Source organism: Carassius auratus, chromosome 3, assembly GCF_003368295.1.
Source record: "Carassius auratus strain Wakin chromosome 3, ASM336829v1, whole genome shotgun sequence".
NCBI classification, from domain to species: Eukaryota; Metazoa; Chordata; class Actinopteri; order Cypriniformes; family Cyprinidae; genus Carassius; species Carassius auratus.
The window spans coordinates 18,118,024-18,220,662 of NC_039245.1; the positions used below are offsets into that span (position 1 = coordinate 18,118,024).

The 102,639-nt window shown below is 39.5% G+C and overlaps 2 protein-coding genes and 1 long non-coding RNA gene across 6 annotated transcripts; 1 reads left to right on the top strand and 2 right to left on the bottom strand.

Annotated features, from left to right (window-relative positions):
- Window positions 1-19,833: 19,833 nt before the first annotated feature.
- On the bottom strand, window positions 19,834-22,456 carry LOC113049240 (uncharacterized). The gene is made up of 3 exons (XR_003276591.1): window positions 22,211-22,456; window positions 20,718-20,844; window positions 19,834-19,887 (listed from the first exon to the last, which is right to left on the bottom strand). It is a non-coding gene; the product is annotated as an uncharacterized LOC113049240 (long non-coding RNA).
- Window positions 22,457-22,567: 111 nt separating this feature from the next.
- LOC113049232 (actin, cytoplasmic 1) lies at window positions 22,568-26,251 on the top strand. Its single transcript, XM_026211398.1, has 6 exons — window positions 22,568-22,704; window positions 23,960-24,089; window positions 24,196-24,435; window positions 24,740-25,178; window positions 25,268-25,449; window positions 25,554-26,251. The coding sequence occupies exons 2-6, from the start codon at window positions 23,967-23,969 to the stop codon at window positions 25,695-25,697; spliced, it is 1,128 nt and encodes a 375-aa protein (XP_026067183.1). The 5' UTR covers window positions 22,568-22,704; window positions 23,960-23,966; the 3' UTR covers window positions 25,698-26,251.
- Window positions 26,252-38,676: 12,425 nt separating this feature from the next.
- On the bottom strand, window positions 38,677-101,804 carry LOC113049243 (trinucleotide repeat-containing gene 18 protein-like). 4 transcript variants are annotated; one of them, XM_026211446.1, is made up of 30 exons: window positions 101,598-101,804; window positions 99,993-100,324; window positions 84,970-85,116; window positions 78,874-78,978; window positions 76,436-78,187; window positions 74,837-74,939; window positions 69,939-70,144; window positions 68,867-69,013; window positions 68,510-68,694; window positions 67,732-68,158; window positions 66,098-67,060; window positions 65,513-65,664; window positions 63,753-63,886; window positions 63,463-63,633; window positions 63,207-63,378; window positions 62,706-63,078; window positions 61,925-62,185; window positions 57,077-57,313; window positions 56,025-56,428; window positions 55,510-55,635; window positions 53,901-54,042; window positions 53,048-53,165; window positions 48,209-48,284; window positions 47,646-47,754; window positions 46,994-47,110; window positions 46,389-46,547; window positions 44,783-46,053; window positions 42,932-43,168; window positions 42,719-42,793; window positions 38,677-42,633 (listed from the first exon to the last, which is right to left on the bottom strand). In XM_026211446.1, the coding sequence occupies exons 2-30, from the start codon at window positions 100,201-100,203 to the stop codon at window positions 42,427-42,429; spliced, it is 8,787 nt and encodes a 2,928-aa protein (XP_026067231.1). In that variant the 5' UTR covers window positions 100,204-100,324; window positions 101,598-101,804; the 3' UTR covers window positions 38,677-42,426. The 4 variants fall into 4 exon arrangements, with proteins under 4 accessions (XP_026067231.1, XP_026067222.1, XP_026067213.1 ...); XM_026211437.1 differs by having other exon boundaries at window positions 53,901-54,045; window positions 101,598-101,803; XM_026211428.1 differs by having other exon boundaries at window positions 55,510-55,638; window positions 101,598-101,802.
- Window positions 101,805-102,639: the final 835 nt, after the last annotated feature.

Here is a 102,639-nt window from a genome sequence, read left to right on the forward strand (position 1 = left end):
GTTGATCAATCCGAATTGGATTTTGAGCATGTCGCTGGTTCCGTTTGCAGTCATGATTCTTCTAGGCCTTGTGGAATGGGTTCTGCTGGTGCCCTGTGGATGATGTTGACGGGTCTCTTTTGTTTTGAAGGAGCGAGCGTGCGCGCGCCTCTCTCTCTCTGCAGCCTCACAGCGCGAGCGCACGGACACAGCTGGGGCTTTTATACAGATGAGATGAGTGATGTCACGCGCCTGTCCCGCCTTCCGTCAGCACACTCACACATCCCAAAATGAGTTGGAAACACAGAATTTGTAATATTCCCCTTAGTGAAGAGTTTTAACGAACTAGCCTACCGCTTTTCCAAATACACTGAGCTATTGCGTAAAATAGACGTGAGCATCCTCACGCGTTTGAGAGATGTCGAACTCTCGCGTGCACTTGAAAGAATTCCGAAAACTGACTCACACTGGCCTGTTTCCAAACCTGTCAAACCACAATCGATTGCATTTAAACTGTATGGACAAAAAGTGGTACAGGAAAGAAAGACATGAGGGTGAGTTAATGACACAGAACTAAGTAAAATCGCTAAATGTTGGCAATCACATAACAGATCTTGGTAAACGTTTTACATAAACCATGCATAGGCTATAATGTTAATTCTCCATGAGTCTCTCAGCAGTTTTTTTTACTCCAGGAAAAAAAATGCCACTTCACTGGCCAGAGAGAGGATGAGGAAACACAATGCAGTGTTTTATTCTGCACACAGATATATTTACAGGCTGCACATGTTGTTCAATGGGTTCAGGAAGGTCTAGTCAAATAAACAGCAGCTTCATCCAATACAACTGTTTCAACAGCAGCACACAGGCATGAGAAAATGATGCAGGACAAACTTTCCACAGTGTGTCTGTCTTTGTAGTTCTTTGGATTCTTCATATAACTTAGAATCATCACACATTCCTTAAAAATGCTTGAAATGGTCTTGATTGGCATATATTTATTACAGGAACAATAAAACATGCATTAGTGTAAACATGAAAGCACTTTAGAGCTTGTTTGAAAAAATCATATAGATATTTCAATACAAAACAATTTCATAAAAGAGCAAATGCTAATATAAGATTAATGAAACAAATGCATTTTGTGTAGAGTATCTGGAACAGACCATGAGCCACCAGTTTCATTTACATATCAGATAAGATATTTATCAGACACTCTGTTAATAGGTGAATATAAGGCTGTTTGAAAGGGAATTTCAATATGTAGAGTAATTAATGATTATTCATATTTGGAGCAGTTCAAAAGTCTAAACAGGTATACAAATAAGACAGTTCATCTCTAGAAAGTAGTGGATTTTTGTGTATAATTATAAGAGTTTTTCAGAAAAAAAGTGAATGTGTAGAAAATTTTAAAACCCTTTAGAAACCAATGAAGGCTTTGACCACCACATTTACTGTTGTAAACATATAACCATAAAATAAAATATTATTAAAAATCATTAATGTGATGTTGAATATTTATGTTTTATTGCATAATGCTTTTTTCCAAAAAAAAGTTATTTGGTATGTTGTGTTGACACTGAAAATTCGAAAAAAGAATAAGTGCACTTCAAATATGTGTATAATGCACTTAATTAACTTAAACCTTTAAAAAATGTTGATCTCGTGCACTCAACTGGTGCAGCTTTATTACTGTAAGGCTATCAGGTTCTGATGCTGTATGACAAAATAATCAAATAATGCTAATACGCAGACAGTTGAGTACATAGTGCATAGCATAAGTGCACAGTATATAGTACATCTGGGGCACAACTACAGAGAGTAAGAAAGATAAATGAAATATTCTGAATGACAACAAGAGCTTAGCAAAGCCATCTCCCTTTTTGACCCTCATGCATAATGCCAGACAGTTGTGGCATTTGTCTAGACTGATGTTTGCCTAAAGAGATTAAGTGTAAATCATTTCATGTCTACCACACAGAATCCTTCAAAAGATGCTGCGGTTAAAGCTACACCCATAGTGCTGGATTCTGAATGGGTAGGAATCTATCTGCATTTCTAAGTGAAAGCTATCTTTCTTAAGAGTGTGAAGCCAAAACAGTTGCCATGGAGACGATATTCCAATTTGCTGTGCTAAAATAAACCAAGGTCTGCAGTGTTAGCACAATGAAAGCTGCTCACAGCAAAGCAGACACAACAGGACGTTCAGACACACGATCTGTAGAAAGCAATCGCATATTGGTCAAAACATCTTATCAGAGATGATTCTTGGACCAACATATGGTGTTTTAAAGGGCAGTTCACACTATCATGTTCTGACATTTTCGGGCAAGGAGGACATTTAAACCTTAATAAAATCCTCAAAACCACACTAGAAAGTTTTGCTGAAAATGTACTCACCCTCTGGCTATCCAAGATGTAGATGAGTTAGTTTCTTCAACAGATTCAGAGAAATTTAGCATCAGATCACTTGCTCACCAATGGATCCCCTGTAGTGAATGGCTGCCAAATCAAGAGAGAAATAGACACAGATCAAGCACTGTTTACAAGTGAAAACAGTCCAAAACAGTTTCTAAACAAGCATGTCGGTGGGTTTTTTTAGAGGACAACAGGGAATATTTTTTTTTTTTTTTTTTTTTTTATGGATAATGGAGTCATATTTTGGCCAGAAATGGCGGTTTCTTGCAAAAACTCAGCTTTTTACTTCACAAGAAGTTAACTGGAGTTGTTTGGATTATTGTGATGTTTTTATCAACTGTCTGACTCTCATTATGGCGGCACCCATTCGCTGCAGCAGATTTACTGGTGAGCAATTGATTTCTCCAAATCTGTTGCATGAAGAAATAAATTCATCTACATCTTGGGTGACTTGATGGGGAGTACATTTTCAGCAAATGTTATTTTTTGATTGAACTATTCCTGTAAGAAAAGCATCAATAAGCACACTGGAAAAAACAAATATATCAAGTAAGCACATAAACTCAAAGCAATGACTGTGGCCCTGTTGTGCATAATGTTCTGTCCAATCCAAAAAGAGTCTTTTGTGTGCTAAGATTGTGTTGCTGAGAGAGACATAGCAGGGTGGGCATGAGGTGGTGGCGGCTGGTGATGGGAGGCTGACTTTGCAGATGTCTGAAGCCACGTGGCATGGCAACAGCACACAAACCCTTGTGTGGCTGAACGCTCGATCACTCTCTCTCCAAACAGCAGATGTGTGCATAGAAAACTTTTGAAACATTTAGCATCACCCCTCCTTCATCTGCAGAATATGAGGAAGAGGTGCAGTACCCGGCATTTTGATGCCATGCTGCAGTACTGTGTCAGTATGCGACCTGGCAGATTCAGTCTCCTTCGGTGCCCACATCTTTGACACACACACCCCTCTGGAGCCCAGCCAATCAGACAGAGCTGCTGACAGACACAGCCTTGTGTAGCCCCTCCCTTGAAGCGAAACCATCAGAGTCTGCATTACAGAGCTTCTTTGTGTTCACCATGATGAGCAATTTATAATTTCAACAGCACATTTAACTCCCGGCACTAGAGATTTCACAAGTTCGACAAAATAAGCAAAACAGTTGTTACTGTGCAAATGCTGCCAGTTTTGTACTTTGCATGTGGTCCTAGACATCCTCAACAATAGTGATTATGTTACAATCAACACACCATACAAGGGGCTTTGAATAACCTCTACAAATGCTCCTTTATAACACAACATGAACATTGCAGTCAAAACTGCTGTTCAGAAGATTTACAGTTTGGATGCATTTGAGCATTAAGGTGTAGTTCAAAACATTAACCACAAAGTTTGCCCTAATTTTGAACATCTAAAATATATGCATCATTTGTAAACTAACAGACTCCTTTTTGTGAATTATTTTGCTTGAAAAGTCTGTTTGTGCTCTCTTCCCTTATGAAAAAGAAGCATGCTTAAATGCACTGAATGTGCACTTGTAGTGTACTTCAGTATTTTGCAGATAATAGAATATTAATGAAACAAAAGGCAACTTAATTTTACTTAAAATGTCTTAACACACTTAAGTGCAAATATTATTATTTTTTAAAATATGACTTGTTTCAATAGAAATTACATTAAAGTGTATTTTAGTTTAATATAAATGCTTGTATGTTCAGCAGTACACTTTAACCATATTTTAAAGACAATAGAAGTAATTATGAAATTACTTATAAGAAATACTGCATTAAGTTCTAATACATTTTCATTTAATTGCACTTAACACACAAATAAGTATCAGAAAACATTACATTGAATTTGTATATTCCTTTGAAGTGTTTTATTTCTGCAACTGTGTTCTTCTTTTTAACAAAAATATTACTTAAATTATTTTAATATTTGGAATCCTTTCATTAATTTTTATTTATGCCTAAAAAATGTCCAAATATGTCCTGAAACATGATGTGCACTGTAGATCTTTGTTGTACGTCAGCCTCTGATTCAACAGCTCTTATTTCTGGACACAAAACCACTGTGGAAGAATCCAAAAAGATGTTAAAGGATATTTCCTGCATGGGCGTATGTTTCTGCCACACTTCCTCTTAACTCTTTTTAGGGTGACATAGCAAGGCAAATCAGACAGAAACACATCAGATGGTCACTGACACAAAAATGGTTCTTGTAAGAGCACGTCTTGGTCTCCCCTATCATCTGACTGAGCTATGACTGTCCTGTTTCCCACAGATCTGAATTGATAGCAGCCATTTCTCTGTGGAAAGTTTGCACTGACTCACTGACCTACATACAGTGAGATGCTCTTTGTGGGTTAGGCACTGAATGCAGTTGGCTCACATTTATAAAACATGACGATCTGGCACAGACAAATTGGATCCATAAAGCTAGTGCTAGTTGTGGTTTTACAATTTGTACTAAACTTATATGTTTACATTTCTATTCTCCAGTAATAGCAAATAGTTTTATTAGAGGAGCATAAGCTTTCCACTTATTTATGGTTTGTTAGGAAGTTAGTTTAAAAGTTGTCCAAATGAAGTTCTTAGCAATATATATTACTAATCAAAAAATTAAGTTTTGATATATTAACGGTAGAAATTTACAAAATAGCATCATGGAACATAATCTTTAGTCAATATCCTAATGATTTTTGGCATAAAGGAAAAATGGATAATTTTGACCCATACAATGTTTTTTTGGCTATTGCTAAAAATATACCCAAGTGACTTAAGACTGGATTAGTGGTCCAAGGTCACATATTAAGTTAGTTCATGTATAATGGGGCAGTTTTGAATTCTGCAGTAACTCTAAGCAGCACCAACTGATGACTATTCCACATGCTGGCGACTGTGGAATGACTTTGTTTCGGGCACAGGAAAAAGCAGAGGGACTCTAGGGATGGGGTGAGGGGAATAGATAGAGAGAACAAGGGTATCCTTCACTGCCCCCTCACAAATCTACCTTTTTTTCATTATATGCATAATTTTTTTTAAATCCTGGAGCACAAAACAAGATATCACAATGTCAGAGTTGCTCTTTGCCATACAATAAAAACACACTGTGATCACTGGCAGGCAAGTTCAGATGCAGTTTGGTTTTGGTGTATCTTTTAAATAACCATAAAATTCAAAAGCTCGGAGGCAGTAAATAAATAAAAAAAATAATAATACTTTTATTTAGCAAGGATGCATTTAATTGCTCAAAAGTCATAGTAAAGACGTGTCATGTTATAAAGAATTTAGCTCTTTTGAATTTCTATTCATCAAAGAATCCCAAAGAATTATTCAAAGTTTCCACAAAATATTAAGCAGCAAAACCATTTTTAACCATAACCGATAAGAGATGTTTCTTGAGCAGAAAATCATCATATTGCATTTGAAATGACATAAATTACATTTTAGAATAAATAAAAAATAGACACAGCATGGTAAGTATAAGAGACCTATTTTGTGAGAAGCCTCTTAACAGTAGTGAAGAAATCTGGTTTGGGATTTGAGTCACTGTATGAGTCTCTTGCACACTGAATGACAGCAGTATGACTAGATTAACACTCATGATTGCTTTGATTATGTCTTATTTTGCCTAGGTGATCGTGTCTTATCTTGCCTCTCCTGTGTTGCCCAAGTGAGCTACAAATGCAACTGGATTCTCCACAAAAACAGTTGCATGACACCCCTGATTATATTTATTCGACTTATTTAATTAAATGCACCAGATAGCAAATGATCCACAATGTGATACCAGTCAAAAACAACGTCACCTATTCTGAATAGAATTCAAAAGTGAAGTATGCTTTGTTTATTTCTGAGGGACCAGCACCACTGGATGTACACAACCTCCTCCACTCAATAAAAGACCAGGCCTGAAACCACTGGGGAGCTCTCCACCTCTCCAGCAGCTGGGTGAATGGTCACAGGCTTGTTTTTGTGGAGCCCCAAGTATGCTAGAGTGCTTGCATCCTCCTTCCCTCCAGCCATTGTCATGCTGACAGGAAAACAGTTGCTCAGCCTGAGCCAAAAGTAGCAAAGCCGTCAGAAAAGGCAAGCTTCTCCAGAGAGAGCATCAGGGGGTGAGTGTCCTGTTTAATTAATCACTCCGGCAGCAGCGGGTTAGCCCCTCCACCCAGACTGCAGTGCTCTGAAGAACTGAATAACTGACGGGGCTGCCCTATATCTGCAGCAGGGGCTTCTGCATGGGCTCAGAGTGGGGCGTGAGTGAGTCTGAGCCCGTCAGGGATGAGACAGCAGGCAGCAGAGAGTGCCATGAGAGTGCTAGAGATTACACGCCGAGCAGGCAGATATAGGTCAGTCAGACCCTGAGACAGGGCGGCGCGGCGGTGAGGCGGGAGGGGGGCAGCTGTGCTGCAGAGACATGTGGGGTGGGGTGACTGCAGTGTATGCGCCGCTGACCGCATGAACCAGTAAATGCACGAGTCAGTCGAAAGGCGGCTTCTGTACCTGCAGATGCATGTATTCCTCGATGTCAAGACTCAGCATGCAGGCATTTCTTTATGATGTCGAGCAACATAATCACATTTACTAACCCTGCTCCAGTTCAGTAAATTTCATGACACACAAAAAGGGGTGCTGGATTACAGAGCTGACATCACTTGATCAGTTAAAACTATACAAGGATTCTGATAGTGTGGTGTGTGATGCAGGAGATTGTAAATGCACTGAAGTGCATTTATTATTTTCCTGCTGTCTTACATGAAAATGTCCAAAGTGCTTTTTTAAAAAATTGTGCTTGTTTAAACAATTTTTTTAGTACAGTTTCAGTTCTCACATATTAAACCATAACTATTCCTAAAGAAACAGTGTACCCAAAAATGGGTAAAAAAAATGTATTGCCATTACATTCCTGGTCCAGGGTGTTGTGACTACTTGAAAAAAATAAAGAAATATGTCCACTTATGATTTAATGAATTTAATGAATGACTGTCCTCTCAGCTGCTGATTGCATGCTCTTAATAGAAAGATAAAATAGATCTCATGATGTAAAAGACAAGGTGATCATCCTGTGTCGAAATAAACAACTGATGGCAGTGAAAACAATAAAAGAAGAGGAAAACAATGCCATGTATACTACAGTATTTAGTTTCACCACACATTTCTAAGATATACTGTGATCCAAACATCTGCGCCATCTGGCATAAAGATGCTTCTATTTAGCATTTCTCTAATTTGCCCCTTTTTTTTGTTTTCATGACAGCACCCGAGCAAGTTTGTCTCGAACCTGACGACCACGTGCTGCTTGATTTGAGATGATCCAAAGAGCATCTTGAGCTTCAATGGAAGAACATCTGACCTTCTTTACAGTCACATGACCAATGTCTTTATTAGAATCTGAAATATTTCTAATTCATTTACATCATGTTTCTTTGTTTGCATTCTAACCCTTACCTAACCCTAACCCTAAAGGCGGTCGCACACCAGACGAGAAGCACTGCATCGGATCGCGCAACATGTAGGACAACTCGAGGTATCGCACACCGGACACGCACATTCTATATGCGCGAGCTCAATTTCGCAGCAAGATGGGTGCTAGACGTCTGTAAGCATTTTCTGCATCACCATATGTGCATCAAGACTTACAGGCCTTGTGTTTATGGTGTGGGTTTGGTGATTATGGCTTCAGAGTGGAACCAGGTTGTTTAATGTGATACTGAGTTTATTAGCACTGAGCCCACATTGTTTATGAGTAATTAGGAGCACACAGGAAAGCTTGGGGGTTAATTACAAAAGACTGGACTACAGTCATATCTCTGTCATGTCTAAATGAGCAATGCACACTGCGATGCTTTTGGAGACCCCAAATTAATTTTCTTTTTGTTTGTTTTAAGGAGTTGTCTATTTCCATAGAAACTTAAAAAGTGTGAGATTTCTGTGCTATTTATGGAAAACTAACATCACAAAGTGCAAAAGTTTGTCCGCCACTGGTCTACAAAACAGTCACACTTTTGTTTGAGTCAGTGTTGCTGTGTTGACGGCTAAATAAAAGTGCAGTGTTCACACTTTAAGGAGAAAATTACTTTTTTTTTTAAATTACACCTTTATAAAGATAGCAATATTTACAGAGTTGGAACGATGACCGTGACGTGCTGACGTTTCTCAAAAAATGTTCCACAGAAGAAAGACAGTGTGAGTAAATGATGACAGAATTTACATTTTTGGTTGAACTGTGCCTTTAACATGACTGGGAGTGCCTCATTACATCGGAGTATTTAGTGAGACCCATTCCACCAGTTTACACTCATACATTTTTTGGATGAATGAAATGGGAGAGGGTCACATCATAAACGACGCTGCACCACAGAACAAATAAAACACAGATGTGCTCTCTTTCTTGGCCCTGGATCCGCTTACACACTGCCCTTGGCTCCACTGGTCTTCATGTGCAGAGTGTGTTGGATAGATAGGGAACAGGATCTGCAAGTCCTTGAAGTTGCTGATATTGAGATATCAGAGCTCAAGGTCAGGGTGGCAGTGAAGCACAAACAATAACTTTTAACAGTCAGTTGATACATGATGTGTCATCTTTAAGAAGTTATTATTTAAAAAACAGTAGGCTAAGCTCCATTATTTACAGTAAATTCCAGTGCAAACACAATGTCTGACTGAACCAGTTGTCACACTGACATGGTTTCTTTTTGGGTGCAGCATTACGTGGATTTTGTTGCAGTTTGGGGCTCCGCTGCGCCATCTACTGATCCTTTAGCTCAACTGCATCACTTATCATAACCACTGCCAGGCAACACACGTCTGAATACAAGGGACCCAAGAAGTATTTTTGGAAATTTAAGTCACACTTAGACATGCAAAAATGTAATATATCAAAATATTAAACCAAGTGAATTTATTAAAGCACAAGCACACTTATCAAGCAAAACATTCCACAATTCATAATGTTTAGTTATCAATAAGAAACATTTGATATGTTCGATATATTAGACAAAATAATTCGAAAACATCTTGGTTTTGAAATGTCCATGATTACTGTGAAAATCTGTGCATCTGTGTGAACTTGAGTGGTCAAGTTGATGCAAAGTCTCACACACACACACACACACACAGACACACACACACACACACACACATATATATGTAAGTAGTTAGTTCTGAGGAAAAGGTCTAGAATTATTTATTTCATATGCCGATTGTTGTGATATGTTATCTAATGTCATATCCATGTTTAAAGTGTGGCACTTCCTGGAAAAGCTGTAAATGCATATATAAAACCTTTTGAAACTATTTTGGGTAATCATACTAAAATACTGCTTTGCATGCTATGTTTTGCATAATAGGTATGTTCATTACCGCATGTTAAATATCAAGCCCTATAGCATCGTCTGTCACTCATGCTGTGAATTTGGTCTGTGAATGACGTATCTACTATTTGAGGTCTAACTGAAAGCTTTCATATCATGTGCTCGTCTGATGATTTCCGCTGGATTCCTTTCTCTCTGTCTTCACTCAGCTCTCAGTCTCCACAGGGTAAATAAGGTATTTTATATGCTAATGACATGCTCTGGTCCAACAAAGAGCTTCTGCTCTCACGTGGGTCAGTTTCTTTACACCATTCAGAACCAGTTGTTTGTTCGCTTTCTCCACACATATTGGGCCAGAGAAATTAAATAAAATTAAATATTTAAGAAGCAGATTATAGCACTTCTAGAGGAGATTCCATGGAGATGGTATTTTAAAAAAATCATGATGTTTTAACTCACTGTCATGATTTGAATTATATTATCATTGAAACTGATACCAGCCGGATTCTCTCATGATTCTCAATATTCTCTCATCCTTCCTCTCTCTACCCAGTACTTTCCTGTCATCTCTCCTCTGTCCTGTCTGAATGATAATAAATATAACTTAACTTATAAAAGTGTCATATCCTTTATATGTGGGGACAAACACATACCATCTGTTCAGAGTAATGTTTCATTAACATCTGGCACAGATGGCCCAACACACACATACACTACTGATGTCAGAATACAGTCTGTAAGGGTCATGTCCATTGTCTCATTTTAGAGAATTACTGTGAAACTGTTCCAAAATTCCTTTCTCTATAACACACTCTTCAAAATAAAGGTTATTTATCGGTATTGATGGCTCCAAATAGAACCTTTAAAATTCCATGGAAACTTTTCATTGCCCAAAATAGATCTTCTATGGAATTGCTCCAAAAGCCCACTTCTGGAACCTTTATTTTTTTTAAAGTGTATTATTAACCAGCCCACAATGTCTTTGTGCAGCCCTTCCATGTTTTCCACATGTATCAGAAATCAGTGGGGTTGACCACAGGCCAGCTGTAGTCATTTAGGTTGAAGCTGGTGGAGGAAAGGGGCCTGCAGGCACCACCCTCTCAACTCATGCTGAGCCAAGTCTTTGTGATCTGGGATCCTGCCTCACCACTGCCCATCTGTCCAGCTCCCAACAACATACATTCTCTCATTTATTAGTCAAACAGTTTTCTGTTTGCCATGGCACACATCTACCTGGCTGCAATCCACTTGTGTTCTCATAACATCCCATCAGAGAAACAATATTTGGTTGAAGGGAAGACCTGAGTACTAAAAACGAAATATAGGTCAAATGTGAGTGTGTGATTGGAGCAACAGGCATTTTGGGATGAATCATGGAATAAATGATCTGAAGTAAAACAATCTGCAACCTATCTGTGGAGAAGTGCTAGTGTCAGAGTTGACTGCAGCTTTCTTATAAAGTGAGAAAAAGTATTTTACAGTTATGCTTCACTGACAATTATTACTAGGATTTCACATTGTGCAATGTTGCCTTGTCAGGAAAAAAATACTTCAAAGGAAGTATGAGTACACTGTGTCAAAGTACTAAAAACATACTTGAAAGTAAAAAAGGGTTTCTATTTCATACATTTAACTGTGCAATTGTGCAAGCATTTAAATTAAAAAGTAAACCTTTTCTTTAGTATTAGAGTGATATATTCAAGAGGCTGAGGAGATTTGTGTCCTATAAGAATCCAAAACATTTTTAAAAGTGACTGTTGACCATCATCACAATGGTGGCAAGTAAAATTATTATTTGCTTAGGTGAAAGACTAAAAGTTGAGACTAGTTACTTAGTTTAGGTACTACACGAAAATGAACTCATTGGCTATAACAATGTACAAAAAAAAAAAAAGTGCATTATGTACTTTGAAAGTCAACAAACCCTTCAGACGTTCATCACATTATGAACGAAAATAACTATTGTTGCTAAAATGTAAACTTTAACACACAGAGTTGAGAGATTAGTTTTTAAATGTTTTCTGAGATTATATCAGACTCTATTTGTGGGAGAGGAAAAATAAAAAAAGAAATAACACAGACTGTTGCAAATCAGCTTGTTAGATTCACAAGACATTCTCCCCCTTCAAAGATTATGCTCCAGATAGCATCCATGTTCCTCACAGATATTAATCACTGGAAAAACAAACAAATATTTGAATATGGTAAATGGTCATAGGATAGCTAATAAGATTAGAGGATTGTAGCTTCCCCCAGCTTCATTCACAGAGTCATAAAGTAAAATAAAGTGGCAGCTAATTGGCTGGGACCACCGGCACCAGGAGGGAGACCTGTCTGTCATTACCTTGCCTAAGCTTCCGCCTCTCTCTTCAGTTGGTGCCCCTCCCATCATACCCACAGACTTGATTTCCTTTTTAGGACCTGAAGCAAGCTCTGCATTCCCCTTTTTATTCAGTTCATCTCTCTCTTTCTGTCAGAATGTATTGAATTTTCTGTTTATCAACAAGCCTGCTACCAAACACATTCTATGACAGTACAATTCATGACATTTGATGCAGTTTTTAGAATTGTATTTAGACTGAAAGCCCTCTCAGATTCACATTCAATTCAAGTTGTTATACTGGCATGTTAAACTGCTGTACTCACAATCAGGAGATCATTTGTTCTTCCAAAACACTAAACAGCAACAAAACCCCCCAGCTATGAAAAAAGAAACACCTATGAACTGCAAAATAGAAGTGTGTTGAGGTCACGTTGAACACACATGAACACCACCAAAATGTCACAATTATAAGTGGGGTTTTCAGAGATGAGGCTGTGTCATTGAGAAAAGAAGGTGGACACAGAAGATACAGCATCTGTAGTTGAGGGTAAATTTGTTGAAATGTATGAAATTACATTTTCTATTTTTATTTACAGTAACAACGTACTATTACAATACCACATACAAAAATTAAAGCATAACAGTTCACAGCATTTTAGACAATGTACATAAACATAAACATAAAACATAAAAAAGCAAAAACATACCTGATGCACACATTTTGTAATGTTTAATCTAACATGCAATAATTTTTTACAAATATTGGAGTCCCTGAAAGTTTTTTTTAATGGTTAAATCAAAAAAAATTCTGTAAATGTCAGATAAGTGATAGTTTGGGTAAATGGCCATCCTTTTGAAGGGGCTAAAACGAGTAAAAACTACTATGGTAAAAAATGCCACCAAACCCCAGTCAGATTGGTACAGACGGGGGAACTGTTTTCTGTTACTGAGAGGGAATAGACTGCAGCAATCATAATGGAGATACAAGTGTGAAATAAACCCTATAAAATCAATAAGTACATCAAAATTTAAGTGAAATGAACAGAACAGCACACCATTTGTGTAAGTGCTTACTTAAAATTTGCATGACTATTATTCTAAAAATGCTGAAAGTATACGTTTATTGTAACAATTTTTCCCCATCAGAAAGTGTATATATGTACATTATATCACTATAAATTCCTGCTCCACTTCTGTTTCAAGACCGTTAGACCCAGACTGCCACAGCATTTACATGATTTGTTATCTAACCAAAGTTATTGAACCATTATTTGTAAACAAATTATGATGTTTCATCAATATTCAACAAGAAACCTTTGAATATACTTTGAATATTCCATTTAATCATTCATCATCTCCATCCAGACTTTACATGACAAAGGTTTTCCAGAATACTCTTTTTCCTTTCTAACAGGCAGAAATAAATAGACTCAAAAGCAAGTGAAATGTCATCAGCCCTCATCCAGTAAACAGAGTATCAGCCAGTCAGTCAGACAGACATAAAGAGAAGTGGTGGGATGATCACACTGTATGAACACAGACCCTCTCAGACTTGGCCTATAGGAAAAAACATTGTTTTTCCACAGTTAGCTAGATTATTGCTGCAGTCATGGTACCCTTAAAGGCCCCTGACTGACCCTCTGTTGCCTGCGGCAGTTGGCTTGGCTGTGTTTTTCAGGAGGGAGTGAGAGAATTAAATGCTGCTGAAAGAGAGGCGATCAGGGTGGAGAGGATTCCCAGTGCAGAGGCGGAGCTAAAAGAGAGAGGCCAGGCAAAGTGCCAGCCGGAATACTAAGCATCTCAATTTCAATACCCCATAAAACAGCAGAGCCCCTTAAAACAGGCGTGCCTCCCCCTTTTCTAATTGTTCATGCAGTGGAAAGAAGAAAGATCCCATGCTTAACAAAGAAGGTGTGTAAAAAAACTGGTTGCATTACAGTCAAAAAGTAGGTCACAATATGCAAGGTTCAGCTTTAACAAATTCTGAATGTGAATAATTAATAGCATTAAATCCTGAATGACGTGAATCAAATTAGTAGGCTTAAAACGTCTAAGTCCTCACTTGAATGCATGATTCCTGAATTGCAAGTGAATTATAAAGCTTTCTAAATATCAGCAGCCTTTATATGCACTTCGCTGCCTAATTAAATGGTTAACAGGCCTGGGTCTTCCAGCTGTGCAAAACCTGCATTATGTAACATGAGGAAAGGGGGATGTTATTCCTGACCTGTTGATGTTGGGAAGGCCTGCACTGAGGGATGTCATGAACTTCAGTGCTCACTTTCAGTCTGTTTTTAAACACAGTTCGGTCACCTTAGGAGGGTTTCAAAAAAGAGATCTCTTTGAATCCATGAAGGTATACTTCTTAAGTTCTTTTGGTCAGCTACGTGTGATTTAAAAATATATATATTTCCCCAAGATGTTTCTAAATTCTGTACACTTTGCTTACACACATTAAATGGTTAATGTACATTTCAGTGGCTGTTGAATGATACAAGAGCTTAACTCTTAATTAGAGGGTCATCAGGGTCAGCTTTCCATGAGCCAATAAGATTTAGTTACATAAGAGCTGCAAGTAATTCTAGTAGTGCTCAGGGAATGTCTTGTTGTGCCTCCATGAAAGCAGACTTTGACATGGGCAAGCAATTCACCTAAAAAATACTTTCATCTCACAATGTCAAGTTGATGATTACCATGCATATGGGCTCAACAATACCCCCCCTAACAAAACTTTTAAGTCAAGAGTCATGGGCACAGTGTGTAATTTTGCTCTCTAAAGAACAGTTGTGGCACTGGGCAATGAACATACTGAGATCTAAGCATAATTCAGACTGGATTTTTATTGACAAATGTGCTCACTCGCTTTTGTTTTCTTAGTCAAAGGAAGAGGGTAAATCTTTTGTGTCCCCCCATTCAACATGACACAGGATCAGTCAATAATCAACATATAACAATCTGCTGAGAGGAATTTACCACCTCATAAACCAAAAGAAAATCTGCTCTGGCCACATCCACAAGTCAATTCAGAAGATTTATGGTTCTGCTACAGCACAATGCCATTTCCTCTTGCAAATCCAGCTGAAGGAAGTGACCCCAAACTCCTTTAGAGACCTCAGCCGCTGAATGAATAACAATTAGCATATTATGTCATGGAATTTTGTGGAGAAAAATGGAGCTCAGAAAGTCAGTGCTTACAAGGCAAGAGTCGCATGTCTTCAGAGCCCAAGCGAAACACAAGCGGAGTGTGCAATGAATGAGATGCTTGCTTTGATGACTAAGTTTGGCAATCACTACCTGCTAGTCGTCTCCATATATGGAGGCTGAGAAGTTGGAGATAAAGCTAAGCTCCGCCCATCAGCTCTTGTACTAGTAATTGTTTGCTGTCTAAACACTTCAAGGAGGGGCCAAGCATGAGAATGACAGTGCGAGTATGAGAAGGAGTGCGTGTTTGGGAGCACTAGATTAAGAGAAAAGTGAGAGAGATGTTGAAAAAGAACAAGAAACTGTTGATAGTATATCTGGGCTTTCTGGATTATGTCAAGCATTAGTGTGTGAAAGTGCAATGTGAGTGAATGATGTTGATAGAACATAGCAAAGCACTGAGAGATGAAATCAGCTATCTAAAGCTGAGACATCACCAGTCATCATTGCCTTGCCAAGGCTGACTATATATGGATATGACCTTGCTGTCATTATTTAAAACCACTTCCTTCTTACTCATAGTGAGGCAGATTGGAGGCAAGCTTGAATTTTTTTCACTGAAGAAATGAATGAGGAAGACTGTTGCTTTAAACTCAAATAAACATAACAGAAATCCAACTGTAACCTAAAGTACACACTATAAACAAATGTCAGAAACGTTTCTGTATATTGTGATGGTTGAATTTACATGAAAAACTTGACTATGCAAGCATGTGTGAAGGAAAGAGACTCACATTGTGCAATCTGAAACTGCAGCAAAAAAAGTACAAATCTTCTGTTTAATTAAAACTCCCCAGCATCTCTGACCAAGCACTGCTTCATTCATTAGGCCAAGAAGTTTCAATCTGATTTCCATGAGAAAGTCCCATGTGACAAGGGCCTTGAATTCTTGACATTGCTACCATGTGACACACTTAAAGATTTCCTTTTATGGCGGTTGCTGTTACATCGACCAGAGGGCGAGGCCTTACACAGCCAGAGTGCACAAACCGTCTACAGTAAAAGCCCTTGAGGAAATAAATATGAAGAATCCTTTTGCAGACAAAGTTAGAGGAAAAATGCAGCACAAGCTAAGCAGAAATTCATGTTATATTTTATCTTATCTCTCTGCATGTAAATTCTTTACATATTTGGTGATGTCAGTGGTTTCTATCATGCTCAAATAACAAACATAGTTTGACAGGCCTATGTATGAAAATATTTAACTTTTACAAAAAAGTAAAGGATATTATCTTATGCTATGTTAAATGTACATAACATGTATATTTTCGCACATTTACAAAAGCAACCCTTTCTGCTTGGTATTATTCTGAGCTTTGGGCCACACCTGAGCCAAAAGGGTGTTAAATTGCTCTACAAGAAAGGACTTGTTTCTTTCTCAATGCACAATCAGGGCATCTCAAGTCACTGAAAAAAGGACAAAAGACTTGCAAGGACTGTGGCAAAAGGTTACAAACAAAAGTCATATGCATTTCCTTTCAATTTCTAATTTTTTTTATACACAATGTTATGTTAAGTCACAAAATGTTTTTTTTTTCTATTTTCAGCTTTACATTAATGACTACTGAAATGAAATGAACATATAAAAAAAATGATCAAATAAATAAAATGCCTTCTGGTAAAGGGAATTATATTAATAAAAAATCAGACAATACAATTTGACAATAAACATGGTCATTATGAGGTCCTTAACAATTCTACTAAAAGTAATAAAGCACCCAGATGAGGTGTGCAGCTGTTTACAAACTAATTTAAAAAACCTGTTTGTGTGCTGTAATGCTGTCTTTACGAAACACATCCTTGAGAGTGAGGCGTGCCTTGCATGGCATGATGGAAAACACTAAGTATGTGCTACTCAGCTGTACATTCCTGAGTTGGCTAGGCTCTCTCCCACACCAGAATATTTGAATGTGATTTCCTGTGCAAACTTGCAGATGAAATGACATCCCTTAAAAATTCACTTCCTGTAAGACATGCTTAGATCATTCCCTTATTTGGCAACTAACAATGGTCTCTGGTTTCCACACTGTGGAATTTGAATCTTTTAAGGAAGGAGCTATATTTCAATGAACAAATTTACTTGCCTGGGTCAGATTTGAATCTGTTGAATCTCAAAGAAAAGAAAAATCTGTGTAAATGACATATTTGTTTAATAGTTAATTAGGTCAGTGTTCAGCTCTTGGTTAGATTGGCAGTGGTATTAAAGGTGGGAAGGGAAGTGTATGTTTTGTGCACAAATGACCCAAACATAGATCTCTGCCAATATTATTGCTGGAGCTGGGCCGTATTACAACTCTGTCAGTCTAGCCAAAGATGTTGAGAGTGCCACACCTCATCAGTTTCACACAGACATCAATCAGGAATGGCAGATATTTCATGCACAAGAGACATTAATTCGAAACTCTTATAATAAAAGGTATGATGAATAGGGTAATGACGAAATGACAGCAAGCTTTCATTACAATGTTTAGATAAAGGTTCCAGTGTTGTCAACCTGACTGTTATGTTTTGTAGATACTAAACTGGCAATTACTGAATCAGACAATATTAGAATTGTCTGATTCAACAGAACAAAACACCACCAATTTGAAATATCATTTAATTTCCAGAAAACTAATTGTGAGGAGTTACTGGCTGAAGGGTTTTGAAAATGAGCACTCTGAGCAATAGTAGTACGTATACGCCATTAATCATGACATTTTGTATGTGCTATTCAGGCTCAGATACTGATATGAGCAAACATTTTGCAAGGATCATGTTAATCTTTTATTAAGTGTATGTTTAAAGAGGTCATGAATGATGAAACTGCTCTCTGATATGTTAAATTCGAATGCGGTGCAGGACCTCTTTCCTGCTAGTATTACTCAACTTCCTGTAGCAGGCTTAGACGATGCTGCTTGGCACGGTAATCTTTCCCATGCTGGTTTAAAGGCTGAATGAGTCTGGAGTGTGGACATACACGTCTGACTCATTCTAGGCCCAATCCCTGCTCATCCCTCCTCTCATGATCAGACAGATGGTGAAGGACAGATTAGCAGGGCCAGGGTCCTGGTAGAAAAGCAGATATTGCTAAAAACTGACCAATATGGTAGTACCATTTCAGCTCTGGGTAAATCCCAATGCATTTGAAGAGGAAAATTGCACGTCACACAGTAGTGGAACCAAATGCATTAATTCTACATTCCAGTCTGTCAACTGATCATATGCAAGGAGCGATAATACCTTGCCTTAAAATGGTAAAGATGTATTATATGCAATCTTTGGAGAAATTCAGCCAATATAAGTAATGTATAAAACAGAGAATCAGTCAAATGTTACAACTCATTAATAGCCCGTTAGCAATAGTCAAAGTGGGGTGATGTCTCAATCTCATGATCGATTTTTTATATGACTCGAGAGTGATTTGTTCCTTTTTTGTATGAGACTGAACACCCATGTGTAACATCCTTTCAACAAAATGCCTCAGGTGAACTAATCAATTCTGTTTATTGTACACATCATGTGTGGTTGTCATGCGATGAAAGAACGAAGACCCAATTGAGTGGTCAAGTAGTCATCAATCATTTCTCATTCATTTACCTTTGGCTGCATTATCATGCTTTTCTAATCCGAAATATGATGAAAGTTTGCAAAAACAGACATATTCAGGTTATCTGGATATTGGGGGGGAAATAACTACAAATAAACAACATGACTTGAATTAAGTTTTGTTTATTTTCCTGAATGAGATTCAAAGATCAAAGAAGGTAAAATAATGCATCACATACACATTACAAGAAAGTGCCAAAACAAATGCAGCATTAAAAGAATAGTTAATCCAATAATTTACCTATATGACGTTCTGTCTTCTGTGAAAAAAAATGGATGTTTTGAACCCTAATGACTTTCATTTTACAGACAAACAGTTAAAAAAAATATATATGTATAACACCAGAATAATATCTAGGTAATACCAGAATTTTTTTTCATGACCTAACCCTGCACTATATGATGAACTGTGACAAACCTAAACTCAACACATATGCTAAGCTATGTTTGACAACAGTATACATCTAAACAACCATAAATGGCACATGTGGTCCTCTACCAGTTTTTACAGCAAAGAGGAAGTGAAGCTTTTGGTATGGTAAGAAAGGACTCTTATGCTGAGGAACACAATTGAGGAACAGTGTTTTTCTTCATGCTCAGTATCAAATCCTGTTGCACGTGGTTTGACAGCATGAACGAAGACACAAAAGATTTCTCTGTCTACAGTAGTTCAGCTTAGAATAATTTCTGAACACTATTTGGTCATAGATGCATCTCAAATCAAACATTACTGCATAATACTTGAGTCAGAAAAGTATCTTATTTGTTTACATGCATAAAAAGAGATGCACAAGCACATATGAATCCATTTGGGTCATAAAGTGGGGTGATAGCCCAATCTCTAGACTAAGAGGTCAGCTGGTAGTATAAATGTGACTTCCTTTCTATCTTAAAGGGTTAATTCACCCAAACATTAAAATTATGTCATTAATGACTTACCCTTATGTTGTTCCAAACCCATAAGACCTCCGTTCATCTTCGGAACACAGTTTAAGATATTTTAGATTTAATCCGAGAGCTCTCAGTTCGTCCATTGAAGCTGTGTGTATGGTCTACTGTCCATGTCTAGAAAGGTAAGAAAAACATCATCAAAGTAGTCCATGTGACATCAGAGGGTCCATTAGAATTTTTTGAAGCATCAAAAATACATTTTGGTCCAAAAACAACAAAAATTACGACTTTTTTCAACATTTTATTTTCTTCTGGGTCTGTTGTGAGCGCATTCACAACACTGCAGTGGAGCTGCTAAGCTGACTATATCTAAAATATCTTAAACTATGTTCCGAAGATGAACGGAGGTCTTATAGGTTTGGCACGACATGAGGGTGAGTTATTAATGAATTAATTAATGAATTTTCATTTTTGGGTGAACTAACCCTTTAAGCATCTGGCTTTACACACCATCAAGCAACCTGGTATAAGTGATTCTAAAATCGATGGGTGGTCTGTCTGCTATTTGTGGGGGGCCAATGCTGGCCTTCTGCTCTGATTCAATGCTTGTTTCATGATGAAGAGTGTTTCTGTTTAAAACTTAAAAGCACAGAAGAACAAAAGAAAAGGCTAGTTTGGTGATTAGGATAGTGTTTTGTTGAACTGAGGAACAAACTTAATGCAAAAAAATAAAAAATAAATACTAAATGCAACACAAAAACACCACACTCCCAGAGAGTGCTCCTATGAGAAGATCTTCATAATTATGTTTCTTATATTGTTGCAAGTAATTTTAATAGTTGTTTATAGATTTTAATGGAACTGGAATCGGAACCGGAACCGGAAAATTTCTAATGATTCCAAACCCTAACAATGGCGTTATCATGGCGATGGTTCACAACATAATTTGATTGCTCTAGATGTCTTATATCATAGGGCAAAGCTGAGGATCATTAGGATGGCACCTTATTTAGAGATGAATGGGAACGCTGAAGTTGGAGAAGGCAGGCTGCTATCAGGGAAGGGTGGTGGTCCTCAGGGGAGCTATGGATTCCCAAAAGCACATCTGCTGTAACAAGACCCCAGTCCGATCTACAAAAGTTACAAACAGAAGCATGGTAGTTCGAAGTAAAAAAAAATCTGAGTGAATTGCAAGATTACGCGTTTATGAGGAGGAATTTACATTTGGCATTCTTTGAATTAATCCTGACGGAATGAGAGGAAGAGACATTATTGATGAGTGTTCTGATTGTAGATAAAAAGCTTTAGGACCTTCTTACTTTTGGGATTATAGAAGTATTTTAAATATCTCATATTTACTGGGGTTTAACTTCTGAATCTAAAATTCTATAATTGTTGTGCATTGTTAAACTATAACTTAACTTCAGTTTCAGAGAAAAAAAAAGAAAGTATCCTGTTAAATATGTTGTACATGTATTGAAGACAAAATAATAAATATATATATATATATATAAGCCACTAAATAACACTGTCCTTGGTATCAGCAAGAGATTATGATATAATCAGCTGTTTTTGTTTATAACTGCCATTGAAGGCCATGTGCATTACTCCCAAGTTACACATTAAAAAGTCACATGTAGCTTCCCAACATCACTGCTGTTCAAGCACAGCCTCATCTATTATTCAAACTGTGCCACCATCTAAAAGATGCCAGAAATATTTTTATATAATGAAGTTGACCCTGGATGCCTTCACTTCACCAAGACATTTTTTTCTCAAGATTTATCATAATTATATATCTCCCCAACAGATTAAGTCAAAGCTATTTTGTCTGTATGGCTGATATTTCAATAATGTGTGATATATTTTTAATGAGAAACCAGACTTGCCTTGAAACATATACAAGAAAGCATTTCAATGACCAAGTCCTAGGATTGAATGCTAACAATTAACATCATGTCTAATGCAGCTGCAGGAAAAAGTATGTGAACCTTTGTGTCTTCTGCATAAATTTCTCAGAAAACAAAAACAACCATAGATAAACAAAAATAGACTGATTAACAATGAGCAAGATGAAATTTTGAATCTGCTATTCACAAGAAGCAGAAATCCATGGCAAATCCAAGGGTTCACATACTTTGCAACTGTATAAACCTGGGTTAGGCCTACTTACAGCCATAAACAGCTACTATCACTTCTTTTATCATCATCACGTAACATGCACACACCTAAGCATGTAGTAATATTACTCCTGTGAATCTTGCGTATATACCTTACAATCACAGGAATGCAAGCCCGATTCATTCCAAGTTTCACTACACTTTCTTTGAAAACATTACCTAATGAACTCAGGCCAGCTAGTTGCTCCTTACGTATGCAGTCATGTCACTTATCCTCAATGAAAATAACCCAATTTTGCGTTGAGAGGTACTTGGTAGATAAACACAGATAAGTATTATGGCATTATTGCGAATATAATAAGAAGTAAATGACCTACAGAGCTCCTGCTGTGTTAGATTGTAAACACAACACAGGATCAAGGAGGTGTCCACCACTTTGACCAATACTAGCACTTGTAACCTTTGTACAGACTCTTTGAATGGCTGAAAATAATCTAATTGGCGTTATTAAAACAAAATACGCAAATACGGAAAACAACGTATTAAACTTAGCAAATAAAAACAGCAATTTTGACCAAAATCGCTTAGGCCTTGTTCTTCAAACAAACTAGCTTCCCCTTCTTTCACTCTCAAGTTGCAAGAAGCAAGTGTAGCAATGTGCACGCGACAGCCGGGTGTGTGACGCTGAACCAATCAGAGCGCAGAGCTCCGAAAGTTTACCTTTTATGGCTAGAGCCGGGCATCTGCTGTCATATAAAAGAGCGCGCCCAGCTTCTGAGCCTCACTTTGAGCTCCTCCACACACAGCTAGTGCGGAATATCATCTGCCTGTAACCCTTTCTCTAAAGTCGACAAAACCCCCCAAACCTAAGGTGAGTTGGTTTTGAAGCTTTTGAATCGTTTTCAGCTCGCTAATATCAATTCAAACGTTTAATGAGAATGTTTAAACAAAGCTAGATTAAGTTATTGGGCTCAGTTACCGGTCTCTTTTCAGTTAACGTTAAGTGAGAAAACTGTTTGAAAATTCTAGTTCTTTATTAACGTGGTTATTTTTATACATGTCTGCTGTTTTATAATAACTGTGTTGGATATATCGGGTGGAAATGACAATAGCATTAACGTTAACTACTGTAGGCACGACATTGAATGGACCGGTGTTTAAATAAGTCTTCAACCCTTGTAACCTCTAAATGTTCTCTGGTTAACGATGTTTTAACGGCTATGAGTGTTCTAAATCTTTAAATCTGTTGAGGCACGTTGCAAACTTGATGGATAGCCGGTTTGGGAAGCTCTCTATGCAGACAGTGCTGCAGCAGGGTGTGACCTACTTCAGCTAACGTTAGCCGGCTAACCAGCATTCATCTGCCCCTAACCTGATGGGTCTAATATACTCCCATTTGATGAAGTGATCAGAGACTTGTAGTTTTTACGCACTTGTAGTAAAAATAGCATTTTATGGTGTAGTGTGTGTGTGTAGCCCTTCAGTCTTTCATTTAGGCTGTTTTAAGATTATTCAAGGTTTTATTCAATTTTTAAAGCGTTATTAAATGTAAGGTAGTCCGCTTTAATAGTACTGGTGGTTATAATTGTGTCGGAGGAAAATCTGATCGATAAAGGCTATAATCTAAAATGAATGGGCTGAGGAAGATGATTCACAGGTGCTGCTTTAGTGTGAAGTCTGCTGGGGAGCAGTCATTGAAGTGACTGCAGATCTGTGACGCAGTAATCTCGGGCAGACACCCCGTTGAAATTCGGTTGAGTGATTGAAACCAGACGAGGATGTATGTTAGGACTTAATTTGTGTAGAATTTAGGGAGTGGTCCTGGCGTGATGAATGTCGAAATCTGTTCCTTTTTACTGAACCCTATGTTTCTGGCTGAGTGCCACACCGCCGGCAGCCGCAAAGCGTCTCAAACCATTGCCTTTTATGGTAATAATGAGAATGCAGAGGGACTTCCTTTGTCTGGCATATCGGAGGCGCGCATTGTCACTGTAGCTCCCACTAGCGGTCAGACTGTAGAATGCAGCACGAAACAGGAAGTTGACTCCACATGGTCACATGCTCCCTGAAGTGTTCTTCCCTGACAGCTGTGCACTTCTAAACTGGTTTTTCTTATTCATTTACAGTTCAGCCATGGATGATGAAATTGCCGCACTGGTTGTTGACAACGGATCCGGTATGTGCAAAGCCGGATTCGCTGGAGATGATGCTCCCCGTGCTGTCTTCCCATCCATCGTGGGTCGCCCCAGACATCAGGTGAGAAACCGAGGACTAACTTCAGGCTGCCCAATGATGAGAATTAATTTTTTACTTCTAGTTCCTTAATGCCTATTTAACTTAACATGCTTCTGTCTTTCTACAGGGTGTCATGGTTGGAATGGGACAGAAGGACAGCTACGTTGGTGATGAGGCTCAGAGCAAGAGAGGTATCCTGACCCTGAAGTACCCCATCGAGCACGGTATTGTCACCAACTGGGATGATATGGAGAAGATCTGGCATCACACCTTCTACAATGAGCTGCGTGTTGCCCCAGAGGAGCACCCCGTCCTGCTCACAGAGGCCCCCCTGAACCCCAAGGCCAACAGGGAAAAGATGACGCAGGTTGGTTTTTGGCTGGCAAATGGTGCTTTTGAAGTCTCTCTTGGTTCCCTCATTAAGTTCTCCTTTTTCATTCATCCACTTCTTCCAGGCTTTGTGTTCTCTGAGCTCCTGAGTTTCTCATCTTTTACTGGAAGCAGCAGGTTATCTATACATTGCCTGCTTGTTTTGCAGTTTTTCTGACTTGTCTTTCTGTACTCATTTCTTTACTCCAGATATCCAACTAACCCCTGCATGGATGTGTGGGTGGTGTGCTGTAGCCATCTTTAAGCATAAAGTTAACTTCTCAAACTCCCTCTGTTTCCAGATCATGTTCGAGACCTTCAACACCCCCGCCATGTACGTCGCCATCCAGGCTGTGCTGTCCCTGTATGCCTCTGGTCGTACCACTGGTATCGTGATGGACTCTGGTGATGGTGTCACCCACACTGTGCCCATCTACGAGGGTTACGCCCTGCCCCATGCCATCCTCCGTCTGGACTTGGCTGGCCGTGACCTGACTGACTACCTCATGAAGATCCTGACCGAGAGAGGCTACAGCTTCACCACCACAGCCGAGAGGGAAATTGTCCGTGATATCAAGGAGAAGCTCTGCTATGTGGCTCTTGACTTCGAGCAGGAGATGGGCACTGCTGCTTCCTCCTCCTCCCTGGAGAAGAGCTATGAGCTGCCTGACGGACAGGTCATCACCATTGGCAATGAGAGGTTCAGGTGCCCAGAGGCCCTGTTCCAGCCATCCTTCTTGGGTAGGTATCCTGACCCACATCTTCCTGGCCTGTATGTTCCTCTAGATTTGAGTTGAACATCTGAAGAACTATTCCTCTTCCTCTTGCAGGTATGGAGTCTTGCGGTATCCATGAGACCACCTTCAACTCCATCATGAAGTGTGACGTCGACATCCGTAAGGACCTGTATGCCAACACCGTATTGTCTGGTGGTACCACCATGTACCCTGGCATTGCTGACAGGATGCAGAAAGAGATCACATCCCTGGCCCCCAGCACAATGAAAATCAAGGTGAGCTAGGCTCTGAAACCTTTGCCAAGTTACCTCATAATAGTCTAACTTAGCATTTTGTGTCCGCTCTGCATCTTGCTAATCATTCATCTCTCTCTGTATAGATCATTGCCCCACCTGAGCGTAAATACTCTGTCTGGATCGGAGGGTCCATCCTGGCCTCCCTGTCCACCTTCCAGCAGATGTGGATTAGCAAGCAGGAGTATGATGAGTCTGGACCATCCATCGTCCACCGTAAATGCTTCTAAACGGACTGTTACCACTTCACGCCGACTCAACTGCGCAGAGAAAAACTTCAAACGACAACATTGGCATGGCTTTTGTTATTTTTGGCGCTTGACTCAGGATCTAAAAACTGGAACGGTGAAGGTGACGGCAATGTTTTTGGCAAATAAGCATCCCCGAAGTTCTACAATGCATCTGAGGACTCAATGGTTTTTTTTTTTTCTTTAGTCATTCCAAATGTTTGTTAAATGCATTGTTCCGAAACTTATTTGCCTCTATGAAGGCTGCCCAGTAATTGGGAGCATACTTAACATTGTAGTATTGTATGTAAATTATGTAACAAAACAATGTCTGGGTTTTTGTACTCTCAGCCTTAATCTTGGGTTTTTTTTTTTTTTTTCGTTTTGTTTGCTCCAAAAAAAACAATGCTTTACCATTCAAGATGTAAAGGTTTCAATTCCCCCTGGGCATATTGTAAAAGCTGTGTGGAACGTGGCGGTGCCAGACATTTGGTGGGGCCAACCTGTACACTGACTAATTCAATTCCAATAAAAGTGCACATGTGTAAGACATCCTACTCTGTGATTTTCCTGTGTTTGTTTGTGCTGAATTTAATTACGGTCTTTTAGCAGACTCTTCAATAAAATACACTCATCTTAAAGTGTATGAGTCTTGACTAGATATTCAATTAGAAAGCAAAGTGACAAGGATACCATTATCGTGACCTGTTAAGCTGGCTTTAGCCAATCAATAGTTTTTAAACCTCATCCTCAGAATGGCTTATGCAGAATAACTTGACCTAAAATGATCTTTAATATCAGACAATAGCAACAAATGCATTTTACCCAACCGCATATTTGTTTCAATCATGACCAGTGGTTTTTCAAGATGAAATGTTCTTAGAAATTTGGTTTCAACCTGTGCCTTCAATTAGCCCTCACTAATTTTCATGAAAGTTCTAGCCAGGCTTCGTGTGAGGACACAATTAAAAACCTTTTGAAGTTCAAAATATCTGACACCATAACTGCTCCTGCATATAAACCCTATCAAAAAATTATTCAAACATGACTTTGGGACAAAGTAAATTTGGGAAAACAATCTTTAAAGGTTTTTAGGTAGCTGACTCAAGGGACTAACAAATTGTAACGTCATTCTTTTCTGAACCATTTAATATTAAACTCCTTCGTATTAGGGAATGGTTTTGAATGCATAATTCTTTTATATTGAAGTCTGAGAGCGCATGCCACTATCTGATGGCGCTGAATTTTAATTTGTGCTTCATATAATTGTACAGCAGATGGCGCTACACTCACAACAAACTAATTTCTTGTCTTCAAGAAGACGGCCACTAAACTAAGAGACCAATAGTAACTCAAGGTGCAAGAGAATCAGTGAATGCATATATTTTTAGTAAAAGTAATATGAAATAGAAAAAAAAACTGGCACGTATCTATTTTGTGCAGACAACAAACTCTAATTGGCTGCTGTTTTGAGTGATTCTGGTGTGCTTGAACTTTGGTTATTGATGTGTAGTAGATACTTGTAAATATGAGTGGCCTAGTTGCATATGATTTACTGCAAGCTGCTCCACGTCTGGCAACACTTGATGAAAAATAATCGAGATTTTCCTGATGTGTACATCTGTGCGCGCGTACAGCATGATACAGATTGTGCTTTATTAATAGCTGAGCACTGAATTAGGCTACACCAAGCAAAATCAATATTCATTATTTATCTAACCTACATACCATATTGTCTTTTTAGATGTTATTTAACTTCTTTTTTTTTTGTAAAGCTTGCCTTAAACATTTCATTCATTAAGCAGCAAACATAAATGATTTACAAATTAAACGCATGAACCTTGTGAACTTCATAAACAGCCGAGTTCATCTGAATTCGTCCTCTACACCCACCACAAGCAAACAGTCATTCTTCTCTTCGACATAGCCTCCCACGTGCATTCATGCATCCCTCAGCAAACTCCCGCGTGCTTCGAGTGATTCTACTGCGGTTTGTTCACGCAGGGACTCAGGCCACGCGCGAATGTTCCCATCCATTCATGATGAAATAATTACACAGAGCACCAAGCCACTAATGAGTGAGAAGTGGGCGACAGAGACATCAGCATTCACAGCGCTTTTTCTCATTGATTGCGCGATGACTAATTTAGTCCTGTCCCACAGACATGTGCATTTATGATTGATTGCTTACTGCAAAACAGACTCGAGGATGTTTGAATTTTGTTGTGATTTTGGAATGAGCAGAAGCAAGGGGTGCTGCAGGAGGTGTTGTGCCCGGGCCCGGTGTCATGATGTTCAGGGCCCCTCTGTCTCAGAGCAATGTTGTGGTGCCTCAAAGCATAGCAGTCTCACCTCCAGGACAGACCCCCTAACAGTGTTATTTTACTCTCATTTACATGCAACAGTTTTTTATTAATTTATAATAATTTTAGTTTGTTATCAAAATTGAATGAAATTGAATTAAATATATATATATATATTTTTTTTTAATGAATGAGAAATGGTGCCTTGGCAACTAATTGAAATAATGTATAAATATTAGGGATGCACGATAATATCGGCACAATATCGGTATCGGCCGATAAAAGCTTAAAATGACCATTATCGGTATCGGCCGATATGAATATTTCTGCCGATGAGCCAAACCGATATTCTCCAAGTGAAATAATTGACCTGTTTTTCAGATGTGAATGTCTGTCTACATTTGTAAAATAATACATTTATGGTAGAATCAGTACAGAAGAGATACATGGATTTCTCTTCAGTAAAATTAAAGTTTAAATATATCAGTATATATTTGTATATATATCGATATCGGTATCGACATCGGCCAAAATTATTTTGAAAATATCGGCATATCGAATATCGGCCAAAATCCAATATCGTGCATCCCTAATAAATATATATATATTATTTGTATAGGTTGGTTTTTAATTATCATTTAGTTATTTTAGTATATCAACAAACTTAATAAAAAGAACAAATGTTGCCTTAACATCTTGCTAAAATAAGAGTGATTTTTATGGTTTTAGTTTTAGTTACCTAACTTTGATTCTGCAGCTGAAACCTAGGGAGAGGAGAAATGATCAGATTTTCGACTACATAAATATCTGGGCTGGCAGATGTTCAGTATCTGTGACGATTTAGGCCTTTTCTACTTTCATAAGGCTCTAACTTCAACTTTTCATCATATGGTGAAGTATAATTGACTGGTTACAGTGTTGAAAAAGAACATCTTCCACTTTTAGTCCAGATTCCCATTTCCTGCTGAGCCCAGGGGACAGTTCTAATGGCAGGTAACTCATCATTAGAAGACAGTTCTGCAATATGTTACAGTACTTATGAGAAGCCACTTAGATGCTTCTCCTTCTGCTCTTCATATTTTTATTTCAGTTCATATGAAATACAAATGACTGACTGACACTAAAAGAATCTGTATTATGAATGTATTCTCTTTCTAGAATTATATGTAAAAATATTTGTACAAATCAAATCTGCTATGTCACCTAACCCCCAAATAAATTAAACCATTTAATTAAAAGCACGGAGAATGTGCCGCAGTCAAGGAAATTGAGAAAGATGTTGTCTGGAGTAATGGATAATCCACGAGGGGAACCAAAGCAGTCTGTCCTTTGAGCAGTTTAACTCTGGCCTCAAATTAAAAATATTCAGAAAGTGAGACAAGCCATCTGGATGTCAAATCTTCAGCTATTCTAATAAATAATATCTCATCTTTCATCTTCTAGTCTTGGAATAATAAATCAAATCAAGCAAATAAATAGATGTTTAATTCCAAGTTCAATTTGCTTGCGGATTAAGTATTCTCAATATTTATCCTTGCATGAAAGAATAAACAATATTCACGGTAAAAATACGGTACCAGTGTTCCAAGCATTACAAGAGGCATTTTGGTGTAACTTCTGCATCTCATAACCGTAGGTCTATTTTTTAATCATCCAATAACATTTGCACAATTTTTTTTTACCATTGCTAAATGTATACCATCATGTATATCATAAATGTATAACATTATAACCTGTATCCCCATAATGCATGGCTATAAAGGGATAGTTAATCTAACACGAACATTTTTGGCATTACTCACCCTCCTGTCATTCTAAACATCACACGAAGCTATAATACACAGGCATTTAAAGAAAATGTCCTTAGAAAAAAATGCGTATTTTCCCACTAACAATCTTATAACATTTGTGCTATTATGACACCTGAATATTCTTGTGGGAAGATTCTCTGCAGGCCCTAATGCTCTGACTCATCCCTTCACAGCCCACTGACCCCGCTGTCTTCATTTTAACGCAGTGTTGTGTAACAGCAGCTCTCCTGTGCTGTTTGGAGTTATCAGGAGGAGCTTTACATCACGCTCCGGCTATGAACGGATAGTGATGCCTTTACCAAAATGTGTTTTGGAGAGTTAAATACACATTCATGGTGTATGAATACGTCAGTCGTATACAACAGCCGTGGTAGCATCACTGAAATAAGGGTTTGTGAGATGGTACCCAGATGGTACAGCAGGTGCAGCGTCCCACTCTGGGCACATGGTTAGAATGTACCTGTCAAAAACACCTCATCCCTGAATCTATACATCTCCCCCTTGTGTTTTAGCTCACACAGCTGGATGGGATAACCCTGCAGCATCCAAGATATTTACAGTGCAGTCCCAATGGCAGCCAGACCCCTCAAAAAGCTCAATTATTTCCGTCACACCTTTGCAGCTTGACATTTACAGACAAAGCGACATAACATAAAAGAAATCATCAGACAAATAATGTTGTCTTTTTTTCTGCGCTTCTCCATTCAGATATAATGAATGAGGACTAAAACTTTCAAGCTTCTTAAAAGGCACAAAAGCATCCGAATAAATGCACTCGAAAAGTGACATATGAGTCGTGCACCATATTTTATATTATTCTGAAGCCATATATGATACAATAGAGAAACATAAAAATAGTGGAATGATCTTACCAACCTCAGCCAGAACACAGAGTCCCTGACAACATTCAAGGGACGACTGAAAACATTCCTCTGCTCTCACTTTTTCTGAATCCTTTCCTGTTCTAGCTTGTTCTAGACTATGTCTGAAACTTAGTCTTACAAAAACTTCTCATGTTTATTGATGAATGTTTTTATGATGAATTGCTTGTTGTATTCCTCATTTGTGAGTCACTTTGGATGACTGTATGAATAAATGAATAACTGTAAATGTTAAAACATTATATTTTTTTAATTGAAATAAAGCAAAAATTGAAAATATTAAGAAGAAAACTTAAATCATTAAATCATCATAAAAAAACACTTTAGTTCACATTAAAGCACTAAAATCATGCACTAACTGGAAATAAATAGCAAAAAGATCAAATTCTAAAAAAAACTAAATGAAAAATGAAAATAAAATGCAAATTTAAAATATTTAAATATAAATAATAATATATAGATAATAATAAAAGAACACTGGTGAGAACCAGGCTGAAATTAAAGTCCTTAAATAATCATATTTAGTTTTAGCATCAAATAGCAGCATAATTATTAAAACATGGTCAATTATTTTACTGAAAAAAACCTTGATGGATTTCTTTGGACATGACTAAAAATAATTATTTGCATTTCAGTTAGTGAGTCAGATGATTCTGTTACCGCTTTGATCGATTTAGTTTATTGTGATTCATCGGACTCATTCAAAAGAACCGGCTCATTGAGTCTTTAGCTCGGGAATTATTCCCTATGTGTTTTTGGTTTTCTAAAAAGAACCGACTCATTTGTTCATGAATCGAGGTACACTGGTAGCGTTGTATGTTGTTTTTGGCTACAGTCCGCAACAAAGTCCTCAATATAAAGACGTTTTTTTATAAATTTTTGGCATTTATTAAACTACTTTCGATTTAGGTCCCGTAGTCATAGTAAAACTGAGGTAAATCTTGGTGCTAAAGATTAAGCAGCATTGGATCGGCGCATTCTGTAAAATGTCTGCATAGAAAGAAGAAAGAGAGTCGTGCATTTTTAGAGAGCATGAGGGCGAGTAAATGATGACAAAACTTTAATTTTTGGATGAGCTTTCCCTTTAAAGGTGTTTATGGGCTAATGGATGCGACATAGACTGCCACTTTGTTTATGTGCCTCACCCCGTCCAACTGTTGAAAGCTGTCAGACCCAGAAATGTTCCAGTGGCCCATGGTCTCATTCTCTAAACCCCGGGACAGAGAGCAGCTGGACTCCACAGTCTCAGCTATCCTGCTGCTCTCCAGATGCTGGGATCCACAGATGAAGGTCATCAATCAATCTGGAAGGACATCGGGTGTAGAATGAAACTAATGAGCTCAGAGGGAACACCGAACCTCGTGTTCTCTCTGTCAGTCTCTGTTCATTCACTCAGGGTTGAATCAGGGACAAAGTTATTGTGTATTGTGGAGTTCTCCGCATGTATGGAAAAAGCACTTTGCTAGTACCACAGGTAGATGTGTTATACATTCAGTGCAGTGCCTGTGAATGCTGTGCGAAACTAAAAACGCTATGATGACTATGATGGATTCGATTCTTTTCAAGTTAGAAAGTGGGGAGCTGTGCAAGGCTTGATTGAACATCACAGTGGCCGTCTACCTGCCTGCAGGGAGCAGACAGACAGTTTCCGCCCCAACTCTCTCAGCAGGGCCTGGCACCGCGGGGCAGCTGAAAGGAAAAGAGGAGCCAGGTTTACTTTTTCACATCCTGGCATCAGTCATCGGTGAGTGAACTCTGCTTTCAACACACAGTTTACAGGATAAAGCTCAGCGCTTCAGGTGTGTTTACAGTGGACCGGACCGTCTAATGCAAGAAGCTGAAGACCCTCCAGGCAGTCTGGGTGTTGACAGCTCCTTCTTCACTGTTTGTTCCTTTTAGAGGGGCGCAGCGGCAGTGGGATGGGAGAGCTCAGTGGTGGGGCCTCCATCTGGGACTCCTGTCAGAATATTTGAGGCAGACCTATAGATCCCGCAGGAAAGAAGACCTTTACTCCTTCAGGCAACATGGATCAATGGCCCCCTCTGCCTTTCTTTGAGCAGATGAATGCATCGTATGTTAGCATGCAGCGAGAGCGCTCACAACCTCAGTGTGTCGTTTCAGAGCATTCACTTCACATGCACTCTTTAACGCAAAGAAGCATTAGTCGAGATTTGATTAAAATTCAAAACTGTCTTGGCACTTTTCTGAGTGAAAACTGCTTATGCACTCGCACTCTCGGTCTGCATATTAAAAAAGCACACTTTGTTATTACTGGAAAAGGAGCTGCACTGCGAGTACTTTCAGTTGATCTTGGTGGAGATGCTTTTGTCAGATTAATAACCAGATAGAGAGCCATTTGAGAACACAGCAGTCGTCTATCCGCTTCTTTATTATGAAGCAGTAAAAAGAAAATGTCTCACAATCAAAACATTTGAAAAGGCACATAATGGAAATGGGGAGAAGAAAAAAAAGAGACTTTGGATGGAAAAGGGTGGAAACTATTTTCATCATTTCCCATTCAGACTGTGAAGCTGCGAAGTGAAAAGAATTCAATTTTGTCATCAACTAAACATACATTCATATGGTAAAGCTGAACACAGAAAAATCAATCAAGAAGAAACAAAAATATGTAATTATAATAATACAAAAATCTATTTTGAAATGTCTAATTGATTGGTTTAAGAGCCATTTGAACAGCAGAGCCTGATAATTAGCCGGATACTTGGTTTGTTGGTGCACACATTGTATGTGATGCTCAGAGTAGGCCGTTTGTGGTGAAAAAGTTAAGCAAAATCATTTGTATCAAATTTTAATTATTTTGTGTTTTGTTTTTGATTAAACAAACTCTCAGCTTTCAAATTATATAAATTTCATAATGAAATTCAATAAATACATTTACAAGAGCATGTAGCTAAAACTGTAAATACAATGATGAATGTATGCACTGTAAATGCATTGGTTATTATTTTTATGTCTCCATTTATTCATTTATTTAATGCATAAACCCCAAATGAGTTCCTGGATCAAGACAATTTCCAATGATGGAGTGGGTCACATATTAATCCTATTCCTGTTTCCAGTAAATCTAAATATGGATTACATTTTGTTCATATGATTTTCGCAGAATAAGATTTATCATGTAATCATCACCAGATTGAACCAACAATTTAATAGATGCTAAATGAAACCCAGCACTGCTTTAATACAGAAAGAAATAACCTCCTAGCCTAGCTTTTGTGAGTTATTCTTCAGGACAGCAGCCAATTTATACTGGTAATTGAGCTGTGCTTCATTATGTCCCACCGTTTAAAACAGTGACAGTCAAAACTCATGTTCATTGGGCTGATTGAAGATTACTTCATTTGAAGTGATTCCCTGTGTAAAAACACTTCATTCCGGGCCAAGCTTTGACGGATGAAACCAGCCATTGACTGCACGTTTTCTCCTCCAGCTGATTTCCTTCTCCTCAATGACAAACCTTAGGGGCGTCACAGGATCCACACCCACCAATGTCAAATCATTCTCTGCAACACAGAGCCAGAATTACTGTTAAATGGCCCTCCTCAAAAGACAGGCGTCCCAGGTGTGTGCGACACGCTTGTGAATCCTGTGGCTGCCGGATTTCAGTCGTCACAGCTGGAGGATGTGAGCAGCCTATATTAACCCCTCCGTCTATCAGCGCTTCACTTCTAGACCCAACTGCTAATTCACGAATAGATTGACTGTAATTTGTTAACAAATAGTGACTTGATAGGAAGTTAGCAGGAAAAGCAATCCTCTCAGTGATAGATCTGGGTTTTTCCCACCCAGCCTCCCCTCAGACTGTGCATTTTGGCAATCTTTAGGAAAAGTGCTCGGCAGGGTTTGAAGGTCCCATTTTGTTGAACATAATGGCTCTTGATCCAACCACTGCAATCATCCCCCTCTCCTCTAAACCACCTTTTGCCTTTTGCTCAGTTTGATTTCCGGTTGTCTGGTTCTCACTCGCCTGAAAGAAAACGCTGAGCAGGAGCTTGGCTTTTCACCTTCATAAGTCATCTTTGGCACATAGTTACCAGCATGGCTGATGTTGTTGTTGATGATGATGTTGTTGCAATCAATAGCAAAGCATGTGCAACTAGGTTGAATTCTGGGAAATCATTCATGTGGGTCGCAAGCAACTTCCATCATACAATATGTGACTCGGCAAGAGATTGGCCAATGGAAAACCAAAGGGAATGCTTGTGAACTACGTTTAACATTCAGCCTTAAATTGCCAAGGTGCATATGCCACCACCAGATAGCCAACGTGTGTTCAAAGGTGCCATCAGAGTTAATACATCACCGCATGTCAGCGCAGCTAAACAAACGCCCCTCTCGATGAAATACTGCGAAACAAATTGGAAGCGCTTGACTGCGGATTTCATTATGAAGTCTGGTAATAAGTTCTGTACTCTAAGGACTGAAACCCAAAGATACTGTGATTCACTTCGATCATGCAATTTCCTTGTGTAATTTTACTATAAAAAAAAGTACAGTCTCAGCAGGACCCTTCCAAGGCATTTTATAATTTACAAAAACCGAACACAACTGGTAACTTATTGCTTTCCATTACAAAGAATCTCTTTTTTTTTCCTGTAAAAGATTACAATTTCAAGCAAAATGACAGTGTGATATTACCAAGACTCTGGGTGTCTTCTCTTCCCACAATGGGAGCCCAGAGATACGGTGACAGTCAGAATGAGTGAGGGAGTCAGCCACTAATGTATCCACACAGCAGGATATTGGCACCACAAGGCAAATGGCTCTCATGTGAGGAGCCGAGGTCCATTGCACACATTTTCTTGGTTTATTCCTAACAAGTGCATACACGCATCGGTGCTGTGTTGTTTGTCTTAATGCTGAGGCAGTGATTGCTATGCTCTGGAGATTATTTTATGAACAGGGTCCTCCGTGAAGCAGTTTGAACAGCTGAGAGCACCGTCAGACAAGCATCTCTGTGCTTCATATTGCCATAAATCCTGTTCCTGTTGAGGGGGGAAGCAATTTGGTAGGTAGAGTGATATGAGCCATGACAGGAACGGGTCTTGGGCCTCAGAGCCATGACAAAGGCCTCATGGCCCCAAGCAATGCCAGTCAGCTTGTTTTCTGTCAGCACCCAAAGTAATGAAGGAGAGGCAGAGGCTCTGGACTGAGACTCCTTCCAATCCACGGACCCCAGAGGGTCATGGCACCGCTTCACTGAAATGAAACCATTTTCTACCCAGCAATCACTTCTGAATTATTCCACTTTCCCTTTTATACTAATGGACTGAGAGTGCAGATAAATGTTTGTTTTTATTCGGCAATCATTTTAATGGGTCATAAATGGTCGAATGCTCTCGCAATGTGGACGACCCTTGCTCTGAGGACCTGAATGTTTAATGCAGTCCTAAAGCAAATACTCAATCATATCTCCATTCACACACAGCTTGTGTTCAGCAGTGATTGGTAAAGGTGAAAACGAGCCACACTTCCATTCGGAAGCCATTTTATGGTGGCCTTGGTGATGGAAGACTCAAAATGGACTCTGGATATCGAGGGGAGGTGTGGAGGAAAAGTCAACCATTAGTGTGTAGAACTTGCAATGGCATCCCTGGTGAGAGATTGAGCTGCCGACGTCCTCTCCATCACAGTGCGCTTCCATCATTCGGCAGGCGTTAATTGTTCCACGCCTCGGTTCGTTAAATGAGCATTCCGGCTAAATGACTCCTGAATAGTTTATCATGATGGAGGGTATGAATATTGCATGGCTGCTTTCTGCTTTTTTTGGTCTTATTATCATAATGATTCTTTGCGTTTCTCTGTGGCCCCTTCTGACAGAGGATCATAGCTAGTTGACAGAGAGGAAGGTGAGTTTATTGGAGGGTTTAATTGCTTTTATTAGCTTTGACAGTGGCGGATGACTCCCACAACTCTGCTCTTAAAAATGCTCACAAGGTTTTTTGGGCATCATAATACATGTAGCCATAGAGTATACATATACGCTCCCTTTGAGCAAGCGTATCACTTTTGACTTGTCATGTTCACACACAGCGTGAGTCGCCGATAACTCGGGGCACATTATTGAGCCGTAGCTACCTTTGCCCTAGAGATCCTGTTCTCTCATTTATTTAAAAGAAATTCCATGATAATTTGGAGGTGATACACCTCTTAATATTTTTAGTCACATGTGTATTATCTCGTGCTGAAAGCACAAGCAGAAGGGCATAGGGAGAGTCATTAGTCTGTCATTTCTAAAACGACCGGATTCAGACACAAAGAACGCTACGTCTTTCACATCACAGGGTGCAAGTGCTACTCTGATTGTGCATTGTTGCAAGCTATCCATGGGCTCAGAGAGACGCAGAGGTCTCTAAACCTTTTTCTCATGTAATGCCTCTGCTTAAGTGATTGACATGAAAAATGCCTGGATTCTGATTTGTTGACTTGACATCAAAGCAGCAGCTTCAAACATATCTTTAGCTTCAATGGATCGCAGCACCTCAAACGCCGTGGTTGTGGATGTCTTTACACTGGAGAGATGGAAGGATTTGATCGCCTTTGTCTTTATGAAAGTGATTCATGAAAGGATTGTGAAACCCTGCTGAAATACAGCAAACCCAAATGTGGGAATTATAGGGATAGTTAATCTTTTACTCGTTTTGTCTTTCCAAATGTATATGACTTAACTGTCACTTTGCATTTTTGTTAGTAGTAAAATTTAAGACACATTTCCGTTAAGATTGCATTAAGCTAATTACATGCCACTACCAGCAAAATCAAAGACATGCATTTAAAAATCTCCTCTGTAGCGTTAATGTAAATTGAGTAGAAGTGCTTTTGATGGAGATTTTTTTTTATATATAAAAATAAGCCAAGGGCATTAAATTCAACATGATTTGTGACAGCACAATTCAAGCATTCTTTACGATTTCACAAGCACTTAAAACACAATCTCTTTCTTAGACTACTCAAACAGCAAATGGTTTCAAACGGTGAGGTCACAGTCATACCAGTCCACTAATAATAATAGTTCCTTCTAAAGAGAGCACTTGAGCTCCATTTCACCATGGTAGACTAAAGATCAGCAAACATGTTGGAAGGGAGGTGGCTCATTTCCACTTAAAGAAATAATGTATAAATGGTCAAAGCAGCAAGCATGACTCCCTTGGTAACTTTAATTGCTCAGGAAACAATTATTATATTTTTTTTTTTCCTCAAAGCAAGCTTCATTCTGTTGCTGAGTGGCGAATTCACCAAAGACGTTGCACTAGCATTAGCAAAATGAGCTCAGCTTCAGTTCAATGCAGCTGCTATAAATTGTAAATTGTTCCAGGAAGCTCTAAAATGGCATCCTGATGAATGTGATTGCTCGCGAGGGAGACTCAGAAACCACCTCTTGCCTAACAAAACACCCTGGTGACCTTTTGAATCTATAGCACCACTGTGAACAGCACATAGTGTGCAATGAATCATCATGCATGCTGAAAAACACTCTTTCAGAAATAGGACTTTTAAAGGAAGGGGTGGGAAAAACATTCCATTGCCAGTTAAATGGCTCAAGGACTACCATAACACAAATAACACTCATTCAATAGTGCACTACAATATTTTCACAGAGGACAACATTAATTTTCCTCAATGTGGACATCTATTTGCAATTCAGACATTTTATAAGATGAATCCCTTTTACAGCTTCCTGTGGTCACATGACCAAAATTTCAGTATGATTGGTGGTCATATGGAAGACTGTGTTACACTACAAGTCTCATTGCTCAGCTCTCACAGACAACTTTAAAGACGCACTTACATAGCAAATGACAGGAGCAGTAAAAAGCTCATCAGGTTGTAATAACAGTTCTCCCAAAAGGGTTTGGACCCACTCATTGGTTCATCTACAGCTTCAAATACAATGTGGATTGAGGCAATTCAGAGCCAGAGTGTTTTTACAAATAATATTATTGAAAAAATAAAGAGGCAAACTCAATTCCATTTTATGATGTTTATTGATGAACTAGAAAATACTGAGATACCAAAAGAATTGAAAAACACTGATAATGCTGGCTGAGTCTGTTTAAAAAAAAAACAAAAACACAAAACAAAGGCCAATAGTTCTCACGCACAAGTCAACAGCAATCTTTTAAATGGTTTCAAAAATTTTTTAATTGTCTTTTTTTTTTTTTTTTACAAGATTAAATGCGTGTACAAAGTATATCAATACTCATCTCCCCCTCTCATAAAGGATCATTTACAAAACCTTGATGCTTTAAAAATTCAAATAATTTCAAAACTATAGCATTTAAATGTTGTATTATTTTTCTTTGTAACAGGACCATGTCAATGCTGAAGGAACAGCAGATGAAGACCAGTGAAGGACCAGCCTCCAGTCCACACTAACTCTCTGTCTCTCTCATCGTCTCCCACATTCATGAACACGTTCCTTCCCTCACTAGCAGCTACCACACACAATCCAAATACAGCAGTATTGCACATTAACCATGGAGGACAATTGTTCAGAGAGGGGGAATGTCATAAAGAAAGAAAAAAAAACGAATCATGCAAACAGTGAACTCTATAACGCTTCTACTTGGCTATACACTGTTTTCTAATAAGCCATTTAAACCTTATACATCATAAGATACGCTCAAACAGACCCTGGACGAGTAGCAGAGGACATCAGCGATTCATCCCTTATGACTGCTACCAGCAGAGGCCACTGTCTCATTCAGTGACCCACGGTAAAGGGATGAACTCTGACCTCCATTCAGTTACACTAAGTCACAATAAGCAAAATATACTTTAGTTGATTGCTCTGTTATTATTCCTAGAAGCATATACGCGATTTCTAAAACATGCAGACAAAAAAATACTCTTAAAAAGTGCTTTACAGCTTGTCTCAAGCTCAGAGTAAACGTTTGTTTTGAGGGGCACTTAAATTGTACAACTCGCTAAACAGGCAAAAACATTCAACACAGATCTGCATTTAAAAGATTGTGTCAAATCAAAAAGAGCTTGCTTAATGTTGCTTCAGATTCACTGTGCATTTGAAGATCATTTGGCATTTGAATAAGCTTTGGGTATGCGTAAAATCCTCAACCAAATTAGGTGATTTAAAAAAACAGTCCAAACCAGATTAGGCTGAGTATCGTTTTAAGCCTCAAGACCACACATACAATGATAAAACATGTTCAGAAATACAACCTATTGAATATCAACAAGATAATATCTCTTTAAGAGAGACTGGGCAATCTAATATGAAATGTACATGAAAAAAAATATACATTTCAGACTGTTCTCCTATATGTAATAGTGTCAACATTTCTATAATATAAAGAAATTTACGAAATACTGAGTAGGCCAAATATTTTCCAATCACAAAAGACTGGAAGTCTCTAGTGTCCATACCCTTCTTGATCTCATTCTCCCACAAAAAACGAGGGAAAAAATAAAATAAAACAACAGAAAGAACCAATAAGTATCCGATGAACATCATTCACAAAGACATCAAGGTATTCATAATGGCGAAAGAATTCAAAACACACAATGGTTTAAAAGCCCAGGTGCAGTGACATTTCTTGCACAAGTGTAAAAATAAGAGAAAATATTAAAAATCAAAAACATGAAACGTTGAACCAAGGTGGGGAGGTAGAAAAAAATGACAGTTTAAAAAATTAGGCTGGTCAACTGTAGACAACACCAACAAAAAGTAGCCTCTAACCTCATCTTTTCTATATATCTTGGTAACCATAATAAAAAAAAAAAAAAAAAAAAAAAAAAAAGATCAGTACAGATCACTACATTTTTTGTTTCATTATTTTAAAAAGATACATACATAGTGTCCAAACACGTGTCCGACCTTCAAAACAAAGACATTCATACCTCCTTTGAACCGTAAAAATGAGGCACAAATAAGAACCATAATTACAATTAAGCAAATAAGGTGTTTGCTAGTCTCTTCATCCATGCAAGGAAGCCATAAATCAAATACATTTGACTGGTCTTGATTAGAGAAGCAGCGAAAACATAGCCTGGTCCTAACTGCCTCTGATGATTGATGGCACTTTCTCCGGAGCATGATATCAATCAGAAGGACCTATTTTCAAAGACGACATTCAGACTTTGCTTTTAGGGACCAAGGTTAAGGCTATTAAGAACGAACCAGAAAATGCTTGGAATAAAAGCCGACCTAGAGAAAAAAAAAAAAAACGTAGACGCAAAAAAGGCAAAAAACAACTCCGCGTTCAACTTTCAGAGCTAACAGATAACGTCACCTGTGCTGCTGCTATTTGTTTGAAGAAAGTGCTTTCATGCATGAGATGTACTTGCTTTCTGTGGGGGATAATTCTAGCAAAAAAGAGAAAGCAGAGTAAAATAGACATTATAAGCAAGCGTGGCCTGATTATAAGTTGCTTTTAAACTCTCATTCTCTTGTCTCTCACTGACCCTGGGAAGCAATGAGAGAACTAAAATGGTTTTCCCGTCCACCTGAACAGGGGATTGTCAAGGGAAGTCTGTCCTGTGTAAGACCAAGGGCAGAATTTAAGTGCTTTCTGTTGTAAAACTGCATTATGGGACAACTGGCTTCGAACACGGTCAAATCCCACAAACCATTTGTCCTGTAATAGTAGTTTTGATATCAAGATTACATTACATTACGTCGAAAATGTAGTGGGCATCTGTAGATTCCAGTAACAACTTACAAGATCCGTACTCTAAAATTAGTTCCTGATATTTGTTCAAATTTAAACATTATTCACAGTTTATTAAAGCTTTTTTCATTTAAATTTTTTTTATTTGCTGCTTTGAAAATAATTACGGTCACATAAATCTATGGTGCACGAAAATAAAATATATTTGTTCATATCGTATATACCTTGTATGCATGTATTTACAAACAGGCGTCATCTACATCTGTTTCCGTCCCAGTAGAGCCCTTGACTCTTAAAAAGAAACCTTTCTGCCTAAAGAAACATTTTATTTCACGGCTGAGATGCAGGGATCGTATATAAATATTCAGATAGATCTTCTAAACTGCTTGGTGGAAAAATGACACACTTTCTTATTAAAAAAAAGTCCTTGCAGGCTCTCAGACCACAGTTCTGTCCTTTCTTAAGTGCATCTCACATGAGCCGCAGCTTTACGTCTGCTATCGTTTTACCCGTCTGAGTTCATTAGCCAGCTCTTGAAGTTCTGCCAGGGATCTAGCAGCAGTAGCTGGACAGCGGAGCATGTGGTGGGGATGACTCTTAGGGCAAAAGTGTGACGAGGCCTGTCAGCTTTAATTACTCTTTCCGTTGTTGGTCCCACGGCCAAGGAAGCTGGTTGCAAGCAGGCCTTCTCACCCGGAGAATGAGTCCTGCAGAAGTGGTGTCACCTCCATTTCAGCCGCACCGGTGATGGCTGAGGAAAACAGGGCTCAGCGGTGCAGATGCAGTTGACCTTCGAGACATTTTTGACGTGCTTTCACTTTCTTTGACACATTTTACTCTTCAACTTGAGATTCCTGAACAATGTGCCCCATTAACAGACCAAACACTTTCAATACCGCCAACCATCGCGTTTGAAATGATGTGCACACGTGATGACATCTGTTGAAGTAGTTTCTCAACGAACGCTTTTGTCTTTGTCAGGACGTTTTCTGAACTCATCTGATTAGGCGGGCTTTGGGTAAAGCCAACACATCTGTCTAGCCCTTGTATCTCATTTGTTTAGCTCCACAGGTCTTATTTGTTGATCCTCAGCAGATAACAGGAACCCCATCCGTGTTGAATATCATTCCAGTGGTGGGTTCATAAGTGCCGGCCAGGTAGTAGAGGTCTTCGCTGTCTTGGTACTTCTTCGTTTTAATCATCTGCTCATATTGCTCAAGGCTGACCACCAGACATTTATGAGAAATGGTCTGGACGTCATTCTCATCAATGTGAGAGGACTGGTAGAGGGCCCGCTAAAAAGAGAAAGCATAGAGATCTATCAGTCTGCTTTCACCCAGACGAAGATGATCAAACCATTTACTGGATGGGTTTTCTTACCTCCATGAAGTCTTTTCTCTGGCTGGAAGCCTGCAGAACAGCAGGAAGACTTTGGCCAGACATTTGATCCCAGTTCTGCCAAACAAAATGTGATTAGTTACAAACCCAGATAAAGGCAAGACTGGGACAGATCAAGTACCATTCCAGTAATAACATGATGCAGTGCCCACAAACCATTATTCTTGTTTAGCAAAGGGAGAAAAAAAAAGTAACCTTTTTGTCATGAAGTTTCTTTCCAGGGTTGGTTTCCTCAGGATGATAGAACCACTTGACACGGACCACCATGTTGTTTCCCCAGGACTCCCACATGCTCTGGATGTGTCCAATGAAGGGGAGGTTGGGTCGTCCGGCAGACAGGAACACAGCACAGTCTCCAATACGGATCATTTCCTTCCCACGCATTATGGCTTTGTAGAAAAGCTTCTTTGCCTTCCCTTTCATTCCCCGCCTCTGTAAGAATTTGAAGGAAAAGCAAAGGATGTTTCTTCGGGCACTTTTATGTCCCAGGGGGTTGATTGTTATTAAAACTAACAGATTTTAACCTTTTTCCTTTTGTTATATGAAGGTTACATTACAATGGTGTTGGAAACTTTTTACCAGGACTTAATACATATTTGCAAAACAAAAACAAAATTTAACTATCACTTAAACAAAAAAGAGAGAGAGAGAGAGAGTGAAAGAAACATTAACCATTATAATATTTTGGATAAAATTGTTTAGTGTTTTTATTTTCTCACAGTTGTTGCATTTTTTTTTTATAACACCAAACATCAATGCCACAAAAAAAGTCAAAAAGTAAGGCGTCAATGAAGAGCATTATACAGTACTGTGCAAAAGTCTTCGGCCACTAGTATTATCACCTAAAAAATGGTTTTAAGTCAGTTATTTGTATGTTTTGCTGTGTATCAGTAGTAAATATCAGTTTACATTTCCAAACATTATTTTTGCCATTAATTGTAATAATCCAGTGAGATTTTTGCTTGTGCAAGGAGTCTGACAGCAGCCAGTGCTCCACACAGAGATCTGATCTCATCATCATCATCAGTCTGTCTGGAATAACATGAAGAAACAGAACAAACTGAGACAGACTCAATCCAGAAGAACTCTGGCAATGTCTCCAAGACACTGATGTGTGGAGCACTGGCAGCTGTCAGACTCCTTGCGAAAGCAAAAATCTCATTACAATTAATGGCAAAAATAATGTTTGCAAATGTAAACTGATATTTACTACTAACACACTACAGCAAAACAAAGAAATAACGGACTTGAAACCATTTTTTGTTGGTGAAAATACAAGTGGCCTAAGACTTTTGCACAATAATGTATACTGTATGTTACTAACTATATGTGACGTGAAAAACAAAAGACACTATTTTCATAGTGTAAAATTTCTAATCAAACTGTAATTTTGTCCAATTCTGCAAAAAGCTCAGTAATATTATTCAATTACGTGTATTTAGAATACATAAAATGCTAGATTTGAAATTAGCATAAGCAAGACAAAGGAGTTGGACATTTTTTTTTTCCAGAAAACGAAATATAATATTTATCGTCATTTCAGTTGAGCCCAAAGTATACTTTGTTTTGTAATACACTGGAGTATGTGTTCAGTGCTCAGTGTAAATTTCATCATCAACAATGCTTGCATACTAGCAGCTCGCACTTCTTGAATTACTGGCATTAATTAATTTGGTCCAGGACTTTTTCACAGTTGAAAAAGAGAACATGGAGAAAGAACGATTGCAACAAACTACAGACACCTACATTAATGAGTGCTTGTGTGAGGTTTAAAGGATACATGTAGCTCTAGTTTAAATAAGTGAAAAGACGTTTTTTTATCAGTCATAAAGAAATAGCAGACACTAGACACTTTGTAGTGCACGTGTCGAATGCCTGCATCCCTGTACGCTAACAAATTGAGACAGACTGAGAGGGTTTACCCTCACATTAACATCAAAACTGAAGTATACTTTGGACTTTACACAATGCATTACATAATTTGAGATTAGGAATGGCCCTGGTGGGACTTCAAGAAAGACGCAATCCTAAAATCCACGGGCTTACCTGAGTAGGCTTTCCAAACCACTTCCACAGTTGTCTGGCAGGAAGGAAAGCAGAGATCTTGGGTCTGTTCTCGACGGAGGGAAGCCTCTGTCTTTTTGCCAGCTCCTTAGTTGTTGGGAGGTGGACTCCCTCTCGTCTTTTGGGGCGACCGACACCCTGCTTCACCTTCTGCGGTCTCTGGGGCTTCTGCTGCTGTGTGTCAGACGCCTGCTTGGCGCCAGGCCCCGTTTTTGACTCTGCCTTCTCGTCTTCCTCCTCTTGAGGTGGTACATGCTCTGCGGATGGGGATGGTTGAGAAACAGCAACCAGTTCTTCATCTGAGCTACAGGACGATTCTTCATCGCTGGTGGTGGAGGATGATGATGAGGAGGAGGAGTGAGAACCAGCTGAGGATGAGGAACTGCTTGTGGATGAGCTGGAAGAGGTGGGACTTGAAGCCCGTGAGCTGCTGGAGCTGGTCGAGTCTTGTTTGGACTTCTTTTCCTGCGAGGCCCCTCGCTCCTCTTCTCCGTCGGACTCCGAGCTGCTGCTGCTGCTACTACAGTTGGGACACTCCAGTTCTTTCTTCACTTTCTCTCCGGAGTTGCTCACCTTCATCAGACCCTCACTGCCACTGCCAAGCTTACGAACACAGTAGGTGGACACGCTCTCGTTAGAAGTAGGCGGGTCTGCCTCACCTACCTTGTTTTTAGCTTTCAGTGTTTTGTCAGCAGTGGATAACGTAGTGTAGCTGACACCCATGACAGACTTGTTCTCTCTTTTGGAGAGGTTTTGGCCCTTCATCATCATGAGGGCTTTGGTCTTCTTGGTTTTGGGTGACATGACTCCTTCATGGTCTAGTTTGACAAGGATCTCGGTCTGGAGTTGTTTGCGTAGCGTTTTCACACCAAACCCAGATGCCTCCTCCTCAGGCTTTCGCAAGCGTTTGACCGGCTTTCCTTTCCCCGCAGGACTCGCAGTCTCATTGCTGGAAATAAAGGAGGCCAGAGAAGTGGAGGGCTCATTATAGAGATCCACAGACAGAACTTTTCCATAAAGCGGCGGCGAGTAGGCAGACTGCGGCTGGGAACGGACTTTGGCTAGGGGCTTGATTCCTGTGGTTTTCTTCTGGCTTTCATTAGATACAGGGATGGAGGGGCTGGCTTTGCAGACTTGCTTAATTTTTCTAGCTGGCGGTGGGATGCTTTTCTGGCCGGACAGGGGCCTCTCGAGGACCTGTGTTGGGGTTGGTGTGTCAGGCTTTTCATGCTCCTTTGGAGTGACTTCAAGCTCTGGAAAGCAGCACAGGAGGGAGGGTTTTAATATGCCAGACCAAAAACACACTTACCTCTATAAAAATGCTGAAAGGTTTAAAGCAGATCCTGTTCTGACAGTAAGCTCTTTCCAAGCAAAAGTAAGTGATTTACTATCTATGAAACCACCAATCTAGTCCACTTTTTGTAAAATCACTGCATTTCTAAATTAAGTGACACCAGCTTTGACATCTTAATATTTAATTTGAACCAAAGCAATAATAATTCATATATATATATATTAAAAAAGTCACTTCTATACCAGCTAAAATGTCATTGACAGCAAATGTTTGGTTCAAATGAGTGGAAATTACCGGGCTTGGGTTTGGGTTTTCTTCCTCGGCCCCTGCTTTTCGGAACAGACTCCTCTGTGTTTTTGGGTGGTGTCTCTTTGCCATCAGGTACATCCTTACTGCACTTCCTTCCTCGCTTTTTGGTGCTGGCCACGAGGAGAGCAGGGGACGGTTCTGCACCTGTTCAGATAAATTCAGTTTAGAAAACATTAATAGACACAATAATGATATTTGTGATTGACAAAACTGACACATACAAAAATACTGGCACATTTCTATGTGATTCTCTACTACAAATATTATTATGAAAATTTTCATACACAGACATTTTCACAATCAAACACATATACACACACACATTCATATTTAACCAGGGCTCTTAAATATTACACACAAGACTTCAAATCTCTCTGTCTCACTCTCAATCATATGTAACCCTCTAGCAACTAGCGGAAAAACGTCCATCATCAAGCTTCAAGTGCAAAACCAAACACAAATCAGTGGCTGCATGGACTCAAAATCAAACAGTACACATATGGGCTGTTTACCTAACTTCAACATTCAGGTAATGTTTCATCAGCTCCTTCGTGCCTTGGCTTTTACTACCGGCTTCGATGAATACTCACATTGAATCTTGTAGTCCGCCGGCAGCAGCCTAATATGAGAGAGCGGGATTCGGCCAGTGTCTCCATCGTCAAACTCAACTGTAATCAAATCGTCCACTTCTTCCATGTCTGAGCTCCCTGTGGACACATAACAGGGTTGACGACTGACACAAAAGAACATGCATCACCTCAATTTACATTTCCACTGAGTGAAACAGCAAACAGTGCTGCGCGAAAAGAGCCACCGCATATTTCTCAGTGGTGCAGCAGCGGCTGGAGGGATTCATACAGGGCCTTTTCATTTTCATTGGCTGATGCCGGCAGTAGCAGCGACCTCCCTTTAAGAGTTTCTCGACAAGTCTCCAGCTCCCTCCTTCCTCAGCGGGAGGGAAAATAAATAATAATAGAGCAGAGCTCTGCACGTAGCTAACCACACCATCCTTCATTCCCCGGCTCGGTTTGGCAGTGCTTATGGGCTTGGCTAAAAGATTTAGATTAAAGGAAATGAAACAGCCCTGAAAGGTTCTCTTACTACGCTTCTGTGCGAAGGACAGTTGACATCTGTGCATATTTTTTTTCCATTTGAGAAACGCAGATGCAATAAAACGCGTTGGTTAATAGTCTGTAATAACCAGTGAAAGGTGCTCAATTAAGCGGAACAGGAAAAGCGTACCTCTGACGACCGTGCCAGGGTAGAGGCAACGGTACTGCTGGCTCCAGTAGGCTGCAATCCGGGTCCCCTGGGGAAGGTATCTAACGGAGGGGGGTTTCACATCAATAATCTGTAGGACAAAAGCGGTGTGGATCAGAGAGGATTATTAAATCAACACCTGAGTGCTTTCAGACACTTTTGCGGTCGTCTATCTTCTAAGCTGAATAACTAATGAATCATTTTCTGGAGAGGAAATGTACATTTTGTGTATATAATCCATCTTAGAGAGGCGGTAATGGTAAAGGTTGCTCTTGGCAGTGGTCCGCTTCCAACGGTACATTAGCAAGGAAAGGCGGTAGCCACTAAAGCGTGTGTGCCTAAACCAACAGAGGTACTGGAGCAAAACATGCCCTTAGTGTAATAGCAGGGGAAGGTGCTAAACAGCTTCTATATTACACCGTGCCCCGGGCCAGTTAGCAGAGAGAGGAAACGAAGAGTGTGCCTGGAGTAAAACACACAGGCCTGTTGTAGTGAGCCGTAATGTGTATGTGAACGAACGATGTAGGGCAGTGTGGCGTACTGACCGCCTCCTGTAGCAGCTGTTCCAGGCAGTAGATATGTGGCCTGTTCCCCCTCTCGCCCTCCACTACCACGCTGTATCTGTAAGACAGGACACAGTCATGAGCCCAAAACATAAATCTGGGGAATGCACATCCTGTTTTCATGGAAATATTAACAGTGATATAAAATTTGCAACCCATTTTAATTCCATATTGTGACACATTTTAGTATGCAACTGGATATTCAAATGTAACAACTAAAAATGTAGGCCAGGACTTTATTTTATACATTAGGAATTTATTTGATGGTGAAAAGTAATTGTTATAACTGCTATAATTATTATATGAAATATTATCTGGCATGAAATTACTGCAAATTCAGGCAAGTAGACACATCAGAGTGCAACGAAATCATCAAAATAAATAATAAATAAAAATAATGTAGGGTTAGGACTTCTTTTCTATTGGATTCTATGCATTGTTTGTTGATTTGATGGAGGCAGATCTGAATGCGAGCTTGCAGTAAATTGTTAGAAATGGGGCGGGTTTCAACAGACTAAATGTAAAAAATCCTGTATGCGTCAACGGAGAGCAGTATGTTATTCACAATCAATGGCATCTAATTCTAGATCAATAACATGCATTTTAAAATAGATGAAGGTGATAGGTGAAGTTTCATTTAATGCATGCATCAAATATGATGACATTTGTACAAAGGCTGCTTTAACCACAACAACAGACAAAAACAATGGCTGTGGAGCTATACGGCTATTGGTTAACATGAACTAATAGCCTGCACATCTTAGCCGATGTCAGTAAGAAATGAATGTTGAGAAAGTTAATACAATGTGATGAATGATTAAGACCATTGTTTTTTTTGTTTGTTTTTTATATGTACACACATGAAGTAATAAAGTGAATGATAGGTGAGAACACGCATGAAACTGTCGAAGGAAGCTGTCTGCACTCTGCAACCAGTGCATAATGGTTTGTCTAAAAATATAATGTAGTAGGCTGTAGACAGGAGATGCAGAGCGACTAAACCAAAAGACAGGGCTCTTTTGAGAAACGCACTGAGCTTTGAATCAGTCTTTATTCACAATACCCAAAGGAGCTTGGTTTTCTTTCCAACCACCCTCCCTTCCTTATTCAAGCTCAACCTCAGTGTTACAATTTGAAGGGGCTTGCCCCCCTTTTTGAGAATGCCTTGCTCGATAAATTTGCAGCGGTTTTATTGTCTTTAATGTCAAGAAGTCAGAGCAGAGGGGATATGCAAGTTAAGTCCGTTTCTCGACACCGCATGTGAGAGCCAAAATGGGTTCTGAGTCTCTGACGCAAATGGAAAAAGGGAATAAAAAGAGGCAGACCAGGCTAAGTAAGTGTGCAGGCGGACAACAATCCAAATATAGGTTTGTCTCTACAGATTTGGAATATTACTGGAATATTATTTCTGGAAGTTGTCAGTTTTCACCTTTGTACAATCTGCAACACCCACTTCCAGCTAAATTAGTTTCCACTGCCAAAGTGAACCAACAAGCAAACACATCAATAGAGAGAGAAAGAGAGAAACAACAGTGACTGGTTCTTTAAAGTGCAGGTCACTCTTTATTATTGGATGCAAGCACACGGGCTTTATAAATCAGAATGGGCTCATACATGCAGCTGCATGTGTGACATTCAAGATGAGGCTTCTGGTAAAAAATAAAAAGGGGGTGGGGGGGTTAGGGACAGTTGGATGTTTGGCCCTTTTTCATTTGGATTCATGAAGGTGCCTGCAGTTCAAGTATGGACCCAAAGCCAGGCTTCAGAGGTGTCCATCACTGACTGGCAGCCTTATTACTGTGACATGGACCTGGGAGGTGATGTGGGACAGTGTCCCCCAGATCACTTCCTCCAGGATCTGGCCTGAGGGGGAGGACTCTGCTGGCCAAACCTGATTGGTTCTGTCTGCAAATGTGCAAAGCCTGGGATAAATTCACACCAGCTGCGTCAGGGAGGGGAGAAAGATCGACCGGACAAGCAGGGTTAAATATCTGTCAAGTCTGTGGATGGCTTGCCTGATGTGGGCTTAGGACAAGGGAAGGGTCATTGTAAATTTTTGTTAGTTTGTAAAGTGGAAGGGATTCTTACGGCAATTACAGCATTCTGCTTTAAAACATTTTTGTGTAACAGCCAAATGTGCAAAATGTATAATATTCCCAAGAAACTAATCTTCCTAAATAGCAAGTCTCTTTGTTCTCACATAATAAAAATAATTTAGCTCAGATCAAGTTTTACATCCATTGTTTCATTTATTTGGGAAGCAGCCTTACCCAGCTTTCTCCGTGTGGGTTTAATTTGGTGTCGAAATTTCTTGAAACTGTACTTGATGATTCACACACATATACTCACTCACACATACTAAAACATGACTTCATATAAATAAATACTTCAGCATTTCAGAAAAACATATCAATGGAGACAACTGCTCAAAAGAAAGTAGTGCATAGAAGCATAAAATACAATTTGCCATATATTTCAAATCTTCGATTATTTTCGGAACAATAAAAGATGGGGGGGGGTGTGTCCAATTTCTCTCTCTCTCTTTACATAGAACAACAACAACTCTAAAACTAAATATGCAACAGAGAAAAAGGATGGAGTGAAAGCTTCAATTAGTTTGCCATTACCCATAAATAATGGGCCTGTCCCATTAGCATGGTTTTCACATCTGAAAGTCTGACAATGGCTGTGCCAAAGGACTTTTCTGAGCAGAACACAAAGGCTTCATGCACGCCAAGGCTCAGGCTGAGAACAGACACTTTTCCTTACCCTGGATTTCAGTTCCAATTCGACACCGGCTGTGTGAGTTATTGACTGCACAATTAACCAGTCTGCTCTCATGTACTAGAAGTATGTTCATGGCTGCAGAAGCCCAGGCTCTCCACAACAGGCTCTGTTAATGAAGACAGGCGAGGCATATAAACAGCATCGGCGGCATATAAACATCTGAGTGCCCAAGCATGGATTTTCAACCTCTGGATAAAGTGTGTTGTGTAGCACAAGCATCACAAAATTACATTTCCAGAGGGCAGGTTGGACAACAAGCGATATGTTGCAGTCAAGTTCTCCGCACTAGCGCCTGTTCTCATCATATTAAATCTCGTAAGCAGCTCTCACCATCACACCAAACTACCCACTTTTGAAGAGCTGCGGTAACACACAGTCCTGCACAAAGGCACCTTCTCTTTCTTTGGCTGGAACTGCTATTTTTAGTACAAGAGACACATGCATAGTGAGCGATAGAGGGAGAGATATTTCACTGCCAATATATGACAAACATATCTCATTAAGCCATGCAAATGTGCTGCAAATGAACAAATAAGCCCCCAACTATCTCCTCCCTTAATTTAGGAATACACGTTTAAGAACTGGCATCCAGATTTTGTGAGAAGGGATTGTGATGGGCGTCTGAATGATGGCAGCTCCTTGCTTTCGTACTGATAAGAGGAAGATGCATTTCCGTGCTGCATGCTAAACAGTTATTGAGCAACTGTGGGCCGTCGCTCTAATGAAACTAAAATGGAGGACAACACATTTTACAGAGGGCAGAAATGCAACAGACCACCTCTCATTAAATATCCCCCGACCAGATGCTGCACCAGTTTGACATTTCTCAGCAAATGAGATTATCCTTTATAGGGATGACTTTGAGAGGAACTCTCTCACCCCTCAATAGACTAAAACTTATTCATCCAAGTGGATAATAGGCCATGGGAGACAAAGTGCAAACAAAACAAAACTGCCCATTTCTGTCATTGCCTCCCTCAAGGCACCTCACAGCCCTTCTGTTTCCTGACCAAACAAAACGTTGCACTTCCAAATTTTTCCATGGAGATCTCTGAACTGGACCTTACAATAGGAAAAAACCTGGCAAAAGTGGCTCAACTGAGCATTTTTTAAATAGGGCACATGAATGCTTAACGCCAACTTTTTTTAGCAGCCTTTGTTCTAAGCATTGAACCAAACCAACCGGCTCCGAGGTTAATCAAAACATAACACTTCATTCAGAGGACAACACTTTCTCCTCACATGAAGTACCGAGAATTATGCAATCAAATTAATTTTCTATCAATGTAATGTATTTTCTTCCAATAAAAAAAATATATTACTAATTTGGTTAGGAAATTTAAGGTAGTTTTACGCAGCCATCAGTGCGGTGAGTTCTGTTCTCATGATAACAATGACTTCATAATCAGTGGATCTCACTTATGGACTGACAATAATGTACATGTTTAATTTGTCAATTAAACATTATTTTAAAAAAAAATTACATATACTAACTTATTGGCTTAATGTACCTTTGCCAAAGACTGTTCATATACCAAGATAGTTCGCTTATATTCCTATGAATGTAAGAAACTGCAACATGCAATATGATATAGTGCGATGAATAATAAAAACAGCTAATTGCCAATTAGTGATGTCATCGTGTCACTGCAACTTCTGTTGAAAGTGCAGGTTCCCACAGAAACAGCCAATGTCCTGAGACACATGCTTGGGAATGCACATGGAGATGTGTTTTTAGCCGATTCTTTAAGATGGCTAAGGACTCAGCTGCTCGGATTGAGTTGGGGAGGTCATTCCACCAGGTGGGAACATTTAATTTAAAAGTCTGTAAAAGGGATTTTGTGCTTCTTTGGGATGGCACAATCAAGCAAAGTTCACTTGCAGAACGCAAGCTTCTAGAGGGCACATATACATAAAATATCATGTTTTTTTTTTTTTTTTTTACATAAATCCAGCTATTATAAGCAACTCTTAAGGAAGACACAGTAGAGGGTATAAAGAGAATGGAAACAGCTCAGGTGGGGGGTCTCTTACATGTCAGGAGAGTGAACCGTGTTGACGTGGCCAGCATACAGGAGTTTGTCATCCATAGGGATGAGGACCCTTAACCCATCCTGCAGTTCATCTTTGTTAATGACACAGTTCCGAGGGGCTGGGAAAAACAGAACAGAAGAAGATGAGAAGAAAGACATGCTGAAACCTGTGCTACTAAATAAAACCTGAAACATCTCGTCACTACCTTAAAACTGCAAATGATAGAGAAAATAACCATCTCCCAAAACCCACGGAGCTGTTTATGGATGCAACATTTTAATGTGAAAACAGTTCCCAAAGGTAATTTAAGACAGCATCACATGTATTACCTGCACACAAGTTAATCCCAGAATGCATTTTGACAAGGTAAAAGTACCCCCCCCCAAAAAAAAATTCAAAGAATTAAAATGAAATCAGTTCACAATCTTGAATTGTGCCTCTCTCTTGTGGGAGGGGCTGTTTGTGTCTCACACACACACAGTGTTGCTGTCAACGCAGAATGTTCTAAATCAGTCACTTGTAAGGTTTCATGACGATTATTATGATACCCTCATTGTAGATAGCAAGCAGCTCACAAGGTTTTCAAATGAAGTTAATGCATGCAGTAACTCTCAGCTCGTCCTATTAACGTATGAAAGCAATCAGGCCGAATCAATTTTCAGATTCTTCATGCTGGATTAAGATAAAATAGGGTGGGAAATTATCACTCCTTAACGTCATTCAAAAGACATTCACTTTTAATTGCATGCATGGATAAGAAAATGAAGTCTGATTTAGTCATAAAAAAGCAATTAAAAATGGGGGAGCAATGAAGGGAACCTTGCTGACAAGAGGGAATGTGAAAGCGTCTCACCGGGGGTGCAGGGTCTTTCGGGCTGAGTGCTCACAGGGGGATTCTCATCCTCGGAGAAGCTGCTGTCCTGGTTGGGCTCAAAGTCCTCATCAGCAGCCATACTTTCCATCAGTTTGCTGACAGCACCGCCCTTCCCTCGAGCCTGCTGGGGGAATTCAAGCACATTTTGCCCCAATTCGTGTGACAATGAAATATTGAACACTGAGCCATTGTTGGTTGAGTTCTAAAGATGAGACCCACGTGCTTAATAGAGGAGCATTGATTCAGTAAAACCCATTTAGATGAGTGACATGCTCGGCTCGCGAGATGTAGGATTTCTTGATTTCGAATGCAGCAAATACCCAGAGGAGTTCCCGAGCTTCTGCACTGTGCATTAAAACACGTGATTTATACATAAGATGAAGAATAGCAGCGGGGGTGGGGGGGGGGTTATCTTGAGAAGAAATAAATAAATTGTGCAGAAGGGGCTGGAGAAATGGATGGAGCGAGATGGCGTTTGGTTAATTTCACTGCTTTCCCGCTGAGTGTGCAGTCTAATTAGGCTTGCTGCTCAACTGCACTCACCCCTGTTCTCTCTCCTTCTCCTTTCCCATCACACCTCCCTCCCTATGGTCATGGTGGGTACTGAGAGCAGGCCCATACAGACTGGGACAGGAGTGCAGGAAGGGGCGGCTCATTTAAATGCAAGGCTTTTCCCAATAGGCCTTGAGCCTGCCAGGTAAAATTATTCAGATACCTTTCAGTGTTTCTCCTTGGCATCACAGTGTAGCACAGGAAGGGTGTTTCAAATATTTAATTGTGTCATGTCAAAAATGTGAGTTAATACACAGTGCATCATTTTTTTATGTACTAAGAGTGTTAAGGCTGACCAAACAAAAGCAAAAGGAGGATATTTTTGTCATTGATCATAAAAGTGGTAGCTATAATATAATTTAATATAATAAAAAAAAAATGAGCTTGGGATGATTGTTTTGCGAAGAAGTCTCCAATGCTCACCAAGACAGCATGTGAAATATTATTATGATTTAAAATACATTTTCTCTATTTTAATATATTTTAAAATGTTATTTATTCCTTTGATGCAAAGCTGAATTTTCAGCATCATTACTTCAGTCTTCAGTGTCACATGATCCTTCGGAAATCATTCTAATATGCTGATTTGCTGCTCAAGAAACATTTCTTCTTATTATGAATGTTGAAAACGGTCATGCTACCTAACATGTTTGTGGAAACAATGACAACATTTTTTTAGGATGATATGATGAATATAAAGTAAAAAATAAAAAACGTTTAAAATATTTTGTAACAATATATGTGTCTTTACTGTCACTTTGTTTACATTTAATGCCTCCTCGTTGAATAAAACTAATAATAATAATAATAATAATATATAATAAATATATATATTTTACATAATAAAACCATTAATTTCTTTAAATAATAAAAAAATCTAACTGACGACAAACTTTTAAATGAAATTAAATAAAATTAACTGAACTTATTAACCCAGTTGATGTTTGTTGGTAGATCTTGGAATTGACTCATTTCTGTTCATCTGCCAAAAAACCTGTAAAATATTGTTCAATATATCACTTATTAGCCAAGTTACCTCTCTGGTTTTGGGCTTCACCTTGCTCTTGCACCCTGGGCTGACAGGGAGAGCTCCGGTGCTGTCTGAGGGTGTACTGGAGAGCTGGGGTGGGGACAGACACAGTGGGGTCTCCTTAATCCTCTTCTTCTGGAACATTCACACCAGATACAAAGCCAAACTATCAGCATAGTCTACAGTGGAAAGCCTTACAAATGCATGACACTATTGGGCTCTGTTCTACCAGATATTACAGCCATTCAATAACAGTGGATAGAGAAGTAAACATTAATAGGCAGTTATGCACTGAAAACTATAAAAAGGGAGGGAGGATTTAGAGGGTAGAACGGTGATGGCTGGTAATTGTAGCCTGGCAAGCGGCAGTCATCCTTTTGTGTCCAACAACATGACATTCACAGCAGGAGGCTTTCTTGTCCGACAAATGTATTAGGACACCTGCTGGTATCAAGCACCCTCACTCTTTCCTTGGGTCTGGGACATAGGATTTGATCTACATCAATAAAACAAGGGCTTACCGTGTTGGGGTCTTTCACGTCCTTGCCTTTGGCCATCTCCTTAGGGCTCTGCAGGGATGCTTTGGGGCCACGGGCAGGTTTGGAAGTAAGCGGAAGAGGAGTTTTGCTGGACGGGGAGATGGGGTTGGCTTGGGCAGCATCGTGAAGGAAGATGCGTTCGCTCCTCCGCCGTGTCCATTGTTCATCTTCGCTCCCGTCAGCAGTAAGGTCGAAACTGAACTCCCGGGGAGACTTAAGTTTCTTGGGTTTGCGTCCCCGCTTGCTGGGGCTGGAGTCGTCACGCATGATGCTCGCCGGGGGCAAGAGCGGGAGCTCAGGAGCCGACCGCTTGCCATGCAAAAGCGATGGAAACTTCTTTCTCCTCTTAACATCGCACTCCGAATCTGTAAACTCGAACTCTGTGCCTACAATCCAGAAGACATGACTTTTATTACTAAAGCATGCAAATTAAATGCACTCACACATAAACGCAAAGTGCCTTTTATGAAAAACATACCAGCAACGTAAATACTAAGCCACCTACATGTGCTCAACTCATTTGCAAACGAAGAACGACAATATAATTTGCACATGTGAGAAATAAACAGGGCCAGATGTGGGAGCAGAATTAAGGCCAAATGTTGTTGAAGGGTCTTGGAATATTTAATGAAGGGGGCTGTTGGTTTCTGCTGGCAGGGCTGTCGCATGCACTGCTGGGGAACCGCTCCGGATCACAGCCCAACCTCAAAGCAAGGCCTGTCAGCATCACATTCTCAGCGAGTGCAAGTGGCGCGGCAAACACACACACACATATATGCGTAGAGGGGATAATGACACTACATTCTCAAGGTGGGGCACAAGTGATGTAATTGATCCAAGCACCTTTCAACTCCCTCACGCACATGCACGACACAGTGCAACAAAAGACAACTAATAACAGTGCATCACCTTGTCACCTGGGAATTCAAGTCGCAAGGCCTTAGAAAAGCAGCTGATGTCACATTCGAGAGATTACAGATGAACCTAAGTGTGTAGGAAAAGATCCAATCCATTCAGAAAGTGCACTTCCTTACCCAGAAGGCTCTGCCGTTCCTCTTTCTTCTTGGCTTTCTGTTTAGCCTCCAGCTGGACAACGGAGAGTGGATTGGTGACAATGGGGCTCGGGATAGCGCTGGCGGCAAAACGTGCCAGAAGACCCAGCCCGCTCTCTTCTACGGAAGATGAACACAGGCCGTCGCTTTCATCAAGCTCGTAATCATACCCATCTTCATCCTCGTCATCATCATAATCATCCCGCTCGGTAAAATACTCTGTTAACAAATGGAAACAAACTCTTTTAGGATTTTCGACTTGTGAAAATTAAATGAAGTTCAGAAACTGATGATGAAGCCGGTGACATTCCATCATATAAAGTGGGACTCTTCAACTCTAGCCCTGGATGACCAGTGTCCTGCTCAGTTTAACGCTAACCCCGACTAAACAAGCTAATAAATGTGCTCTTAAAAACAAAGGTTGCATAAGTATTATGATATATATGTGTGCGTGTGTGCATGTATATGTAAACATGGAATCTTTGGTGCCAATAAATAACTTTTATTTTTAAGAGTGTACAGACAAGTGGGTTGAATCTAGATTGTTTTTAAAGTCTGCAAGATACTGGCCCTCCAGGACTGGAGTTGTAGTGCCCAGGTTTAAAGTGATAGTTCACCCAAATAAGAAAATTCTGACTTTATTTTGCTCACCCTCATCCCAAACCTGTATTAGTTTATTACTTCTACTGAACAAAAAAAGATAATTTGAAGAATGTTTTTATTTTTTGTCCATACAATGGAAGTCATTTGGGTCCAATCAATGTTCTTTTGAGACCCTACTGACTTTCATTGAATGGATAAAATAATTCTAAAAAATATATTTTCTGTTCACCAGAAAAAGAGCCACCGGTTTTGAATGACATGAGAGGAAATAAATGGCAGAATTTTCATTTTTGTGTGAACTATTCAAAACCTCAATCCAATGCAATTCAATTAAAAATATCCAACATATAAAAACTATTTTCCCTGCTAGTTCTCCATGTACAAGAATAAAACCATCAAATTTCTAGCACTAATGCACCATTCTGCCAGCTGTAGTGCTCTTTTCACTTTCACATATCCATTGTAATCTATTACCACAGAAGCCGACTTTCTTTAGATGAATGTGTTCTTGCTCAAATACTGCAGCCCACCCACCACTACACAAGATTACTGGTGGGAGACAAAGCCTGGTTTCATGCAGGCAGCATATACTAAGCTGGGCAGGCAGGATCTAGCAAGTGCAGCTTTCAAAATTTCAGAGCTTTAGGACAGGATTTTAAATCAGCATGGCTGCTGGCTCGTTCCAAATCGAGAGGGGCCTGGAATGCAAAGCCGAAACCAAATAAGAGAAGCCAGTAAAGTGGCCTTGCACAATGTGCTGAATGAGCTGAATCATTGAGGCAGAAATGGGAATAGAAATAAGCCACAAGCACTGCAGAAATCTAAGGTTGCTGGCAGAATCCCTGACTAAGAAAGTCATCAATTATTCACCGTCTCTTCAGCTCAGAGCTTGTCTAAACTGATAAAAGGACTAAAAAAAAAAAACTTACAAACTGTAAGACAGTAGGTACCCACTTTAAGCAACACCCCCTTTTCTCTCATTCTCTTGAGGGTGAGGAGCACGTTTGGTGAGGGAAACAGACAGGAATTTTCAGTGTGGTTGTGAGTAGCTGAAGCCAGAGATGAGTTTGTTAAAGACATAGACTTTGTAGCAGACAAGGACGTTGATTGGTTATGTTTTTAACATAATTTTATAGACGCCACAGCATTAAAACCTGAAACATGTATTACAAGAACTGACAGCAAGCAGAGGATGTGCACAGGAAAGAAGAAAGCTGATGAACACAAAGCAGGCTCTGTGAGGACAGTCCTCCATGGCTCCTGAGACTCAACTCAGACCATTCACCACTGCAGCCATGGTTATGTTCTTGTTCAATTCAAATCCCTTACTTCCTTGGCAGTAAATGATGAAAAGAAAAAAAGAAAAAATAAATAAATAAATCAGCCATAATCTATATTCATTGAGGAAGAAATTCAAAATCAAGAATCAAAATAATAATTGAATCATTTACATTATCTTAATACAATCTTAATTATACATTTAATCCAAGAGAATGGTGAATAAAAATGGCAAACAAATAAACCAAATAAAATGTAATGTTTAAAAGCTTAAATTATTAATGACCAAAAAGAAGGTGGTGAAGAAAAAGGTTAAAGAGGAGATGAAGAAGATAGGGAAAGTTGGAGACGTAAAGTTGAAGGAGAAGGAAAAGGAGTACAAGAGGATGATGATGGAGGAGGAGAAGGAGATTTCCTAAACTTTACAAAAAAAAAAAATATATATATATATATATATAAAAAATAAAGAAAATACTTTTTCCACCAAATACTAACATACAGTGGGGAAAACATTTATTTGATCACCTGCTGCTTTTGCAGGTTTGCCCACTTAGAGAGAAATAAAGGGTCTGTAATATTCATTGTAAGTTTATTTTAATGGAGAGAGAATATCAACCAGAAAATCCAGAAAAAAAACATTATATAAAGTTAATTGATTTGCATTTCAGTGAGTGAAATAAGTATTTGATCCGCCAAGCAAAACATGACTTAGTACTTTGTGCAGAAACCAGTGTTGGCAAGCACAGGGGTCAGACGTTTTTTTGTAGTTGGTCACCAGGTTTACACACATCTCTTGATCCACTCCTCTTTACAGATTCTCTCTAAATCCTTAAGGTTTCTTGGCTGTTGTTTGGCAACTCAAAGTTTCCGCTCCCTCCAAAGATTTTCTATAGGATTTAGACTTGCTAGGCCACTCCATGACCTTAATGTGCTTCTTCTTGAGCCACTCCTTTGTTGCCTTGGTGGTGTGTTTTGGGTCACGGTCATACTGGAAATGGCCCTGTACATGTGCCTTCTTGAGCAGGGGGACCTTGCGGACGCTGTAGGATTTCAGTCCATTGCGGCGTAGTGGGTAACCAATGTTTTGCTCCGTCACTGTGGTCCCAACTTAACAAGCTCCTCCTGTGTAGTTCGGGGCTGATCCCTCACCTTTCTCATGATCATCCTTATCCCTAGGCAAGATCCTGAACGGAGCTCCAGACCGAGGCTGACTGATGGTTGTTTTGTATTTCTTTCATTTCTGAATAATCACACCAACAGTTGTCTCCTTCGCACGAGCTTCTTGCTGATGGTCTTGTAGCCCATTCAAGCCTTGTGCAGATCCGCCATCTTGTCTCTGACATCCTTCGACAGCTCTTTGGTCTTGCCCATGGTGATGGGAGATGTTGGAATGGAAGATAAGGTTGTGTGGACAGGTGTCTTATACACCTAGCAAGCTGACATTAGGAGTAACTTCTTAAAATGACAGGACTAATCTATGTTCCACATGTGCACATAACCAATCTGTGGGAGCCAGGACTCTTGATGGTTGGTAGGGAACAAATACTTATTTCAAATGCAAATCAATTTCTAACCTTTTTAAAATGTGTTTTTCTTTTTCTTGTTTTTTTTTTTGGGTTGATGTTCTCTATTCATTAAAATAAACCTACCATAAATGTTACAGACCCATCATTTCTCTGTAAGTAAGTAAAATCAGCAGGGGTCAAATGAATATTTTCCCCACTGTTACCATGGCTTGATGGCAGGTAACAGGAGGAGAGTATATTACAAATATATTTAACACCTCATCTGTTATCCAGTCTTTTTCTGTTTTGTGTTTTGGTTCTATAAGAGTTTAATCACAAATTAGTAGATATTATTGAAAAGTCACAGCAAAAGAGGGTGGTGGCCTACTTACAGAACAATGCTCAAGGCTCAGGTGACATGGATAGTGACCTCACGCTGAACAGCTGGCTGCTCTACTCCCAGCCAAGCCCTTTGCTTCTTATTTTGTTGCAGCAGGACAAGCAAACGCACAGACCGAGAGACATTCAAAAGCATCATGGGTAGGAGAAGGGGTCAAGGTGGAGGGGTGGCCAAGCAGCTGCAGGGAGAGAGCGAGCAGTCTAGAGAAGCTAGGTTATTCATTTTTTTTAGTAAACAGGGAACTCCCTATTTTCCAAATATCCCACAATGCTTTGCCCTTTTCACACATTTACCAGTGGAACACACTTCTTGGAACCGTTCAAGAATCATGATTGGAGCTTTAAAGTTCAACAATTTATTGTCGTGTGCATGTAAATTTTTTGACTTTAGCATAGTTATAATGGTACTATGTCCAACTAAAAAAAAAATATCCATCTTTTCTGAAATCAATGGATTGCATTTGTTAAATATCTGATCTCTTTTAAAGAACCTAAGAAGTTAGTTATGCTTCTCAAAATCATTCGGCCTACTGAATCTCATCAGCACTGCTCATGAGCACTAAATTTATGCAAAGATCTTCTTGTGCCAGCTCTTCACTGATGAAAGGGATATTTGAACAACAGAGGAAACCAGGAGTGTGGAGCGTTGCAATCTAACACTCTACAGCAGGAGATGTAGCGAAAGAGACAGAGAACACGGCATTTCTTTACTTTCAGTAAAAATGAAATCAGCATGTTTAATAAAGCTTGGGTACCAAACTGCAATACAATAAAGAACAATTTCCACACACATTTAATGCACAATGGCAAGACATTCCTAAAAAAGTTAAACCATTTAAGAGAGACTCTAACAAGAGCCAATTATATTATATACTGGAAGAGAGGTAGCAAATTCTGATGCAAGCATCTTAAAATGGCTTCTCGGGAAAAATGTCACCATGACCAATGGTCATGGTTAAAAATACAAGACAGACTAAAAATAAAAAAGCTAAAACCGAGAGGCTGCCTTCTCGATTCTGTGCATAGTGAGGTATGCTTTATTAACCTTGATCAAATGAGTCCTCAGAGGAGCTGACTCCTGCCTCCTGTAGCAATAAAGCAAAGTGCTTATGTTTCCTCTCTTTGGCCGCCTGCTTCGACTTCAGTGATGAAGACAAAGATGAAGAGGCTCTCTTGGATGATGAGCGTTTTTTCTTGGATGGAGTGCTGCACAGGCCAGGGAGCTGTGGACGGGACCCTTTTCTCCCCAACATGGAGCTGGGAGGCCAGCCATCCTTCAGGGAATTGTCCTCTTCTGAATCAGTGTCTGGTACAAATCACAACAGATTTCATTCAGGATGGAGCATCTTGAACTAAAAACTAATTAAAAACAATGATAGTAGACTATTATTACATACACGCTGTCATTTAAAAGTTGGAGGGTCAGTAAGATATTTTTAAACTAACACATAATACATTTATTAATCAAGGATGCTTGAATTGATCAAAAGTGACAGTAAAGACATTTATAATGTTACAAAATATTTATATTTCACATAAAAGCTATTCTTTGAACTTTATAATCTTCAAAGAATACTGGAAAAAATATCACAGTTTCCACAAAAACATTAAGAAGCACAGAAGTATAATATAATAAATATTTCTTGAGCAGCAAATCGGGACATTAGAATGATTTCTGAAGGATCATGTGACACTGAAGACTGCAGTGATGATGCTGAAAATTCATCACAGGAATAAACCCCTGGGGTTCTTGTAACCTGTTTACACCAAAAACAAAACACTATCAACAACAACTAAAATACATTTCCAAAAAAAATCTGACTTACTGTTAGAGTAGCTGCTGATTTCTGACCTCATTGGAGAATAAGGTGCTTTCCGCTGGCCTTTTCCCTTAAGGCATGGAACTGAAGGCTTCGTATTGGCAGCAATTTTGCTTTTACCTCCTTTGGAAGACTTGTGAAAAACACTGAGATCTTTCAATAGGTTGGATTCTCCCATCTCGACTCTCATGTCTATATCGGTGAGCATGGGGACTCTGCTTCCAGAACTAGCCCTGGACTTCCCTGAGGAACCATCTATGAACTTACAAGAGGGCTTGCTGAGTTTGCTGAGCTTAGTGAGGGACAAGGCCTTGTCCAGTTTGGATGCCAACTGCTCCTGCTCGCTCACTCGGCTCTTCTTCACAGCCATTTTAGGTGCCTGTTAAAAAGAGATAAATGCAGTGAATGGATTGTATTTGATACATGTCTGTTCAACAAAAGCAAAAATGTGCAGATGTTTAGAAGTTTGAAAGGCTTTTGTACAACTCCAGTATAATAAAGACCAACCTCATGAGAGAAGCATGAAGATGCCTCCTGCTCACTCCAGCTCTTTTTTTTCTTCTTCAATCTCAACGCACTGCTACCTTCCTCCTCCTCATCTCTGTTAGAGGCCCGAAAACGCTTCCTCAGCACCTCCCCGCTCTCAGAGTCCTCCGAGTAAAGCACGCTTCTGCCCAACCTGCAAAACAACAGAGCGTTCAGCTGGAGGACAGGCTGTGTGGAGCACAGCTGAGCATTATCGGTGCCTGAGCTACACACTCACTTCGCACACTTCAAATCTAGCTTGCTGGAGGGCGGAGACAGTGCACATAGGCCATGTTTCCTTTTTCGGGGACGTCCTGGGCCCCTGCGGGCTAAACTTCTGTTCATTTCCTGCTGCTGAATCTGTTGTTGTTGCTGCTGCTGTTGTTGTTGTTGTTGCTGACGTTTCTCTCTATAAATCACGGGAATCATAAATAGCAGATTGTTGGTTAGTGGGACCAAGTGAGGTGCATTTGCATTACTGGTCTTAAAGAAGTGGTGTAAAGGGAGGTCATGAACTGGGAGACTCACTCTTTATCTCTCCGTCTCTGCAGTCTGACCAGCTCTCGTTGCTTTTCTTTGTAGCACTGCTGTAGTTCAGCGAGTCTCACACGGTAGTCCACTTCCACGGTGTCCATTCCCTCCAAAGAGGATTTGGAGAACATCTAAGAGAGGAAGCAAGATTACCACCTGTAGTTTGACTTCCATGGCCAGTACTTTCAGCAGCAAATAAATTATTATTATTAAGCTTGCTATGAGATACAGTGCATTTGGAAAAGAATCGCCCCCCCTTTAAAATAACCACATTTTGTTGCTTTGTAGCCTGAAATGAAGGAGGACACATTTTTCGTTTAATCCAGCTGTACTAACTCAGGGCAATTTATAACCTCCAAGTGAAAGATATAACACCAACATGTCAAAAAAAAAAAACACTGAGATGGAAAAAAGGATCTTCAAGGTTTGTTTTGACAAAGTTCAGCTGTGACTGCATGTGGCCTTTCTTGAGGAGCGCGTTTTTTCTTGCTCCCCTCCCATACAAGCCACATTTGTAGAGAATTTGTGATATTGTTGTCACACACACAATGACCGCTCTTTGTCATTGCTTCAGAGTTGATGTCAGCCTCTTGGTCACCTCTCTGGCCAGTGTCCTCCTGGCTCATATCAAGTTTGGAGCAACGTCCTGATCCAGGGAGGGTCTGCGTTGTACCAGATACCTTCAGTTTCTTAAAAATAGACTTCACTGTGCTTCTAGGCATTGATAAAGCCTTTGAAAAAAAAATTTGTATCCATCTCCTGACTTGTGCCCATCCACAACTTTATCCCGGAGATGTTTTGACAGTGCCTTGCCACTCATAGTGGATTGTGCTTCAGCTGCACTACCAAGGACAGAAATGCTCCAGGAAAGCTCTTTTCATGCTGGAGCTGATCAAAATGACCACAGCTAAGTCAAATGGCTTTGTGTGCCATTGAGAAGGTGATTAGCTAGACCTGATTGAGTTTACAAGTCATTTTTAGTAGGGTCCATGATCCTTTTTCAATCTCATTTATAGTGTTTTTATTTATTTATTTTTTTATTCGCTTTGATGTTATAAATTGCACTGAGTAAATCCAGCTGTATAAAATGGTGTCCATTTTCATTTTAGGCTAAAAGCAATAAAATGTGCTATTAAAAAAATATCTTAAAGGTGGTGACTCTTTTCTATACCCACTGTATGTCCGTACGCAAAAGGTCAAACACTGCAAAAACATTTGTAAACACTGCTAAATGTAAAACATTCTAATTGAAATTGAATTTGTAGAAAAATTAAAATAGTATTTGCAGAAACTGTATTAAATGTAAAAATTTAAACATCTCTAACTGTAAACAGTTACAAAAATAAATAAATAAAAATCAAATTTGCAAACACTGCTCAACAGTTAAAACTTTAATTGTCAGCAGCTATGAAGTTAAAATTAAAAAATTTCAAATGGCTCTGGAAATTGTAAATACGGCTGAAATGTTAAAGCATCAAACACCATTATGTCAACACAGTAAAAACAATGAAAATGTCACTGGAATTTGTAAACACTGCTCAAATGTAAAAAATTCAAATGCCATTATTCGTAAACACTGTTAAAAATGTGAGCAATTCAAATGCAACTGGAATTTGTAAACATGACAAATTAAATAATTTTAACTTTTCTTAGAATTACAATTGTGAGAGCAGAAAAAAAAAACCTTAAGCACAGGTTTATCAGATGGAGAGGAAAATAATAATAAAAAAATAAGAGTAATAAAAAGGCAAGCATACAGGTTCATCTTTCTTCTGTCTCCAGCTGTATTTCTTATTAGGGTTGAGCTCTCGGGGGAGACGGATGATAACCTGAGGTTGACACTCGATGGCCTCCAGGAGGACCTGCCTGCCAGCTTCCAGCAGACTCTCCAGTCCACAGAGCATTACAGCTGCACACACAAACACACAATCGATACCAACATTAATTACCTCTAGGGAGCACGGGGCAGCCCCACATTCTCCAATACATCAGTATATGTGCGTTTCCTATGTCAGACTGCATTAACGGATTTGACATCCAGATACATCTAAAAAGAACAGATAGCTGCATTTACCTTTTCTTTAAACAAACGTTTTTACTCCAAAAAAATGCTTGAAGAACGAGCAGCATTGGCACACTGTTCAACATTCAAATAAATTCTGAATATATCACTAGAGCTGAAACAATTCTTGAGATTGTTTCAGCACATTTTACTTTTCAGCTCACTACAGCAAGCAAATCTCTCTCCCAAATCACTCTGCATCCCTGAGAACTGTTGGAGCACACTAGATCAAGCCCCTCATCCTTCAGATTTCCCTTCCTCTCTCTGAAATGAGACTCACCTTGTGTGTCTACTATGGGTTGCCTCTGCAGCTCCAGCTCTGCCATCTGGCTGAGCAGCGCCATGCCTTCCAGAGCAGTGGACTCCAGGGGACTGACAATCGTGCAGAGCTCGGACCTAGGGCCACATGCATCTGCCAGGATGGACACCGCTCCGGCCTGCGGAAGCTCACTGGCTGTGATCAGGGCAAACATGCCTGCCATGGGGTCTTCGGGCAGGATGGTCACCGGTGCAGAAGAGGGCTGAAGGTGAGGAGGGCTGCTGTTAGGCAGGAAAGGATTGTCAAGTTTGGACTCCAGGTGTGGAGCGTCCGGGACAGGATCTCCGAGGTCTACTGGGTTCAGGCTATCAGAGAGATCTGAGGGGAGTTTTGCTGGATGGATGTCACAAACTACATGGTGTGTGTCACTGTAATTAGATGAAGATTTGTAGACTTGGTCAACCAGACCCATTGAGCCCTCTGTAGTTTCTGCTCTGGTGGTTCTCTCAGAGTCCGGCCTAGATGTTTCGTACAGCCCTGGATGGCTTGAGCAGGCATCTTTGATTTTGACAGCCTCCCCATCTGATTCCTCCTCTGGCGATGGTGTGGCTGTGTCTCTAAGGTGTGCCTCGGCTGGTGTGGTGGTGCTAGAGTCTTGAGTGGTGATAGGTGCAAGCCTCAGGGTGTCCTGGCCCAGGACATCTTTGCCGTCTTGCAGGTTTGGCTCTTTTTTGAACACAGTGCCGCCCTCTTCCATGGACTCTGGCTCTCTGGACGGCTGAAGTGGCTCGACAACCACTGGAGAACACAAGTGCTGGGGTTTGACATCTGTGGCGGATGCCAAGTGCTCGGAGGTCTCAGCCGGCAACGGCACATCTGGAGCCAGGCTGTCAGCATCTGCAGCAGCAGCCGGCTGGAGGAGGTAGGGGTAATGGCTGCCGAAAGGTGCGGTTATCGATTGGTATGGGTAGCCGGGAGGAATTTCTGCCAAAGAAACAGAAGAGACAGGTTTTTGAGGTTCTTATGCAAAGAGTAGAAGGGTTTTAGTGACAAAGTGATTAATAACCCCACATGTTCTTCGGCATAGGGGCTTTATGAAACTTTCATGAACCAAATGGCCTCAGCACAAGCATCCCAAAAGCCCTTTTATACACACAGACTAACATGTTCGTGCATACTCATACATTCAGAATTTGCTTTGAGCAGAAAATCTATTTATTCTGAGCACTGAACATGTTTAAAGGGAAAGCGCCAGGGGATATGGGTACAAAAGGGCTGCTGTCATAAGAAGTCTCTATTCTAGTGAAGTGGCAGCTGGTAATCCCATATGTGGGGATATTTGCAGGCTACTCATTAATTCTGCACTACCCTGCACATTCTGACGTGAAGAATAGCACACTGCATTTGACTGCTGTCCTGTGTGGATTCTCGGTCCCCTCCCAAACATGTTTCTTTAAAAACAGCACTATGGTGATTAATGACCGTGCATTATTAAATGGCTTTCCTTTAATTTTTTCGAGTATTCTTCCTCTCATTTACTGTGCAATATGCAAATAAACAATTATTTCATTAGACTATGCAAATCTACAGTTGAGAAGAATTAAGCAGACTCAAACCTGGACATTTAATTTGAGAAGGCTGATCTTCCCACTTACCATGGTACATGGATGGGAAGGGAGTAGAAGATTGCTTCTGCAGACTGAGAGGTTCTTTCTCAGTCACTTCCACAGATTCCTCTTTGGTCTGGATGGGGGAGGCAGGACGGGGTGATGCTGAAGCAGGCCTGACTGAGTGAGAGACTGGAGACGACGGATGGGAGTAGGGCTGCTGAGGGAGGGACTTCTCCACTTTGGGTCTTTCCTCAGACTTCAGTGCAGTGACAGACGAAGTCAGCAGTGGGACGGGCAGCGGTGTAAGGGCTCTGCTGTACGAGGTGGAGGGGGTTTGGGAGCGTGGGGGAGGCTTACGTGAGTGTAGGGCTGGAGTGGGGATGCCCGAGAGGCTGGATTTGGCCCCTTCGGCTCCTCTCTTGTCTGGCTTTTCCTCCAAATCTGTTCTTGTATGACTTGCATTTAATCTCTCCTGCACCATCAAAAAAAATAAAAATAAATGTTGAACCTTTAATACTTAATTAAAAGCCTATTTAAAAATGCAAAAAGTTTAAAAAGTATAAGATACTTGCAAATGTATAAAAACAATAATAATATAATAATCTTAAAAAACAACAACAACTCTGAAACAAAAAATAAAAACCACAATTTTACAATATTTCAAATTTGATGGAAAGAGTTCATATATGCATTTGGTTTTAGGCCTGTTTTCCATGCTGAACATTCAGAGTTGGTGCAAACAGACATGATGGACTAAATACAGGAAATACAGGAGTGCCTCCCAACAATTATAATGACTCTGACAAGACAAAGAGTCTCATACCACTAACTGTGCGTTCCTTTGCAACTCCATGACCTGTGCGGTCTGGTGCTGGATCATGAAGAGCTCCTGTTGGCGCAGGAGCTGCTGGTGGGAGAGGAGCTGGAGCTGATGGGCATGCTGCAGAGAGCTTCCTGCTGCTGGGTACATGGCCGACCACAGCGGGGGGCCTCGCTCTAACATTTCAGCTTTTAAAAGTACAGGAGGAAAACTTAAGCATCACGCATCAAGTAGATTTATTCTGCTACATGTCAGGGATATAACTCCCACTCACTTTTAGAAATTCATGTCTTACGCGTGTGAGAATGGAGAGACGGGAAAACATGAACACAGAAACAGTGGCGAATAAATGGGACATACCATAGTGTGACAGATGCTCTGTCGGAATAACGACCACCTGCCCGGTTTGAGGATCTCGGGCAAACTGGTAAGGTGGGGGGATGGAGCCTGTCAAGGCAGGAGGATATCCTGGAGGCAGCGCCTGATGAAGGGAAGGGGGACCCAGACCTGTACACACACAGGGGGGAAATTTGTATTTGCACACCGTATTTGTAGTTGATGGTCCATTTGCACTTGCTTTTTAGCAGCTCCGTGAACACTCAAGAGTTAATTCCCAAGAGAAACACCATTCCCACCGTAATCTCACCCTTGTGCGTGGAGCACGGACCTCTTTGAAATCCTGCCAAGAGGCACAGCACTTTGACTACAGCAATTTACTTTGGGGACATTTTTGTTTTTAAAGTAAAGTCTAGACAGAAACTCAAATGTCAGACAAGTGTGAACTGACCGTGCTGTTGGCTGTTATTCTTGGATGGAAGTTGTGGAGTGAGACTGATTGTTTCTAAGAATCTCTAAAACACTCAGCCTAGACTAAAAGCTCAGGCTGTCTGGCAGGGCAAAAGACTGCCTCAGGGAAATAATTCAGCGTCCAAATCCCATAACACAGTTTTGCAGCATTCCAAAATCCATGACCCATAATCAGTTATTACTCATAAAAATATGAATAAATGCACGGCTTGTGTTGTCAAATTTACTGATGTCGGTAACAAATTGGTTATGAAATTTTAAAAACTCGGGAATGTTTGAAAGCTGGGTCTGGTCTATCAATGAATCTGTCTAGGAGCAGATATATTAGGGATCCGCTGATAGATGCAACTTTCAAACTCTCCCGTGTGTATCTATAAGCACACAGTTAAGAGCATGAAGCGATGATCACTGTAACCAATCACCGATATATCTGATGAGAACGAGAACACAATGGCCAATCAGAGGCATTTAAGAATCCACTCAAAATGTTAATGTAATACTGGTATAAATATCAGTACTGACTAACACCAACATTGGTACTTTTGGCAATACTACTCACAACAAACGCTTATTGTAACATGACATAATTCTTATACGACAGGCATAGGTGAAAAAAGGCGGGTACCATATGGAGAACCAGACAACCACATGGAGGGGGCTGCTGACCGGGGCAGCCATGGGTGGGAGGCCAGGTGGGAGGCGGGATCAGCGGGCCAGCGGCCTGCACCAGCCAGAGTGGGTCCACCAGTTACCATCAGGTTGGGGTTCAGTCCACTAGCAGACACCATAGGTGGATGCAACTGGGTGTAGTCTGCCAACTCCTTATTTTCTCTGTGAATGACAAGAGACTGACTCGTTAGAGGTTGACCTGTCTATTGCAAAGTAAGCTAGTATTTACATTCGTAAATTAAAGTCTACATTTCAAAAAAGCTTCTGTAGTATATAAAAAAGAAAATTTCCTTTAAAAAAAGAAGAAAAAAAAAGGAAAAAGGAAACCATGCATCTGTTATGCAAAATTACATCCTTTGCTGTTTGTCCTAAAGTACATTTAGGGTAAAAAAGAAATATGCTTATATTAGTCAAAAAGCAGTTTTCGAATGTACTTAGATTATTTAGTATTATTTTTAAATATCCAATATTTGAAAAGATGTGAGAGCCTTAATGTTATGGCCTACTTGAAATGATGTAGTCACTTTTTTGGGGGGATTTATTATTCCCAACAAAAACTAAATTAAAAAAAAAAATCATGTTTTTGTTTGTTTTGATTTTTGTCAAGAATGTTCAGTTTGGTGCTTAACTACATATTTTTAACAAAATTGAAAAGACAGTTGGTAGATTTTTAAAGGATCTGAATTCTTAAAAAAAAAAACCCTGAAAAAATACTTTTTTTTTACTCTTCCAAACCTCAACAAACTTTCAGTCAAAGCAAATAAAAAGGTGTTTTTAAGGCGTTTTTCTTATTTAAATCTCAACAACCACTTTCATCATAGTGGACAAGAAAACTCCTCCAAAAATTCACCTTGTGTTTGATGGAAGAAATGCATCACATAGTATTGGAACAATATGAGGGTGAGTAAACCATTATCATTTTTGGCTGAACTATTCCTTTAAAGGTCTACTAAAGAGCCTAATATCCATGTGCCCACATTTGATAACCAGGAAAGTTTTTGTCATTTTACTTTTATAATGAGATACTTTTACGATGCAAAATTCATGTTTATTCAAGCCCAACAGGTAGACTGGTGGCTATTTAGCCCTAACTGAGACAAAAAAAATCTCTATGTCTATGACTTCTATTCTGTCTTAGGCCCCGTTTACACTAGTGCGTTTTGCTTTTGAAACTTGAAAAAATATATTAATTTTTTTTGAAAATGCTGCTGACCCCGTTTTAGTTTGAAAGTGTAAACGGACCAAAACGCAGACTTTCGAAAATGATGGCGTGGCTGCCCACGTGATCTCTGCATATCTTTGATGATCATGTAACCGTATCATGAACAGTAATCATGCTCATTGTTACACTTTTACGCACATACCCAGTATGCATGAATGGTCATGTGACATGCATTCTCTGTTATGTAGAGTAGACGGAGATAGTTTCTGAAACTAAGCAGCTAAAACGCCAGTGTAAATGTGGATTGTTTTAATTCTAAAACGCCCCTTTTAAAATGAAAACACACTAGAATAAACGGGCATTACACTTAAGGACAGACACTGAGGCTGGATTCCTGCTGAGAGAGCCAGTAACTTTTATAAACACCAATTTCCCCAGTGGGGAAGACTTTTTCTGCTACTCGAAATGAGAGCCACACTTTGAAAATAGGCTCATATTTGCGGAGAACTGTTGTCATAAATCCATCCACTCTAAAGAAACCACGCTGAGAGTGTGACCAATGAAAGTAAAATGTTGCTCCGTTTCGCCAGTGTGTGGAATCAAAGAAACAAGAATCCATTCGCACTGGCTGGATATGCTTAGACCTTACTACAAGGTGAATTAATTTAAATTAGCAGACTTTCATCCAGGCTTCTAAAATCATTTTAGAAAACATCTATTTGGCATATACCAACACTTCAGTGTTGCTGCTTAATGTCTGCTGAGATTATAAACTAGCCTCAACCAAGGTAGCAAAGAGAGTATCTTTAAATATCCACACATTCAAGCTGTCATGGATTTGTACTGAAGTTACTTTAATGAGTCACCTTCACAGGGCAACTATGCATTAGGTGCCCCATCACCAATCACAAGCTCTCTTTTTCAGCTCAATATAGTGCTTATGGGAGAAAATGTCCCTGTTCCATTTTCAATCAAACCTCTGAACCAACACTGTTGAAACCCTTTGTATAACAAAGGACACAGGGAAATATATCATTTGGCACTAGAAAGTGAAAGTAGAGGAAAATACCCAAGGTCCCCTCAGTATTTTTTATTTATCTTGAGCTGGGGTCTTGGACTTATTGACAGCTAGCAATGTGGACACCTCAGGCAAAACAATGCAATTGTGAATTTATTTAGTAAATGGCCAATCTTTTTTTCCTCAAACATATGCTTGAGATGATGCATTCAATGATTGAAAAAAGAAAAGAAAAAAACACTTAAGCTAAAGATATGGCCTGATATCCACACACACACACACACACACACACACACACACACACACAGTGGGTACAGAAAGTATTCAGACCCCCTTAAATTTTGTACTCCGTTATATTGCAGCCATTTGCTAAAATCGGGACTAATTTTTTTTTCTCAATGTACAAATAGCACCCCATATTGACAGAAATTCCACTGCAATTCCACATGGTCCTAAGTATTCAGACCCTTTGCTGTGACACTCATATATGTAACTCAGGTGCTGTCCATTTCTTCTGATCATCCTTGAGATGGTTCTACACCTTCATTTAAGTCCAGCTGTGTTTGATTATACTGATTGGACTTGATTAGGAAAGCCACACACCTGACTATATAAGACCTTACCTATATAAGACCTTACAGCTCACAGTGAATGTCAGAGTAAATGAGAATCATGAGGTCAAAGGAACTGCCTGAAGAGCTGAGAGACAGAATTGTGGCAAGGCACAGATCTGGCCAAGGTTACAAAAAAATTTCTGCTGCACTAGGTTCCTAAAAGCACAGTGGCCTCCATAATCCTTAAATGGAAGATGTTTGGGATGACCAGAACCCTTCCTAGAGCTGGCCGTCCGGCCAAACTGAGCTATCGGAGGAGAAAAGCCTTGGGGAGAGAGGTAAAGAAGAACCCAAAGATCACTGTGGCTGAGAAAGGAGAAAGGTGAGGTGGGAGAAAGTTGTAGAAAGTTAACCATCACTGCAGCCCTCCACCAGTCAGGGCTTTATGTCAGAGTGGCCCAACACAATACAGTCCCAACAGTGAAGCATGGTGGTGGTGGCAGCATCATGCTGTGGGGGTGTTATTCAGCTGCAGGGACGACTGGTTGCAATCGAGGGAAAGATGAATGCGGCCAAGTACAGGGATATCCTAGACGAAAACCTTCTCCAGAGTGCTCTAGACTGGGCCGAAGGTTCACCTTACAACAAGACAATGACCCTAAGCACACAGCAAAAATGGCTGTCCACCAACGTTTACCATCCAACCTGACAGAACTGGAGAGGATCTGCAAGGAGGAATGGCAGAGGATCCCCAAATCCAGGTGTGAAAAACTTCTTGCATCTTTCCCAAAAAGACTCTGTATTGGAACAAAAGGGTGCTTCTACTAAATTCCAAGCAAAGGGTCTGAATACTTAGGACCAAGTGATATTTAAGTTGTTCTTTTTTAATAAATTTGCAAAAATGTCAACGATTCTGTGTTTTTCTGTCAATATGGGGTGCTAGGTGTATACTGAGAAAATAAAAATTAACTTAAATGATTTTAGCAAATGGCTGCAATATAACAAAGAGTGAATATGTCTGAATACTTTCCGTACCCACTGCGTGTGTGTGTGTGTGTGTCTATATATATATACATACACACACACACAGTCATGGCAAAAATATTGTAAGTAAAGATTGTAAGTATGATCAAAGAAGGCTGTGGAAATTAATCTGCATTGTTAATCCTTTTGATCTTTTATTTAAAAAACAAAAATAATATTAATAATAATTCACAAAATATTATGCTTTCATTGGATAATAAGAATTTAAAATGGGGAGAAATATCATTATGAAATAAAGGTTTCTCTAATACACACTGACCACAATTAATGGCACCCTTTTATTCAATACTTTTTGAAACCTTTTTGAAACCAGTTTAACAGGTCTAAATTTTGACGAGATCAGAGACAATTCCTTCATCCAGAATCACTCCAGACCCTTTAGACTCAGTGACCCATTTCGGTATTGTTTTTGAAGTTTGTGTTTGAATTATTGTACGGTTGGAAGATCCAAACACGGCCCATTAGAAGATTTATAACAGTGTCAGTCATTTACTGGTTTTCTGAGCCCGCGACTCAACTATTTTCTGCAATTCTTCAGCTTTTATACTTGGGAGAGTCTTTAGCCACTCAAAACTCTCACCTAAGTTAGGACGATATAGACACATGACCTCTTCTGGGCAGATGGGTAACATTTTATTTTGATTGGAAATTCTTAATCATTGCCCTGATGGTGGAAATGGGAATTTTCACTGCTCTAGCTCTTTTTTTAAAACCACTTTACTAATTTGTGAAACTCAATTATCTTTTACTGGATATCAGCAATATACACACATCCATATATATATATATATATATATTCCATCCCCAAATTTTAGATCCGGGAGATGAAAATAACGCAAAAAGCTTACAAATTAACCAGCTTTCTCCTATAGTTAGAACTATCGAATGCTATCATTGTCTTCTACGATGTGCAACACAAACACCTCTGCTAAATTCTGAGAAAAAGTAGTCTGTGATTTTATGACCCTTTAAACTACAAACGCAGGACTGAATTAACAGCTAGACCGATGCCTAGTACCGTTCTGAGAACTCAAAGTTCAAGGCACTTTATGCCAGCGCTTATGAACTCATCTTACCTTAACACTTTCTCCTGCTCACGCTCCACACGCCCCGACAATAGGCGCTCGTCGCCGTGACGTGTCCTCTCATCTCCATGCTCTTCCTCTGTGTGGATTGGGCCTGCAGGACATTACACCAATTGAAGACGCTGACTCAATATTTTTACTAAATTTGGTGACTTTGCAGTGTTTGCCAATGATCTCATTTTACATCATTTGAAATACATTTCTGACCTTTCTTGGCTTAAAAACAACCAAATCCTAGTAGTATCTTCCAGCCTGGCAAGATTTAAATGTTACTATTTTCTCTTTATAAATACACTGCTCCAGAAATAGCCCAAACTCCAAAGGTGTTTATCAGTCCTAATACTCAGCACCAGTCAAAAGCAGTGTCTTACACATCTATGAGTTTTCAGACAGACTTGTGCAGACAAAAAATGCCCACGGAGAACCTATCTAGAGTAACGGATCACATTTACAAGAACCCATTGAGGCCCATCAGTAACTTATCAATGTTTCAACAACACAGTGGTGTTATATACAGTTCAAATTGCTCTTCATAGAGACACAGCCATTTGGAGATTCATCAGACAAAGTAGCATTACAGAATTCGAACTAAACTAAAAGACCCTTTGAAGTCTGTTCAAAATACCACATCAGCACAGCCCTGTATACCAAAAGATAAATGCGTAAACATTTTTTTTTTTTATCCGAGCAGGATTTAGGTAGGAGTGTATTGAACCTTTCAGTACTGACAGACAGTGGCTGAGAAGAGATTGTGTTCTTCTAAACCGAGGAGGGGGACGAAAGTGCACAGATCTCGGTCATGCTCCAGGGAAAAGGTTTCAGTCTGTTTCCAAGGTTACCAAAAGCCTGTCCGACAAGCTATCCGTTTGCATCAAAAAGAGGGCAAATTAGTCAAGCAAAGCTCTGTCCCTAAAACTTGTTTTACATGTAAATTTAAACCTTCTCTCAGAGTGTGGGGACTAATGTTATTACAGCAATTTCCTTGCACACGAGAGCACATAAATTAATGCTATTCTCTCCACCCTTTCTGTCCCTTCCCGAAGGAGATTCGATTGCTAAGCAACAAACCTAATGTCATATTAGAATGCACTGCTTATTTGCCACCTTTAGTAAAGCTCTGTTTTATAAGCAGGCGGGCACGCAGTGTCTTAGTGAAAAGTTTAAAACACTCCCTATGCTAACAGGTAACACTGTGGGCCAAAGCAATAGCAAAGCTCATGATGTTTAAGAAATAAAATGAAAGAGGGAGTGACCTTGGTGTCGAGCATGCCCACATAAATGGGCTGTAACCACAGAAAATAAGATTGGGTCAGTGTGTTGTTCTTCAGTTTCGTTAAAGGCGTGAAAGCATGTAAGAACAGTTTTTTCCTTTACAATTTATTCCACCTTAAAGGGTTAGTTGTGCTGCTTTTATCTGCAGACCACAAAATAATTGATTTTGCCCATACAATAAACGTCAATTGGGTCTAAAAAAAAAAGAAATATATCCTTTTGTGTTCCACAGAAGATAATAAGTTGTACAGCTTTGGAAAAACATGAGAATGAATAACTGATTAATGATTTTTTTATTAAAGATAAGAGGCAACGCACCTTTGATGGTTCCTCCAAGAATTGTCCTGTCCCTATCCGATACAGAGCTGGGTTTGCTGCTGTTGTCCCTCTGGCGGGCAACAGCCACTGCAATGCCTACCGGTGGATGACGAACCTCCCCATCCCCCTGAGAAGAGTTTCCTTCTCTGCCAAAGGACTTAGCACTCTCAGGTCTCTCAGGTTCCTTCTTCAACTGCTTTCCAGACTGCTGGGGTGGAAGGTGCTGAACTCTAGACACTCCGGGATAACCAGCCTCCAGTTTCATGCTTCCCAGTCCTCCAAAAGGACTACGACTATCAGACCCGTGCATGGAGCCAGACTCGCTGGAGAAGTTGCCACTGTACTTGATGAGGCTTTGCATGGCCGAAACCTCCCCGTGCCCCTTGGGACTTCCGGCACTGCTTACCGGTCTATGTAAGCCAGTATTGTCCAGGTACATTCGCTTGCCCTCTTCTTCACCTCTGGGGCCATGGGTGTGTTGGGCTGCCAATGCGGCAATGTGACTGGTAGCATAATTGCCCATCTCGAAAGGCTTCCATTTGGGTTCAGTAGAACCCAAGGCCTTCAACGGATTCTGTTCCGAGTGAGGCGTAGCTGGATCCATTCCAGAAAACGGATTGGCAGACCTTTGAGCCCTGTCCCTCTCTTGGCTGCGAGATTCAGTCTCAAGTCCCATTCTGATCATGTGTTTTGATGTAGTGTTGGATAAGTCCCTGGCATCTGGACCGTTTCCAGATTTATTTGTGCACATTTCCAAATGCAAGGGCTTTTTCATGGCCAAACCATTTGACCTAATTATCGAGCCTTCCTCGCGTAAAATGTCTTTCTTAAAGTCCCCGTGAGGGGGAGACTCACTCTTAACAGAGGACCGACCATGGTCCATATGTGTTCTCTCATTCCCCACCTGCAGGGCTGATCTGTGTGAGTCCCTCTCCCTGCTCTTGTCATTTTTATTATCTCGAGCTTGGGAGGCAATTTGAATTGGCCCCTTTCGCTCATCGTAAACCTCGACAGAAGGCACATAAGTAGGAGCTATCACTCTGTGTTCTTTGCCTGGCTCTTTTGATGTAGAGTAGAGCGGGTACATGCTGGGCGGCATGTGGTGAGGGGGAGGGTAGGTGCCAGAGGACACCAGCCTGGGCGGGAGATGGGATGGGTTGGGCTGCAGAGAAGAGGGACTGGCATATGACACATGCAGAGTGCCAGCTGATGTTGCAACCGAATCACATCTTCTCTGCTTGTCGGAGGAAAGGTGGCCCCCTGGCCGGCTGGTTTCGTCATCTCGGTCCCTGTCCCTCCTGTCCTGTTCTGTACTTGGGTGTCGGGTTGGCATGCTGCTGCTTGTCCCGCAGTTGCCAAGTAAACTGTGGTGAGATTGTTTGGGTTTAGTGTCCATGGTGCTCAGAGCAGGCGAGTGCTGATAAGAGAAAGGCCGAGCATGCTCCAAAGTTTTTGCAGACCTCTCCGAGTTGCTCACTCTACGCTCATCTTCTGCCTTGACATCCAAGGTGAGGTCCACCACACTGTGGGGCCGTGACTCCTCTTTTGGCCTTTCTCGTTCCTTCCTTGGAAGGGAGTGACCTAGGTCACTCTTAGAGGGCTTCTCTTTTACCAGATCCCTGCTCGAGTCTTTAGAGCTTTTGTGAGGAGGCAGGGCCTCCTTTTCCCTGGAGAAGGACACGGGCATGTGAGCCACTGGGCTCCGGGCCATTGCAGAATGGGAGTGCACTGAACCTGGCAGGTAAAACCCCTCTGAGAAAATGAGAACAAAATGGAAAATGTGAGCCTGTCAGACCTTTAGTCATTTGGTGCAAAATATTAAGACTGTTTAAAGGCTCTAAGGTGCAGAAAGTATATAAAAAGATCAACCACATACTATTAAATTGTTAAAACGCTCTAAATGAGACACTATCTGCAAGTACAGCAGAGCAGAAAGCAAAGGAAATGTAAAAGTTCAAGCTTTAGCAATGTGCTGCCTGTTGAGGCAGAATTAAGTCTAAAGTTTTACATGGTAAAAAGGGCATGGTAAAAAAAAAGATTTTCTTTTTTTATCCCCAAATCAAAATATGAAAGAATCTTCCACAAAACAAATGAATAATGATCAAAGTGAAAACTTTTTTTCCATTGAATTTAAATTTTACATAAATTCAGTGTAAGAAAAACTACCATGAAACACTTAACACTTTTAATATTACACAATTATTAGTATTATTATTTTGTATTACTGTAGTTTATTTATTGAGAGTCATAAAATAGGCTTCATTTTCCTTTTGGTGTGAACTATGACCTAGATATTTCTTCACAATTTAGAGATTTTATATACACTTTATAAATATAACTTTATATACACATACAGGCCTAAATGTTATGATAGTCATATACATACATAAATCACAGCGATAATGGTTAAACATGTTATTTTATATACATATACAGACCTTTTTGTGAGTCAAAGAGAGCATGTTGGCTGAGCTGTGGATGCTCAAGGTGGCCCAAGGGAATGTAATGGCTGGGGTACAAACTGCTTGGCAAATGAGGAAAACCTGGAAAAGAGAGAGTACAGACATCTTGTTATTTTAGAAAATAAGGGATTGGCCAAAGCTGTCAGTTCTACGTCCAGTATTTAATGCAGCATCTGTATCTGGCTATCATAAGGCAGAAAGGACATTAGTACAATAACCTTTGAAAATAGTTAATGGCAGCGGCACTTGAGTCTCACTGGCTGTACATCGGTCTTCCAGAGTCATTATTCAAACCCAAATTATGCGCACTTACAAATACACAGATTTGACGATTTATTATCTTATCAGTTTATGAATCTGCTTCATAGCCAGAGCCGCAGCTCACCTCGGCCCAAACATAAAATTGACTTATTACCACCCAAAGCAAAGGGAGAGAAATATTTCTCAAATCTGACATCTGGTAACCAGGAAGCGGCCATTCACACATTTAAGTCATGAATTTCATCTAAGATTTCACCAAGGGCAAAGACGCACAAATGTACATTCATAACCTCAAACACTACAAACAACAACATGAACAAAAGCATGAAGGCACAAACAAATAATGCTGACACATAACATTATCCCTCCTTTAAAAAAAAGCTTTAATGAAAGACAAAAGGGTTGTCAGAGCTAAAAACAAATGGATCTCTAAAGATAGACATGCTCCACATTCAAAAGGGAGGATGAAATGTTTAGAGCATAATCCTCTGGAATACATATAGGGTCATTTAAGTCCATTCATCATTCCTGGTTGTAGAAGATACATTCAAATTGGGTGGATCATATCCTTCACTGGGAGCCTTCATTGTGAGACATGTAATACACTGTGGGTGGGGTACACTTGCATTTAAAACCAGCAGGGCCCGAGGCGTATACGAGACCTGTTGCTGCTTTTATGGACTGACTTGGCAGGCCCGTACCGCCCTAGCCCCCGGTGAACGCAGAACCGAGAGAGACTCTGCACGAGGACAGGCAAATTAAATTTTTGTTTTCACATGCTCTTACAGCACACAGTTACACAGAACACCAGCAGCTGCGTCATACAGGCTTGGCAGTTTGATGAGAGGTCAGGTGGTGCTGAAATGACTCATACGAATACCCTGAAGAGATGAGTAACCACTAAATCAAAGAACATTTGCACTAAACGCTAAATGCTGAAACAAGATGGGAATGGCTTCTGCTGCAAATGAATGGAGTGAAATGAGTCTGGAATGTGCGCTTCTCCCATCCCTCTGGCAAAATTGCAATACGTCCAGAGAGGCTTTGCTAAAGAAAGGTCAAGCAGCCGTTATATTGGATTTATGGTCAAGCTACTGGGCACATGGCTGCTGAAGCACCTTTTAAGGTTTTGCAACAAATTACTATAAAATGAAGAAGACCAGAAAGCAGAGGGTTAGAGCTAATTTCCAACTCAAATATTAAGAGGGAACATTCACAACACATCCATCCATGCATAGAAAACTTAAATCAAATTTGCTGTTTAAACTGTGTGAACAGACCGGTCCCCACTGCGCGCAGATATTGACAAGTTAAGTTTATGAACAACAGCAGGAGTCTCTTATGTGTAATGGATCAGTTCTTACTATCAATGCAATTTAAATCAGGTCACATCAACCATTATGGATTGACTTGTGTGCACCCCGGAGCGATCAGCTCTTCGACACAATGTTTAGAGAGAGATAGAAGATACAGGGTCCTGGAGAGCAGGGGTCAAAGGTCGTCCCATTTCAATGAGTGTTACCAGAGCTCTGAAGCAAGTTTTATTGAGGGCACATGGAAACAGCCTCAAAGGCTACAAAAACGAAAGGCTGCTTAAAACACAGTGTCAACAACAGGCTAAATAAAGGACTGAGTCAGCCCATAAAGCTAGTGCGGTAATATTATTTAGTTGCATGATTGCTAAAATGCCAGTGGTTGGGCTGTTTATTTATCCATTGTATGGGTGGCAAAGACATTCATCATCTACCTGTCTGAATGAACTACACTTACATGGAAAGACTGCATTCGTTTTTATTTTATTTGGGCTTCGTAGACAAAGCACTGCAAATAAAACACCAGGGTTACCAAACACTTATCTACAGTCACAGCCTCACAGTCAAAGCAAAGTCTTCATAATTAGTGATAACAGTAACACGAGAACATTAAGTGTTATTGACGGTCTAAAACCAAAACAGTCTAAAAATACGATCCTGCTTGAAAGTGCACATTGCACAGTGTGTGTCTTTATGGCACTACATGTAAGAAGAGCGGTGCTTCAAAGGCTGTCACTTTATTTAGTACATCTCAGGTGACAGTACTGCTATGCTGCTGATTGCGTTCCCACACCATACTGAGAGATGACTGAAGGTGTCCTACTCTTAGCAACAGGGCTAGAACTGCGGCATGGCATTTATTTCTGTGTTCTTCTGCATGCCTCGTAAGGGGTGTGGTGGAGGCAGGCGTGCTCTCACACAACTAATCTCAGTTAATCTCGCTTTCTCTAATGTGAAATGGAGAGAAAGTCTCAGCCTACACAATATCTGCAGACTAGCTAATTCGTTTTGATTGCCACTGCCATTTCCTATAGATCTGCACCACAATGTGCCTAATGCAGAGAAACTTCCTGACAAGCCAGGAAGCTAGATACAGGGTTCCCACACATTTTGACCAATGAATGCCCTCATGATTACTGGAAAGAAATCTTTCTTTTCTTTTTGAGGGGTTGCCGGGCAGAACATCCATTTATATGCATTTTAATTATAGGAGTTGATTTTAACTGTCAGTCTACAAATTTTTCTAATAAGATTTTTTACAAACATATAACGTATTCAAGAACTCATTATTTCAATTTTGTTCATCACATTTTTGTCTCAGTTGATTTTTTTTTTGTGATCAACATTTTTATTCAGATTTAATTTCATTTTCAGAAACAAATCACAGTTCACGGTTTAAAAGAACCATGTCCAAACAGATGCTATGAAACCGTCCACGGGTTTTAGGTTTCAGTTGTTGAATGTTAATACAAAATTAGGCCTTCACGTTTAGATATTTTTCTGGAAACAAAAGTGGAATTTCCCAATAATATTTGGTTTAGTCAGTGTAACTGTAAAGAGGAAATAAGTGTGTTTTCTGTAACACAGAACCATTTAACCTTGCTCATCCTTTAGGGATCTATTACTAAGGACAGGGGAAGGTTACAAAAAAATGGTGTGTGTGTAGAGGGGAATTTAGCTCAGAAAGGAACAGTCAAAAAAGGAGGCCATTAACAAAAGCAAAGATGCTATGACATACCCTTGCTGACATAAAAGAGAAATAATGTTCCCTGAGGCTAGGACTATATAAAAGTCTTTGAAAAAGGCTCTAAAGGAGAGGAGCTGGTTCAAGACTTGTATTTAGGTGCAGAGGGGCTGCAAAGGTCAGAAGAAGCTCCAACAATTTCAATAAACCCAATCATGTGCACCAGAAAGAGGCAACTTCTAGAATTTCTGCCAACGTGCATCCGCCTCCACTCTCCCTCTTTTCATTATCTTTATTATACATCTAAAATTTCACAAACACATCAGTATTCAAAACCATCATCTGGACCCCAGGGATGCCACAGGAAGCGCAGGAGAACATCAAATCGCTACCTGTGCCAGCAAATCCATCATCATAGTCAAAGAGGAGCATTCCTTTCTGAGCGGAGTCCAATGTGTGCCGAGAGCAGCAGGCATGGACGGTCTATCAATCACACAGCGCCACCCTGCAGCCACCATCATCTCCTGCACAGTCCAAAGGTGAGCGGACCTCAAGGGCCACGCATCTGATTGAAAACCACAGCGGAAAAAGAAGGACCAGGGATGGCACATTCCAGGGATACTCTGATTCTTGTCTAATATAAACAAGAGACGAGGTTCAAACCGTCTCCCAAGCCACACAAGTCTCCACTGTTGTGAAAGACCTCGTCCTCGCAAAAATCTCATTAGTGCATTCGCATAAATTGTGTATTTTCAGGCTGACCGTCTCTTGGTACATATACAAGCCCCATGTCCAAACAAACTGTTAACACTTCACAGTTCGCTGCAATTCATGTTTATTAATTTAACTTCAAAGATAAATCCGGTCGGCGGTTTCTCCCTCTGATTATGGAATATTTGCAATCTGTAGCGGAGGGACTGCGGCATGCCTGATTGTTTCACACATTTTGTGTAAAAATAGCCAAATTCCACAGCTGCTAATTCGACTTCCTTCAGTTAATAAGAGCCAGGTGCACCCTTCAGAATAAACAGGCATTTTCCAATATTTTTACAGGCTGCAGAGACAGAGGAAACTTCAATGTCAGCTATTCATCGCATTTCTACACAGGCAGAGCGAGGTAGGCTTGCTATTATCTGTGCCAAGGTTTTAGACAGTTCATCTGTACTTTCTCTGTGGGGACTTGAAACAAAGGCCTATAGGTACAAGGCCCTTCAACAAACCTTGTTAATAATCCGCCCACACCCTTTTACAGAGCTAGCACTGCTTTTCTTTTGATTGTTTGGTATACATGTGAACCATTTTGAGAGCTGAAATCCCTGTCTTCTCAAAATGGCAGGGGCTGGAACAGCTTCAGTGCCGAATGAATCATCTTGCTTGAGCGTGCAAGTTTGAAGTTAGAGCACAGATAAGGGCTTGACTTTACACACTAAGATGAGGAGGAGAAAATATGAAAGAAGTGTGTAATACAACTGCAGGGCAAAATAAAAGAATCTCGAAACTCTACAGGGGTCAACAACGAGACTGGTTTTGTGGACCTCTGAGTTTTTGGGCAGCTGACGTAACTGCCGTTGACCCTGTTGGCCAATTGTTGCACAGACACTAAAGCTTATACTGGATGATCATATACATGCCATTAGCTCATAAAATTAGCTATAATGTAAGAATAACAAATTAATGCTGTATTTTTTTTTTTTTACTTTCTATTTATCAAGAATCCTGAAATAAAATAGGTTTCCAAAAAAATATTAATCAATTTCACTAATTTATATTAACACTAATAATAAGAAATGTTTTTGAGTTCTGAAGGATCATGTGAAACTGAAAACTGAAGCATCGACTGCTGAAAATTCAGCTTTGCATTAAAAGGAATAAATTACATGTTAAAATAATTATTTTAAATTGTACTATTATACTATTATACTATACTATTGTGTTATTTGAACTACTGGTCCTACAGTACTAACTAGTACAGAAAACAGACAATAAGGTTTTATTTTGAGCCCTTATAAGATACTTGAAGCTAAGGCTCTGTATCTAAAGACACATAGTACTGTTATACAAAGAACTGCAGCACTAACATCTATCTTAAGCTCTGTCAAAGCCCTTAGATATTGACTATTGACCGACACCAGCTATTTCAAGAAAGGAATTGGTTACAATTACGCTGCAGCAGAGCGGCTGTCAGATGTGGCCTATTCTACATTAGAACTGCAAGGATGAAATTGATTTTTTATTGTCTTTTCTACAGTCGTTGCACACCATTCACACAAATCTAGTTTATTGACTTCAAAGAGAGAGAGAGAGAGAGAAAGAGAGAGAGAGAGAGAGAGAGAGAGAGAGAGAGAGAGAGAGAGAGTGTGAGGGGGTAATCCATCAAAGACATCAGATCAGACATGACTGCATATTACACATCACAGACTTAACCAGCCCCACACACACACATAACACACACTCGCTTATCAAAAACATTAGTGCACCTTTACCCGCTCAAGCGCAGTCCACAGCACATGCTTGTAATTCCAATACCAAGTCGATTTCCATTAACTTCAAATATAAAGCTGCCTAAAAGTCCCTGTGGGTTGTATAGAAGGTGTGTTTTTTCCATTAGCCCGTCCACCCCGTCCTGCCCATCAGCCAGACATCTGACTACAGCCTTTGTCTGAGTTCACTGATCTGCCAACAAACCTAATCGTTAAACCCAATACGTTCAAGCTGCCTTGTGCAATTGCAGGTCTCGCTTCGTTTTAAGCGTTAAAATGCTCCAACGTTTCTTCCCATTTTTCACAGGACACATAGAAAGTCTGCGATTCTTACCTTCATGAGTGTGAGAAGCCCAGAGCTGGGCCATTTGCAAGCTGGCTGGGTTTGGGGCTCGAAAGCCTGGATCCGATGACCCATGAGCACTGGAGGCGCTGACGTATCCGCCAAGGAATGGACTAGAGGCACCTGGGAAGGCATCACCTGCAAAAGAGAGAATCGAACGTTTGCCTATGAAGTGACAGAATAAAATGAAGCTGTAAAAAGTCAGTAAGCACTGTCATTTGATATGACGACATGACACTCAGGAGAATAGCCTTGGCAAAAGTTGAATGATTAATCTGTGAAGCTCTGTGGTTTTCTTTTGAAATACAAAAACCGCAAACATGTTCCTGTTGCCGGACCGCCTTTTAATTCCCTTCAAAAGAAGAATGTTTACAAAGAGGCACAGAAAGACCACAAACACAAATTGCTTTTGCTTGTAAACAAATGTCATGGATAATTATTACTCATCCTAAATGTTATGTTAACTGTCATTACAACAGCCACCAGATGTGCAGCTTCAAAATGGGGAACGTCTAAATAAAAGCATGTTTTCATCTTGCCGTCTTTGACATCGGAGAAAGAGACAACACATAGACGTGTATGGTATTCAATCTGCTGCCTCCTCAGAGCTTTTAAAGTCATACGGATAAAAACAATAGTGATAGCACATGTAGGGCCCTATGATTTCCGTGATGTGGAAAAAGTGGACTGAATCCAGTCATAAAAACGGAATTCACAGTGTAACACAGAATGTCATGGAATTTGTCAAAATTTGAATACATTTATCAAAAGTCATTACACTTAAAATCTCGATATGGACTAGGCATCTGTAAATATTAAGCCGCAAAATTTGATTTAAATATGAATCTTGCATGTTCTGCGTGTCTCTGTTAATGAAAGGTGCAGACCAGTTAGAAATGTAGATTTTGCTGAAGTAGCTCATTCTCTCAAGTTAATTTCCATCTCTGGCGCAGATGCATGGCTTCATTTACTACACACATACTGAAACGTGCGTAATGCTTGCAGTGATTTCAGCTTCTGCCGTCTCACTAATAAGTACGTCAACACATGAACAACATCTCCAGAACTGCTCTGACAGTCACTACATGAGCATTTGAACATTTGATTTGAGTAAAACTAGCATCATATCACATACACAGAACTGTACATTTATTCACGGCAAACAGTCAAAATAAAAATCCAGTTTGATTCGAAGACATTGTGCCCATTACAATTTTTCAGTAGAATGTCCATAGCCTACTATTACTATCAAAACAAACATTATTTTTTAAGGAATAATCACACAACGTTTCTTCCATGTTTTAAAAGAAAATCCCTTTTGTTTGCCAAAAATTTACGTTTGCTTAATTTTCAATAATAAAAAAAACAATTAATGTTTTATGCCTTGATTTGATTAACAGAAAAATTTGAATGCACGAAACCGAATTTGAGATACTTTAAAGAGGTCATGTGATTTTGCTTAAAAAAAAAAATTATTTAGTGTAATAAAATGTGTTTATGCAGTTTAAGTTTCAAAAAACAAATTTTCCACACACTCTACATTATTGTTGCTCATCTATGCCCCCCTTTCTGAAACACATTGATTTTTACAAAGTTCATCGTTCTGAAAAGCGAGGTTTACAGGTTTCACTGCTGTGTGTCTGCACTTTGGATGGGTTAAATGCATACTTGGCTGTATGTCACGTCACTTGAGCCCCTTTCACACTGCACGTCCGACCCGGCATATTGCCGGAACATTGCCGGGTCGCCTTCTGTGTGAAAGCAACCACGTCCCGGGATTAATTCCGGCATTGAACCCGGGTCGGGGACCTAGTAACCTTGCCAGGTTCGACCCGGTTCGCTTTGTGAACAAAAGCCATATCTAATGGTGTGTCCAAGTGATGACACGCGTTATCACGCGACTCTTTTACCGGCTGTTTTGAAGAAAGATCAACGTTCGCGACAAAAAAAAATATGTGCAAACTGTAATGAAGCAGAGATCATTTAGTTCCTCCCTTTCCGCGCTGACGCCGAGATCATTCGCTTGCTTCAGTGTAAGTATAACATGCCTAGCGCTTTTGACTCGTACATTACACGTCACGACCCATGATCAATTACAGGAACACTTTACCCGTGTATTTGCCAGAATGGCAGTGTGAAAGAGGCTTTGGTCACTCACTCACTCACATCAACAAATTAAACCCTCAGGTTCATCCATATCTAACACTATCTATTCAAGCATGACGTATAAACAGGGATGACCCGACCTCCCCCCCCCCCAAATTCCTTCAATACAATTGCCTTCGTTCCCACATGCCTTTTCTCAATCCAGCATGAGAGGAGCACTACACAGTTATAACTCAGACAAGAGTTCGGACACACTTTCACAGATACACACACAAACACACACACACACACACACACATCCTCCTGTGCTGCAGACACCTTGGGACAATGGGTCCATTTTTTGCATGTGTAAATAGTGCATTAGCATGACAAGAGGAAAAGGAACAACAAGGCATCAACAGCAACATGAGCCTTTTGTAATCGAGGTAAGCATGCGATTAACCTAGGAGGGAAGCAGTCTTGCTCTGCAGATGAACCGTAGGGCCATTGTATCACACATTGCTAACAGCAGATGTGAACCCTTTGGACTACATCTAAACATTAACCACAGGACAGATAATACCCATGGATGGGGTGCAAATGGAGGAGAGGAGATAGCAGAGCAGGAGGAGATCCATACTTAGAACATTTGGTAGCTTATTCTGCAGTATGCAAGATGAACACCACAGTCTACCGTGTTTGCAATAACATACATTTATTTCCTTGTGAAGAAATGAAGAATATTATTACAGAAAGTTATTCTAAATGCGGAATCACATACTACTGGACTTGTGACTCTAGATCTATTGACTTGGCCAGGGATGCATTTTAGACTCGTAAGCCTTTTCTTCAAACACACAGCAAGGGCACTGTCTCACTCATTCATTTGAATGGAAGATCTGGACTTGTATGGGTCACGTGAAAAGAAGCAATGTTTGTTTTTTTGTTTTTTACCATATGATTCCAGTCCTATAATGCAAAGAATGAGACATTTAGGGGACACAATTAATCCAAAGCAAAGAAAGGTACATGTTTACAACTGGGTCATCCTCTCCTCAGGAGTGCAATGGTTACTGGGTAACTCAGCAACTGTCCAGTTTACAGATCACTCCGTATGTGGTTTGAATTTAAAACATTTAGGATTACTCTTTAACCACTACACCAACATACCTTTGTCAAAAGCATACTTGTTCATCAAATGTTTTATTTCAAGTTAATAAGTGTTGATACAGAATTGGGCAAATATGAAACTGGGTCACAAGTCAGTCTGATTTGATTTTGAAATGATTCATAATTATATTTAAAAAAAAATGCTGAGAACTGGAGTGACGTATTGCACTGTAGTCAAATATTAACAAAATAAAGCATCAGACTTTATGTTCACAGCTTCAAGAACTGATTTTTTGTTGAAGATATTCAATGTAAATTTAAAAATAGATGCAAAAAAAAGTCCATCTGAGATTTTTTTTTGTTCTAAATTAGTTTAGGTGCGGTAATTTTCACTTTGACTGCAAAGAAATGGTTATTAGTCAGTTACTGAATGATTTTTCTTAATTCTTAGGTCGAAGTGTACATTTTTGCAGGCCTAGTCGCTATTTGAGGTTATATTTTTGTTGGAACGGGATTTGGCTCCATCCAGCCTAAGAACATTAATGTCAGACAGGCTAGCTGGTGTTCAGCTTCATCCCAAAGATGTTTATTCAAAGCTCTGTGCAGGTCAATTAAGTAATGCAATTCTCATGTCAATCCAATCTTATTTCTGCATTGCCCATTTTTTGTGCATGGGGTGTATTGACGTATTAAAACAGGAAAGGTCTTTGCCTAAACTCTTTCAAAAAGTCATCTTTGTGTTACCTTTACAACTTTAGGGATCTTATCCATTCACAAACAGCTTGTAACACTCCAAAGAGAAAGGAAAACTTAATCTCATCATATGACCCCTTTAAAGAGGTGGCATCCTGTGATGGCCCCACATCACATCCTGAAGATTTCCAGTATGATGGATTGCTAGTCTATGGCTGTGAACTTCACTTGTGTGTGCGGCTGGAATGACTGAAATTTGATATTATTAACATTATTAACATTAAGTTATAGCTGACCACAAGTTTTCTTTCTACATTTCTGAAGGGTGAATGCATCACTCAAAAAGGAATCACAGTCATGTCTGCGCCACGGCCTGTAACATAAGCAGCAGCTCCTGACAAATAAATAAATGGAAACCTCAATGCTCAATCGTGTCTGTGTGCAGTTTCTGAGTGCAGTGTGAGAACCACAACACAACAGCAAAAACTGTTGCCCTGATCGCAAAGATTGTTTTCCTAGAAGTACGTCCAAGAAGGTCTCAATGGGAATTTACAAAGTCAGTTGTTTCACATTTTCTCTGAAATATTCATATCCCATCTGCAAACATTTCCCAGTGTCATATAATCCATTTGAACCCAGAGTTTGCAGGGCACGTTAATTGTTTCCAATCAGTCAGCTTTAAAGCGCTCAGTCGTCATCTCAGATGCACGAAGAAAACACAAGAAGTTCAGTAGGTCAGAAATAGTTTAAAAGCTGAATAGGATACAGGAATTTCCTAATTGCTTATGTTGCTCAACTCAACTCCAACCCAAAAGGCCTTGCGGTGAGCTTTCGCAATACCACAACCAACACCCAATATAATTAAAGCCAGACCCTTAAAAACAATTCATAAAGAACGGTTGTAAATTAGAGAAAAGAGAGACACTAATTAGAATAAGGTCTTAAACTGAGGCAAAGAAAACAGGACCATTAAAATACTCAGAGCTACTCTTAACTGGTCCTTCAAAGCCCACCACCTGCTCTGAAAAACATAAAGAGCACTCCCACATGACAATAGACAACATTATGATAGACATTACAATGCGGTAGACATAAAGCATGCTCAGCAGACCAATTCACACATCAAGGGGAAACCGGATTTAATGTCACTTAAAGCAAAGGCCATGATGGAATTAAACAAGAATTCAAAACATTGTGAAGAATGAAAAATTTGTTCTTTCCTACCTAAAAGCAAATACCCCCTCATACAATTTGTCGTTAAAATGTAATGTTAAAATAAAGGATTTGGTTGCAATTTCTTTGATGATTTTTTTTGTTACCTTTCTGGACATGGACAGTATACCGTACATAGGTTTTCAATGGAGGGACAGAAAGCTCTCGGACTAAATCGAAAATATCTAAACTGTGTTCCGAAGATGAACGGAGGTCTTACGGTTTGGAACGACATGAGGGTGAGTTATTAATTACATCATTTTCATTTTTTGGGTGAACTATCCCTTTAAGTGCAGACAAAACTGTATGTAACTAACGATTATTCAAACATAGCAACATTGTTTCAATCAATTAAATTATACATTTTTTTCTCTTATTTTAATACCCAAATACATAACAGAAGGGGCAAAGTTCTTTTCACAAAATTAAAAAAAGATATCTTACAAGGTCCTTGCTAGTTTCTGCTATTAAAAAGAAAAAAGTTTACGTGCCAGTTCCTTTTTGCTTACCCTACTGGTAGTCCATGATTATGGTGGAAAACAGCGGTTCAACTTTTACTACTAGCCTACCATTATGAATTAAACACTATCCTTCAGCAAAGCAACACTCACTTGGGGAAAGCATACATTGAAGTGTTTTTTATTTATTTATTTATAAAAAAAATTATCTCTGATGTTTTTGTAAAATTATTTTAAGCATTCCTATCTATTAAGTAGGGATGTAAGAAAATAGATATATGTGAGGATTGCAATATTTTGTTTGGCGATACTGTATCAAAGTCTCAAAAACAGAATATTGACATTTATTTAAAAAAAACAGTAACAGGAAATACTAGCATTAAGGCACGCCACTATCGTTAGTGTTAATATAGTTCGCAGCCAGTAATGGATGAAGAAAGAACTGTTCCAGTTCCCGCCTCGGTGTACAAAGCTGAAGTGTGATGTCACTTGGGCTTTTGTGGTAACGTTCGACCCCGGGACTGCAGTGCTAACCGCATCCCATGTGAGGAGCCTTTGTGCGGGTGAGGTGGGCAGCAGGATCGCTACGCAGCTGCAGCTTTCTCATGTGGTGGGGACGTTTTGTGCAGTTGGGGCAGTGCTCGCATTTTCACATTTTAATGGCCGAATAGAAAACAAGTAATTTGGGATTCTATCTCAACTCAATGCATCACCTGCAAAGAAACAAAAACATGTCAAAATGTACCAGTTCTAACAAGTCAACCTAGATCTTATATACAATACACTGAATTCCTGCACCTCACTTGCACTGCAGGGCTCAAACTGAAACTTTTGTTCAGATGTTTTGACAGGAAAAGAGTGACAAAATGATTGCTGCCTATAGTGGCAAATCTAACGTACTGAGGTAATCTTTGTCTAATAAACAAGCTTCTACGCGTCAAGTTTAGCCGTCACTGCCTATTCAAATACCGAGCCTACAACTGTGTTAAACAATGTGTCGGGGCAGCAATTCATCCTAGAAAATGGCGAGGATTATACATGGCCTTTTGTTGTATATAATAGTGAATGTTTAGTTTTGCATGCAGAGTTTGTCCTTTAGTTTGATTAGAATAATATGTACTGTACTCAAAGCATAAAGGAAGTAAATATGATTCAGGACAAAACATACTTTTCTTTATTATTTAAACAGACTGGAAGTACAAAGACTCGACTAAATCTATAATCTAAATAAAGTATGTGTTCTATTGCTGTCAGAGGATATTCCTTTGAGCTCCACCCAACACATGATTGGTAACCAGGAGAAACATGAGCCAGCAATAGAAAGGTCAAGCACATTTGTGACCATCAATATTCAATCCTTCCTTTCAAGACAGAATTGCGGTTAAAGCTACAAAAGCAGCATTTGTTGTTTGGTCTTTTTTAAGGTGCTGCCAGCAGCCAGAGCCGTGACACTGCAGCCAAAGAATGATGTGCACGTGCAATGAAAATTTGCAATATCTTTGCAATTTCTTGCCCATGATGAAACGAAGAAAAAAAAAAACAAGCAGCATGGTATAGAAACACAGAGGCAGCTCTGTATTATGTGGCAGCTTTCCAATCATATCTACTTCAAACAGCTGTGTGATGTAACATACTGCCCTAGTAACATTAATATCTGCACTGAAGAAAAGCTGCTCATCACCTTTTCATTGTACAAGAACAACATTGTACATCAGTGACATGGAAAATAAGGCTGTGTGTCCAAATTCAAGATCCCACCATTCCAGATTTTGCTGTGATTTGACCTGACCCTTTCATCTTCCCTCAGACAAATTAGCACATGATGACAAATGACTCAAGGGTGGAAAAAAAAGGTTCCTGTATTTAATAAGTATTATTATTATTATTATTAAATAATAAAATAAAAACAATGTGAAAAGAATTTCCATATGAGAAGAACTTTTTTTATAATTGAAAAAAAAAATTAAGTAGAAAGAATTCTGGGCCACTGGAACTTTCTGCTACTGTTCTGCAAGTTCTAGTTTAACAAAATCCAATTCAGATAGCATTTTATTTTTTAAACTTCCTACATGGCAGCTGATGAATGCAGCTTCATATATGGCAAGCCTAGCAAATGTTTATGAGAACTCCTATTTAACACTAATAAATTAATTTCTTTACCAAGATTACTGAAATGTAAAATTAGTTTCTTGACTGCACATTTGAAGAACAAAAGGCAAAATACATACCACTAATAATCTATGTAATTAAAGAAACCAAACAAATACAGTTTGCATTTAGTAAATGTCTGCCACAACTGGACAAGCTAAAATAGTACAAGCGTCTTCAGCACTTTGTTGCAGGCACTGTAACTGGAGTCAGTGATATGAGAGCAGGGCTGGCTTTCATTTCACATCCTTTGTTAGCTTTTCAGAGGCACAGCCTAATCTCAGGTCAGGTCACTGCTACCCTGTGTGGCCCTTCCCCCAACACAAACTACCCCATCCTCATGCAGGCCAGCCTCAACACCACCCTCACTGCCCTTTGGTCCATCCTTCAGACCTGTGTGCACATGCAGTCTCATCAACTTCAGTTGAGAACAATAATTATTACTGCTAGTGACTCAATGCAATGATCAGCCTATAAAATTATTTTTAGATACCAAATTATACATAAAAAAAAATAAAAAATACCAGCAAGACAATCACTGGGGCAAAGGTTTGAAAAACAAACCTAAAGACAGACTAAAATATAATAATAATAATAATAATAATAATAACAATAATAATAATGAGCTAACAATGTAACTGAACCCTAATATAACGTGATATAATACAGTGTAATACAATATAATAATGCATTATTACTTAGTGTTATTGTTACAGCAACTTGGTATAGGGATGCAAAAAACACCTAAAATTCAAATAATAAATGTGAAGCGAGCAAACCTAAGTGTGTCATAAATCAGCTGGCTATTTCTGTTTGGCCCTTTAGCAAAGAGATCCAAATTTGACAGCACAGACACACTGTAGTTTTTCTAGGTCATGAGGTTCTGCAATATAGAAACTCGATCTTATCAGGCTTCCAATCACTTACAGTCAAATTACATTTTAATAAAAATTTTTCCCCTACTGCCACTTCTTGCGGATGTTAAATCAAGGATTTTCCATTTCCCACTCTTGCTGTACAGGGGGATCATTCTAAAGGGAATTTTGTATAATTTTTTATATAATTTTTTGAACAGCATTATGAAGGAAGACCGAAGATCAAACGTTCAGAGAGAAAGGCTTCAAATAATGCAAAAAAAAATAATAATAATAAAAAAAAATACAAAATAAAAATACTTAAAACAGGAAAAAATGAAGCCGCAAACACCCTCCAGTGAGACCCCAGCACTCCTCATAAAACACACTCACATGAGCACGTTTAACAACTGGGACAGTTTATTTCAAATGTGTGTAGCGCATTACCCATGTAGGATGAGCAAATGGGGTCTACGCGCCAGGGCACTAAACACTTTATGTTTAATTCAAAGGAAAGTCAAGGCTGCAGGACGTTTACACACACACACACACACACTCCCCCCTCCTGCTCTCTTTCCATTAGACCCTTCGCTCCTGCCATACCACTCAGGATGAGAGGGGGTTGGACTCCTGCATTTTACCATTCACCCTTTCAGCTGAGCTCCTCGCCTGTCACAGTGGATCACAATGAAGGACAGGTCTCATACTGTCTACTACCGCTCGATGCTGGCCCATGCTGCAGGCGGACCACAGAGTAAGTTCCACTGCCGTGATACAACCAGACAGCAATGAGGACAGTCACAAATTAATTCGGCTCTTGCTGCATCCCATTGCTAAACAAATAGCAACGATCACTGGTTTAGCTCTTTCCCCTCTGTGCTCTTGAAACCTCCGCATACAGAGCGAGAAAGGATAACACCTGGATGGCAAAGGACATTTTTACAAGTGGGTTTCCCCCCCTTAAATCACCCTTCAGGTTATAAATGAGGGTTTGTTCCCTTCCTGATTAAGGCAGTGCAGCCATTTCTTTAGGAGTCATCAAAACGAGGGTATAGCATACAGCTTATTAAAAGGAAATGGCTGAAATAACAAAAGTAAAAACAGAAACGTTCATGCTCGGCTCTGGATTCCCGCACTCTGCTGAAACAACAAGAAAGATAGTTCTTCAAAAAAAGAAAAAATGCACATAAAACCAAGCTGCCATTTGGGGGTTTTAGCAAAAAGAGGGTGCTCAAATGGAATCAATAAAACAGACCCCAAAACTAGAGGGGAGTAAACCATGTGGAGGCAGTCATTCCTATCTTGAGGCCAGCCTTCTATTAAAACAGCCCATAAACCACCAGCAGGGCTGCAACCCTGGGATCCTCTGATGCACCATATGAAAATCGATCATTGTACATTCCAAAAGGCAGCGCACTTCAAAAGGCATATCAAGCGAAGATTTGCATTTTCTCATGATGCAGATGAACCCTGTTAAATGAGTGTGCTGTGGTGGAGTAGAAAAGCACATTTCATCCATTGATTCAACATGTTCAACAAACATACTTCAGATTAATATCCTTTAAAAATCTCACAACATGTCAGCCATTACACAGACATTCAGCATTACACAATTTAAACTTGATCTCCATCCTCCTCAACAACAGAACAATCATGCTGATTTTAATGTTCCTAAACTACAGTATCATGAAAGGGGAGTATCCATTTAGATCAAATCACTTTAATTACATCCTCATATAAACTGCATTATATAAAATAAAGAAGACTAAAATGTAATGTTGTAGAGATGTGCTGTTATGCATACTACTTTGCTACATTCATTCTTCAGTGGGATGTTCACTGTTAAATGTGAAGACCAGCAGATGGGCAGATTATATTATACAGCCTACCTATAAAATGCTCCTGGATTCATGTTTCTCAAACCATCTCTAGAAGCTCTCAACATCCAATATAATTTCCTACCAGACGCCCAAAAGCTCAACTTTAGGTGATGATTCATGTAAATTTTGCCATGTTTACAGGTCTGTTTTAAATTGCTGCACTGTAAATATCATGAGGTGTTCAAAACATATTTGAATCAGTTGATCTTTAGAAGCATAAATGTACTGTCTAAAGCCCTATTCGGACGGGACTAGTTTTCTAAACTACGTTTGAGTTTAGATTCTTACAACCTGAGGTCTGAGATTTTCTTGTATCAATTCGGATGGGTCTAACATCTCCGTGTTTATTACAGAGGCGGGAGGGTCTGTTTTGTGCATCTGAGCGTCACAGAGATCATGCGCTCTTTATTGCGTATAGTCATTCTGATTGATTAACATTAGTATTATTACACAATAAATACTTAATACTAAATGGCTAGTATAGCAAAACCATGTTAATGTGTTTTTGTAAGTTTAACTTCTCTTTTTTTGTAGTAGTAGTAGTAGTAGTAGGATAAAAACCAATGTGAAAATTTTCATTAAGGTACATCTGTAATTAAAACATTATGTAACTGAGTGCATAAATGAACGTGAGTAATCTTACCAGATGTTGATATTAATAGCCAGTATTAACAGTTTATGTGATCTGGCTCTTGATTTTATTCTTTTTATTATTATTATTTATTTGCTGGAAAGCAAATATATCAAACATGCGTGCAGTAAGAGCATCTATGGTAATTCGCGTTGGCCAAAACGCAAATTACAAAAAGGAAATGCATTGTGAAAAAATATTTCACCGGCAATCACAGACATTCGCATTCGGACGGGATTAGTTTTCTCAGAGTATCACTGAGTTTGCTGAAAAACAGTAGGTAATTTGCTCTAATATTATCACAGAGGTTGTGTGAGAAAAACACAGATGTGGCAGATTCGGACGGGATTAAAATCACCAAGTACCCCTGTGAAACACAGATTTCTCTAATGACCCCCTGTAAAACTAGTCCCGTCGGATTGGGCTTAAGAATCAGTTACATAAAAGGCAGAGATAAACCTTAACCAAATTTTGGAGGTTAAAACAAGACTCCAACCCCTGCAATTCTCTTAACATTATGATGATTTACAGTTCATAAACAATGTGTGCAATGCAAAGGGCCCTAGTCAGACTGCAGAAAAATGGTGGCCATTAAGACAAATTACAGATAAGTCCTGTGGAAATGCTTTGCAACCATATTTCAGTAAAAGCTTTCCATAACAGCAATGTAACGCATTAAAGTTAAGGGAAAAAATGTTGTCACTTTAAAATCCAAGAATAACAGCCATCTGGTGAGTTGGATTCATGCGTGAAATTTTTGGAACGAGTGTTCAATGTTGTACATGTTTGCTTCACAAGCTGGTGCAAAAACTCAAAAAAAGTACACCCACCCCTTTCCCAAAACAGAGCCACACTTACACTTCATTTAGCTTGCTCAAACATCCACTCTTCTCAAGTTTAAGAGACAAACAATATTACAAACTTAATCACTCATTAACACGCGTCTATCCTCACCACACCTACTTGTCTTATTCTTTAGATTTTGTTTTTTTGCTGGACATTTCTACAAAGCCTTACAGTATCATACAAGCAGTGGTATGTAATGCAGTATGATGAACAGCTGGGAGAAAACAAGTACAGTTCTGAACCTGTTGGGAAGCACACATATGGCACAAACTGAGATTGCTTTCTTTCCACGGCACATGTACAAGACCATGTACATTCAAGACTCAAATTACAAATTTTCATACATTCCACATCAAATTCCAGGCATGAACTTTTGCTCACATGCCCCTCAAGTCTTTCACCATGTGACTTGGTTCAAATCCAACAAACCAAAAGCCACCATGCCTTTTTATCTGGCGCTAAGACTGGGGTTCAAAAGCAGCCTTCCTTTACAACTTCAACAAGTCAGTGTTCAAAGTGCTTGAAAATATAATTTAAAAAACACACTTCCCAACATTGTGCCCCATACAGTGAACCAATCTGAGTTATAGTGCACAACATACAAGCTGCTCTTAACTCTAAACCCCCCCCAAAACTACATCTATCCTGTTCAGTAACTAATGTACCTAGTTACAAAAACAACATACTCCATAGAATCTGGTGAACCAAAAGTAAGAGAGACCAAAATCTGTTTTCTCTTTCAAAGAGAGGAAATATGGCTATTGAACAGTTATTATTGGAAAGAATGGAATGTTCAGGCAGTTCCCAGGAAGCTGAGTCATTCCATAAACATTATGTATGTTCACTCATTACAGCTAAGCATGAAGACCACTTATGAAAATGTCACTAAATACAAACAAACACGTCATTGACAAAGTCAGTGTGATAACCACTTGCAAGGATTAGATTTTAAAAATAATTGCATTTATAATATTTTCAGAATTAATTTCTTTTTTTTACAGAATTACATCAGAGTCACTGTGTGCTTGGTAAGTGCCACAATAAATGTATTGGAAGATTTTAAAAAGTACATATTTGGGCTCAAGAAAAAGAGTACCAAATCCCCTTTAAAGGTCTCGTTTCTATTGATTCTTGTACACAAAAAAAAAAAAAAAAAAAAAAAAAAAAAAAAAAAAAAAAATCACAAGATAAAAGACAGACATGCTTTTTATATTTTTTTTTATTCTTTAAAGAACTAGATGACTCATGAAAGCTCTGGGCAATAATAATAAAACAATCCTCTCTGAAAGGTAGTCATCCAATAAGGATAAAGTGCTGCCAAATGCAGTGACACAATTTATTACACTACCCAAATCTTATCAGTATAAAGCATCCAATAACACCATGTAAAAAATGTCATGGTAGTTGACGGTTAGGGTGAAGGTGACTAAAACTCTCTCAGGTAGATGGGAAATATGCATGGCACTGCTGACATCTACACACACACACACACACACACACACACACACCCCTAAACAAAGTAAAAGCTCCTTTCTTCAGAGATCTAAAGATTCTCTTTCACATCTGCAGAATGTTACATCTAGTCGAAGAGAAAAGGTATGGAAATTAATTTTTCACCATATTACACACATACATACATCTCTATATATAAAAATCAACAATATACTAGTGAAATAACATGATCACTTTTTCATATAGTTACTATACTGGAAAACCATTGATTTTTTTCAACAAACAATGCACGGTTGTCATTCCTGATAATCATTGATGTAGATGGTGTTTGCTTCTACATTTGTTACAATCATTTGCATTGGGTCCAGCCCCCGGACACAAGACAGCTATTCTATATGGCATCATTAACGCTGTTTTGCAGTCATTTGTTTAATGAAGAGAATTTTTAGAAGAGGAAAATTTGAATTTTTAACAACTAACAATACACAACAATTACCGCATTATTTTAGCAACAGAAGCTGTAACATTCATTTCAATTAGTGCACATGACAGAAACCACCATTTCACAATAACTGACTGAGACAGTAATAGAAACTCAAATCTATTAGCTGCAGAAACATAATACAACAACAGTTCTTTCTCTGAACTCAATATTTCTCTGAATTTCAATATATTTTCAACTTATTTGGGTAATACTTTAGTCATCTTATAATGACCACAACGTACAGATCTCTGTTTCCTAATAAAGACAACTACTGAAAATATATTTATTATGACAATCAGGCAAACATACAACATAGCTACTACTGAAAATTCAGCTATAGGCATCTAAATAACATCACATTTACAGAACTAAATCAGCATCTTGGCAAACATATTTTTTCTTAAATATGCAGTGCAGACTTTTAAAGAGGATTTCTAAACACAAAGGTCAGACACTGTGACTTAACGGAGTGACAGGGAAGGCAATAGTTCACTCGGGAAGAGCAATAATAGTGGTGTTGAGAGGGGGAGCTATGGAAAACAAATGGGGCAATTTCAGTCATGAATCTATATTGTCGATTTTCATTAGATGCTAGTTGAAACATTAGGTCTTCTGCCCAAAAAGACATCTTGTGTTTTACTCAAACAGCTGAATGATTCAACTTGCACCAACATGCATGACTTTCCACGGTATTAGCGTTTTTCTTTAGTGTTGTTTGTGAGCGAGAAGAGAACTGCACGGGTGATTTGAACGCTGATTATGCATTGCTTTTAAAAACAATTGTTCCCATAAATGTTTATGAGTACATCTGAACGCCAATGTGAATATGTGTGTGTTTTTCTGTAAAGGAAAGGCGAGTCATGCTTAGTGAATAGAGGAGCTATATTAAAACGAATCATTTATTGTATTTTTTACGTGTTTTACAAATAATGTATTCGCGCACATATACCATCCGCATAAACTTAAAAGTATTAAATCATTATTGGCATTATTTAACATAATTAAATCCTCCCCATGTTTCTTTAAAGTATAAACAAGCGATACGGCGTTAAAAAACAGCACAGCAGATCGTTAACAAAACGCAGAAAAAAAAGTTTAAAAGTTATTTATATTTTTTAAAAACTCCGTTTGCTGTAATGTTTTTTAAAAAACTGCACTTACTGTGGTGAGAATGTAGGTTCATGGCCGATGAAAGATATTTTCCAGTGTGCAGAGCCGCCGGGTGTCCCGCGCCCACATGACCGGGAGACGGCGGCACTCTGCCGGCCGCAGCGGCCGCGCCGAGCCGGTGTGACTCCATGGACAATCCCGAGAGAAGGGGCGGCGGTACGTGAACAGATCTGGGGGGTCCGAAGTCTCGGCCATCCATCATCCACAATGACCCAACTTGATCAAAGAAACAGTCCGGGTAAATCCGAATAAGCCAGTCTTATTGGCTATAATGTCCCTAGATTCCCAGGCAAATCAGTGTCCTTATCCGGCATTCTGCCGACCTACAAAAACAAAACAGAAGAAGAAATAGTCTCGATAGGTGCGGACCACTAACGTTACCAAAATGAATCCAAAATTATACGGAGATGAACACAAGCAGTGCTGTCACATAATGACGCAGTTTTAATCTCAAGATCGCTGGAACAAGAGAGTAATCTTCTCTAGTGCGAGCGGCCAGGATGCAAACAGACATCAAAACGTTTAATATCAGTCGCGTAAAGTCCATTTTAGGATAAACAGACGGTAATGCCTCTCCTTATCTGTTTGAAAGCAGAATATCGGACGAAAATCCAGCCTTTTGGTGGAGACTTGACCGATCGTTCGCGCAGTGACCTATAGGTTCATTCAAACGGATTACAAACATATTCATAACTGTCCATGTTTAAACGGTCAAGAGCGGACAGTGTTTAAAACACGCCAAGTGCACGTAATAGTAAAAACTAAATAATTATATTAAGCGGGCGAATTTAACAAACACAACTGGCGGTTTTAGTGATCTAAATCTGTTAACGATTTTAAAACAACCCTCTTTTTTCTTACTGTATGTAGGCTGTCTTTTAACGGACTATTTTACTGACTTCTGCCGAAACGTTTGTCTGCAAACCAACCAGGTTTATCTTCTCCAAATGGGCTACGGCATTATTAAGTAACTATGTTTTAAAATCTAGATAAGTACATTATAGCAACATGAATATACAAGCAGGACCGTGCTGAACAGTTTGTCACTGCAGTCTGAAGGTTTAGACGTTATTAACTTAAAACAAATGGTTAATGTTGCAGGGCTATGATTTGATTAGGTGCCTCCACTTCTTTTCCATAGATGACATCACGCATTACTTTAGTTATTATTGTTAACACGAAATAAAATTACATAATGCCGTGTCCAAACGTCTGACCTTTTCACGGGGCAACGTTTAATAGCGTGAAGTGGTTGCGAGATTAAGTTAACTGGTATCAAAACACGACTGAAAACAATAACGAATCAAACTTTAGATGTGCGCGTGTTATCCAGCACCAACCGACCGAGAGCCACGTTTCAAACTTTCCCGTTTCTATTTCCAGCAACGAAACTTTTCCGCCCAAACGTTAATCTTTCGCACACAGCGTCTTGGTGAGATGCAGATAAAGCAGTATTAAACTGAGCCAAACTATCCCCCGCCTTTTCACAGCGAAAACAGCACTGTTTTTATAAAGGGTCTGCGATTTTGCTTCATAAACATCGTGTTTCTGTGTATATCGGGTCATGTGCAGAATGATAAACGGCCTACGTCTTACTTGAAATGGCGACTCAGTTTATAAAATCCAGTTTCTTCGCAAAATCCGTGAGACGTGTGGTGGAAAATTTAGACTCCATTTACAACCCATCCGTAGTTACGCAGAGCGAAAGCACATACGGGGGGGAAGGCCCTGTACTCACACCACTGTAGCTCTCGGTAAACTCTTCTGCGATGAAACAAGCATTGTTTCACAAGCTCCGCCTCCGAGAATCTCACCCGACGTGTTCCACAACGGAGCATCTGATTGGTCTACAGAAGTGTCAGTCAACTCCATGTAAACACTTTGGCTTCTCGCCATCTCTATAAAACCAATTATGGAACAAGGAGGTTGAACTGTTTCAAGCCCCCCTTCCTTCGAGACTTGAATGATCAAAACAAGCGAAGAATTTTTTGGAGGGCAGTTTCAAGGCTGCTCAAACTCGACTCATTAAAAAGACGGATGCGGACCTGGTTATTACTCAATGAACACACACTACATGAGTCCAGTCTCTAGTATAAAGCATTCATGGTATGAGTTGCAGGCCTATTTAAGTAACGTTAGCTCAGACCAAGAATTTTCGAAGCTGGTCCAGAGACCTCGAGGGAGCGTTTGAGGTTCCACCAAAAATTTCACGTTAAAGTTACACATTAACTTCCCTAGTAAAAAAATACATGTATTTAATGCCAAGTATACTATAAATACATTATCATATTTATGTACTTAATAAAATTCCCTGTGTGGAAGCAGTGCTGAAGTACAATTAAAGATATAAAAGTATATTTGATTGTGCTAAAGTGGAACTATTGCAAGTACACTTCAGGTACACTTTAAATATTTTGCATTTAAAGATCGATATTATTCAAAGATAATACAATTCTCATCAAAATGTGACATTAAAACACATTTTAGGCTTAATATTAAGAAATGTGCATTGTGCACAAGAAGTACACCCAAAAAATAGAATTATAATTTTATATCAGTAAGTCTCGAGTTATCTGTTAGTAAATATGTTAATAGATTTTAACTATATTTAGTCTGAAATAACAGTATTTTAAATATA

Bases quoted from the DNA above. Each gene is read 5' to 3' on its own strand.
- LOC113049232 (XM_026211398.1), top strand. From the start codon at position 23,967: ATGGATGATGAAATTGCCGCACTGGTTGTTGACAACGGATCCGGTATG. The intron at 24,090-24,195 runs GTGAGAAACCGA...GTCTTTCTACAG, and splicing joins TGGGTCGCCCCAGACATCAG to GGTGTCATGGTTGGAATGGG. The intron at 25,179-25,267 runs GTAGGTATCCTG...TTCCTCTTGCAG, and splicing joins GTTCCAGCCATCCTTCTTGG to GTATGGAGTCTTGCGGTATC.
- LOC113049243 (XM_026211420.1), bottom strand. From the start codon at position 100,203: ATGATGGATGGCCGAGACTTCGGACCCCCCAGATCTGTTCACGTACCG. The intron at 47,755-48,208 runs GTCAGTACGCCA...TTTGTCCTACAG, and splicing joins AACAGCTGCTACAGGAGGCG to ATTATTGATGTGAAACCCCC. The intron at 42,794-42,931 runs GTTACTTTTTTT...TTTGTTTGGCAG, and splicing joins AGAAACTTCATGACAAAAAG to AACTGGGATCAAATGTCTGG.